This window comes from Narcine bancroftii, chromosome 8 (genome assembly GCF_036971445.1).
Source record: "Narcine bancroftii isolate sNarBan1 chromosome 8, sNarBan1.hap1, whole genome shotgun sequence".
NCBI lineage: Eukaryota > Metazoa > Chordata > Chondrichthyes > Torpediniformes > Narcinidae > Narcine > Narcine bancroftii.
Window position 1 is genome coordinate 69,235,454 of NC_091476.1, and position 144,179 is coordinate 69,379,632.

General features: G+C 42.9%; 2 protein-coding genes across 10 annotated transcripts; one reads left to right on the plus strand and one right to left on the minus strand.

The window, feature by feature from the left end:
* Window positions 1-25,819: 25,819 nt before the first annotated feature.
* Window positions 25,820-94,804, minus strand: frmd8 (FERM domain containing 8). 9 transcript variants are annotated; one of them, XM_069894000.1, is made up of 12 exons: window positions 94,675-94,801; window positions 94,051-94,171; window positions 84,513-84,594; window positions 72,104-72,271; window positions 50,109-50,210; window positions 45,955-46,013; window positions 44,562-44,728; window positions 37,192-37,410; window positions 36,151-36,274; window positions 34,128-34,277; window positions 28,998-29,187; window positions 25,820-25,994 (listed from the first exon to the last, which is right to left on the minus strand). In XM_069894000.1, the coding sequence occupies exons 2-12, from the start codon at window positions 94,090-94,092 to the stop codon at window positions 25,876-25,878; spliced, it is 1,422 nt and encodes a 473-aa protein (XP_069750101.1). In that variant the 5' UTR covers window positions 94,093-94,171; window positions 94,675-94,801; the 3' UTR covers window positions 25,820-25,875. The 9 variants fall into 9 exon arrangements, with proteins under 9 accessions (XP_069750101.1, XP_069750107.1, XP_069750108.1 ...); XM_069894006.1 differs by lacking the exon at window positions 50,109-50,210 and having other exon boundaries at window positions 94,675-94,802; XM_069894007.1 differs by lacking the exon at window positions 72,104-72,271.
* LOC138742044 (uncharacterized) lies at window positions 94,130-114,608 on the plus strand. The gene is made up of 5 exons (XM_069896237.1): window positions 94,130-94,194; window positions 94,651-95,110; window positions 105,474-105,615; window positions 107,350-107,417; window positions 113,596-114,608. Exons 1-3 carry the CDS (start codon window positions 94,130-94,132, stop codon window positions 105,609-105,611), a joined length of 663 nt encoding a protein of 220 aa, XP_069752338.1. The 3' UTR covers window positions 105,612-105,615; window positions 107,350-107,417; window positions 113,596-114,608.
* The last annotated feature ends 29,571 nt before the right edge of the window (window positions 114,609-144,179 follow it).

Sequence of the window (144,179 nt, forward strand, 5' to 3'; positions counted from 1 at the left end):
GCTTCTACTTTTATCTAGGTTTAGAGAATGGAAAAAAAAACGCAGCAAATCAAAGACTCAGAGCATGGTTCCTTTGAATAAAGTTGGCACACTGAGTGTCAAGTGCAACATCAGATAATCCAACTTGCAGTTTATCATTCCTTGCTCCTTCTGTGAGACATTACCTCAGCGCAGGGAAAGCCGCTGCCAATTCTCCTCCTATTCAGAGCAAATGGATCTCATAGAGCAGTAAAGATTATATTCAGTTCATGCTATTTGTCAGTGCACAGCTTCAGCTGAGATGGAGGGTACAGAGGGACTGGAGAAGGATGCTTAGAACCAAGGGGGCACGTACGTCTGAAGAAGGCGGACGGATTCATGTGATCAATCCCTTCCATTCTTAGGGTGCGCTTTAGATGGACAATAGGCTGAAGAATGCCCTCCCCCCCAGAATTGATTTGTTTATCATCACCTATAATGATATGTTATGAAGTGCTTTGCTTTTCGCGCTATCCAAGCAATTCAACCCATGCTCAGGGTAAGTAGGTAGCACCTGCAAGGTTAGTGTAGTGGTTAGCGCCAGCGATCAGGACAAGGGTTTGAATTCCACACTGTCCGTAAGGAGCTTGTAAGTTCTCCCCAGGTCTGCATGGGTTTCCCCCGGGTGCTCTGGTTTCCTCCCTCCCTTCGAGGCCATGGACGGATGTGAGAGGGGCACGGAATTGAAGCGGTTGGCCACTGGGAGATCCCTGTCATTGGTGTGAACAGGATGAAGGAGCTCAGCGAAGTGAGCTCCCAGTCTGCGCCAGACTCTCTGATGTAGGGAAGGCCATCGTCTTTGTCTTCTTTTCCTCCAGCTCTCCTCTTCCTCCATTCACAGAGCCATCCCTCCTCCCTCTGTTTCCTGGTGCATTGCAGCAGGCCAAAAAGTGCAGGGTCCAGAGTTAGAAAGACAATATGCAGGGTGTATAGAAAAGTACAGTCACTAAAAGCTGGCATACAGGCTCAGCCAGCTGTGAAGAAGGCAAATGGCATGTTGGCCTTCATAAAGTGGATTGGAGTATAGGAACAGAGATGCCTTCCTGCAGTTGTACAGGTCACCTGGAATATTGCATCCAGTTCTGGTCCTCATATTTGAGGAAGGACATACTCACTATAGAGGGAGTGCAGCACAGATTTACAAGGTTGGTTCCCAGGATAGGAGGATTGACATATGCTGAAAGGTTAGAAAGACTGGGCTTATATGCAATGGATGAGGGGAGCCATGATTTTTTTTTAAACTTTATTTAAGATTTTATAACATGAATAAAATAGAAAGTTACAGTAAAAAGATTAAACGTAAGATAATAAAAATTACAGTACTACATCGGCAGACTAAATAAACTAAACCCCCCCCAATAATTAGTACACAACATTAATGACCTAGCTTAAAGTTAGTCTACCCCCCCAAGATAAAGAGTGGAGTTAATAAAATGAACAATATTATATAAAAAAAGGCCCACTTACACAAAAAAAGATAAAACATAACAAATAAAGATACTAACAACAAAAAAAAAATTATCAATACTAAAATATCAGACTTAAAAACATATTTAAATCAAACTTAAATGCATATATTTAGCAAACGGAGTCCACTTCAACCTATAAAAAGACATCCTCTCCTGAATTGAAAAAGATATCCTTTCCAGAGTCAAACAGGACTTCATCTCCAAATACCATCTATCTAAAGTTAATATCTTTGCAAGTAAGAGCTATACATTTCTTGGCCACAGCTAAAGCTAAATAGATAAAGGAAATCTGATAATCCTGTAAGCCTAAATCAATTAATGATTGCATATTCCCTAATAAAAATATATCAGGATCTAATACAAGACAGATATTATATAAACTATTACATATAGATTGAATACCCTTCCAAAACTGTTGCAATCGATCACAAAGCCAGACAGTGTGCAAAAAAGTATTAGCCGTCTGGTCACAGCGAAAACAGCAATTCAACTTACTAAGGCTGAACTTTTTTAGTTTCTCCGGTGTTAAATATAACTGATGTATAAAATTATAATTAATCATTGCTAATCTAGCATTAACCAATTTCAGAATACTATTCTGGCAAATTTCCATCCAGGCTTCTTCAGCTATTGTAAAACCTAAATCTTTTTCCCATTTCAACTTATCTTTATCCCAATCTTTTTAACTATCAGTTTCTTGTAAAATACAATACAAATCAGATATATATCCCTTTTGTGGTATTGAAAGTACGTATTCCTCAAAATTAGAATCAGGCAATAAAATCATATGTCGACCACATATCTGTTTTACAAAAGATCTTAATTGATAATACACAAATACAGAGTTTCCACTAATACCAAATTTCCTTTGTAATTCATCAAAAGAACAAAAACATCCCTCAGAAAAACAATCGGATAAATTTTTTATTCCCTTCCTTTCCCATTGTTTCAAAGTGATATTGGAGACTGTAAAAGGAACAAGTTGATTGTTATATAATGGCAATCGTCCAGACCATTTATTTTTGAGCCCCAATTTATTAAGTTTACTTGTCCATAAATTTAATAAATGCTTCAATATTGGGACATCATAAGTTCGTAATAAATTTTTATTCCATCGAAACAAAAACTCATGAGAAAATTTTTCTGAAATAACCGCCATTTCTATCTTTGCCCAACTGGGCGGATCATCCATATTCATTAATGCACTAAGAAATTTAAATTGAGCTGCTTCATAATAATGTTGAAAATTCGGTAATCTTAAACCTCCAAATTGAAAATCCCACATCAGCTTCTCATCGCTACCCTCGGAAATTTTCCCTTCCATAAAAAGTCTCTAATTGCTTTATATAGATCCTTAAAAAAACTTTTATTTAAAAAATAAGGAATTGATTGAAACAAATATTGTATTTGAGGAAAGATATTCATTTTTATAGTATTAATCCTCCCTAATAAACCCAAAGGCAAATCCTTCCACCTAATCAAATCTAATTTAATCCTTTTTATTAAAGGAAGATAATTAATTGAATATAAATCTTGAAATTCCATATTAACATTAATTCCTAAATATTTAATTTGTGTGGTCCACTTCAAATTTGTAATACTTTTATACATTGAATAATCATTTTTAAAAATTGATAAAATTTCACTTTTGGTCCAATTTACTTTATAACCAGATAATTGACCATAAGTTTCTAAACATTCTTGAATTGCTGGTAAAGGGGAAACATGATTGAGTTATTTAAGATTATCAAGGGGCTAGACATGGTGAATTCAGATTCCATGTTCCCTATGTTGGGAGAGACTAGGGCATAGTTTAAGAATACAGGGAAGGCCCTTTAGGACAGAGATGAGGAGACATTTTTTACCTAGAGAAGTGTGGATCTGTGGAATGTTTTGCCGCAGAGGGTGGTAGGGGCAGATTCGCTGGATATGTTCAAAAGGGAGTTAGATAAGGCTCCTGTGGGCGGGGGAGTTAAGGGTTTTGGAGATAAGGCAGGGAATGGGTACTAATGGAGAATGATCAGCCATGATCTGAAAACTGGTGGTGGTGGCTCAACGGGCCAATTGGCCTACTCTAGCACCTACTATCTATTACAGTTAAAACAGGTCAAGGCAAATCTTGCGAATAGGAGCAATGCTGTGATATTCTGTCAGTAGACTCTGTGTGGATAAAGAGAAATTCCTACAGAGGGCGGTGAACCTGTGAAATGCTATTACACAAAAAAAAATCTATGAAGGCCAAGTCCTTGAGTATATTTAGGAAGGAGATAGATAAATTTCAACACATAATAGTGGGGGAGAGGATGAGGATATGTTATTTCTGGACACAGGGCATACAGGAGGAAGAATATGTTATTGAACCATTACTGAACAGCGGAGAGTGGCCAACTTCTGATACTAATTTTCCAAGTTTCCCTTTGTGCAAGAGACTCCAAGATTTGATCTCAGAAGTTAGTCATTAATAAATTCAGTGGGGAACATAGGAATTATTTCTCTGCCCCCCCCCACCCCCGGAGAATGTGAAGAATGTGCAACTCATGATTCACAATTAGATGTTCAGATGCATTGCAATAGATGTATTCAAAGGGAAACTGAGAAGCCCATCAGACAGAGTGCCCTCCAAATAAAAATGTTGCCCATTTGGCCATCTTAAATCTCCAGTGTCCTCCAGTTTTGGGATGGTCTACCCTGGGAAAAAGCCTTCATTTTGTCCATGCCCCTCATGAATTTACATCCTTCCATCAGATCACCCCGCAAACTTCCTACAATCGGCAGAGTAATGATCCAGCCGACCCCAGCCTCTCCCCGCAACTCAAATTCTCCTGTGTACTGCATTACGCAGCAAAGGTGAGGGGTGGTGGGGAAAGGGTCATGTAGAACATTTTGCACAACCAACAAATGGCAATTCTGCCTCTCCCCCAGGAACAAGAATCTCGGGGTTGTAGGTGGTGTCATGACAAGAAACCTGAAGTCCGTTACACAAAGAGGTTGTTCTGCAGAACAAGACTCTCAAAAGCTAATACCCATTTATTAGGCCATAACCCAGGCCAGAAAAGTTTGCTTCCTTGTAATAAGAACTTTTAAGAACAGCGGGTGGAGGGGCAGACTGGTCTTGTTGTGTTTACTCACAAGTCTCTGCATGTCAGAGGCCAGCAAAAACAGACTTCATTCCCACACTATGCCTGTGGTTTCGGTAAGGATGCATTTCATCCTGGACGCTGCGTTTTTGCTCTATTGTTTCAAGCAGTGTCTGTGTTTCCCCCCACCAGTAAAACACTGAGATGGAAAGAATGCCATGGGTTCCCAGGCATTGCTCACATATTCCACGTATGAGATTATTGCTTGGAACAAGTCCCAACAATTGGGCTCCGAACCCAACAATAACAGAGTGAAGAAGGTTATCTAAGGTAAAATCAGGGCCCGAGATCAGCTGTGGGGGAAGTGGGCCAAGGAACGGCAGACGGAATTTAACTTGGACAAGCATGAAGTGCTGCATTTTGAGAAATTACACTCTGGCAGGGGCCTGGAAAGCATTGCAGAACAGAGAGCCTGAAAATAGTGACACAAGTTTATAGAGTGGTGAATGTGTTTGGCATGTCTGTCTTTATCAGTCAGAGAACTGAGTGCAAGTGATGGAACATCACGTGACATCTGTAGAATATATTTGTATGGAAAAAATGGAAGATCAGATTATTATTTAAATGGAGAGTGATTGCAGCCTGCTGCCATGCAGAAGGTCTTGGCAGAGCTCGTGCATGAATCGCAAAAGGTTGGCGTGGTGAAACATGGTAGTGACCTCGCTGGACTGTTCAAGCTGGCCCCTCCTCCGTCCCTGTAACTCCTCCCCAATAAAGGCTGATAGCCCTGGACTCCTCCCTCTATACCAGCCTTGTATCTGGGCCAGCAGCGTGTAGAGACATGCCTTATGTTTCTGGATATTAAAGCCTTTAACCACTTGTTTCGTGTCTGCTTGTGGTTATTGATCGCGCTACAGTTGGTTTGCAGATGAGTGGGCGATCGAGAAGGCAAATGAAACATTGGCCTTCATTGCTAGAGGGATTAGATTTAGAAGCAGGGACGTCGCATCTGGAGAACTGCCTGCAGCTCTGATCTCCTGACTTGAGGAAGGATGGACTGGCTTTAGAGATGGTGCAGAGAAGGTTAGTCAGGTTGATTCCAGAGACGAGTGGTTTAGCCCATGAAGAGAGAGTGAATCATCTCAGAATCAGAACGTCAGGAAATCCGGTGTTTTGCGGCAGCATCACACTGCAAGAATTCATATTATGGACCATTTTATAATAAATAAAGACACCAACAGTGCACAAAAAGTCAGGCCGTCTTTGCTTCATTGATCATTCAGGAATCTGATGGAAGCGGGGAAGAAACTGCCCTTGTGCTCATCTTCAGGCTCCTGTACCTTGTTCCCCCCCCCCACCTCCCCGATGGTAGCAGAGTGAAGAGGCCATGGCCTGGGTGGTGGGGGTCTTTGAGGATAGAGGCTGCTTTTTTTTTAAAAAAGGCACTGCCTCATGACAATGTCCTTGATGGAGTGAAGTCTGGTGCCTGTGATGTTGCAGGCTGAGTTAACAACCCTTTGGGGTTTATTCTTGTCTTGAGAGTTGACGCCCCCGTACCAGATACCGGTGTCGGTGCTGCACAATTGCTCAACAAAAGGAGGTGTAAGGTGCTCCTTCCGTCTGATAACCTACAGGTCAGCCTTGGGTAAGGTGTAGAACCTGTTTAGCCTCCCAATAAGAGTCATGTGAAGCCATGGATTGTAGATGGTTTTTACAAGCAGATTTTACAAATTGGAATTTATGGTTGTAAAACTAAAAGCGCTGATCAGATGAATCTGCAGATCAATGGCCAGGGCGACCCATCCAGTACGGACCCTGCAACTGAAGAAGGCAATGGGAAACCACTTCAGTATTTTTCCCCATGTATAATCATGAACTCAACACTGACGACTCAAAGACAGAGCCTTCACCAAAGGAGAACAGGGGAGGCAATAACTACAGTTCGGAGGGTCAAAGATGGATGGAGAGACACGATTGCCCACGCTGAATGGCAAGGTACCTAAATGAATGATATTAGGCAGTTTTGCAACCATCACGGTCCACCTGTGGAAGTTTACGAGTGTCTTTGGCAACATCCCGAATCTCCTCAAGCACCTCACAAAGTCTAACCGTTGGTGAGCCTTCTTCGTGATTGCATCAACATGGAGGCTCCAGGACAGATCACCAGAGGAATCTGAAGTTCTTTACCCTCTCCATTACTGAGCCTTTGATGAGGACTGGGAGTGTATTCGCTGGAATTTAGAAGAATGAGAGGGAATTATAACAAAATTATAAAAGGCCTAGATAAGATAGAGGGAGGCAAGTTGTTTCCATTGGTGGGGGAGACTAGAACTAGGGAACATAGCCCCAAGATTCAGGGCAGTAGATTCAGGATGAAGATGAGGAGGAACTGCTTTTCCCAGAGGGTGGGGAATGTATAGGATTTGCTGCCCATTTAAGGCACCTCAGAAAATAATATTTAAGACAATGTTGGATAGATTTTTTACTTAGTAGGGGAATTAAGGGATGTGAGAAAAAGGCAGGTAGGTAGAGATGAGCCTATCATCAGATCAACCAGGATCTCATTGAATGGCGGAAAAGGCTGGACGGACTACTCCTGCTCCTGTTTCTTGTGTCTTATAAGACTACACTTATGTGCACCATCCTGGACACCAACCTGGTGGCAGGAAGGAAATCATTAAGCTGGAAAAGATATCAAAACGATTCACAGGGACGCTGCTGGGATTGAGCGGCTTATAAGGAGACTGAATTGGCTGTGGTTCTTTTCCCTGCAATGTAGGGGGCTGAGGAGTGACTTTAAAGGTGTATAAGGATAGATAAGGTGCAAGGTCCATGTCTAAGTTCCACAAGCAGAAGCAGGCCATTCATTCACTCCATTGAGTCAGCTCCTCCATTCCATCATGACCTGATCCATTTTCCCACTCCCCCCGCCTTCTCCCCATAACCTTTGATACCCTGACTATTCAGATACCTATCAATCTCTGCCTCAAATACCTCCAGCAACCTGACCTCCACAGCTGTCCGTGCTAGCAATTTCCAGAGATTCACCACTCTCTGGCTAAAGAAATTCCTCCATGTCTCTGTGGGCACCCTTCAATCCTGAAAATGTGCCTTTTTGTCCTCAAGTCTTCTACCACAGGAAACAAATTTGTCACATCCATGTGGAAGAATAAGCTTAATGAAGAGTGAATGAATTAGATGAGAAAATACATTTGGTGTATGGTGGGAATACTATTGTTTTCTAACATGACCTTCCCCAAGCTGTAATGAGATAGTAACCAACACCACAAAGAACATAATAAATAAACAAAACCAAGGGGAAAGACACCCTGACATTTCTCAGCTGTCTGTAGACACCACAAGGGAGATGCTGTTCAAAAACAGGGAACATCAGCTGTGTAAAACTCATGCAAAATTTGAAGGGTCTCACGCAGACCCCTGCTCAAAAGGTGTACAAAAGTGGAATGAACACTCTGCAGGCTTTGAGTGGGGCTCAGTGGAGGGAACGAGTTACCGGACACTTTCTTGGTACCCCTCTCACTCTTGCCAGCATTACCAAGGCGTAATAAACTGTTGTACGCTTAATTAGTTCTGCTGTTTATTTAATTACAATGCAGCTGACTTTCACTTCTACTCTGTCCAGGCCTTTCAACGGTCAAAATGCTTCTCGGAGGTCTGTCCTCATTCTTCTGAGCTCCAAGGAGTGCAGTCCAAGAGCTGCTAAAAGTTCCTCTTCCATTCATTCCAGGAATCATTCTTGTAAATCTTCTCTGAACCCTTTCCAATGCCAGCACATCTTTCCTTAAACAAGGTGCCCAAAACTGTAGCCTTCACAAGATTGGCTGGGGGGGGGGGGGGGGGGGTGGGGAGGAGGTGGGGGGCAGGGAATGGGTCCAAAACCAGAGGACTTAGAAATCTACAGCCCAGTACAGGCCTTCAATGTTATGCCAACCCATATATCCCTAAAAGGTACTAAAACCACCCTACCCAATAACACTCTATTTTTTCTTCATCCATGAGCTAAAGAGACTCCTAAATGCCCCTAATGTTTTAGCCTCCACCACCACCCCTAGCAAGGCATTCCAGGCACCCACTACTCTGTGTAAAAAAAAACTTACCCCTGGTGTCTCCTGTAAACGTACCTCCCCTCACTTTGTTCACATGTCATCTGCTGTTTGCTATTCCAGCCCTGGGAAACAGGCACTGGCTACCCACACTATCTATGCCTCTCACAACCTTGTACACCTCTATTAAGGCTCCTCTCATCCTTCTATGCTCCTGCTAACCGTTCCTCTTAAAACTTGTTTTCCAATGCAGGAAACATCCTCTGCCCCCTCTCCATGGCTTCCCCGTCCTTCCTGTAATAAGTGGGGTCTCACCAGAGATTTGTCGAGTTGCAACATGACCTCTCGACTATTGAACTCAGTCCCCCGACTTATGTCCCATAAGTCTTCTTAACTATCCTATCTCTTCTTATTCTTTTAAAAATATTTTTATTGCTGTTTACATTATGAAAAATTGAACAAATATATTGTAATGTAAAATTCAAAAGATAAGAAAAATAAACTTTATAATTCAAACTCCCTACCACTAAAGCAAGGTTAAAAGCTGACACATTGGAATTAAAGTGAGAACAACCAAAGCTTCAGAGCAAACCCTAATCCTTGAGGTTATGGGCCCATGTCTTTTGAAAATTAATATTTGACTCTTCAATGGCATATCTAATTTTTTTCTAAACAAGCATAATATCAATTAAACCATTGTGCATGAGTAGGTGGAGTATTATCTTTCCAATGAATCAAAATTGCCAGTCCGGCCAACAATGAAGTAAAAGATAAAATTCAGTTTTGAGTTGGAGTCAGTACAATGTCTTCATTTGAAATGATCTGAATTAAAGGGCAAGGTTATAATTTGAACTTAAGATTCATCGATAACGTTTGAAAGATATCTTTCCAAATTCTTTTTTCTAAGCTAGGGCAAGTCCAGAACATGTCACCAATTTTGCATTTGTCACACAGAGGATTTATATTCAAATAAAAACGAGGCACTTTTAGACAATGGTACATGATAGACCACTTTAAATTGCAATAAGCAGTGTCGCGTGCAAAAGGAGATCGCATTAATCAGATTAGAAAGAGAATCCCACACCTCGTCTGAGGATGAAAGATTCAAACCCTATCAACCTATGCGGCACAGAGTTAAAGTGAAGGGGAAAGATTTAAAGGGGACCCGAGGGGCAATTTTTGTCATTTAAAGGATGAGGAGTATGTGGAACAAGTAGCCAGTGGAAGTGGTAGAAGTGAGTATAATGTGTAAAAGACATTTTGACAGGTTTAGAGCAGTGGTTCTCAACCTTTTTCTTTCCACTCACATTCACTTTATGTAATCCCTCTGCCATCGGTGCTCTGTAATTAGTAAGGGATTGCTTAAGGTGGGATGTGGGTGGGAAGGGAAGGTTGAGAATGACTGCTCCAGACCCAATTGTAACTGAAATATTTTGCTTAGGAAAAATGGTCATTGGCCCATTTCCTTTTGAGTTCTGAAACTGTGCACATGACGAGTCCATGAGGGATGATTAAAACAGTGGTTTTCAAACTTTTTTTTTCCCACCTTATGCAATCCCTTACTAATCACAGAGCAACCATGTCATAGGGAATACTTAAGTGGTATGTGAGAGAAAGAAAAAAAGGTTGAGAACCACTGGTTGAGAGGGATATGAGCCGAACACCGGTAAATGGCACTATTAAAACAGGAAGTTTAGCTAGAGTGAAACATGAATGTCTGAAGACTCTGTGCAGTAAAAATACACAGGAATGCTGGAGAAACTCAGCCAGTCTCACAGCTTCCACAGGAGGTAAAGATATATTGCCAAAGTTTCGGGCCTGAGTCCTTCTTCAAAATACAAGGCATCAGAGTAAAGACTGAAGACTGGCCTAGGAAGACTCCAGACCAACAAAAGGTGTTCATTGGATATAAGAGGAGAGGGGAGAATTGATTTTGGCTCTGCAAAGGGAGACAGATATGGTTGTTTTTCTTAAAAAAAAACACAGCGACTGCATTCCAGGAATGCATTTTGTGTAAAAAGCTCAGTATGGGAATGTGAGGGCCATTCCTGTTCCGACCTTTTACCTCCTGGACCTCTCGTCATTTTGCCAGAATGACTACAATCTAAACTGAACTTTAGGCATTCCATGACCAAGGGGCTAATGAATACGGATTAGCAATGGTGCACTGCCAGTATGCTATCTAACCTTAAGGACAGAAATGGAAATTTGTAGTTTTGATTGTCATAATGGTAAAATCCCGCAAAGTCTATGTAAAAAAAATGTGAGAGAGAGCGCGAGAGAGAGAGAGAGAGAAAGAAAGAGAGAGAGAGGGAGAAGAGAGAAAGACGAGAGAAAGAGGAGAGAGAGAAAGAGGAGAGAGAGAAAGAGGAGAGAGAGAGAGAGAGAAAATTACCTGTAGAAAAGGGGTGGGGATGTTTAACAGAAACTGGAGGTTGATGTTAATGCCATCCGGTTGGTGGGAGGCAAACACAGATGAGTTTCTCTGCTCTATAACACTATGACTATAAAAGGGGAAAGGTGGGCCTGGACACACTCAAGAGTAAGACAGCTTGATGAATTAGTCACAGACAAGCCCAATCAAGACACCAGATGTAACTCCGAAAAAAGCCATGCCTCTTTTCAAGGAGGAATACCTTCCACCTCTCTCCAGGGAGGCAGTTGACTCTGGCTTGGATGGAATTCTAACAAGGCAAACTGACACAATTACAAATTCATCAACTTTTCAGGCATCCCAAAATGGTGCCCAGCCATTGAAATACAGCAGCACTGTTGATAAGTCACTGGACTGGGGACAATGGAACAGGCTCAAGGAGCGATTTAGCGAACAGAAACTGATATAGGGCTCATTTGGAATCTGAGGTTGATACATTTTTGTTAGCTAAAGGGACCAGGTTGGGGTGGTGTGGGGGCAGGAAGAGGAGGTACAGAGTGAAAATATGATAGAGCCAATGATCTCAGAGAAATCCCCATGTTCTTCATGTCTATTAGATTACGATAGGCATAGATCAAGTGGACAGAGCAGCAAACACCAGGGGACATCTGTACAAGGTGAGGGGAGGAAAGTTTAGGGGAGACGTCAGGAGTAACTTTTATTTTTACATAGAGAATGGTGAGTGCCTGGAGTGCATTGCCAGGGTGGTGGTGAAGAAAGACAGTGACAGGGACATTAAAAAAGCTCTTGGACAGGCACATAGATGCAAGAAAATATGGGTGTGAGGGAGGGGAGGGTTAGTTTTTTTTTAAAGTAGATTTAGGTTAGCTAAACATCATGGGCTGAAGGCCCTGTACTGTGTTGGAATGTTCTATGCTCTTGGGTTTCGAGTGCACATCAGATAATTTTTTTTTGTAGCAGAATGGATCAAAACTGGCACTGCCCAATTCAACCATCACAAGTTTCTAATCAACATAGCTTCTGCCAAACATCTGGAACCCAAATACAAGCATAAGCAGGCCCTTCAGCCTCTTGGCGTGCTTCACCAACAAGATCAATGCTTTTAAGATTCAGATTTATTGACAGAGGACATACACATCACATACAATCCTGAGATTCTTTTTTCTGTAGGTGAAGCAGATTTACCACTTATTGGTGGTGCAAAAAAAGTACGCCGTGTGTATGTGCAAATGAATAAAGAATTGCAAACAGCTAATGAATGTAAACCAACTGACTCTGCAATACAGAGAATTTTAGAAAGTCAGTAAATTGCACAAGAGCCCTTAAATGAGTTTATTGGTGGTGGAGGGGTAGCAGTTGTTCCTGAACATGGTGGTGTGAGTCTTGTAGCACCGAGACCTCTTTCCTGATGGCAGCAGCGAGAAAAGAGCGTGTGCTGGGTGGTGTGGATCCTTTTTTTTTTTAATTTTTTATTTTTCACACCATAAATCACAATAGCCATGATATACACTTTTTCTTTTCCACACATTTACAGTGATTTTTTCTCCCCCCCCTCCCTCCTCCCAAGCCACCACCCCACCCCCCCCCCTCATCCATTTTAGGTATACAATCTAGGTTGCATTAATTCAGTCAGACAATGTTGTCATTCAACAAAAATACACCAGAAATTCTACTGAGTCCATTCTTTTCTTTTCTTCTCCTTCCATCAACTTAGGTAATGTTTGTTCCCGGTAGGTTTTCGCTATTGTATTTAATGTAAGGCTCCCATACTTGTTCGAATATTTCAATATTATTTCTTAAACTATATGTTATTTTTTCTAATGGAATACATTTATTCATTTCTATATACCATTGTTGTATTTTCAAATTATCTTCCAATTTCCAGGTTGACATAATACATTTTTTTGCTACGGCTAGGGCTATCTTGACAAATCTTTTTTGTGCATCTTCCAAGTCAATTCCAAATTCTTTATTTTTTATGTTACTTAGGAGAAAGATCTCTGGATTCTTTGGTATATTGTTTTCTGTTATTTTATTTAATATCTGATTGAGATCATCCCAAAATTTTTCTACTCTCTCACATGTCCAGATTGCATGAATTGTTGTTCCCCTTTCTTTTTTACATCGAAAACATCTATCAGATACTGTTGGGTCCCATTTATTTAACTTTTGCGGTGTAATGTATAGTCTGTGTAACCAATTATATTGTATCATACGCAGCCTCGTATTTATTGTACTTCTCATCGTTCCAGAACATAATTTCTCCCATGTTTCCTTTTTTATCTTTATATTTAAATCTTGTTCCCATTTTTGTTTAGTTTTACCATTTGTTTCCTCATTCTCCTTTTCTTGCAGTTTGATATACATATTTGTTATAAATTTTTTGATTAACATTGTATCTGTAATCACATATTCAAGGTTACTTCCCTCTGGTAAACTCAAATTGCTTCCTAATTTATCTTTCAAGTAGGATCTCAGTTGGTAATATGCCAGCGCTGTATCTCCAGTTATATTGTACTTATCTCTCATTTGTTCAAAGGATAAGAATCTACTTCCTGAAAAACAATTTTCTATTCTTTTAATCCCTTTTTTTCCCCATTTTCTAAAGGAAAGGTTGTCTATTGTAAAAGGGAGTAGCTTATTTTGCGTCAATATTAGTTTTGGTATTTGATAATTTATTTTATTTCTTTCTACATGAATCTTCTTCCATATATTGAGGAGATGATGTAATACTGGAGAAGTTCTATGTTGTACCAATTTTTCGTCCCATTTATATAATATGTGTTCAGGTATCTTTTCCCCTATTTTATCTAATTCTAGTCTCGTCCAGTCTGGTTTTTCCCTTGTTTGATGAAAATCTGATAGGTACCTTAATTGTGCGGCTCTATAATAATTTTTGAAGTTTGGCAATTGTAAGCCTCCCTGTTTATACCATTCTGTTAATTTATCTAGTGCTATCCTCGGTTTCCCCCCTCTCCATAAAAATCTCCTTATTATTTTCTTTAACTCTTTGAAGAATTTTTCTGTCAGTTGTATTGGCAATGCCTGAAATAAGTATTTTATCCTTGGAAAAATGTTCATTTTAATACAGTTTATCCTTCCTATCAGTGTTAGTGGTAGCTCTTTCCAATGCTCTAAATCGTCCTGTAATTTTTTCATTAGTGGATTGTAATTGAGTTTATATAATTGGCCTAGATTTTTGTTTATTTGCACACCTAGGTATCTTATTGCCTGCATTTGCCATCTGAATGGGGATTCCTCCTTAAATTTTGAGAAATCCGCGTTATTCATAGGCATTGCTTCACTTTTATTTACGTTTATCTTGTATCCCGACACTTCTCCATATTCCTTCAATTTCTTATATAGTTCTTTTATTGATAGTTCTGGTTCTGTTAAGTACACTATCACATTATCCGCAAATAGACTGATTTTATATTCCCTGTCTTTTATTTTTATTCCTTTTATATTATTATCTATTCTTATCGATTCTGCTAGTGGTTCTATAGCTAGCGCAAACAATAATGGTGATAGTGGGCATCCCTGCCGCGTTGACCTGCTTAAGTTAAATTGCTTTGATACATGTCCATTTACTGTCACTTTCGCTAACGTTCCCTCATATAATGCTTTAATCCAATTAATATACTTCTCCGGTAAACTGAATTTTTGCAATACTTTGAACAAGTAGTTCCATTCTACTCTGTCGAAGGCCTTCTCTGCGTCTAAAGCAACTGCTACTGCCGGTGCTTTATTTCCTTCTACTGCATGAATTAAGTTAATAAATTTACAAATATTGTCTGTTGTGCGTCTTTTTTTGATAAATCCAGTTTGGTCTAAATTTACCATTTTCGGTACCTGTTCTGCTAATCTGTTTGCTAATAGTTTAGCTATTATCTTATAATCTGTGTTTAGCAGAGATATTGGTCTATATGACGCTGGTGAGAGTGGATCTTTCCCTTGTTTTAGTATCACTGTAATTATTGCTGTTTTACATGAATCTGGTAAGTTTTGTGTCTCATCAATCTGGTTGATTACATCCAGGAGGGGCGGTATTATTAGATCTTTAAATGTTTTGTAGAATTCTATTGGGAGTCCATCCTCTCCTGGTGTCTTATTATTTGGTAAATTTTTTATTATCTCTTGTATTTCTACTGTTCCAAATGGTTCTGTTAATTTATTTTGTTCCTCTATTTGTAGTTTTGGTAGTTCAATTTTAGTCAAAAATTCATCTATTTTCCCTTCTTTCCCTTTGTTTTCAGTTCGGTATAATTGTTCATAGAATTCTCTGAAGTTTTCCTTAATTTCTTTTGGATTATATGTAATTTGTTTGTCTTTTTTCCTTGTTGCCAATACCATTTTCTTAGTTTGCTCTGTCTTAAGCTGCCATGCTAAGATTTTGTGTGTTTTTTCACCTAGTTCATAATATTTCTGTTTTGTCTTCATTATATTCTTCTCCACCTTATATGTTTGTAATGTTTCATATTTTATTTTTTTATCCGCCAATTCTCTTCTTTTGGTTGTATCTTCCTTTATTGCTAATTTTTTTTCTATGTTTATTATTTCCTTTTCCAACTGCTCTGTTTCCTGATTATAGTCCTTCTTCATCTTGGTTGCATAACTTATTATTTGTCCTCTAATGAATGCTTTCATTGCGTCCCATAGTATAAACTTATCTTCCACTGATTCCGTATTTACTTCAAAGTACATTTTTAATTGTTTTTCAATAAATTCTCTAAAATCCTGTCTTTTAAGTAGCATGGGGTTTAATCTCCATCTATACATTCTTGGAGGGATGTCCTCTAGCTCTATTGCCAATAACAGGGGTGAGTGGTCCGATAATAGTCTAGCTTTATATTCCGTTTTCCTAACTCTCCATTGAATGTGGGCTGATAACAGGAATAGGTCTATCCTTGAATATGTTTTATGTCTAGTCGAGTAGTATGAGTATTCCTTTTCTTTTGGGTTTTGTTTCCTCCATATGTCCACAAGTTTCATTTCTTGCATTGATTTAATTATAAATTTGGTTACTTTGTTCTTCCTGTTAATTTTTTTCCCCGTTTTATCCATATTTGGATCCAAATTCAGGTTGAAATCCCCTCCTATTAGTATGTTCCCTTGCGTATTAGCTACCTTCAAAAAGATATCTTGCATAAACTTTTGATCTTCTTCGTTAGGTGAATATATATTAAGTAGATTCCAAAGCTCCGAATATATCTGACATTTTATGATAACATATCTCCCTGCTGGATCTATTATTTCCTCTTCTATTTTAAATGGCACATTTTTGCTAATTAATATAGCCACTCCTCTTGCTTTTGAATTATACGATGCTGCTGTTACATGTCCTACCCAATCTCTCTTTAATTTCTTGTGCTCCAATTCAGTTAAGTGTGTTTCTTGGACAAATGCTATATCTATTTTTTCCTTTTTCAGTAAATTTAGTAGTTTCTTCCTTTTAATTTGGTTATGTATTCCATTAATATTTAGAGTCATATAGTTCAGCGTAGCCATTTTATATTTTGTTTATCTTCTCTTTCCGTTTTTCCATCATTACCTTTCCTCCTTTTCCATTTCTGTTTTCTTATTTTCAACTCTTTACCAGATAACATTCCTACAACATCCAACATTTTCCTTATTCTCCTATTTCTATCTTCTTTATCCCCAATCTCCCCTTCCCCTCCTGAGTTGTCCTTTATCCCTTGTCGGACAACCACATCTCCCCTCTCCATTTGGATTTGCGAATCCACTCGCAAGCGTCAACTGATTTTGCAGTGACCGCTCTTTTCCCCCACCCAGCCCCCCCCAGAAAAGATTTCACTTTTCATATGTGACAAAGGTCACTCTTTTAATTCCCTCCTTATTCTCTCTATTCCATTACCTTCCCTTATTAATTCTTGTCTATACTATCTATGTTTTCCTCTAATTACAGATACTTTCACGTATGCACATTGTCTCTATTCACTCTTATACCTCTTTACCCGCATACATATCAATCTTGGTCATTTTTACCCTCATTACCCATCTTCATCCCTCAGTCTATTTTTGTCTTTACCCACATACATATCAATCGTGGTCATTTTTGCTCTCATTACCCGTCTTCATCCCTCAGTCTATTTTTGTAATTGTTCTGCAAATTTTCGTGCTTCTTCTGGATCCGAGAACAGTCTGTTTTGTTGTCCTGGAATAAATATTTTCAATACCGCAGGATGCTTCAGTGTAAATTTATATCCTTTCTTCCATAAAATCGCTTTTGCTGTATTGAACTCTTTTCTCTTCTTTAGGAGTTCAAAGCTTATATCTGGATAAATGAAGATTTTTTGCCCTTTATACTCCAGTGGTTTGTTGCCCTCTCTTACTTTTTCCATTGTCTTCTCCAGTACCTTTTCTCTTGTAGTATATCTTAGGAATTTTACTACAATAGATCTTGGTTTTTGTTGTGGTTGTGGTTTAGGGGCCAATGCTCTATGTGCCCTTTCTATTTCCATTTCTTGCTGTAGTTCTGGACATCCTAGGGCCTTAGGGATCCATTCTTTTATAAACTCCCTCATATTCTTGCCTTCTTCATCTTCCTTAAGGCCCACTATCTTTATGTTATTTCTTCTGTTATAATTTTCCATTATATCTATTTTTTGGGCTAGTAATTCTTGTGTCTCTTTAGTTTTTTTATTAGATTCCTCCAATTTCTTTTTTAAGTCTTCTACCTCCATTTCTGCTGCTATTGCCCGTTCTTCCATCTTGTCCATTTTTTTCCCCATTTCTGTTAAGGTCATATCCATTTTATTTATTTTCTTTTCTGTGTTGTTTATTCTTCTTCTTAAATCATTGAATTCCTGTGTTTGCCATTCTTTAAATGACTCCATGTATCCTCTAACAAGAGCAAGTATATCCTTTACCTTGCCTTTCCCTTTATCTATTTCACTGTATTCTTCCTCTTCTTCTTCCTCTGGGTTGGCCATCTGTTGTTTCTTTGATGCCCTTTCCTCCTCTTCTTTCTTGTTTCCATTGTCTTCTGTGGCCTCTTCTTGCTGCAGGTGTTCTGCAGCTATCGTTGCCGGCTGTGGAGATCGACTCCCCAGCTGGTCCCCCCTCCCGTCAGTGTGTTTTTTTTCATGCGCGGTTGCGCACTTTTACTCGGCTCTGTGAGCCATTGTTGTAGTTCTTTTTCTACCGACCTGAGGTAGTGGGGTCCTCTCTCCACAGCGGGCCTCTTCGGACAGGTAAGGCCTTCACCTTTTTCCTCCGTTGTCTTCTCTTCCTCTCTTCTTTCCGTTGATTTTGATTTTTCTCCTTTTGTCTCCATCTTCTTTCCACCTTTATACTCACTTTTCTTTAACTTGTATTTCTGTGCCTTTGTATTTTCTCTTGTTTTTCCCGACTTTTCTGGAGAGGGCTGGAGTTCACCGTCCGGCCACTACTCCATCACGTCGGGTGGTGTGGATCCTTGATGATCTCTCATTCCCTATAGATGTTCTCGATGGTGGGGAGGGTTTTTACTGTGATGTCCTGGGGTGCGTCCACTACCTTTTGCAGGTATTGGTGTTCCCATATCAGACCTGTGATGTAGCCAGTCAGCACACTTTCCACACACATCTGTAGAAACTTGCCAAGGTTTCTGGTATCATACCAATCCTCCGCAAACTTGAGGAAGATGATGCACTTTCTTTGTGATGCCATTTGTGCATTGGATCCAGGAAAGATCCTCCGAGATAGTGACTCCCAAGAACATAAATTTGCTCACCCTCTCCACCCCTGATCCTTCAACAATCACTGTATTGAATACCTCTGGCTTTTCCTTCCCATTGTCATTGAACCATAGAACAATTACAGCACAGAAGCAGGCCACTTGGGCCCCTCTAGTCTGTGCCGAATCACTGTTTCTTGCCTGGACCCACTGACCTGCACTCAGTCCATTGCCTTCCATATCTCTGTCCAAATTTCCCTTCAATGTAAAAATCAAGCCCACATCTACCACTTCAGCTGGAAGCTCGTTCCACACTCCCACCATTCTCTCGCTCATTTTCCCCCTAATACTTTCCCCTTTCACCCTTAACCCATGTCCTCTTGTTTGACAGTCACCCACCCTCAATGGAAAACAGTTATTGTCTATCACCCTCATAATTTTAAACACCTCTATCAAATCACCCCTCATTCTTCTGCGCTCCAGGGAATAAAGTCTTAATTTGTTGGACCTTTCCTCCCTTGAGACCCGGGTTCAAATCCGCTGCTGTCTGAAAGGAGTTTGTACATTCTCCCCGTGTCTAAGTGGGCTTCCTCTGGCTGCTATGGTTTCCTCCCACCCTTCGTAACCATACGAGGGTTGTAGGTTAATTGGGGGAGACAGGCTCATGGGCAGAAAGGCTTATTACAGTGTTTTATGCCTAAATTTAAAAAAATAACCTCGATAGTTTCATATAACTTCCAATAAATGAATATTTCTATTTAAAAACAAATGAATGGCTCCTAATGCAGTTAAAAATATCACCCCCAGCAAGTGTTACTGTGATAAAGATTTTCCAATTGAATGTGGAGCCAAAATAGAGGATGGAAGGGCTATTTGTCATTGGTTAAATCAATGCCCAACCAGAAAACAATAATCATTTGCTCATGCTTCAACCACACACGAAGGACAAACCAAAATAGGATGCCTTTCTCCACAGTGGGAGCGGCTTATCCACGATAAACAATCTTAGATCCTTATGTCAACCGACGAAACCAATGGCGCTTTTAATTATAGGGATGTCAAATCTGAGGTTAAACGTCGAGCTGCACATAAACGACATAGTCAGTCACATTTCAAATATGAAACCTGCCCACACGAATGCTTTGAAAAAAACACTCAAAAGCTTTTGCTTTGTCAGAGAAGAAATTTCAAAGTTCCAAAGGGAAAACCTTGCAAGAAAGGGAGGCCATTCAACCCACTGCCTCTGTGCTAAAAATCTGGATCAACTCCCATTCCCAGCTATCAGTTACAAGTGCCCATGCGGATTCTTGTTCAAATATGATGGGTTGTTCCACCTTTTCAGGCAAGTTCCAGATCCTCACCAATCCCTTACTAGAGGAAGAGGATTTACTTGTATTTGGAAAAGCTCAGGCTTATTGGAGATAATAAGCATTGATTTGTTCAGGGCTGGGCATGGCTTATTAACTAGATTTCAGATTTTTAAGGTGGTGACAAAGATTGAAGGATAGGGCATTATATAGACTTTAGTAAAATATTTGACAAGGTCCCACACGGTAGAGTAATCCAGTAGATTAAGGCAAATGGCTTTTTTCATCCATCTAGTAGAGTGGTTGTCAAACTTTTTCCTTTCCACTCGCATACCTCTTTAAGTACTCCCTATGCCATAGGTGCTCTGTGATTAGTAAGGGATTGCTTAAGGTGGGATGAGAGTGGAAAGAAATAAGTTTGAAAACCACTGTTTTAATCGCCCCTCATTGACTCATTATGAGCCCAGTTTCAGAACTCCAAAGGAAATGGGTGTATCACCAATGTATATAGTTACTGTATCTAGACTGTGCTTACAGCGATTGGCTGAGAGCTACTGGCTATGCCTTAAAGGGTTGTGTCCCTAGCCAGGTCGGATCATTCCGGACTGGTCGGGCTCCTGTCTTTTGCTAATAAAAGCCTTGGTTTGGATCAACGTCTTTGATTCTTTCGACGAGCTCTACAATGGGCCAATGACAGTTTTTCTCAAGCAAAATATTAAGTAATAATTGGGTCTAGAGCAGTGGTTCTCAACATTCCCCACCCCCCCTCACTCAAATACCACCTTCAGTAATCCCTTACTGATCACAGAGCACCCATAGCATATGGATTACTGAAAGTGGTATGTGAGTGGGAAGAAAAAAAATTTGAAAACCACTGATCCAGTAGATTGGATTCAAAATGGGTCTATCCTTAGGTCACGATGGAGGGGTGATTTTCTTCTGACTGGAGGTCTGAACAGTGGTGTTCCGCAAGGAGAAGTGGAACAACTTGCTGCTTGTGAGGCAAATTTAAAAGTTAAATTTAGAAATACAGCACGGTAACATGCCATGCTGATCCACAAGCCTATGCCGTCCAAATACACCCAATTAACCAACAAACCTCCCATACGCTTTAAAGGGTGGGAGGAAGCACCCAGAGGAGATCCACGCAGACACGGGGAGAACATACAAACTCTAAGGAACCGGATTTGAATCTGGGTGTTGCGTTGACCACTATGCTAACCATGCCACCCATGTGAATGAATGATTTGGATGAAAATGTAGATGGGCTGATTAGCAAAAGGGACAAAAAAATGAAGGAGTTGTGCTTGTGAAGAAGGTGGTCAAAGGATACATTCTACTTATTCCTTGAAGGGCTCAGGTCCAAAACATTAGCAATATATCTTTGTCTCCTATGATTGATGAAATACTGGCTGAGTTCCTCCAGCATTTCAGTGCTTTATTTTTTAAACTACAATCAAAGCATCTGCAGACTTTTGTGTTTCACTCCCTTTAACATCGAGATCAGTTAGAGATATGAGCAGAGAAATGCCAGATGGAGTTTAATTTGAGCAAGTGCACTTTGGAAGGTCATGTTCTATATAAGACAATAAAGGCACCTTGAATCTTTTTTGCCACTCCATTACTAAATATTTAACACACCCTGTTAAAACCGCAAGTGGAACGTACACTGTAAACGGCAGGACCCTTAGGGGCAAGGATGCAAGTGCACTGCTCCCTGAAAATGAAAACACATGTCGATAAGTAGAAAAGAAAGCTTATGGAATGCTTGCCTACAAGAGTCAGGGCACTGAATACAAACATAAATTCAATATTGTATACCCACACTGATCCCACTGCCCCTCTCTCTCTCCCCACAGCCCTGTATCAGTCCCCACGCTTATCCCACTGCCCCACTCTTTACACTGCTCCACTCTCTCCCCACAGCCCTGTGTCAGTCCCTACACTGATCCCACTGCTCCACGCTCTCCCTGCAGCCCAATGCCGGCCCCCACACTGGTCCCACTGCTCTGCTCTCCGCCCACAGCCCCATGTCAGTCCTCACACTGATCCACTGCTCTGGTCTCTCCCTACAGCCTCGTGTCAGTACCACACTGATCCCTACTTACAAATAAAAAGTTTACAGGTACATTTCAGTATCTCATACTATGTATATTACATGGTGTTCGCAAGTCCACATCGCATAACACCCAATTTCACAGAACCAATTGTGGACGTTAAGTAGTGCATTCCTGGAATAGCATTCGAAATGATAATGGGATTTTTTTCCCCCATCATAATAGCCAAAGTAATTTATAGAACTTGAAGGAATTATTTCATAGATGTTTTGTTAAGAACTGGACCTTGCTAATTGGAAAAATGGCAGCGCTGTCATTGGTGCAGACCTGGGAGTGGAGTCACAGTGCTGCTACAAAGGTCCCAATACTGGCAACTTCATACGGCCTTTAAAGGAGTCAACAGCACTTGCCAGTAAAACCGTGTAACTGTGAGGTCTGTACTCAGCAGCAGCCTCAAGGGGTAGCAAACTTTGGCAGAGCAGGGCACCCGAAACAGGAAGAACACCCCCAACCCCATCACTGCTGTGAGAAGCAGAGCTGATGACCTTACAGGGAAGGTGACCACGGCAGCAGACAGCAGCAGGGCTTAGCCACTGAGGGGCCCGCCCAGGCTGCTGGACACTGCTTCATGGCAACAAGGTATCGGATCAGGGATACGAGAGGGTGCTGAGAGCAAGATGGGCTTCCAAAGGGCCTCAGGCGCTGAAAGCTTCCTGATCATGCCAGATGTTTGGATCTAGAGCTCGGGTTGCCAATTGTTCAGACATGGGGTCTGTGATGCTGCAGGTGAACCAGAGGCGAATCCACGAACACTCAGCACACTAAGGGGACTCTCTATCGCTTCTCTTTCTCCTTATAGTTAGGTGCACTGGACAATGCTCTGTTTGCCTTATGGCAGACAAAAATTAAAGTCTATCATGTTACATTTTGTAATGTATTATGTGACAATAAAAGGAAGCAGATTTCACACCATCCTTCAAAAGGCAGATGGATATGAACTTGGGATGCATTAGAAAATTATGGTCTAACAGTCAGTGCTGCTGTCTTTTGCTTCCGGGCTCAATCTTGACCTCTGGTGCCATGTGAATGTGCATGCTCTCCTTGTAACCACACAGGTTTTCCCCTGGGTACCCCAGTTTCCTTTCAACAGACTGGAGAGGTCCCAGAATAGGCTCATTGGCTGCTGCAAAAACTACCCCTTCGTGACAAAAAGAATTGAAGAAGAGTTCAATTGTCTCTCTTGCCTATCAAGAACAAAATAGGGAATCTGACAACTGAGTTGCTTTGGTGAGAGTAGGACAGCCTCAATGGACCAAATGGTCATCGATACATTTTAAATTGGATGTACAGCGTGGTAACGGAACCCATCGGCACAAGCCCAAATACACCAGTTCACCTGCAAGCTCCATACATTTTTGAAAGATGGGAGGACCCAGCAGTCACAGGCAGAAACTTACAGACAGCACCGGATTTGAACCTGGGTCGGCAGCAATGCAATGGCGCTGCTCTAAATCTATGTTGCAACACACACACACACACACACACACACACACACACACACACACACACACACACACACACACACACCATGCCCACATCAGTCCAAATGATCGGCAAAATGTTTTGACCAACCTCAGCAGGGACCAAGAATGAAAAACACCCAAAAGGGCTACAAGAAAAAAATTTGTTTTGTTTTTAATTCACATTAGTAGAAAGAAATACAAAGACTGCAAATTTATAGAAACCTGTCCATTAACAATTAGTACGACCATCCCAAAAATTCTCATTTGTACACAGCAGATTAAATCACTAGAAAATAGAAAGGTAAACTCCTAAACTATTATTCTGGATCAGTTACCTTACTTAGTGCAATCAGAAATGGAAACCGCACCCAGCAGCAATCTTTGGAGCAATTTCTGTGCAGTCCCGAACTTCCATCTTTAGATTTGTATTCCAGGGAAGAGAGCTATTATGGTACATACTCACTAGACCATCAGAACTCCCTGCACAAAATTTAAAAGCATTGAAAGTAGTCTATTAGGAATGTAACAAGTCTCTTGTTGCTACTGAAATAATACTCTTAACCCTTCCCAGCTTTGATTAAGCTCTTTCAGCCAGCAGTGATATTCTATGATGTTAGCTTTCCAAGCTTTTGGTGTATCATTAAATAGGTGTTTGATACAATGGGGATGCTCAGTGGTCACAGATTCCCATTACACTATTCCAAGGTCACAATTTTGTCAATGTGGCTTGCAACCAAGTTGAAGGAAGCCGGAAAGGGTTGTAAAACTTTGGTGCTACAAAGCCGCCGTGGGACGACAACTGGGAACACTGGATGCTGGAGGCAGAGCTTTCTGGGATTTCACACAAACTTTAATCCAGGCGAGACCAAAACTATGCATGTTCACCCAAAGAGCTCACTCACACACTGCAGCAAAGGAGATGGAGAAACTGATCAGGAATGTACTGAAGTATTTGAGCTCAGACCAGATGCCAGCTATTGATGGACAACAGGAGAAAATCTCAACATTCACATTGACAGTGGCAGAGTCAAGCTTCTGCTCTGTCTTCTCTCCAAGCATCTATTGGTTTGGGAGAGAAAACACCAGAACGTAAACTGTCAGCAGCAGCTCGAGGACAGGCAAGTACCAGGTTCTCACGACTTCACACACAAATGCAGAATGGCCGCTTTCTCCAGAGGCCAACAGATTTACCTTACCTTTCAGCTTTTGCTAACACAGCAGGTGACTTAAATTGAGGCAACAAAAAAAAATAAACAAAAGCAGGGATTGTCGGAACAAAGAAAGCTACTTCAAAAATAGTGGTTCCCACTTTTCACCCCCTCCCTTGTGGAATCCACAATCAGAGGGGTCATTAAGTGTCAGACAGGATGGAGTTTGGAATCTGATGAGGAAGGACTATGCTGAATACATTTCGGCACAGGGGATGCACCACATGTCGTCATATAGGATGACCCTCAAACTTGAAAATTTTCACCTTAAAATCAGAGGTCATCCTATATACTGGGTCTAAATCCTGAACTTTGACAGCAAAGTCTCAACTCCTGCTGGCTCCAATGCCATCTCGCGCATGTCCTGTTAGTTATTTGCAAAGTCTCAGTGCTCCATCCATCCAGTCCGACTCCCATCAGCTCTGGACAGGCTTTAAACGGCCTGTGACAGGAGCAGACAGTGAATTATTTTAAAAATATCTAAATAAAATTGAAACCATCACATGGTAATTTGATATTAAAATATTGTGATTTCCTTTTACAGCATCCACTGGTCAGTGGTTAATGCCAGATTTCTTTTTTGGGAAGTGGGTGGGTCTTATACAAAGGGTATTGCTCAGAAAAAAAACACCATTCTAGGTCGTCCTATAAGCCGGCATTTACGGCAGTCGGGATAGTGAGGACATCCACACAAAAGGGTGGACTTCCCCCGGAAATGTAAAGGACTAAGAAGTGCAGGACCTCTGCACTTTATAAATCATTACATTTCTACAATTGCATTCACTGTCTTTTTAAATAAAAGATTATATATTATACATATTGCAATATTTTTCTACATGGTTCTATGTGCTCCAGGTACATATTGTGACACCTGGTTTCAGCAACTCCTGGAGATGGTAAGCAGCTTGTTGCCTCGTTGAAAGACAATATGGTTTTTTTTTGGCTGTTGGCAAAATTTCTTACTTCATTTCTTCCTCTTTCCCCCCCCCACCCCCCCCCTCCCCCACCACCACCCACCACCCACCCTCAGTCCTCTTTTGGAATTTATTGGCATCTTCCAGAAGAACGCAGATGAACACTCAGCCCTGCTCCAATGTTTCCGTGACCTCCACAGCACTGTAAGAGGCCGGGCCCTGGGACAGTTGCCTTGTGAAGAATGACGCTGCTCGCTTGGGCTTCACTCGCTTGATTTCTTTTCCTGAAAGTGGAAAATGCACGTAAAGGGCTTGCATTTATAATCTTTCACAGCACTGAAATTCCAAAGGGTTCCACACAGTCAAGTAAAACAATTAGTTAGTGGACTGCTATCTAGTGCCATTGAATGCCACCATGGCAAATTCAAAATAATTGATAATGAATCCAAATTATAATAAACTGGGAATTTCATGGTGACGAAGCTTTCGGGTGATCGCAAAAACTCACTCAATTCCCTAGACATCTACACAGAAGGGAATTGCCTTCTTGGCTTGGAGTGGAATTTTTGCACATAGTTTTTCATGCTGACAGTTGAAGGATACTCAAGACAAACAACACCTGTCATTCAGCAAACAAGGCCGGGTTAGGTCCCAGGACATGAGAGAACTAACACGGTCATTTAAATGCTGGACATGTGTAGCTGAACAGACAATTGCGTATCATTTTCCACAATTAGAAAGATCTTTTTAAGAGATCCTGAGGCAGTACATATATACACACACACAAATATATGGACACAGACAAATACACACACACCCAAACAAATAAATATACACATAAGGACACATCTTGAAAGATGGGCAAGGATCTTCAGCAGTGCAGTGCCACAGGTAGGAGGTAATATGTGGATAGGGGGAGCAAACATGGGTGGGGGGTGGCCACAGAGAGGCAAAGGAGAGCTGGAGGAAAGGAGGGAGAGGGATGGGGAAGAGAGGGTGAACAGGGAGTTGGTTAGCAGAAACTGGAGGTCAACATTAATGCCATCCGGCTGGAGAGTGCCCAGGCGGTGCTGCGCCTTCGGGTGACCTTGCTTTGACAGCACATTGTCAGACATATCAGCACAGGAGTGGAGCGCAGAATTGAAATGGTTGGTCACTGATCCCCGTTACAGCTGCGGGCAGAGGAAAGGTGTCCTTGTCACTGATTATCCACCTATCATCTCCTGGCTGTGGGACTGCGCTCCTTCCCTTGCCCCTCCCCCCAACCATTTGGTTCGGGCACCTGCTGACATTTTGCTCATGCCTTGGCAAAGGCTCAAGCCTGAAACATTGGTGATGTATCTTTATCCTAGCTATATGAAGCACACTGTTTGACCTGCTGAGTTCTCCAGCTTTGTGCTTTTACCGATCACAGCATCGACAGACTTTTGTGTTTTACTGCAGATAAGGGGGTGTCTCAGTCGACTAGAGGACTAAGAACTTGGATGGAGATGGAAATGATTGACCGGATACTAGAAATGAGCACTGAAATAGCTCAGTCAACCACATAAATGTGGGGCTAGAGCCACAAGGGCCCTGATCAGTAAAGCATCATTATTACTGGTCAGTTCCAGTTTTATTTAATTATCAGTTGGCATTTCTCAGTTAGTGGTTGGATTGGAAGCAATCTTTGAATCATGGTCCAGAACTCTATCCAGTTCCATTCCCCAATAGTCACTGGAGTTTTCACTGCACTTTGCTTAAAAATGATCCCATCTCTTCCCTTCTCCATCCCTCTAGCTGCCTCCTTTCCTCCAACTCTACATTCACCTCTCCCTGATCAATTCTCACCTTTCCTCTCATCCATATCTACTTTTGCCTGTCCTCCTCCCCCTCCCCTTTCTTCCCTCTCCCCACCCTTCTAATTCAGATGCCTGCCTGCTTTTTTTGCTCATACCTTGAAGGAGGTATCAAGCCCGTAAACATTGGTTAGATCTCTCAACTACCCACAGAAGCTGCGAGATCTGACAAATTCCTCCAGCATTTGTGTTTTTTTTTAAACTGTTTTTTTTATTTGGAATAGCGAGCACTTACAAGTTCTCGGCTTCTCTTGTTTCTTGTAGATCTATACAAAACTGAGGATTCAACTTTGTCTGAATGCTGGCAGATCACCAAGTCTGTGCGGCCTTTTGGCATGGTCTAGATTCGAGGAACTCTTTTGCAATGGAGCAGTAGCACCCTCTGACGTCAGAGCATGGTATGGCAGAAGCAAGACGACATCCATCCATCCCTCAGTATTCATAGGGAATTATTACAAGAAGTGCAGTAGGGACATGGGAGCAGCCCAACCTTTCCCTCCCTTGACACCAAACGGTCTTGCACCATGGACCAGAGGACGCTATTTTGTCGGGTTGCGGTGAGACAATCAGATGATAAAAGAACTCTGCACTGACCTGAGCAACAGGGGCTTTGAAAGGAAATTAAACAGGCATGCGGCTAAATAATCTTGGGGATTAAGGAACTGAGTAGGTTGATCTACAAACTGTCTGGCAGAGGCACCAATGCTCAGGACAGGGGTGGTTAACTCGACACCACACTTCACTCCATCTAGGACATCTACGTGAGGCGGTGTCTCTTAAGAAAGCAGCCTCTCTCCTCAAAGACCACCACCCAGGCCGTGCCCTCTTCACTCTGCTACCATCAGGGAAAAAGGAACAGGAGCCTGAAGACGAGCACTCAGTGGTGCTCGGACGGCTTCTTCCGCCATCAGATATTTAAATGAACAATGAGCCACAGACGCTGCCTCACTGACTTTTTCCTTGCACATTTTTTAAAGTGGTTTATACAAATGCTTATACCGTAACACTGCCACAAAACAATGAATTTCGTGACAGTAAATTCTGATTCTGAAACTGTTTATGCAATTGATGGGTCAGAGTTCTTTTGCATGGTTACCATTCTGGGCAGCCACCTGATTGTGGTGAATGGACGGCTATTAACTGACAGTCTGGTAAGTCTGATTAGGGCAGCATGGTTGACAAGGTGGTTAGTGCAACACCTTTACAGCACCAGTGATTTGGACCAGACCGGCGTTCGAATCCAGTCCTGTCTGTAAAGACCTTGCACATTCTTCCCACGTCTTCATGGGTTTTCCCTGGAGGTTTGGGTTTCCTCGCACCATATAAAAATGAATTGGGGTGGAGGTTAATGGGGTGTAAAACGGGTGGCACAGACTCGTGGGCTGAAATGGTCTGATACTGTGCTAGATGTCTAAAATGTAATCAGTTGACATTTTGCAAACCACATACCCTCCTCCACATAGTCAATGGTCGAAAGCTGTTGGATCCGATTGCACACCACGCTGTTCTGCCTCCTCAATTTGCCCCGTTTCTCCTTCGGTCTTGGGGGCTTTGCAGCCACGGTGTCCTGCACCGGTGGTGTCTCCGAGGCACTGTTGCAGTCAATACAGTACTCAATCATCCCGCTCATGAGCTCCGCCTATGTACACAAGCACCAGCATTAGTCTCAACCTGCCACTCCCTCACCCCAGAATCTGAAGAAGCAAAAGAAGGAATCCCGCTGCTCAATAGTTGAGCAATCAAAGCAGCTGGAGGCATGGGTTCAAATCCATGCCTGGTAAGTTGGTGGCACCAACAGCCCACTTGTGCTTAGAATTCAGTTCCAGGAATCAGAGCCAAAGGGATCATTATGGCAGTAGTAAAACAACTGTAGACACCATGGTTGAAGTAGAAACTCAGCAGGTCAGTGTACTTTATACAGGTAGTCCCCGACTTACCACCTATGTGACTTACGGCCAACCGTACATACGACCAATATAAAAATTACGCTTTTGGGATGAAAGTAGTGTCCTATCTATGGAAAATAGATACAGCAGGGGTGGCCAACCTCTCGTGAGAGGTTGCATGTGACACATGATAAAACAGATACAGTGAATTTCCGACTTGTGTCCATTTTGAGATATGACCGGTCGCTCAGAAGGGAACACAGTCGAGGACTACCTGTGTAGCAAAGATAAAGCTATATCACTAACATTTCGGGCTTGAGCCCTTCATCAAGGTAGGCAGGCGTCCTAACAAAATGGAAGGGGGGGGTGAGGGGCAGTGGGAGGAACATGGTCCCAAAGGCAGGAGGTAAGGGAGGGAGTGCACAGCTGCAAACTGAAAGAGGAGGGATGGCTCTGGGAAAAGTGAGGGAAGGGAGTGAAGAGCTGAATGAAGAAAGACAAAAGGAAGGGAGAGAGAATGGAGACTAGGCTAGCAGAAACTGGAGAAGACATTAATGCCATTTGCTTGGAGTGTCCGGACGGAAAATCAAGTGTTGTTCCTCCAACTTACGGGTGATTTTTGGTAGGATAGTGCATGAGGCCATGAGCAGACATGCGAGTATGGGAGTGGGATACAGAATGGAAATGGTTGGCCACTGGGAGATCCCCGTCACTGATACAGACAGAGTGAAGGTGCTCGGCAAAGCGATCTCACAGTCTGCGCCCAGTCTCTCTGATCTAGAGAAGGCCACAAAGGGAGCACAGGATGCAGTAGATAACTCCTGCAGATACGCAAGTGAAGTGTTGCTTCCTTATGGCGTGACATATGGAGAAGCATGTTACTGTCAGTGCTGGGATCCTGGCTCGAATCATTGTTGCTGTGCAGGGAACTAAAAGGGAATCCAGCAATGACTCACTGATGGCTCAACGTGGACAAATGCTGACATGTGACCCACTGCTAGGAAGAGACAGCACTGATTCCACATGTTAACACACAAGGCAACTACAGTCACCACCACCACTCCCAGCTGAGAATTGCTCTATAACAAGCCTGTGGTGCCCAAATACCCCAATTAACCTGCAACCTATGTGCATTGCACTCAAGATTGGTGAAAACGTCAGCCCATATATTTTAAACAAATTACAGGCTTAATTTTAGTTAGGTTAAGAAAGTAGTCACCTACAATTATTGTCTGACGAGCCACTGTACTATACCGCCAGTAGAGAAATTAAGTAAAATTTTAAAAATCAGTCCTTCAAAAGGCTGGGAACCTAAAGATAAGATAGTGACTGGTGAACCTGCAGCATGTCCAGAGGAATAGCAAGATATGAGGTTTCCAGGTCTAGAGTGTGCTAAATGAACACTCTACAGAACGTTAATCACAGTTCCTTCGAACACTATTCTACCTGGGAGAACTTGGGATGGGCAGCTCGAACGTGAATCAGAGCAGATCACAGAAGCAAGCCATTCAGCTCTATGCTAGAGTTTTGATCACGTTTCCTTTCACCACACAGGTTGCATGCCATTGGCGACTTGCAGCCAAAGGACCCACATAGGCTGCAGGCGACTTGCTAAGAGGCCAAACTGGTGGTGGGCGACTTGTGGTCGAAGGACCCACACGGGCTACTGGAGACTGGCTCGTGGGAACCAGGTCTTGGAATGGGGCTTCGAGAGGGTGCTGAGGGAAAGAAGGGCTCTGAAGAGCCTTGGGCGCTGAAGGCTTCCTGGTCATGTTGGAAGTCTGGATCTGGAACTCAGATTGCCAATGTACCGATGTGCGGCTACAGAGGCTGTGGAGCGCTGGAGATGAATTGACGGACCGAAGGGACACTTTTGGCTCTCTGTTGTCAGGAGCACCAGGCCATGCTCATGGCAACTATTTGCCTTGCTGCAGAGAAAAGTTGAAATACATCATGTGTATTACATTTTTATTTATTATTACATGACGTATAAAGGAATCTTGAACTTTTGCCCATTGCATTTCTTTAAATGCCTCTCTGATGACTGGCCCAACCACTCTCAGAAAATTTTACTTCTTTCCTGCATCCAGGATGAAGTGTTTCAGCAAAAATTCACAACAGAATTCATCGACAACCATCTTTTTTAAGACTTTGCCAGCTCGCCCCAAACTCCACAAAAGCATGTAAAAAAAAATTAACCCCCCAAAGTTGCCCAATGATATGACCCGATTGTGTGTCTCAATTGCCAGTGAAGGGCAGACTATTTGCAACCTACCCCAAGCACCATCTCTGTCCAAGAGAGGCCTCAGAACAACACATAGTGGATCAGAGGGCAATTTCTTTTTGTCATGCAATAAAACAGATGGAGTATTACACAAAATTGCCTTTCGTCTGCCGCAAGGCAAAGATTTGCCATCAGCAGAAATTGTCCAGCGTCCCTAACAGTCAGACAGAGAGAAGCAAGAGAGCCCCTTCAGAGTGTCTGTGGATTCGCCTCCAGCGCTCCTGCAGCCATACACACTCCAGTCCAAATCATCGGTAGCCCGAGCTCCAGATCCAAACGTCCGACATGATCAGGAAGCCTTCAGCACCGTCTCGCATCCTAGTTCTGATACCCCTTCAGCCAGTAGCCAGCAGCCCACAAACTGCGTGGGTTTCTCACCTCGTGTCATCACAGCCCCCCCCACCCCCATCTTCAGCCGCTGGTCCACCACTGTGATCATCACCCCATAGGGTTGTCTCCTCTACTTCTCAAATGGTGGGGGGGGAAGAGGAATGGACTCCCCACTACTGGTGCCCTACACTAGTCCTCTGCTTCCCCAGAGTCTGTAACACAGAGGCCGTTGCCAAACACAGGCACTGCCAACTTGGGCCCAGACCCTGTATTCGCAGGATTTTAAAATAAACTACCATCGGCTCCTTTAACAGGCCATTTAAAGCCTATACGGAGCTGTTGGACTGGCTAGTAGAACACCTGTAGCGGAGCACTGTCTCCCCACTCCCTACAGGTCTGCACCAGCAGCAGTGCTACCACCATTCCTTTTCACCTCTCCCTCCCTCCCTGGTTGATGTTGAAGACTTGAAATACTTGAAAGCATTAATCGATGAACCAGCACAAATTTATGACATGGCAATTGAAACAAATCCTCACTCAGCAGTTTGCAAACCCAAGTAATTGGCAAACCATCAAGGCACTTGACCAATATTTGCCCATGGGTTAGAGAGGGTTATGCTTCCTTTCCTCTGGTTAATACACTAAATTTAAAACTATTCCATTTAAACAGGTAGGCAAGGTAGCTATAGACAATAGACAATAGGAGCTGGAGTAGGCCCTTTGGCCCGTCGAGCCAGCACCGCCATTTTACAGATCATGGTTGATCACTACCATCAGTACCCCTTTCCAGCCTTATCCCCATAACCCTTAACTCCTTTGCCCACTAGAGTCTTATCTAACTCTCTTTTGAACATAATCAGCGAATCTGCCTCTACCACTCTCTGTGGCAGAGCATTCCACAGATTCACACTTCTCTGGGTAAAAAAATGTTTTCTCATCTCCGTCCTAAAGGGCCTACCCTGTATTCTTAAACTAGGACTAGAGGGCATAGTTTAAGAATACAGGGTAGGCCCTTTAGGATGGAGATGAGAAAACATTTTTTTACCCAGAGAAGTGTGAATCTGTGGACTAGTAGTTGTGTGATAAAACCCAGTTGGCAAGGTCGAGATGCATCGAAAGGCCAGTTTCTGTGCTCAATGGGATTGGAGTGTTCGCATCATTGGGCTTTAAAAGGAAATAGCAAACTCAGATTTCTGGCAGCAAAACTGATCCCCACCTGCTTTTTTGCTCAGACCTTGAAGGTGGTCGGGCCAGAACTGTTGGTTACACATCTTTGCAAATTGGGGGGTGGGGGGGGAGCGATGGTGTAGCAGTTGGCACCACATCTTTTTCATCCCGATCCAGCAATCGGGACCAGGGTTTGAATCCCACGCTGTTTGCAGAGAGTTGCACACTCTCTCCACGTCTGCATGGGTTTTCCCGGGGGGTGGGGTCCAGTTTCCTCCCACCGTTTGAAACGTTCCATGGGTGTAGGATAATTGGGCGCATGGACAAAATGGTCTGTTACCGTGTTGTATGTCTAAATTTACAAAGAATGCTGAGTGACCTGCTGAGCTCCTCCAGCATTTTCGTGTATTGAACTACAACCACAGCATCTGCAGACTTTCCTGTTTAACACTGTTCAATGAGCACAGTGGGGGGGGGGGGGGGGGGGAAGGGGTGTGAGCTACTCTTCACACTTGCTATAAACAGCAGAGTCAAATTGATTAACCTGGTTTCTTTGCAGCCTGCAAATTGCTGGAAACACACCTGCAGGAAGAATTAATCAAACTGCTCATCTATAATTAACTAAACAATTCGGCCACTCGGTATCTAAAAATCTACAACTACACCCAGAGTCAACACCTCAATTTCTACACCACCCCCCCACATCCAAAAGAAATTAAGATTGTGACGAGTTGATTAAAATACTCGCCGTGTATCTATGATTATATTTTCCTGTCTACTTTGTGCCTATTTCGACCTCAGGTTTGTAAGGAGAGCTCACACTTATGAACTGAAAGCAAATAGTATGGCAAAGAACATGAACATTATACATTTACAAGCACCACTACATTTTAAATGACAAGTTGCCGGCACCTGTTTGGAGTAGATCTTCAGAAGCTTGTTTACAACAGCACCCCCTTCCTCTCCATCAAATTCCAGCCACAAGATGTCATCACAGTCTTCATCCTCCGAGGACGTATATTCCCAGGACAGTTCACAAAAATACAGGGCCAAAAGCACGCACTAAGGAAAGAGCCAGAGGTGATAGGATCAATTAGTCTCAGTTGATGCTCATCATACTCCTTTTGTCTTGCTTTCTCCTGAAGGTTCTCCAGGGATGCATTAGCACCGGGGTCCAGCCAGCTGCTGTGCGGAGAGTACATCTCACACAGCGTTCATCTATGGCATGGCATCTCATCACCACGACCAGCCAACATGCAATCTTCCAAAGGTTTGCTGCGTGGAAGCCAGGGTCATTAAATTAAGCCCTTAGCCTTTTTCTTTTTGGGCATACAGTACGGTAACAGGCCCTTCCAGCCCACAAGCCCCTACTGCTAAAATATACTGATTAACCTACAACCCCCATACATTTTTGAAAGGTGGAAGGGTACTGAAGTGCCCAGAGGAACCTCGTAGAGACTTGGGGAGAATGTACAAATTCCTTTCAGGCAGTGGAGGGTTCGAACCTGGGTCGCTAGCACTGTAAGAGCATTGCGTTAACTGCTACATTAAACATGCTGCTCAAAATGTACATCGCCCACTGAACCTACACTTTCACAGAAGGAGGGAAAGACTCTGAGAAGGGTGGGGTTGGAGGACATTTAATTCAGAGATAGGGCACGGTAAAAGGCCCTTCTGGCCCATGAATCCATGCCAGCCAAATACACCAATTAACTGGAGGAAACCAGAACACCCAAAGGAAACCCACAGACTCGGGAAGAACACACAACCTCCTTACAGACAACATGAATCCGAACCTGGGTCGCTGGTGCAGTAATAGCATTTTAAATCTTTTAATTAAAATTTCTTTTTAATTAAAATTTAGACAGACAGTACGATAACAGGCCATTTCGGTCCACGAGTCTGTGCCGCCCAATTTACACCCAATGTTTTGAATGGTGGGAAGAAACCAGAGCCACCAGGGGAAAACACACACAGACGCGGGGAGAAAGTACAAACTCTTTACAGACCGCCCAGGATTCGAACTCCAGGTCCTGATCGCTGTAAAGCCGTTGCGCTAACCGCTACGCCATCATGCTAACCAGCACACTAACTGTGTCGCTTTTTGTTCAACAGGAGTGTGCAATGACTCTAACACTTTGCGCCAACTCAGCAAAGTTTTGACCAAACTTCACCTGACGGCTAGGTCTTCAGTCAGCAAAGCAAGAGGAAGGAACAGACCCATCAGCGCATCTCACTCATTCAAATATGTCCACGGAGGAGCAGGACAATGCTGCCTCCTTGAATTGTCAATGGAAGTGCGCTTGAAGGAAGGCAACACATTCGGTTAGCTGTTGCTTCCACATGAGACACTTGCCTCCCAGGTTCTCAATCAAGCTCCAGATTTGTCAATAGATTGTTCCAAAATGTAGCATCTTAACTGGAAGCTAGGAACATGGGAAAAGGTGGAGGAGAAGGCAAATTAAAAAGCGGGTAACTAATACCGCCCTTCAGAAATATGACTCATGAGCAATATTTCATCAGGTTCAGGGACTGCATGGGTTAGGTATAGAGTGAAGCTGACTCCACTCAACAGCACACTGAAGTTAGAGGTTCTGCAGTTTCCTTCAGCCCTTCCCAACCAGCCTGCATCCACATCACCTTCATTAACATCAAGGAGATTGGTTTATTTAACCATATGACCAAAGACAGAGGTAATCCAACTTTGCCTTGGAAACAAGATGCATCTTCAACTTTAAATGGCTTGAACAGTGTTGAATTTTACCACCTTGTGATTGGAATGGTTGTTGGCCAGTCATCAGTGGGATAGATTTTAGGTCTTCAAATTAAATAGACTGTTGCTGAGATGAACTCTTTTCACCCTAAACCAATCGACTTTTATCATGATTCCCACCACGTGCCAGGGGATAGGTCTGCAGGATTATTGAAACGATACCTTTTCCTTACTGTCCATGACAGACACACCGTCCAGGCTGATAGCTATGGTTACTGGCTTGCGTCCATTCCGCTGCAGAATGCTCTGAATGGGTTTGTCAATCTGGCCTGTGAACACTGCGGAGCTAAAAAGCACAAGAGAGAAAGAATGAGGGGGTAGAAAGCAACAGCAGGAGCTCATTCACCTCTTGATGTATGAGTGTCATCTTCCTTTCTTCAAAAAGGTCTTAAGGCAAAGTGCTAGGGAGATTTGTAAAACCAAAAGGTAAGTGGAACGGCATGGTTTGGCGCAACACTGTTACAGAGACCCGAGTTTGAATCTGGTACTGTCTTTAAGGAGCTTGTACTTTCTCCCCTTGTCTGCGTGGGTTTCCTCCAGGTGCCTCCCACCCTTCAAAAACATATGTGGGTTGTAGGTTAATTGGGCAGCATGGGCTCGTGGGTTGGAAGGGCTAGTTACCATGCTGTAAGTCTAAATTTAAAATTTAAGTACTTTTCTCTTGAAGGGAAAAGTCCGATGGGTGAAGTTGTGAAAAAATTGGTAAGAGATGTTTCAGCATGAAGCATTCTTAGATATGGAAACAGGAATACAAGAGTCGCAACAGACCTAACAAAGATTGAAGAGTTCCATCATTACACCAGCCTTTGTCTGAAATGTTTCTGAACACTGTATGCCCAGTTTAGTTTTAGAGGATACTTCCCCTGCCTGAAATGTTCTGCACAAGTAGAATTTTCCCATCGATTCCCCTCAAAATTAAAAAAAATTATAAAAAATGTTAGATGCAGTATTCTTTATTGACTTGCAAATTTTTCGACTTATGATGGGTTTGCCAGAATGTAACTCCATCGTAAGTTGAGGAGCACCTGTATGCCAAAATCTCTCTCTTCGAAACAGATTCTCTTCAAATCAGTTTTATACTTTTAAGAGGGTGGAGATGGTCATTCTACTTTGACTAGCAATCAATTAACAAACCACTTAACCTGGTCATGTCAACTCCTGAGCTTTCACTGGAACCCATCCATCACAGGACCCGTCTCTTACCCATAATACAGCAACAGGTGACACTTTTGTAGGTATTGGCAGTACAGCGGTTTCAGCACCTCACTCTCCTCACAGGCAGCATCATCGACCAGCTGCCGAAAGGACTCGAGCAGCATCTCTTCGTAGCTCTGCTGCTTGGCTCCTCGAGATCGAAATGCTGCCAGCAACCCACCATGCTTCTTGCACAGGTTCGTGGGAAGAAACATGCCCATTTTCCCCCTGTAAACAGTTAACAAGTTGAAAAAAGCAGATTTGGACTTCTTTAGCACCAGTTTGGACACCCCAAATCTTCACATATCATTTGAAGTGTAGTCGCTTCGTAAATTAAAACCTTTGATAAGAAATGCTCCAACTAATAGCAAAGTGGCAATGACCAATCAGTGGACACTATCACGTCAATCTTTCACAAGATCTCTAATGAGAGTGTACTAGCCGGCTGCATCACAGTGGGGACGGTCACTGCAGAGATATGGATCAGAGGTCAATCCACAGAACCAGAAGAGTGGCAGAGAGGATCACTGGAGTCTCCCTCCCCCACCCATCAACGTGATCGACCAGGATCGTTGTCTGAAGGTGGTGCACAAAATCATTGTGGACACCTTATCCAGCACACAGCATCTTTCAGCTGTCGGGAAACCAATACAGGAGTATCAGAGCCAGCACCACCAGGGTGATAAACAGGTTCTTCCCACAGGCAATGGGAATGACAACCAAGGGAACTGTTCACCCTAACCCAAGGGTGTCAAACTCAAATTCACAGAGGGCCAAAATTAAAAACTTGGACTAAGTCGTGGGCCAAACTAAATATTTATTGAAAATTTTCAACAACATCTGCATGTTTTCTCTTCTTTCAACATGTAATGTTAAAATTTTCTTATTAAAATAAATGTTTAATAATAGTTTTGGTTAAACTCTTTCCAGAAGAAGCATTAACAAATGAGAAATAAAATATTCAAAAAATAATATTTCTCTATAGTCTTTAAGTTCCTTTTAAATGTTTTTTTTTTCCACAAGCCAACAAGTAAAAAAAATAACAACTTGCTTCAACAAAGATTGAAGAGTTCCATCATTACACCAGCCTTTGTCTGAAATGTTTCTGAACATTGTATGCCCACTGTATGAACAGTCCAAAGTTAACCAAAGAAAATATTATTCCAAGCTTAGCTTGCTACACTGTGATTTACTCTGATGCACCTGGGTCTAAACCCGATTCTTGGCATCTCTTCTTAGATGACATTGAGGGTGTTGGCAAGAGAATTTGATGCATTAGATTCAGACAAAAGAACCAAATAAACTTTTCTGAACTGTAAAAAGGCCAAATCCAGGAACAGAGCCCTTTTGTTTGTCTTTAATCCCCTTTGACCATTGTGCTACCAACTTGAATTGACTTTAAGGAAGTCAGTATTAACAATCGTAATAAGCTTGGCGTTTGCATTCTATGCTCCATCAGAGAAAAGTTCAATGTTAACACACAGCCACACCTTCACCGAGAAGCATAACCAACATTTCGAGACTGAGCCCTTTGTCGAGATACTTGAATAGTGGTGGGAGATGGGAGGGGCACAGGGAGGTAATAGGTGGATAAGGGAGAGGGGTCCACACACAAAACGGGGGAGGGGGGTATAACTGGTATAACTCTGTGAATGGAGAGGAACCGCTATTATTAAATTTATTTATTTTTATACCTGTGGGCCTGTGCTCCTTCCCCTGCCCCTCCAACACTACCATTTTATTCAGAGGCCTGCCTACACTTTACTCATACAAGTGCACGATCCTTTATCCAGACATCTAAAATCCAGAAAGCTCCAAAATCCGGCAAATGGGGAGAGACACCGGCTGCGCGATTCGGGCGGGTAGGGTGGAGACAGCAGCGTGACTGGAAAGGGGTGGGAGTGGATACTACAGCACAATGCAGGTGGTCTTAAATCAGGCTTTCCAAACTCTGGAAATATCCAAAATTCAGAACACACTGTCCCCCAAGGGTTCCAGATAAAGGATTGTGTACCTATTCCTTTTTTAAATTTTTTATTTTTCACACTATAAACCATATTGACCAAGATAAATACAGACATTTTTTTTCTTGAATATATACAGTGTCATTTTCTTCCCCTTTTTCCCCCCTTCCCTCCCTCACCCCCTTTCCCATTTATTTGAAGTTCAATCTATAAGATACATTAAACCCGTTAAACAATGTTGTCACTTAATAAAAATAAACAAGAAATTTTACTGAGTCAGTTCTTTTCGTTATCTTCTCCTTCTGTCATTTTAGGTGGTGGAAGTTCACGGTAGGATTTCTCTATTGTGTTTCATGTATGGCTCCCATATTTGTTCGAATATTGTAATGTTATTTCTTAAATTATATGTTATTTTTTCTAATGGAATACATTTATTCATTTCTGTATACCATTGTTGTATTCTCAAGTTGTCTTCTAATTTCCAGGTTGACAAAATACATTTTTTTGCTACAGCTAGGGCTATCCTAACAAATCTTTTTTGTGCTCCATCCAAATCGAGTCCAAATTCTTTATTTCTTATATTACTTAGGAGGAAGATCTCTGGGTTTTTTGGTATATTGCTTTTTGTGATTTTATTTAAAATCTGGTTTAGATCTTCCCAAAATTTTTTCACTTTCTCATATGTCCAAATTGCATGAATTGTTGTTCCCGTTTCCTTTTTACAGCGAAAACATCTGTCTGATACTGTTGGGTCCCATTTATTTAACTTTTGAGGTGTGATGTATAGCCTGTGTATCCAGTTATATTGTATCATGCGTAACCTCGTGCTTATTGTATTTCTCATAGTTCCGGAGCATAGCTTTTCCCATGTTTCATTCTTTGTCTTTATGTTTAGATCTTGTTCCCATTTTTGTTTAGGTTTACCGTTTGTTTCCTCGTTCTCCTTTTCTTGCAGTTTGATGTACATGTTTGTTACAAATTTTTAAATGATCATCGTGTCTGTAATCACATATTCAAAATTGCTTCCTTCTGGTAACCTCAGACTGTTTCCCAATTTGTCCTTCAAGTAGGTTTTCAGTTGGTGGTATGCAAACATTGTATCGTGAGTTATATTATATTTATCCTTCATTTGTTCAAAGGATAATAATTTATTTCCCGAAAAACAATTTTCTATTCTTTTGATCCCTTTTCTCTCCCATTCTCTGAAGGAAAGGTTATCTATTGTGAAAGGGATTAGTTGATTTTGCGTCAATATTAGTTTTGGTAGTTGGTAATTTGTCTTATTCCTTTCTACATGAATCTTCTTCCAAATGTTAAGCAGATGATGCAATACCGGTGAATTCCTACATTGCACCAATTTTTCATCCCATTTATATAGTATATGTTCAGGTATCTTCTCCCCTATTTTATCTAGTTCTAATCTGGTCCAATCTGGTTTTTCCCTTGGTTGATAAAAATCTGATAGGAATCTTAATTGTGTGGCTCTATAATAATTCTTAAAGTTTGTTAGTTGTAAGCCTCCTTGTTTGTACCATTCTGTTAATTTATCTAGTGCTATCCTCGGTTTCCCCCCTTTCCATAAGTATTTCTTTATTATTTTCTTTAACTCCTTGAAGAATTTCTCTGTTAGGTGAATTGGTAATGACTTTGGGAAAATGTTCATTTTAATACAGTTTATCCTTCCTATCAGTGTTAGTGATAAGTCTTTCCAATGCTCTAAGTCGTCTTGTAATTTTTTCATTAATGGATGATAATTTAGTTTATATAGATGGCCGAGGTTTTTATTTAGTTGTATACCTAGGTATCGCATTGCTTGTGATTGCCATCTAAATGGTGATTCTTTCTTAAACTTTGTGAAATCCGCATTATTCATTGGCATTGCTTCACTTTTATTTGCGTTGATCTTGTACCTTGATACTTCTCCATATTCCTTCAATTTCCTATGTAATTCTTTTAATGATATTTCTGGTACTGTTAAGTATACTATAACGTCATCTGCAAATAGACTGATATTATATTCCATCTCTTTTATTTTTATCCCTTTTATTTTATTTTCTGTTCTTATCAGTTCTGCTAGTGGTTCTATGGCTAACGCGAACAATAAGGGAGATAGTGGGCATCCCTGCCTTGTTGATCTGCTTAAGTTAAATTGTTTTGATATATATCCATTTACTGTCACTTTCGCTAATGGCGCCTTATATAATGCTTTAATCCAATTAATATATTTCTCTGGTAAGCTGAATTTTTATAGTACTTTGAATAAATAATTCCATTCTACTCTGTCAAAAGCCTTCTCTGCATCTAAAGCAACCGCTACTGTTGGAGTTTTATTTCCTTCTACTGCATGAATTAAGTTAATAAATTTACAGACATTGTCTGTTGTTCGTCTTTTTTTAATAAATCCAGTTTGGTCTAGATTTACTATTTTTGGTACATAGACGGCTAATCTGTTTGCTAATAGTTTAGCTATTATCTTATAATCTGTGTTAAGTAAAGATATTGGTCTATATGACGCTGGTGCAAGTGGATCTTTCCCTGTCTTTGGTATTACTGTAATTATTGCTGTTTTGCTCTAGCTCTATTGCCAATAACATGGGTGAGTGGTCCGATAATAGTCTAGCTTTATATTCCATTTTCCTAACTCTACCTTGAATGTGGGCTGATAACAGGAATAGGTCTATCCTTGAGTATGTTTTGTGTCTACCTGAATAATATGAATATTCCTTTTCCTTTGGGTGTTGTTTCCTCCATATATCCAAAAGTTGCTTTTCCTGCATCGATTTAATTATAAATTTGGTTACTTTGTTCTTTCTGTTAGTTTTTTTCCCAGTTTTATCCATGTTTGAGTCCAAATTGTTAAAATTGCCTCATATTAGTATGTTCCCTTGCGTATCTTCAAAAAGATATCTTGCATAAATTTTTGATCTTCTTCATTAGGTGAGTATACATTGAGTAAATTCTAAAATTCTGAATATATCTGACATTTTATCATTAGATATCTCCCTGCTGGATCTATTATTTCTTCTTCTATTTTGATTGGTACATTTTTATTGATTAATATAGCTACTCCTCTGGCTTTTGAATTATATGATGCTGCTGTTACATGTCCTATCCAATCTCTCTTTAATTTCTTGTGTTCCACTTCAGTTAGATGTGTTTCTTGTACGAATGCTATATCAATTTTTTCTTTTTTCAGTAAATTTAACAGTTTCTTCCTTTTGATTTGGTTATGTATTCCATTAATATTTAAAGTCATATAGTTCAACATAATCATTTCATACTTAAATGTTTATCTTTCCTTTCCGTTTCCTCATCACCGCCTTCCCTTCTTATCCATTTTTGCTTTCTTATTTTGAACACATTATAAGACAACATTTCTGAAACATAAAATATTTCCACTATTCTCATATCTAAAATTCCTTTAACCCCAATAGTCCCTCCCCTTTCTGAGTTGCCCCTTGTCCCTTGTCGGGCAACCACATCTCCCCTCTCCATTTGGACTGTCGAATCCGCTCGCAAGCGTCAAATGATTTCGCAGTGACTGTTATTCTTCCCCACCCAGCCCCCCAGAAAAGATTTTAATCTTCATATATAACAGTCACTCTCTTAATTCCCTCCTTACTTCCTTTCTTCCCTTTCTTTCCCTTCTTAATTCTTACATATATATATATATATATAAAATATTGTTTGTTATTTTTGTTCTTGTGGCATCTCTTCATCTCTCTGTCTGTTTTGTAGTTGTTCTGCAAATTTTCGTGCTTCTTCCGGATCCGAGAATAGACTGCTGCCCCGGAATAACTATTTTAAGTACCGCTGGGTATTTTAACATAAATTTATAATCTTTTTTCCATAGGGTCGTTTTTGCTGCATTAAACTCCTTCCTCTTCTTCAGGAGTTCAAAACTTATATCTGGATAGAAAAAAATTTCTTGACCCTTGTATTCCAATGGTTTTTTGTCTTCTCTTATTTTTTTTCATTGCCTTCTCCAATATATTTTCTCTTGTTGTATATCTTAGGAATTTTACTGGAATGGATCTTGGTTTTTGTTGTGGTTGTGGTTTAGGGGCTAATGTTCTGTGTGCCCTTTCTATTTCCATTTCTTCCTGTAATTCTGGTCTTCCTAGGACCCTGGGGATCCATTCTTTTATAAATTCTTTCATATTTTTGCCTTCTTCATCTTCCTTAAGGCCCACTATCTTTATATTGTTTCTTCTATTATAATTTTCCATTATATCTATCTTCTGAGCTAACAGCTCCTGTGTTTCTTTAACCTTTTTATCAGATTCTTCTAATTTCTTTTTTAAGTCATCTACCTCCATTTCTATGGCTGTTTCTCGTTCTTCCACTTGTCTACTCTTTTTCCTATATCTGTCATGATCATCTCTATAATCTATTCACTTTTTCTTCTGTACTTTTTATTCTTCTTTTTATTTCACTGAATTGTTGTGACCGCCATTCTTTTACTGTTTCCATATATTCTTTAAAAATATATCCATGTACTTGCCCTTCCCTTCATCTCCCATTTCTCTGTGTTCTTCCTCCTCTTCTTCTGAGTCCACTCCAGGATCTGTGTCCTTTATCTCTGTCTCTTCTGGTTTTCTTGTTGGGTTGTTTGTTTTATTTTGTTGGGTATTTTTGGTCTTCTTATTTTTATTAAAAGTGTCTTGGTGTTGGTCTTCTTCCTCTGGGTTGGTCATCTGTTGTTTCTTTGATTTCCTATTTTTATTCTCTTCCTTCTTGTTCCCGTTATTTTCTATGTTTTCCTGTTGAGAGTCTTGCTGTTGTCTTGTACTTGTCTGTTTCAGCTGTGGAGATTTACTCCTCAAGTGGTCTCCCCTCCCGTTGGTGTTGTTTTTGTCTTGCGCGGTTGTGCACTTTTGTTTGGCTCCGTGAGCCATTTTTGTAGTCCTGAGTTCGGGGTTTCCACTGACCTCAGGGAGCGGGCTTCTCTCTTCATGGCGGGCCTCTTCGTACCGGTAAGGCCTTCACCTTCCTCCTCCGACGTCCTTCCTTCTTTTCTTCCCGTTGTTTTTGGTTTTTCTTTCTTTGCTGCTATTTTTTTTTCCACACTTTTACTTTCACTTTGTTATGGTTTTTATGTTAGTGCCTTTGTTTTTTCTCTACTTTTTTTTAAAACTTTTCTGGAGAGGGCTGGAGTTCCCCTACCGGCCACTACTCCATCACGTGACTCCTCCGTACCTGTTCCTTGATGGAGGGTTCAATCCCAAAAGACTGGTTATATATTTTATTTTTGCTACGTAGAGTTTGACCTGCTCATTTTCTCCAGCATTGAGTTTTTAACTTCAATCCCTGTGTCTGCAGCCTTTCATGTTTTGCCCACACCTTTACACCTACTTATTCAGCCCTCATCCCTCAACCCTTTCTCTTCCTCTTCAACGTCACCTCTCTCCTCACCTGAGGAAAGTCGGATTATGCTGCTCCCGGTCAAAGGGGCCGAGCTCAATTCGACAGGCAAGAGCCCCCAGTTGAAGGCAGTCTTCCAAGTCATAGGGATACCGGCCCTCCAGAATGTTACATTTGGCCTCTTCGTACAAAAGTCGGAGAATTCCTTCATCTTTGATCTGAAATATAAACTTGGGTTGAGCATTCAATCTGTTTAACCAGGAATCTGTTTTTGAAGAAACAGATGGAAGAGAAAAGTTCAAGCACAGCAACAGATCCTATAAACCGAGAGGAATTCTACCAAAACCAGCACTGATACTCCATAACAGGCAGATTGTACGAACTGAAGTCTTTTTATTTTACCACAAAAGCAGCACTTTTAGAAAACTTTTTAAAAAATCCCAATAAACATACTCCATCCTTGCTCTGCAACTCTACTGGTTCCCAGTGAAGAATCAAACATTTAAGGTAGAGAGGGTGCAGAGAAGATTTACTAAAATGTTGCCTGGATTGCAGTATCTAGAATACAAAGAATGATTGAGTAGACTGGTCTTTATTAATTGGAGCGTAGAAGGTTGAGGGGGGATTTGATAGAGGTATTTAAAATTATGAGGGGGAAAGATTGAGTAGATGTGAATAGGCTCTTCCCCTTGCGGGTAGGAGAGATTGGAACGAGGGGGTCATAAGTTAAGGGTTAAGGGGCAAAACTTTAGAAGTAACGTAAGAGGAAGCTTCTTCACTCAGAGAGCAGTGACAGAGTGGAATGACCTTCCGGAAGAGGTGGTTGCAGCAGGGTCAATTTTGTCATTTAAGAGAAGGTTGGATGAGTGCATGGATGTGAGGGGATTGGGAGTTATGGACAGGGAGTAGGAGGGACTAGTGGAGTTCACTTAAACCGGTGCGGACTAGAGGGGCCGAGATGGTCTGTTTCCGGACTGTAATTGTTATGGTTACACAGGAAGAAACCAAAATTGATTAAATATTCTGTATTAATTCTTCTTTAATATCTGCATAGAACACATTTGTTTCAATGTTTGATATCAGAAGTGCTTTGGGTCATTATTTAGAAGTTTGGTGATTTTTTTTTAAATGACCAGAAATCAACTGTAAAAACTATTCTAGTTTTGATCATTGAGTCTATGGTAAAATTGGTTTCATTTAACATCGTTTCACTTAAAGTCACACTTTCCAAGAACACATCAACATTAAAAGAGGACCTGCTGTACAAGATACTAACCATACTTACATTATGGGACCATGAAATCACAAGCTGATAGGACAATCAGATTCCTCCATTTTAGCTGGGACTCAGAGATTTTTGTTTTTATAAAAAGGCACCGAGCCTTTCTGTTGCACTTTGATTATCAGAACGTATTTATCAGGATTAAAATTGTGTTGAACTAACCTGCAACTCTTTGCTCTTGGGGAAGAATACATTCTTTCGATACTGCAAGATTGGTTCATCTGCAAGACAGAATAAATGAATTCCTAACGAGCACAAATTTCTTTCTTACATAGAACACTATAGCACAGTACAATCATCCCTCAATGTTGTGCTGAGCCATATATTCCTTTAAAAATGTATTAAACCCTCTCTACCCGCTACTTTTCTTCCATCCATGTGTCTGTCTGAGTCTATTAACTGCCCCTAATGTCCCAGCCTCCACCACCATCCCCGCCAAGCCATTCCAGGCACCCACAACTCTCTGCGTTTAAAAAAAAAACTCACCCCTGATATCTTCCCTAAACTTCCCTCCCTTCACTTTATACACATCCTCCGGTGTTTGCTGATCCTGCCCTAGGAAATAGGTGCTGGCCGTCCACTATCTATGCCTCTCATAATCTTGTAGACCTCTATTAAGTCTTCTCACATCCTTCTATGCTCCAAACTGAAATGTCCCAGCTGGGCTAACCTTGCCTCATAAGATTTATTTTCCAAAAAGAATCAAAATTTAATGTCATGAACAAGTCGTGAAATTCGGTGTTTTGCTGCAGCATCTTAGTGCAAACATTCATATAATAACCATCTTATGACATTACTATAAAAAATAAAATAATAATAATATTAAGCAGTGTCTTTGGTTCAGGCATCTGATGGCAGCAGGGACGAAGCTGACCTTGTGCTGCTGAAGGCTCGTCTTTAAGTCTTGTATCTTTTTCCCAATGGTAGCCAAGTAAAGATGGCATGGGCTGGGTGATGGGGGTCTTTGAGGATGGAGGTTGCTTTTTTAAGACATCACCTAGTAGATGTCCTTGATGGAGTGGAGTCTGGTTCCTATGACTTTGCAGGCCGAGTTAACAACTCTCTGGAGTTTTTCCTTGTCCTCAGAGTTGGGACCTCCATACCAGGCAGTGATGCAACCAGACAAAATGCTCTCCACGGTAAACCTGTAGAAGTTTATGAGAGTCTTCAGTGACATACCAAACCTCCTCAGACACCTTACAAAGTATAGCCGCTGGCAAGCCTTTGTGGTGGCATTGACATGGAGGCTCCAGGTCAGATCCCTGGAGATGTTGTCACCCAGGAATTTGAAGTTCTTGACCCTCTCCATTACTGGGTCGTGTTCCCCTGACTTCCTCCGGAAGTCCAGGTAACATCCTAGTAAATGTCTTCTGCACCCACTCCTCAGCTTCCATGTCCTTCCTATAATAAGGTGAAGACAATCAATTCAGGCACACCCCAAGGATGCGCGCTTAGCTCGTTGCTCTACTCACTCTGCACCATGACTGTGTGGCCAGGCACAATTCAAATGCCATCTACAAATTTGCCAATGACGCCACTATTGCATGCAGAATCATCAACAGCAATGAGGAAGCGTACAAGAGGGAGACTGTTGGCAAATTTCAACAGATGTTAGGTGGAGAGCATTCTAACTGGTTGTATCACTGTCTAGTATAGAGATTCCAATGCACAGGACAGGAAAAGGCTACAGAGATGTGCACTAGGAAGTACTGTAGCACTCAGGCCATAATGTCCAGATTGGCCAACAGTTTTTCCTCCAAGCCAACAGGCTCCTGAATTCCCAGAACATATGTACATAGTGTACTGTGGACCTTTACTGCATACATCTTAATAGTTTAATATTTTATTGCGCTTAACTTTATTCTTACATATTCTTATATTCATGTAAATACGCTCTGTGGTCCTGGAGAAACACCATCTCATCTTTACCGTGAGAGCATGGTATGCACGATAAATAAAAGTGACTTGATTTGAACTTGGCTGGCGCCATTATGGGCATTATTCTTCACTCCATTAAGGCCATCTATAAGAGGTGGTGTCTCAAAACAACACCCTCGATCAAGACCCCCCACCACCCAGGCCATGCCCTCTTCTCACTGCTACCATCAGGAAGGAGGTACAGGAGATTGAAGACAAACACAGCTACAAAAACAGCTTCTCCCCCTCTGCCATCATATTTCTGAATGAACCACAGACACTACCTCTCTTCTTTAACACGAATTTAAAAAAAAATATTGTATTGATAGAACTATAACTTTGCACCAGTAACACACAACACTACTGCCTCAAAACAACAAAATTTGAAACTCGTTCATGGTAGTAAACCAGATTCTGATTCTGAAGTGCCAATATCACGAGTTACAACAAGCTGACTCCGCTTGCATCTGTTAACACACCAAATTGGCAGTCCTTCCCGGTCAACTTATCCAAGATCCCACTTTAGTCTGAAATAGCCAACAGACTGTTTCTCTCTGTGGATGCTGCCTGACCAACTGAGTCCTTTTCGCTTCTCAATACTTGCTCACCCTTTATTCTCAGGCCTCACACGAGGATGGAGGAGTCATTCAGATTTATTGTCAAGAGTACATACATCACATACATACATCACCCTGAGATTCTTTTTCCTGTGGGCCAGGCAGAATTATCACTTATCAGTAGTGCCAAAAAAAAACTGTACACAATGTACACGTGAACAAATGTGAATAAACTGACTGACATTTGCACTTTATTTTTTTTCTCTCTATTGCACAGAGTCCTTAAATGAGTCCCTGATTAAATTTGTCGTTGAGGGGTCTGATGGAGGAGGGGGAGCAGCTGTCCCTGAACCTGCTGGTGCGAGTCTTGTGGCACGAGACCTCTTTCCTGACGGCAGCAGCAAGAATAGAGCATGTGCTGGGTGGTGTGGATCCTTGATGATTGCTGCTGCTCTCCGACGGCAGGGTTCCCTGAAGATGTTCTCGACGGTGGGGAGGGTTTTGTTTGCCTGTGATGTCCTGGGCTGTGTCTACTACCTTTTGCAGGGCCTTCCGCATGGGGGCATTGGTGTCCCCGTACCAGACAGTAATGCAGCCAGTCAGCACATTTTCCACTACACCTCTGTAGAAATTTGCCAGGGTTTCTGATGCCATACTAAATCTCCACAAACTCCTGACGAAGAAGAGGCACTGACCATTATCCATGATAACTCAGAGAGGAGCAATCCAACATCCTATTCCACCCCTCCCCAAGCCTTACTATTTCTTCGTATCTTTAATGCTAATTATCTATTAGCATTATAGATAATTAACCCCCCCCCACCCAAGTTCACAAATAAAGCCTCTGACCTGAGTGACTGTTACTCAGCAGGGATAAGGAGACTGTAAGAGAGTCAACCCAATGGCGAGTGGCATCAACCAACTCGTCATCTTGGCGATGAATAAAATTATGTTTGAATAAAATGGCAAACAGCTGCTACAAGCAAAGCTTGACAAAGGCACGCCGCTGGCTGAATATGTACTCAACTTCACCAAAAATTTGTGTTACTTCAGAGAACATTTACTTTAACATTTTTAAACATAATTTTTAAAAAAAACTATTATTCCTATTTATTTTAATTCTTTTATTTATTTTCCTCTTTTTTTTGCCAGTTGCTTTAATTCCTGATACCAGGGGTTTTATTGTATAATCTTTCTCAACCAACATCCAAGGTTGGTTTGCAAGCCCACGCTTTGGTCTAAAAAAGCATCTACTCCTTTTTTCTCAGGACACAATCAACTCCAACCCAATTTCCATCAAGTCGCAATGAAAATTAAATCTGTAATGGAGCACTGGACAATATGCAGTACTCACTGATCGTGCAAACTCCACACTGATAGCAGGATCAAATCCAGGTTCCAGAAACTGAGAAGGTTTAACAGCTGTGCCAAAGGCCAATTATGAACAAACCATAAAGCATTGGTTTTGGAATTGCATGTCAGTGAAGTCAGCAAATTTCCTTCCCCAAATAAGATTTATGAACCAGATCGATTTCTATAATTTCATAGACACAGTGAATTGAAACCACATTCAGATGGAATTAAATGAATTTAAGTTCCCCAGCTACTTGGTGGTATTCAAATTCTTGTCTCCAACTCATCAGCCCTCTCGATTAACAACCAAGTCCATCATAGAAATGCTGTCCAAGCACCAGTATTAGGGAGACGAACAACAGTAACAAAACATAGACTTAGCCAAATATCCAGAGAGACCCAGACCAAAGAACATGTAAAGCAAACAGGTTTTGACATTTGCCATTTCCAATTTCCGGACACAAATTTCTTGACCATCGCAATGCTCACCGTGAATGATGTCATCAGCAGAACATCTGGTGAATCGGTAGAGGAGATCTGGCCACTGGCGACTGAGTTTGTACGGACAGTGTTTGGGTTTCAGCTGCAGCTCTGCAACAAAATAGGTTGGGTAAGGACAATGCTCAGAGGATATTCAACCTACCTCTTGGCTCCTTGCCTTCCAAGTTCATATTCATCTGATTGTACATATACAACTCGCAAAAGCAGTGTCTCTCCAGATTATGGTTCACGCACTCAAACACACAGTACATAAAGGTCATATCAATAATCAAAATACCATATATATCTGCATACAAGATGATATTTGAACCTTAAAAATCTCTCCCGACTTCCTCCTGAAGTCCACAATCATCTTCTTGGTTTCGCTGACGTTGAGCGCAAGGTTGTTGTGGTTACACCATGCAATGAACTGATGCATCTCCCTCCTGTACGCTTCCTCATTGCCGTGTGATTCTGCCGACAGCTGTGGTGTCATCGGCAAACTTGTAGGCAGCATTGGAATTGTGCCTGGCCACTCAGTCACGAGTATATAATGAATAGAGCAGTGGGCTAAGCACACATCCTTGGGGTGTGCCTGTGTTGATAATCAGCGAGGAGGAGACGTTGCTTCCAAATTTGTACTGGTTGTGGTCTTCTGATGAGAAAGTCAAAGATCCAGTAGCAGAATGGAGAACAGAGGCCCAGAGTTTGTAGCTTTTTGACCAGCACTGAGGGAATAGTGGTATTGAAGGCTGAGGTGGTGGATGAAGAGCAGCTGTATGTACAAGTTGCTGTTTTTGAGGTGTTCTAGAGCTGAGTGGAGACCCAGCCATTTTGCATCTGCTGTGGAGCAATTGTGACGATAGGTGAATTGCATTGGGTCCAGATCTTTGCTTAAGTATGTGTTAATTCTGGCCATGACCAGCCTCTCAAAGCATTTAATCACAGTCGAAGTTAGTGCGACTGGTCAATGGACATTGAGACAGCTCACATTATTTTTCTTGGGCAGTGGGATGATTGATGTCCTTTTGAAGCAGGTGGGAACCTCTGACTGCAGCAAAGAGAGGTTGAAATCCTCAATTACCTTAGCCAAATGACCCGGTCCCATGTTCAAGGTTGGTGTGCCATCCAGAGTATTGGCCAGCACAACACAGTCCTTGTGATATATGTAGTCGAACAGCAATCAGAATAAATGTCACAAAACTCCTAGAGCAGACAGACTCAGAGCAAATATAGACTTTACTCAGTCAAAAGATCAACCCTGAAGACTATGGGTTTAGTTCAATGGTGCTTTAGATTCCAACTTCTGCAGTTCTGTGTTTCTCTAGTATGACAGTGGTGTCCATCAGAAAAGCAACTACATTATGATCAGACAGCACACGATTTCCAGCTAGTCCAAGGATTAGCTCCAGAATGGCAAAGAACTTCCTCACAAAGTGGCAATTATCTGCAATAATCAGTCTTCAGGGACAGCAGTAGTTGCACTGTGGGCTGCATGAGCAAAACTAGTGTGCACTCAGCTGATCTGTATCTGCCTTGTGAAAATAAATACACTTAGTTTGTTAATTCAAGACAATTCTGAAGTGCCTGCTTAACTATTCACTTCAGAATGTAATTGGTTCTCCACCACCTCAGAGCTTTGAACTTAATGCCCAGATTCATCATTAAATTCTCCACTGTAAATAAAATCTTCCTAACATCAGTCCTGATTAAATCTAGCTTTAATGTGCAGTTTCCCATCTTTCAATGGTCAGAAATGAACGTAGTTAACTCTCAGGTTCGACACTGGCCTAAATTTATCTCAACTTGAAAATCATCCAACCCCTCTGTAACAAAGTTCTCCTTCACAAAGCCTTACGAAAGCCATTGGGAAAGTATGCTCCTTAGTTCCTCAGAGAGCTGTCTGGAATTGATTTTGTGCATAGGCTCTGTCTGTAGGTGGAACTTGCACATCAGAGATGTGGCGTAAACAGCAATTGAAACAATTCAACTCTATCAACCATGAGAAAGCAATCCCTGCAATGGTGGGAAAAGTAAGCCTTCTGTTATAGGCCAAGGGTCATGACAGTGTCTTTCTGGCACCTGTCTCACAATGGTTTCCAAAGAAATAATACAGCCATTGTGTACAGTGGCATTTAAGCATCTGTGGGTGAAGTCATTTCAGATGCTGAATCCTCGAGGGTGCATTATCTTATATGAGATTGGTTCACAACTGAGAAATTCAGTTTGTGGCGTATTTATATGCACACTATGCCTGTGAGCAGCCTTCCAGACATTTGTTCCTCTCCTCCTCCAACTGGAAGAATGCCCCTGTTTATTTCTCATGTTTCACCATGCAGTAATTGTTGCCTCTGGGGAACAGTCCCCATGAAGTGTATGAAAAGTTTTCTCTTTCTATTTTCTAAAACACATATCTATTTCAGTCACCTCTCAGGATACACTATGTGAGGTAAAGTGCTATTTTCAGAATCAAAATCAGAATTTACTGTTAAGAACATGTCACAAAACTCGTTGTTTTGTGACCAGCATTACAGTGTAAATATTGCCATAAATTACATTACAACAAGAAAATAGGAGAAAGTGAGGTAGTGTCTGTGGTTCACTGTCCATTCAGAAATCCGATCGCAGAGGGGGGTGAAGTGTCCTTGTGCCACCATCAGGTACAGGCTCCTGTACCTGATGGTAGCAGAGGGACAAGGGCATGGCCTGGGTAGTGGGGGTCCTCGAGGATAAAGGCTGCTTTCTCAAGCTACCGCCTCCTGTTGATGTCCTTGATGGAGAGAACACCGGTGCCCATGATGTGGCTGGTCAACAACTCTCTGGAGTTGTTCCTTGCCCTGGACATTGGCACCTTTAAACCAGACAGTGACACAACCAAATGGTCTCCGTGGTCCACCTACAGAAACGTTTCAGTCTTTGGTGACGTACCAAATCTCCTCAAACTCCTCACAAAGTATAGTTCTTCGTGATTGTATCGACATGAAGGCCTCACGGCAGATTCTCAGAGATGCTGACACCCATGAATTTGAAGTTCTTCACCTTTTCCACTACTGAGCCCTCGATGAGGACTGGCTTGCATCCTCCTGATTTCCTCAGGAGGTCAACAATCAGCTGCTTGGTTTTGTGAAAGGTTGTTATGGTGCCACCACTCAACGAACTGATCTATGAACCGCCTGTGTGCTTTCTCATTGCTATCTGGCTTCTGTAGTGGCATTGGCAAATCTGTAGACGTCATTTGAATTGTGCCTAGCCACACTTTTAATCCATCTAATTAATTAATTTTTAAAATCCCATTATTCACCCATGCAATATATTACCATTTATTCAAGCTGCAATACAAAAGATTATTCATGAAGTCCCCTGCAATAGCTTGATTGAAACATTGTCTTTAACAGACTGCAATTTCAGGTCTCTGCAGAGCATTATAAAACATATTAAATCTATACCTTAAGTGCTTTTCTCTCTCCAGAGTTGCTGCCTGACCCAGAGTGCCATCATTCTCAGTTTTTATTTAAAAGCTGATACAGTCACGTCAGATGGAATTCTGCACAGGAAACGAGGAAAGCAGACCTCCCAACTCTTATCCACCATTTACAAGTCACGCATGTGACAAAACATTCACTCCTCAAAGGGACGAGTGGGAGGAGTCACGTGATGGAGTAGTGGCCGGTAGGGGATCTCCAGCCCTCTCCAGAAAAGTAAAAAGGTAGAGAAAAAACAAAGGCACCAACACAGAAACCATAACAAAGTGAAAGTAAAAGTATAGAGAAAATGGCAGCAAAGAAAGAAAAACCAAAAACAACGGGAAGAAAAGAAGAAGGAAGGACGTCGGAGGAGGAAGGTGAAGGAGGCCCGCCGTGGAGAGAGAAGCCCGCTCCCTGAGGTCAGTGGAAACCCCGAACTCAGGACTACAAAAATGGCTCACGGAGCCAAACAAAAGTGCACAACCGCGCAAGACAAAAACAACACCAACGGGAGGGGGGACCAGCTGAGGAGTAAGTCTCCACAGCTGAAACAGACAAGTACAAGACAACAGCAAGACTCTCAACAGGAAAACATAGAAAATAACGGGAACAAGAAGGAAGAGAATAAAAATAGGAAATCAAAGAAAAAACAGATGACCAACCCAGAGGAAGAAGACCAACACCAAGACACTTCTAATAAAAATAAGAAGACCAAAAATACCCAACAAAATAAAACAAACAACCCAACAAGAAAACCAGAAGAGACAGAGATAAAGGACACAGATCCTGGAGTGGACTCAGAAGAAGAGGAGGAAGAACACAGAGATATGGGAGATGAAGGGAAGGGCAAGTACATGGATATATTTTTAAAGAATATATGGAAACAGTAAAAGAATGGCGGTCACAACAATTCAGTGAAATAAAAAGAAGAATAAAAAGTACAGAAGAAAAAGTGAATAGATTATAGAGATGATCATGACAGATATAGGAAAAAGAGTAGACAAGTGGAAGAACGAGAAACAGCCATAGAAATGGAGGTAGATGACAAAAAAGAAATTAGAAGAATCTGATAAAAAGGTTAAAGAAACACAGGAGCTGTTAGCTCAGAAGATAGATATAATGGAAAATTATAATAGAAGAAACAATATAAAGATAGTGGGCCTTAAGGAAGATGAAGAAGGCAAAAATATGAAAGAATTTATAAAAGAATGGATCCCCAGGGTCCTAGGAAGACCAGAATTACAGGAAGAAATGGAAATAGAAAGGGCACACAGAACATTAGCCCCTAAACCACAACCACAACAAAAACCAAGATCCATTCTAGTAAAATTCCTAAGATATACAACAAGAGAAAATATATTGGAGAAGGCAATGAAAAAAATAAGAGAAGACAAAAAACCCATTGGAATACAAGGGTCAAGAAATTTTTTTCTATCCAGATATAAGTTTTGAACTCCTGAAGAAGAGGAAGGAGTTTAATGCAGCAAAAACGACCCTATGGAAAAAAGATTATAAATTTATGTTAAAATACCCAGCGGTACTTAAAATAGTTATTCCGGGGCAGCAGACTATTCTCGGATCCGGAAGTAGCACGAAAATTTGCAGAACAACTACAAAACAGACAGAGAGATGAAGAGATGCCACAAGAACAAAAATGACAACAAACTATATATATATATGCAAGAATTAAGAAGGGAAAGAAAGGGAAGAAAGGAAGTAAGGAGGGAATTAAGAGATTAAAATCTTTTCTGGGGGGGCTGGGTGGGGAAGAATAACAGTCACTGCGAAATCAGTTGACGCTTGCGAACGGATTCGCAAGTCCAAATGGAGAGGGGAGATGTGGTTGCCCGACAAGGGACAAGGGGCAACTCAGAAAGGGGAGGGACTATTGGGGTTAAAGGAATTTTAGATATGAGAATAGTGGAAATATTTTATGTTTCAGAAATGTTGTCTTATAATGTGTTCAAAATAAGAAAGCAGAAATGGATAAGAAGGGAAGGCGGTAATGAGGAAACGGAAAGGAAAGATAAACAAAGTATGAAATGATTATGTTGAACTATATGACTTTAAATATTAATGGAATACATAACCAAATCAAAAGGAAGAAACTGTTACATTTACTGAAAAAAGAAAAAATTGATATAGCATTCGTACAAAAAACACATCTAACTGAAGTGGAACACAAGAAATTAAAGAGAGATTGGATAGGACATGTAACAGCAGCATCATATAATTCAAAAGCCAGAGGAGTAGCTATATTAATCAATAAAAATGTACCAATCAAAATAGAAGAGGAAATAATAGATCCAGCAGGGAGATATCTAATGATAAAATGTCAGATATTTTCAGAATTTTGGAATTTACTCAATGAAGAAGATCAAAAATTTATGCAAGATATTTTTTTGAAGATAGCAGATACGCAAGGGAACAAACTAATAGGAGGGGATTTTAATCTTAATTTGGACTCAAACATGGATGAAACTGGAAAAAAAACTAACAGAAAGAACAAAGTAACCAAATTTATAATTAAATCGATGCAGGAAAAGCAACTTTTGGATATATGGAGGAAACAACACCCAAAGGAAAAGGAATATTCATATTATTCGGGTAGACACAAAACATACTCAAGGATAGACCTATTCCTGTTATCAGCCCACATTCAAGGGAGAGTTAGGAAAATGGAATATAAAGCTAGACTATTATCGGACCACTCACCCCTGTTATTGGCAATAGAGCTAGAGGACAGCCCACCAAGTATGTATAGATGGAGATTAAACTCCATGCTACTTAAAAGGCAGGATTTTAGAGAATTAATTGAACGACAAATTAAAATGTACTTTGAAATAAATACGGAATCAGTGAAAGATAAGTTTATACTATGGGACGCAATGAAAGCGTTCATCAGAGGGCAAATCATAAATTATGTAACTAAAATGAAGAAGGACTACAATCGGGAAACAGAACAGTTGGAAAGGGAAATAACAAATATAGAAAAAGAATTGGCAATAAAGGAAGATACAACTAAAAGAAGAGAATTGGCAGACAAATAAATAAAATATGAAACACTACAAACATAAGGTGGAGAAGAACATAATGAAGACAAAACAGAAATATTATGTGCTAGGAGAAAAAACGAACAAAATTCTAGCATGGCAGTTTAATACAGAACAAACTAAAAGAATGGTATTGGCATTAAGGAAAAAGGACAAACAAATTACATATAATCCAACGGAGATCAATGAAAACTTCAGGGAATTCAATGAGCAATTATATCAAACTGAAAACGAAGGGAAAGAAGACAAAATAGATGAATTTCTAACTAAAATTGAACTACCGAAATTACAAACAGAGAAGCAAAATAAATTAATAAAACCATTTGAAATAGAAGAATTACAGGAGATATTAAAAAAACTACCGAACAATAAAACACCAGGAGAGGATGGATTCCCAATGGAATTCTATAAAACATTTAAAGACTTATTAATTCCTCCCCTCCTGGAAGTAATCAACCAGATTGATAAAACACAAAACATACCAGATTCATGCAAAACAGCAATAATTACAGTAATACCAAAGACAGGGAAAGATCCACCAGCACCAGCGTCATATAAACCAATATCTCTACTTAACACAGATTATAAGATAATAGCTAAACTATTAGCAAACAGATTGGCCGACTATGTACCAAAAATAGTAAATCTAGACCAAACTGGATTTATTAAAAAAAAGACGAACAACGGACAATATCTGTAAATTTATTAACTTAATTCATGCAGTAGAAGGAAATAAAACTTCAACAGTAGCGGTTGCTTTAGACGCAGAGAAGGCCTTTGACAGAGTAGAATGGAATTATTTATTCAAAGTACTACAAAAATTCAGCCTACCAGAGAAATATATTAATTGGATTAAAGCATTATATAAGGGGCCATTGGTGAAAGTGACAGTAAATAGATATATATCAGAACAATTTAACTTAAGCAGATCAACAAGGCAGGAATGTCCACTATCTCCCTCACTGTTCGCGTTAGCTATAGAACCACTATCAGAACTGATAAGAACAGAAAATTAAAATAAGAGGGATAAAAATAAAAGAGAAGGAATATAAAAATCAGTCTATTTGCAGATGACATTATAATATACTTAACAGTACCAGAAATATCAATAAAAGAATTACATAGGAAATTGAAGGAATATGGAGAAGTAGCGGGGTACAAGATCAACATAAATAAAAGTGAAGCAATGCCAATGAATAATGCGGATTTCACAAAGTTTAAGAAAGAATCACCATTTAGATGGCAAACACAAGCAATGCGATACCTAGGTATACAACTAAATAAAAATCTCGGCCATCTATATAAACTAAATTATCATCCATTAATGAAAAAATTACAAGACAACTTAGAGCATTGGAAAGACTTACCACTAACACTGATAGGAAGGATAAACTGTATTAATCCCTTTCACAATAGATAACCTTTCCTTCAGAGAATGGGAGAGAAAAGGAATCAAAAGAATAGAAAATTGTTTTTCGGGAAATAAATTATTATCCTTTGAACAAATGAAGGATAAATATAATATAACTCACGATACAATGTTTGCATACTGTAAGGTAAAAACATCATGAGTTGGGACCGGAGAAGGAGTCACCCAGTACTAAGGAGTAACAGGATGCAGGTGTGACCTTGTACGCTCAAGATAAGTGTGGCAATAACAAGGTGATGTGCAGCAGACTAACAGAGAAGGGTAGCAACAGCTTATTCATTGGACAATGTAATGGTATGATAATTTACTAAGTGCGTGTCCTGAGGTATAAAAAAAACACCACTTGCTGATATCGAGAGAATGCGCCTTCTCCAACTAACACTGTTAGTTGCAAGTGTTACAATCCGGTAATAAAGAACCTTGATTTCGACTCAGTCTGGTGTCTGACTCACTCATTCTCGAACAAAGCAGACCTAACAATCTGGTGATCCAGACGTGGGGTTTTAAGGGCGGCACCAGACAGCATGTGGAACACGCCCATCATGCCTGTCCCCAAACCAGGTAGAAAAGACTGTAGGATGGTACACGACCTCAGGGAAATTAACTCTGCTACCAAAACCCATCGGGAGACCAGTCCCAGACCCATACGTTGCACTTAGGGCTCTGAGTCCAGATCACGAATACTACACTGTCATTGATCTGGCAAACGCATTCTTTTGCTTAAAATTAGCCGAGGAATGCCAAGATGGTTCGCTTTCACTTACCAAGAGAATTGGTACACATATACTAGTTTACCTCAGGGTTATAAGGACAGTTCAGGACTGTTCAATCAGGCCCTTAGTGAAATCCTAGTGAAATTGAAGCTCCCAGAAGATGTTACGCTGATTCAGTATGTAGATGACCTGCTATTAGCAGGAAGAATGGCTCATGGGTGCCTAATGGGGACAGCAGTTTTACTCAGGGGCCTAGGTGAGGCAGGGTTTAAAGTAAAGAGGTCGAGATGTCAGATCGGAAGGAGGGTGGTAACTTTCCTAGGAAGACTTGTCAGTAAAAATGGTACGGCCATGTCCGAGATACATCGGGAAACGATACTAGGTTATCGAAAACCGACAACAGTACAAGACGTTAGCATTTTTAGGGCTCTGTGGATACATTCGAACTTATGTCCCAGGATATGTGAGTTTGACCCAGGGTTTGAGGGAAATGGTCACGGAGATAGGTCACTGAAGGCTTAAGGAACCAGTCAAGTGGAATGTAGAACGCGAGGCGGTTTTCCTGCGTGTTAAACAGGAATTGGGGAAAACGATCAGCCTGGCTAATCCGGATTATAGTAAAGAATTCCACTTGGACGTGGCTGAAACTGGGGGCATTGTTAGCTCAGTACTGTATCAGAAGGATAGAGGACGAAGGAAGGTATTGAGTTACTATAGTTGCAAACTAGACAATGTAGAAAGAGGACGGAAGTTGCCATAAAAGTTCAGAGGGTAATGTGGCGGGATATGCAGTGGTAGGATGGGTGGATGATGCACCCTATCTAGTAGAGTCCTCTATCATCCCCCAACTGGCATCAGCACAATTGGCAGAAGTGATAGGGCTCATAAGAGGATTGGAGCTGAGCGAAGGTAAATCGGTTAACATTTATACTGACTCTGCGTATGCTTGGAGTGCAGTCCATATTGAAGCACCAGGCTGGATAAGAAGGAACTTTCGGACTGTAACCGGACAAAACGTCCGACATGATCTGGTTTTACGGAGACTTGTCAGGGCAGCCATGCTTCCTCGGGCTCTAAGCCTAATTAAGGTGGCAGGCTATTCCCTACAAAACACAAAGGAAGGGAAAGGAAACACGGCGGCTGACAGAGCAGCCAAACAGGTTACTGGATATCAAGAACCTATACAGGGGACGATTCTGAGGTCTCATGGCAAAAAAGAGGAATTAGAGAGAAGAGAAAATAGTAGTAAGTTGAGTGACCAAAAGAGAAGGAGGGAGAGGGACCCCCACCAAATATTGAACACCTGATAGAAATACAGGAAAAAGCTAGCCCAAGTGAGAAAGAGGAATGGATGAAACGCGGTGCTACACGACAGGAGATCATCTATGACAATCGGACAGTACATGTCTGGCGCTCCCCAATAGGTACGATAGTTGCCCCCCGCCAATTACTTCCGCTATTATTTGAAGAAGCACATGGGCCGACTCACATTAGCGCCACCAAAACTTATAATACGCTTAAACAACATTGGTGGAATCCCCACTTACGTGAGCACATTGACAACTTTAGATCTGAATGTACTATCTGCAATGGGCATAACCAAAGGATCACCTTACCCCACCCGCTTTTACGATTTCCAGTACCGACAGCCCCATGGAAAGAGATCTATATTGACTATACAGATATGGGTACTAACCTTAGGACAAAGGAAGGATACCGATATCTCTTAGTGGCAGTAGATAGGTTCTCACAGTGGGTGGAGGCTGTCCCAACGAAGAGGGAGGATGCGGATAGTGTAATAGGCTGGCTGACGCGAAAGTTGATACCCTGCTACGGGGTCCCCAGCAGAATATGCTCTGATAATGGGTCGCACTTTAAGAATGAGCTGATCCAACAGGTTGAAGAATACTTAGGGATCAAACACCGTTTCGGTAGTGTCTATAGGCCTGAGAGTCAGGGGCTAGTAGAAAGGGCAAACAGGACGATAAAATCCAAATTAGGAAAGGTTTTGGGTGGGACCAGGTTGAATTGGGTCGAGGCATTGCCATTAGTACTGATGTCTATGTGACAAGAGAAGGCCAAAGATACCTTCATGTCACCACACGAGATTCTAACGGGTTGACCCATGCCCGGTCCAAAGACTGATCCAGCCTGGGTAAAGAATTGGGAAGAAAGGGAAGTGGAACTGGACCATTATATACAGATGCTGGGTAATAGGGTTGCTTTAGTTTCACAACAGGTGGCGAATGCAAATAAGGAGAACCTGGACACTGAAGGAGTTCCAGTGAAGGAAGGAGACCTGGTGTATATCCGTAAACCAGGGAAGGTACATTGGACTGAAATTAGATGGACTGGACCATACACTGTTACCGCCATGACAGATAGGTCAGTAAGAATTGACAAACTAGGGGATAATAATTGGCATCATTTTGCCTTTTGCTCCAAGGCAAAACAACAAGTAGCGAGTATTGGAAAATATGATGAGACTCATGTGGACAATGCCGAGGGCCCTATGGGCATTCCTGCTGATGGGTTGCCAAACAAGCCAACAGAGTAGTTCGGATCCATGCGGGGCCAAAGTTATTCTGAAGATAGATAAAGACAAGGATAGCACCTTCCAGTTCGATCTATGCAGTGTAATAGCGTGTGGTAGGAATGAGGCGTCCTGGAGACGATGTTTACATGTGTAACTTTCAGAGAGGATATCCGGAGTGGGGCCTACATGTATGTCCGTCCTGGGGTGAGGTTTGGTGGTGGACAGGACCCGACGCTAGATGGATTAGAAAGCCCCTTAACAAAGGGTCCAGCAGACCCCTTTATAATTTTTTCACTAAGGTCTCCCTGATACGTGGTGCCGTTACCCATACTATGAAAGGCAAAAATCCCCTGATTTTGGCAGTAAAAGCGGGGCTGAACAACCCGTGGAATATGAAGGGATGGAGCTCTAAGACATGCGAGGGGGGCACAGGGAGAGAACCTGGAGTCGGAGATCTCCTCTACCTAATGATTGGAGTGTCTGTAAGTGGAAAAGACCCTTGGGGAGTGGTGAGGTTTGACTTACAAACCTACACAAAGGACATACCCAAACCCACTTCTACAGAGGAGGTAGTGCGAAAATTTGATAGCAAGAAGCTGTCCAGGGGAGAGAAGATTGCAATTGAGACAGGTATAGATGAGACAAACTCCTGGATAGAACAGATGGGTAAATATGCGGATCAGGCAAGGTATGGAAACTGCTGGATCTGTGCCCAGGGAAGGTCAACATTACGGATGAGTAGATCGATTTTTGAGGAGACAGATGCTATTGACTGCGCCTTGAACCTAATGTCAGAGTCTAGCCCACTGAATAGGTGTCTGACATGGGAACAGGCGTTTCCCATAGCTCCGGCCAATGTGACCCCCCCTATCTTTAGATCCACGGGCATAAGTAATGTTACTTGCTTCGCCAATAACAACACAGTGGCACACGCTTTCCACATGAGTTGGCTACCCAGTGACTCGTGCAGGACTCGTGTTGATCTCACGGGCAGCAGAAATGCTACCCGATTGACCCAGGCTAGGACAGATATTTGGTGGTTTTGCGGAGGTAGAGTGCTGTATAACTGGCTCCCCTCTAACTGGAATGGTCGGTGTGCTTTAGTAATGCTTAATGCGCTAGTCCTGATTGTGGAAAGGCAGGAGGGGGACGAGGATGCCCTAGATCTACACCACACAGGGGGTTGGATGTGGAGAAGAAGAAGGAGTGTTGGACTCCTGGGGCCAGAAGGAAGGAACCCTGACGGGGTGTGGATTGATGCAACTGGCCAAGCCCAGAATATACCGGACGAATTTAAACTAGCTGATGAGATTGCAGCTGGGTTTGAAAACTTTCCTATATTTAGTGCAATCTTTCCCATCACAGCAAATAAAAACGTAAATAGGATCAACCTAATTCACTATAATGTCCAGCGCCTTACAAATTTGACCAGGGACGTTGTTGAGGCAGTACACCAACAACTGTCAGAAACTTCCCTTATGACGCTTCAGAATAGGATAGCGATTGATATGGTCCTGGCGGAAAAAGGCGGAGTGTGTGCCATGTTTGGAGATCTATGCTGCACTTCTATCTCTAATAACACGAGGCCAGATGGGTCACTCACTAAGGGGCTGACAAAACTTAAGGCATTGGCGAAGGAATTAAAAGCCCAATCTGGAGTCTCTAACCCTGTTTTGTCCTGGTTACATGGAGTGTTTGGGAAATGGGGCACAATGTTGGGACAACTTTTCCTAGGATTGTTCATTTCTGTATCCATTTTTATCACTTGTGGCTGTTGTTGTATTCCATGCATTCGAACGCTGGTCACGAGAACCATTGAGAGAGCCTTTGCCAACCGCGATGAGCTGCCTCCAAAATATCAAGCTCTACCAGCTACGGAGCGGGACTATCTCACGTCACAGGAGGCGTCAAAAAAATGCTGAGATCGATCCGGAGTCTGATGGAGAATGCGACAGGGAGGAGGAATTATAAAATAGATTGTAGAACAAATATTAAAAAATAGATTGTAGCACAAATGTTAACTTTTATCTTAACTAATTACAAATGCTTAGAAGGGATAGCCAGTTATTTGCTTGGGGGCAAACGGGGAGGAAACTTGTAAACGGGCAATGGAATCGGGGAAACGGATGGGGGGTATACGCTAAAGAGGGTTGGGGGGAGCCCTAGCCCACCAGCCGAAAAACCCCGTGAACAGAACCCGTATAGAGCTTGACAATAATAGGCGAACTAATGTAACGCGGTGGTAACATAGTCAGGGCAAGATTGTCCTCTAAAGAGGACAAAGGAGGGATTGTAAGGTAAAAACATAATGAGTTGGGACCGGAGAAGGAGTCACCCAGTACTAAGGAGTAACAGGATGCAGGTGTGACCTTGTACGCTCAAGATAAGTGTGGCAATCACAAGATGATGTGCAGCAGACTAACAGAGAAGGGTAACAACAGCTTATTCATTGGACAATGTAATGGTATGATAATTTACTAAGTGCGTGTCCTGAGGTATTAAAAAAACACCACTTGCTGATATCGGGAGAATGCGCCTTCTCCAACTAACACTGTTAGTTGCAAGTGTTACAATCCAGTAATAAAGAACCTTGATTTCGACTCAATCTGGTGTCTGACTCACTCATTCTCGAACAAAGCAGACCTAACAATACCACCAACTGAAAACTTGAAGGACAAATTGGGAAACTGTCTGAGGTTACCAGAAGGAAGCAATTTTGAATATGTGATTACAGACAAAATGATAATTTAAAAAATTTGTAACAAACATGTACATCAAACTGCAAGAAAAGGAGAATGAGGAAACAAACGGTAAACCTAAACAAAAAGACAAAGAATGAAACATGGGAAAAGCTAGGCTCCAAAACTATGAGAAATACAATAAACACGAGGTTATGCATGATACAATATAACTGGATACATAGGCTATACATCACACTTCAAAAGTTAAATAAATGGGACCCAACAGTATCAGACAGATGTTTTCGCTGTAAAAAGGAAACGGGAACAACAATTCATGCAATTTGGACATGTGAGAAAGTGAAAAAATTTTGGGAAGATCTAAACCAGATATTAAATAAAAACACAAAAAGCAATATACCAAAAAACCCAGAGATCTTCCTCCTAAGTAATATAAGAAATAAAGAATTTGGACTCGATTTGGATGGAGCACAAAAAAGATTTGTTATGATAGCCCTAGCTGTAGCAAAAAAATGTATTATGTCAACCTGGAAATTCGAAGACAACTTGAGAATACAACAATGGTACATTGGAAATGAATAAATGTATTCCATTAGAAAAAATAACATATAATTTAAGAAATAAAATCACAATATTCGAACAAATATGGGAGCCATACATGGAACACAATAGAGAAATCCTACCATGGACTTCCACCACCTAAAATGACAGAAGGAGAAGATAACGAAAAGAACTGACTCAGTAAAATTTCTTGTTTATTTTTATTAAGTGACAACATTGTTTAACGGGTTTAATGTATCTTATAGATTGAACTTCAAATAAATGGGAAAGGGGTGAGGGAGGGAGGGAAGGGAGGGGGAAAAAGGGGGAGAAAATGACACTGTATATATTCAAGAAAAAAATGTCTGTATGTATCTTGGTCAATATGGTTTATAGTGTGAAAAATAAAAAAATTAAATAAAAAAAGGACGAGTGCATTTCCAACACACTCAAGACGTTTGATGCCTTGAAAACATAGCAGCCCTGTTTGGCAGTACTTCTGCCACTTTAACATCAACCACTGGTGCAGAATTGGCTGCAGGGTGACCATTTGCACAACAGCCACCTGCAAGAACTTGCTTTAGCAGAGATGTGATGTCTTAACATCCAGCAACAGGTGCAAAGGAATACTTGACTTGGAATTACATCGGCCAGCCATTCTCAACGGAAGCCTCTGCACCCCTCCCATCCCAGACCACAGCACATTGAAGTAAAAGTCTTTTTTTTTTCTTTTCACCTCAACTATTTTTATGTTTTATGTGGTCGGGAGGAGAGAAAGATGGAAGAAACTAAAACTTGACTGCTTCACAGGGAAGGAGGCACATAAACTTTGCCAAAAGTTCTTTAGTGGGGGGAGAGGGGGAGGAAAGCATAACTGTAAACTCTGGAACTCTCCATGTGATTACACTGAGGGAGAGCATTTATTACATGGACTACAGCAATTTTTTTTTTAAAATTTTTTTTATTTTTCACACTATAGATCACATTATTCAAGATATACACATTTCTCCTTTCAAATATATACAGTGTCGTTTTCTCCCCCCCTCCCTCCTCCCCTCCCCCCCCCCACCTCCCCCTCCATCCATTCAAAACTTTGAGTCCAAGATACATCAAACCCATCAAACAATGTTGTCACTCAACATTAACGAACAAAAACTTCCACTGAGTCAATTCTTTCCATTCTCTTTTCCTTTTGTCATTTTAGGTGATAGATGTCCCGGTAGGTTTTCTCTATTATATTCCATGTACGGCTCCCATATTTGTTCAAATAATGTTATATTATTTCTTAAACTATATGTTATTTTTTCTAATGGAATACATTTATTCATTTCTATATACCATTGCTGTATTTTCAAATTATCTTCTAATTTCCAGTTTGACATAATACATTTTTTTGCTACAGCAAATCTTTTTTGTACACCCTCCAAATCAAGTCCAAATTCTTTATTTTTTATGTTACTTAGGAGGAAGATCTCTGGGTTTTTTGGTATATTGCTTTCTGTAATTTTATTTAATATCTGGTTTAGATCTTCCCAAAATTTTTTCACCTTTTCACAAGTCCAGATTGCATGAATTGTTGTTCCTGTTTCTTTTTTACAACGAAAACATCTGTCAGATACTGTTGGATCCCATTTATTTAACTTTTGAGGAGTGATATATAACCTATGTATCCAATTATATTGTATCATACGTAATCTCGTATTTATTGTATTTCTCATAGTTCCTAAACATAACCTCTCCCATGTTTCCTTTTTTATCTTTATGGTTAGATCTTGTTCCCACTTTTGTTTAGTTTTATCATTTATTTCCTCATTCTCCTTTTCTTGTAATTTGATATACGTGTTTGTTATAAATTTTTAAATTATCATTGTGTCTGTAATCAGATATTCAAAATTGCTTCCTTCTGGTAACTTCAGACTACTTCCCAATTTATCCTTTAAATAGGATTTTAATTGGTAATATGCCAGCACTGTATCTTGAGTTATATTATATTTATCCTTCATTTGTTCAAAGGATAATAATTTATTCCCCAAAAAACAATTTTCTATTCTTTTAATCCCTTTTTTCTCCCATTCTCTAAAAGACAGGTTATCTACCGTAAAAGGGATTAGCCGATTTTGCGTCAGTATTAGTTTTGATAATTGGTAGTTTGTTTTATTTCTTTCTACATGAATCTTCTTCCAAATATTAAGCAAATGGTGCAGTACTAGAGAATTCCTATGTTTTACCAATTTTTCATCCCATTTATATAATATATGTTCAGGTATCTTCTCCCCTATTTTGTCTAGCTCTAATCTAGTCCAATCTGGCTTTTCTTTTGTTTGGTAAAAATCTGATAGATATCTTAATTGTGCGGCTCTATAATAATTTTTTAAATTTGGCAGTTGTAAGCCTCCTTGTCTATACCATTCTGTTAATTTATCTAGTGCTATCCTCAGTTTCCCCCCTATCCATAAAAATTTCCTTATTATTTTCTTTTAACTCCTTAAAGAATTTTTCTGTCAAGTGTATTGGCAGTGCCTGAAATAGGTATTGTATCCTTGGAAAAATGTTCATTTTAATACAGTTTATCCTTCCTATTAGTGTTAATGGTAAGTCTTTCCAATGCTCTAAATCTTCCTGTATTTTATTCATTAGTGGATAATAATTAAGTTTATATAGATGGCTGAGGTTTTTATTTATTTGTATACCTAGGTATCGTATTGTTTGCATTTGCCATCTAAACGGTGATTCTTTCTTGAATTTTGAGAAATCCGCATTATTCATTGGCATTGCTTCACTTTTATTTGCATTAATCTTGTATCCAGACACTTCTCCATATTCCTTCAATTTCTTATGTAATTCTTTTATTGATATTTCTGGTTCCATTAGGTATACTATAACATCATCCGCAAATAAACTGATTTTGTATTCCTTGCCTTTTATTTTTATCCCTTTTATTTTATTTTCTGTTCTTATCAGTTCTGCAAGTGGTTCTATGGCTAACGCGAACAATAAGGGCGATAGTGGGCATCCCTGTCTTGTAAGTTAAAATGTTTTGATACATATCCATTTACTGTCACTCTTGCCAATGGCCCCTTATATAATGCTTTAATCCAATTAATATATTTCTCTGGTAAACTAAATTTTTGTAGTACCTTGAATAAATAATTCCATTCTACTCTGTCGAAGGCCTTCTCTGCGTCTAAAGCAACTGCTACTGTTGGAGTTTTATTTCCTTCTACTGCATGAATTAAGTTAATAAACTTACAAATATTATCTGTTGTTCGTCTTTTTTTTATGAATCCAGTTTGGTCTAGACTTACTATTTTTGGTACATAATCAGCTAATCTGTTTGCTAATAATTTAGCTATTATCTTGTAATCTGTGTTAAGTAGAGATATTGGTCGATATGATGCTGGTGCAAGTGGATCTTTCCCTGCCTTTGGTATTACTGTAATTATTGCTGTTTTGCACAAATCTGGTAAGCTTTGTGTTTTATCAATCTGGTTGATTACTTCCAGGAGGGGAGGAATTAATAAATCTTTAAATGTTTTATAGAATTCTATTGGGAGACCATCCTCTCCTGGTGTTTTATTATTCGGCAGATTTTTTATTGTCTCTTGTATTTCTACTATTTCAAATGATTCTATTAATTTATTTTGTTCCTCTGTTTGTAATTTCGGTAGTTCAATTTTAGTTAAGAATTCATCTATTTTGCCTTCTTTCCCTTCGTTTTCAGTTTGGTATAATTGTTCGTAGAATTCTCTGAAATTTTCATTAATTTCCGTTGGATTTAATGTGATCTGTTTGTCTTTTTTCCTTGATGCCAATACCATTCTTTTAGTTTGTTCTGTCTTAAGCTGCCACGCTAGAATTTTGTGCATTTTTTCTCCTAGTTCGTAATATTTCTGCTTTGTCTTCATTATATTTTTCTCCACCTTATATGTTTGAAATGTTTCATATTTTATTTTTTTATCTACCAATTCCCTTCTTTTAGTAGTGTCTTCCTTCCTAATTCTTTCTCTATATCTGCTATTTCCTTTTCCAACTGTTGTTTCCTGATTCTAATCCTTCTTCATCTTAGTTACGTAACTTATTATTTGCCCTCTGATGAACGCTTTCATTGCGTCCCATAATATAAACTTATCCTTCACTGATTCTGTATTTATTTCAAAATACATTTTAATTTGTCTTTCTATGAATTCTCTAAAATCCTGTCTTTTAAGTAGCATGGGGTTTAATCCATCATGGGTCCTCTACCGGCACCACCTACGGCTCCTAGAACGCTTCCACCAGCGTTGTCTCCGCTCCATCCTCAACATCCATTGGAGCGCTCACACCCCTAACGTCGAGGTACTCGAGATGGCAGAGGTCGACAGCATCGAGTCCACGCTGCTGAAGATCCAGCTGCGCTGGATGGGTCACGTCTCCAGAATGGAGGACCATCGCCTTCCCAAGATCGTATTATATGGCGAGCTCTCCACTGGCCACCGTGACAGAGGTGCACCAAAGAAAAGGTACAAGGACTGCCTAAAGAAATCTCTTGGTGCCTGCCACATTGACCACCGCCAGTGGGCTGATAACGCCTCAAACCGTGCATCTTGGCGCCTCACAGTTTGGCGGGCAGCAGCCTCCTTTGAAGAAGACCGCAGAGCCCACCTCACTGACAAAAGGCAAAGGAGGAAAAACCCAACACCCAACCCCAACCAACCAATTTTCCCTTGCAACCGCTGCAATCGTGTCTGCCTGTCCCGCATCGGACTGGTCAGCCACAAACGAGCCTGCAGCTGACGTGGACTTTTTTACCCCCTCCATAAATCTTCGTCCGCGAAGCCAAGCCAAAGATACATTTTTGGAGGGATATCCTGTAACTCTATTGTCAATATCAAGGGTGAATGGTCCGATAATATTCTAGCTTTATATTCTGTTTTTCTTACTCTATCTTGCATACGAGCTGATAACAAAAATAGCTCTATTCTTGAGTATGTTTTATGTCTATCCGAATAATATGAATATTCCTTTTCCTTTGGGTGTTGTTTCCTCCATATATCCAAAAGTTGCATTTCTTGCATCAATTTAATTATAAATTTGGTTACTTTATTCTTTCTGTTAATTTTTTTCCCGGTTTTATCTATGTTTGAATCCAAATTGAGATTGAAATCCCCTCCTATTAATATATTCCCTTGCGTATCTGCTATCTTCAGAAAAATATCCTGCATAAATTTTTGATCTTCTTCATTAGGCGAATATATATTAAGTAAATTCCAAAACTCCAAATATATCTGACATTTTATCATTACATATCTTCCTGCTGGATCTATTATTTCCTCTTCTATTTTAATTGGTACATTTTTATTGATTAATATAGCCACTCCTCTAGCTTTTGAGTTATATGACACTGCCGTTACATGTCCTATCCAATCTCTCTTTAATTTCTTGTGCTCCACTTCAGTTAAGTGCGTTTCTTGCTCAAATGCAATATCAATTTTTTCTTCTTTCAGTAATTAGCAGTTTCTTCCTTTTGATTTTAGCAGTTTCTTCCTTTTGATTTGGTTATGTATTCCATTAATATTTAAAGTCATATAGTTTAATGTAGCCATTTTATACTTTGTTTATCTTTCCCTTCCGTTTCCTCATCATCCTTTCCTTCTCATCCATTTCTGCTTTCTTTCTTCGAACAGTTTATAAGACAACATTTTTAACACATCAAACATTCCCCTTATTCTCCTACCTAATATTTCTTTAACCCCATTGTCCCCTCCCCTTCCTGAGTTGCCCATTATCCCTTGTCGGGCAACCACATCTCCCCTCTCCATTTGGATTTGCGAATTCACTCGCAAGCGTCAACTGATTTTGCAGTGACCGTAATTTATCCCTACCCAGCCCCCCCAGAAAAGATTTCAATTTTTATATACAACAAAGGTCACTCTCTAAATTCCCTCTTTACTCCTCTCTTCCCCTTTTTTTTCCCTCATTAATTCTTCTCTTTACGCTATATATTTTCTTTTAAATGCACATACACTTATGTAATATATGTATTATATATGTATATAGTGCTATACACATGTCTTTTTAGTTCGCAGTCTTTTGTACTCTCGTTACACATCTCATCTCTCAGTCTATTTTGTAATTGTTCTGCAAATTTTCGTGCTTCCTCTGGATCCAAGAATAGTCTGTTTTGCTGTCCTGGAATAAATATTTTCAATACCGCTGGATGCTTTAGTATAAATTTATACCCTTTCTTCCATAAAATCGCCTTTGCTGTATTGAACTCCTTTCTCTTCTTCAGGAGTTCAAAACTTATATCTGGATAAATAAAAATTTTTTGCCCTTTGTACTCCAGTGGCTTGTTGTCCTCTCTTACTTTCTCCATTGTTTTCTCCAGTACTTTTTCTCTTGTAGTATATCTTAGGAATTTTACCAAAATGGATCTTGGCTTTTGTTGTGGTTGTGGTTTAAAGGCCAATGCTCTATGTGCCCTTTCTATTTCCATTTCTTGCTGTAGTTCTGGACATCCTAGGGATTCAATCTTTTATAAACTCTCTCATATTCTTGCCTTCTTCATCTTCCTTAAGGCCCACTATCTTTATATTATTTCTTCTGTTATAATTTTCCATTATATCTAATTTCTGAGCTAACAGCTCTTGTGTCTCTTTAACTTTTTTATTAGATTCTTCTAATTTCTTTTTTAAGTCCTCTACCTCCATTTCTACTGCCGCTTCTCGTTCTTCCACCTTGTCCATTCTTTTTCCTATTTCTGATATGGTCATATCTATTTTATTCACTTTCTCTTCTGTACTGTTTATTCTTCTTCTTAAATCACTAAATTCTTACGCTTGCCATTCTTTAAATGAATCCATGTATTCTTTAATAAGTGAAAATATATCCATTGTCTTGCCTTTCCCTTCTTCTTCCATTTCACTGTACTCTTCCTCTTCTTCTTCCTCTGGGTTGGCCATCTGTTGTTTCTTTGTTTTCTTTTTCTTTTCTTCTTTCTTGTTTTCGTTGTCTTCTATGTTCTATGTTCTGCTGCTGTTCTGTAGCTGTCATTGCCGGCTTTGGAGATCGACTCCCCAGCTGGTCGCCCCTCCCGTCGGTGTGTTTTTTTTGCATGCGCGGTTGCGCACTTTTACTCGGCTCAGCGAGCCATTTTTGTAGTCCACTTTCTACCGACCTGAGGGAGCGGGCTTCTCTCTCCACCGTGGGCCTCTTCGAACAGGTAAGGCCTTCTTCTTCTTCGTTGTCTTCTCTTCCTCTCTTCTTACTGTTGGTTTCGACTTTTCTTTTTTCGTCGCCATCTTCTTTCCACCTTTATATTCACTTTACTTTAATTTTTATTTTTGTGCCTTTGTGCTTTCCTTTATTTTTTTCAACTTTTCTGGAGAGGGCTGGAGTTCACCGTCCGGCCACTACTCCATCACGTGACTTCCCCCGACTACAGCAATTGAAGGCAAGACTCACTGCCACTCAAGGGCAATGAATTGGTGGGATGTGCCAGAAAAGCCCACTGGTTTCACCACGCAAATCAAGTCAAACAACAGTTCACCACCTCAAGTCTACAGGCCCCACAAAGAACACAGAGACTCACCAAGAAAGGGTGAGACCAGCCAAAATGAGAAAACCTCATAAGCCTGGTCAGGTAACTGCAACACCTCCCGAACCGTCCGGGCCAGCTCCCCAGCAGTGAGAGATGACAGACTGTCCACTGTCAGATGAATGATCGAGTTGTTCACTAAGTAAATCAGGACCTCAGAGTCTGCAAAATGCAGGGGGAAGGGGAGGGAGACAGGAAGGGAGAAAGGATAATGCAATTAGTTTTTTGAGAAACAAGAGATCATTCCTAAATACAATGAGAATAAATATATCTGCACAGAAGGCAATATTGCTTTCAATTGTCAAATGTTGGCATTCTTCTGGATGTTTTTAGTTGGCTGTTAATAAAGCTATACTTGAGGAAAGGATCATATAGATGTCCTCAGATAACTAAGCCTTTTATTCTATATTAATTGCTGATCTTTCAATTTCCAGTTTTGTATGACAATGTTTAACATGACAGTTTTACTACAACTATAAAAACATATTGCCTTCTTTTACCTGGTATTGTCAGTTTCTTAGCCCATGGTAAGTATTTCATTCTCTGACAGGCTATTAAGAAAAACATGGGACAAGAAGCCATTCAGTTCAGAGCAGGTGAAGGATAGAAGGAAAAAGCTTTGCACAGATTAGCAGAAAGAGGGGATTGGAAAATCTTGAGAAACTCACAGCTGACGAAAAATTTTAAAATGCCAAAGATGGAGTACAAGAGCAAACTAGCAAATCATATGAAATAGTAAGAGCTGCTACTAATATAGTAAAAGAAAGCATGCAGCTAAACACTAATCGCTTATAAAATGAAATTTTGTGAGAAATTGAATGAATACCTGTAAAACCCCTGGTATCTGGAATACAAGCAACCAGCAAAAAAATGAGGAAAATAAATTTTAAAAATTAAAATAAATAAAAATAAAATAGGTACAAAAATATGTTTAAAATTGTAAAAGTAAATGTTTCCTGAAGTAATACATAAACCTTTGGGAGCAAATATTCAGCCAGCTTAGCACTTGGTCATGCTTTACTTGTACCAGCTGTTTGAATAAAGTTATGTTTGAATAAAATGGCATTGCCCAGGGTGAAGAGCTGGTTGATGCCACTCACCGTTGGGGTGACTCTCAAAGTGTCTCCCTGTCCCTGACCCAGTCAGAGGCTTTACCTGTAAACTTGGGGAAGAGGGGGTTAATTACCTATAATCTTATTCTTAGTTTTTCGGGTCACTCGGTGGAGGGGGGCGCGGGTGGTGGGGGGAGATCCTGCAGATGCAGTTAAATGTTTTCAAAGAATGTGACTGAAAATAAAATGCTTTAAGGTTTATATATTCATGAATGTGAAGTTTGTTCAGCATAAGTATGGTATTTTTGTCTTTTAAACTGTTTATTCTTAATGAGGGTGTATTAGTTAGGCATTGTAAGAGTCTCAAGCAACCAGAAAATATACTTATCCAGCATCGACCAATCCCCAAAGATGCCGGATATCATGGGTTTTACTGTAGCTTCTCAATTATTTTGAATTAGTCCTCATAGTAGAATGCATGAAAAACATCCCAATTAAAAAAATGGATCTCAAGGTGGCACTGAGGAACTTACAATCTATACATGTAGAAAAAAAACGACCAAGTGTGGTGTCACACCACTAGGCAGGCGAACCAGCCCCGCTTGTAATACACGCGGAGGAGCAGCCAGTTAAATGGTGCCGTCGAGGGTTTCCCCTTCTCAGCACAGGGCTCAGAAGCTCGCGTTGGGGGAACCACATGATGCCCAGCGCAGTTCTCAGCCAGTTCCGGGATGGGAGTACAAGTCCAGCCCAGCAGCCTGCAATAAATAAGTTTTGCTCAATGAGCTCAACCCATCTGGTTGTGTGTTCTTTCAGTAGTAGTGCAGCTGCCGCTACAATTGGTGACCCTGACTGGTTCAAACTTCTTTGAACCCAACATGAGCGAACCTGGGATCAGTGCTATCGCCGTCAAGCTGCCTGAATTCTGGGTTCAGGAGCCGAGACCTGGTTCGGCCATGCGGAGGCTCAGTTTCACCTCCGCCAGATTTAATCTGACATGTCCAAATTCTACCATGTGGTCGCCGCCCTAGACCAGGCCACCGCCAAACGTGTGCTGCACCTCGTTCAGCACCCACCCGCCGAAGACAAATACAAGACCATCAAGCAAGTGCTCACCGGAACGCTTGGACTATCCAGGTACCAGCGTGCCACTTGGGTACTGCACCTCGACGCCCTGGGGGACAGGTTCCTGATGGAGCTGATGGATGAGATGCTCACACTCATGGGTGATCACACCAACTGCCCACTCTTCAAGCGCACTTTCCTCAACCATCTGCCCAAGGACATCTGGCCATTACTGGCCCAAGAAAACTTTACCAACCTGAGGAAGGTTGCTCAGAAGGCCCAAGAGCTATGGCTTGAGCGATTCCCAGAGGGCTCGGTGGTACAGCAGGTCACAAGCATGACCACGCCAAGCCCGCCCCTAGCGCTGCGGTAGAGCATCCGACCCCTGCAGGGGCAACCAAGAGCATAACCAGGGGCACGGCATCCGCTCCAGCCCTCTACTTCTACCACCAGCGCTGGGGAGCCAAGGCTCGGAAGTGTCGTCAGCCCTGCTCGTTCTAGGGAAACGAGCAGGCTGGCTGCTGTAAATGGTTGCGGCGGCTGGCCAAGGATACATACAGCCTTCTCTACCTGCAGGACTCAGTCAGCGGCTGGCGTTTCCTCGTTGACACTGGGGCCAAGATCAGCGTCATCCCTGCCATGGCCATCAAGTCCAGGAACTGACCGAGAGGACCTCCCCTCCATACGGCCAACGCAACAGAGGTCCGGACGTATGGGATCAAGACACTCCACTTCCAGTTCTCGTGGAGATTTACTTACTCATCCCTTCCAACCGCGATCCTGCATGCCGACTTCCTCCTCGCCCACGGGCTTCTGGTGGACATTCGGGGTAAGCGGCTGGTAGACGCCCGTATTTTCCAGGCCATTCGCCTCGATGCCTCCTGCACAGAGAGGCCACAGATGGCCACGATCAGCACGCCCAGAGAAGAGTTCCAGCGAAACCTGGACGAGTTTCCGGCCCTCCTCAAGCCACAGTTCTCCGCTGCCTCGCCGCACCATGGGGTGTTCCACCACATCCCCACCCAGGGCCCACCAGTTCACGCCAAGCCACGCCAGCTCCCACCTGACAAGCTCCAGGTGGCAAAGGAGGAGTTTTCGCATCTGTTGGAGCTGGGGATCATTCGGCGGTCTGAAAGCCCGTGGGCCTCGCTGCTCCACCTGGCCCCAAAAGCCTCCGGCGTCTGGCGCCCCTGCGGAGACTATCGACGGCTCAACGAGGCGACAGTTCCTGACCATTACCCCATCCCTCACATCCAGGACTTTACGTCAATCCTGCATGGTGTGAAGGTTTCCTCCAAGGTTGATCTGGTGCGTGGGTATCTCCAAAACCTGGTGCACCCTGAGTACATACCCAAGACGGCCATCATCACCCCCTTTGGCATGTTTGAATTACTTCGCATGCCATTCGGGCTCAAGAACACCACTCAGACCTTCCAGCGCCTCATGGACTCAGTGGGCAGGGACCTGGTTTTCGTCTTCATTTACTTAGATGACATCCTCGTTGCCAGCAGGGATTGGGCGCAACACAAGGCCCACCTGCGCACCCTCTTCTCCCGGCTAGCCGACTTCAGCCTCACCATCAACCCAGCCAAGTGCCAGTGGGGGAGTCACGTGATGGAGTAGTGGCCGGACGGTGAACTCCAGCCCTCTCCAGAAAAGTGGGAAAAAACAAAGGAAAACACAAAGGCACAAAAATAAAAATTAAAGAAAAGTGAGTATAAAGGTGGAAAGAAGATGGCGACGAAAAAAGAAAAATCGAAATCAACGGTAAGAAGAGAGGAAGAGAAGACAACGGAAGAAGAAGGAGAAGGCCTTACCTGTTCGAAGAGGCCTGCGGTGGAGAGAAAAACCCGCTCCCTCAGGTCGGTAGAAAGTGGACTACAAAAATGGCTCGCTGAGCCAAGTAAAAGTGCGCAACAGCGCATGCAAAAAAACACACCGACGGGAGGGGTGATCAGCTGGGGAGTCGATCTCCACAGCCGGCAACGACAGCTGCAGAACACCTGCAGCAAGAGGAGAACATAGAAGACAACGAAAACAAGAAAGAAGAGAAGAAAAGGGCAACAAAGAAACAACAGATGGCCAACCCAGAGGAAGAAGAAGAGGAAGAGTACAGTGAAATAGAAGAAGAAGGGAAAGGCAAGATAAAGGATATAGTTTCTCTTATTAAAGAATACATGGAGTCATTTAAAGAATGGCAAGCACAAGAATTTAATGATTTAAGAAGAAGAATAAACAGTACAGAAGAGAAAATGAATAAAATAGATATGACCTTATCAGAAATTGGAAAAAGAATAGACAAGGTGCAGGAACGAGAAGCAGCAGTAGAAATGGAGGTAGAGGACTTAAAAAAGAAATTAGAGGAATCTAATAAAAAAGTTATAGAGACACAAGAACTGTTAGCTCAGAAAATAGATATAATGGAAAATTATAACAGAAGAAATAACATAAAGATAGTGGGCCTTAAAGAAGATGAAGAAGGCAAGAATATGAGAGAGTTTATAAAAGATTGGATCCCCAGGATCCTAGGATGTCCAGAACTACAGCAAGAAATGGAAATAGAAAGGGCACATAGAGTATTGGCCTCTAAACCACAACCACAACAAAAACCAAGATCTGTTTTAGTAAAATTCCTAAGATATACTACAAGAGAAAAGGTACTGGAGAAGACAATGGAAAAAGTAAGAGAGGGCAACAAGCCACTGGAGTACAAAGGGCAAAAAATCTTCATTTATCCAGATATAAGTTTTGAACTCCTGAAGAAGAGAAAGGAGTTCAATACATCGAAAACGATCTTATGGAAAAAAAAACTATTCTCGGATCCAGAGGAAGTAAGGAAATTTGCAGAACAACTACAAAACAACCAGAGAGATGAAGATATGTAATAAGAGTATAAATGACCACGATTTATATGTATGTGGGTAAAGAGGTATATGTGTGTATATGTATAATGTGCATACATGAATGTATCCGTATTTAGAGGAAAATATAGATAGTATAGACAAGAATTAATAAGGGAAGGAAATGGAATAGAGGGAATAAGGAGGGAACTAAAAGAGTGACCTTTGTTACATATGAAAAGTGAAATCTTTTCTGGGGGGGCTGGGTGGGGAGGAGTTGCGGTCACTGCAAAATCAGCTGACGCTTGCGAGTGAATTCGCAAATCCAAATGGAGAAGGGAGATGTGGTTGTCCGACAAGGGATAAAGGACAACTCAGGAGGGGAAGGGTAGATTGGGGCTAAAGAAGTTTTAAATAGGAGAATAAGGAAAATGTTTGATGTTTTAGGAATGTTGTCTTATAAAGGGTTTAAAACAAGAAAACAGAAATGGATAAGGAGGAAAGGTAATGATGGAGAAACGGAAAGGGAAGATAAACAAAGTATAAAATGGCTACGTTGAACTATATGACTTTAAATATTAATGGAATACATAACCAAATTAAAAGGAAGAAACTGCTAAATTTACTGAAAAAAGAAAAAATTGATATAGAATTTGTGCAAGAAACACACTTAACTGAATTGGAGCACAAGAAATTAAAGAGAGATTGGGTAGGACCCGTAACAGCAGCATCGTATAATTCAAAAGCAAGAGGAGTGGCTATATTAATTAGTAAAAATGTGCCATTTAAAATAGAAGAGGAAATAATAGATCCAGCAGGGAGATATGTAATGATAAAATGTCAGATATATTCAGAGTTTTGGAATCTACTCAATGTATATTCACCGAACGAAAAAGATCAAAAGTTTATGCAAGATATCTTTTTGAAGGTAGCAGATACACAAGGGAACATATTAATAGGAGGGGATTTCAACCTGAATTTGGATTCAAATATGGACAAAACTGGGAAAAAAATTAACAGAAAGATCAAAGTAACCAAATTTATAATTAAATCAATGGAAGAAATGCAACTTTTGGATATATGGAGGAAACAACACCCAAAAGAAAAGGAATATTCATATTACTCGGCTAGACATAAAACATACTCAAGAATAGACCTATTTTTGTTATCAGCTAGTATGCAAGATAGAGTAAGAAAAACAGAATATAAAGCTAGAATACTATCGGACCATTCACCCTTAATATTGACAGTAAAGTTAGAGGACATCCCTCCAAGAATGTATAGATGGAGATTAAACCCCATGTTACTTAAAAGGAAGGATTTTAGAGAATTTATTGAAAAACAAATAAAAATGTATTTTGAAATAAATATGGAATCAGTGGAAGATAAGTTTATACTATGGGATGCAATGAAAGCATTCATTAGAGGGCAAATAATAAGTTATGTAACCAAGATGAAGAAGGACTATAATCAGGAAACAGAGCAGTTGGAAAGGGAAATAGTAAATATAGAAAAAGAATTAGTAATGAAGGATTATAACTAAAAGAAGAGAATTGGCGGATAAAAAAATAAAATATGAAACACTACAACGGAAAGGTGGAGAATAATATAATGAAGACAAAACAGAAATATTATGAACGAGGTGAAAAAACGCACAAAATCCTAGCATGGCAGCTTAAGATAGAACAAGCTAAGAAAATGGTATTGGCATCAAGGAAAAAAGACAAACAAATTACATATAATCCAAAAGAAATTAAGGAAAACTTTAGAGAATTCTATGAACAATTATACCGAACTGAAAACGAAGGGAAAGAAGGGAAAATAGATGAATTTCTGACTAAAATTGAACTACCAAAACTACAAATAGAGGAACAAAATAAATTAACAGAGCCATTTGGAATAGTAGAAATACAAGAGATAATAAAAAAAATTACCAAATAATAAGACACCAGGAGAGGATGGATTCCCAATAGAATTCTACAAAACATTTAAAGACTTATTAATTCCGCCCCTCCTGGAAGTAATCAACCAGACTGATAAAACACAAAGCTTACCAGATTCATGTAAAACAGCAATAATTACAGTAATACTAAAGCAAGGGAAAGATCCACTCTCACCAGCGTCATATAGACCAATATCTTTACTTAACACAGATTATAAGATAATAGCTAAACTATTAGCAAACAGATTAGCAGAGTATGTACCGAAAATGGTAAATTTAGACCAAACTGGATTTATCAAAAAAAGACGCACAACAGACAATATTTGTAAATTTATTAACCTAATTCATGCAGTAGAAGGGAATAAAGCACCTACAGTAGCAGTTGCTTTAGACGCAGAGAAGGCCTTTGACAGAGTAGAATGGAATTATTTGTTCAAAGTATTGCAAAAATTCAGTTTACCGGAGAAGTATATTAATTGGATTAAAGCATTATATAAGGGACCGTTAGCGAAAGTGACAGTAAATGGACATGTATCAAAGCAATTTAACTTAAGCAGGTCAACACGGCAGGGATGCCCACTATCACCTTTATTGTTTGCGTTAGCTATAGAACCACTAGCAGAATTGATAAGAATAGATAATAATATAAAAGAAATAAAAATAAAAGGCAAGGAATATAAAATCAGTTTATTTGCGGATGATGTTATAGTGTACTTAACAGAACCAGAACTATCAATAAAAGAATTATATAAGAAATTGAAGGAATATGGTAAAGTGTCGGGTTACAAGATAAATGTAAATAAAAGTGAAGCAATGCCTATGAATAATGCGGATTTCTCAAAATTTAAGAAGGAATCACCATTTAGATGGCAAATGCAAGCAATAAGATACCTAGGTGTACAAATAAACAAAAATCTCGGCCAACTATTTAAACTCAATTATTATCCACTAATGAAAAAATTACAGGACGATTTAGAGCATTGGAAAGATTTACCACTAACACTAATAGGAAGGATAAACTGTATTAAAATGAAAATTTTTCCAAGGATATTATACTTATTTCAGGCATTGCCAATACAACTGACAGAGAAATTCTTCAAGGAGTTAAAGAAAATAATAAGGAAATTTTTATGGAGAGGGGGGAAACTGAGGATAGCACTAGATAAATTAACAGAATGGTATAAATAAGGAGGCTTACAACTGCCAAACTTTAAAAATTATTATAGAGCCGCACAATTAAGATAGCTATCAGATTTTTATCAAACAAGGGAAAAGCCAGATTGGACGAGATTAGAATTAGATAAAATAGGGGAAAAGATACCTGAACACATATTATATAAATAGGATGAAAAATTGGTACAACATAGAAGTTCTCCAGTATTACATCATCTCCTCAATATATGGAAGAAGATTCATGTAGAAAGAAATAAAACAAATTATCAATTACCAAAACTAATATTGACGCAAAACAAGTTACTCCCTTTTACAATAGATAACCTTTCCTTTAGAGAATGGGAAAAAAAAGGGATTAAAAGAATAGAAAATTGTTTTTCAGGAAATAGATTCCTATCCTTTGAACAAATGAAAGATAAGTACAATATAACTCAAGATACAGCGCTGGCATATTACCAATTGAGATCCTACTTGAAGGATAAATTAGGAAGCAGTTTGAGTTTGCCAGAGGCAAGTAACCTTGAATATGTGATTACAGATACAATGATAATCAAAAGATTTATAACAAATATGTATATTAAACTGCAAGAAAAGGAGAATGAGGAAACAAATGGTAAAACTAAACAAAAATGGGAACAAGATTTAAATATAAAGATAAAAAAGGAAACATGGGAGAAATTATGTTCTGGAACGATGAGAAATACAATAAATACGAGGCTACGTATGATACAATATAACTGGATACACAGACTATACATTACATCTCAAAAGTTAAATAAATGGAACCCAACAGTATCTGATAGATGTTTTCGATGTGAAAAAGAAATGGGAACAACAATTCATGCAATCTGGACATGTGAGAAAGTAAAAAAATTTTGGGAAGATCTAAATCAGATATTAAATAAAATAACAGAAAACAATATACCAAAGAATCCAGAGATCTTCCTCCTAAGTAACATAAAAAACAAAGAATTTGGAATTGATTTGGAGGATGCACAAAAAAGATTTGTTAAGATAGCTCTAGCCGTAGCAAAAAAATGTATTATGTCAACCTGGAAATGGAAGATAATTTGAAAATACAACAATGGTATATAGAAATGAATAAATGTATTTCATTAGAAAAAATAACATATAGTTTAAGAAATAATATTGAAATATTCGAACAAATATGGGAGCCTTACATTAAATACAATAGCGAAAACCTACCGGGGACAATCATTACCTAAGTTAATAGAAGGAAAAGGAAATGAAAAGAATGGACTCAGTAGAATTTCTGGTGTATTTTTATTGAATGACAACATTGTCTGACTGGTTTAATGTATCCTAGATTGTATACCTTAAATGGACGAGAGGGGGGAGGTAGGGAGGGTGGGTTGGGAGGAGGGAGGGGGGGGGGAGAAAATGGCACTGTATATGTGTGAAAAGGAAAAAGTGTGTACCATGGGTTAATGTGATTTATGGTGTGAAAAATAAAAAAATTTAAAAAAAAACCCAGCCAAGTGCCAGTTTGGGAAAGAGTCATTGCAGTTCCTGGGCCATACCATCATGGCCGAGGAAGCCACGCCCACCACTACGACAGTTACTGCTATCAAGGAGTTCCCACGTCAGACAATCTCAAGGGGCTGCAGGAGTTCACAAGTATGGACAACTTCTACAACCGATTCATCCCGGGAGCTGCGCGCATCATGCAGTCGCTATTCACCCTCATTGCAGCCAAGCACAAAACCCTCACCTGGACCCCAGAGGCCCGCAGTGCATTTGAGGCCACCAAAGACGCCCTTGCAAAGGCTACCGTGCTCGCCCACCCGCACACTGACCTGCAAATGGCGCTCTGCGTCAATGCCTCTGCCACAGCTGTCGTCGCCGTCCTGGAGCACCAGGTGAATGAACAGTGGAAACCACTGGCATTCTTCAGCCAGCTTCTCTGCCCACCAGAGTGCAAGTATAGTGCCTTCCACTGAGTTATTGGACATGCACCTGGCGGTGTGCCATTTGTGTTATTTCTTGGAGGGGAGGACTTTTACCATCTTCACTGACCATAAACACCTCACTCAGGTGTTCGTGATGGCAAAAGACCCCTGGTCGGCCCGCCAGCAGCGTCACCACTTCTTCGTGTCGGACTTTACCACCAACATTCGGCACAAGGCGGGGAAGGACAACGTGGTCGCCAATGCACTCTCGCGACCAGCCTTTTGCACGCTGACGCCTGGCCTTGACTGACCAGCTCGCCTGGGACCAGAAGTCCGACAAGGAGACGCGAGCCTTCAGGACTGCCATCACCAGCCTGCGGTTCAGAGACCTCCCGACTCTAAGCAGCAGAAGCACCATCCTCTCCAAAGGCACCCCACGGCCAGTAGTTCTCCAGCAGTGGCGCAGGCAAGTCCACCACCGTGATCAGGTAACGACCTTTTGCATCTGTCCATCAGGTCCACGGTCCGGATGGTGGCAGAGCGTTTCGTCTGGCATGGGCTGCAGAAGCAGATTGCGGGCTGGGCCAGAATATGCACCCATTGCCAAATGTCCAAGGTACACAGGCACACCAGGGCACCCATGCAAGAGTTCGAGCACGTCCGGGAACGGTTCAGCCACATTCATGTGGACATAGTCAGGCTCTTACCCGTTTCCTGGGGGAACCGTTACCTGATCACGGTGGTGGACCACACCACTCATTGGCCCGAGCCGATCCTGATGCTGGATGCCTCCACGGACTCCTGCTCCCGAGCGCTGTTGCATGGTTGGGTCGCCCGGTTCGTCATTCCAAATCACCTCACCAGCGATCGGGGTGCCCAGTTTACCTCTGCGCACAGCTCACCAACAGGTTGGGATCGAGCTGCACCGCACCACGGCCAATCACCCGCAGGCCAATGGGCTGGTAGAGCTTCTGCACCGCCACCTTAAGTCGGCATTTATGGCCTGCCTCACCGGTCCTGACTGGGTGGACAAACTGCCTTGGGTTCTCCTGGGCATCTGCTCCACGCCCAAGGAGGATCTGCAGGTGTCATCAGCTGAGCTGGACTATGGTGCACCGCTGGCACTTCCTGGTGAGTTAATCAACGTGTCTCACAACCCCCAACAGTCGCCGCACGAGCTGCTTCCCTACCTCCGGGCCCATTTGGACTCCTTCGCATCACCACCGCCACCCAGACATGGCACATGGCCGTCTCACATCCCCAGTGAGCTGCACTCTGCAGAGTAGATTTTTATTTGGCAGGGCCCGCCCATGGCACCTCTGCAGAGACCTTACGAGGGGCCATACAAGGTTGTCCAGCGTTCAGGCTGGACATCAGCAGTAGGCAGGAATTGTTTACTGTGGACAGGTTGAAGCCAGCGCACCTCGACTTCACCAAACCAGTGATTGTGGCCCACCCTAAGAAGCAAGGCTGCCCAGCTAAAAAAGACATTGGTGCCGGTTCTGGGGGTGGGGGGGGGGGGTGTTGTGTGACGGCACATCACTAGGCAGGCAAACTGGCCCCGCTTGTAATCTATGTGGCGGGGCAGCTGGCCAAAATGACGCCTTCGGGGGTTTCCCCTTCTCAGCACAGGGCTCAGAAGCCCCGCTGGGGGACCACACGACACCTGGGTGATGTCAGCACCCCCCAGCACGGTTCTCAGCCAGGTCCAGGCTGGGAGTATGTCCAGCCCAGCAGCCTGCAATAAATCAGTTCTGTTCTCTGAGTTCAACCTGTCTGGTTGTGTGTTCTTTCAGTAGCAGTGTAGCTGCCACTGCACAGGCAAACTAATGGAACCAAAAGATGACAAACAACCTGGCCAGCATCTTACGATCTTAAGAATTTAACTGCATTGTGGATTCATTGGCTGTCATCTACAAAAACATCTGGATCCTGGAGATTCCCAGTGGATTGGGAAACTGCAAATGTAGTGTCAAATCAGGAAGAAGGGAGGTTGAAAATTAAGGGCCAATTAGCCTAACTTCTTTCAATGATGGAATACATTATTGAGGAAATAGTAGGACATAGAAAATCAAAACCATGACTGCTGATCATCTTAAGAAAGGGATCCTGTTTTAATTTTAAACTTAGACAAAGCACAGTAACTGCCCCTTCTGTCCCACGAGCCCATGCTGCCCAAATACCCCAATTAACTTACAACCCCATACATTCTGACAGATGGGACGAAACCAGAGCGCCTGGAGGAAACCCATGCAGTCATGGGAGAATGGACAAACTCCTTACAGACAGCACCGGATTCAATAGTGTTTTTGACAAATTTACTCAAGGTTTTTGAGGATGCAGCCAGCAGGTGGTCAAAAAAGGAGAGCCAGTGGATGGAATGTGCACAGAAATTGGCTCTTGCTGGAGTCTGGAACTTACGCCGAGCTGCAGAAGACGACACACTGCCCCGCTGAGAATGCCCGGCCTGTTCCAGCGTATTTGTCGCCTCGCTTGGATCCATCTGAAACAAAGCGAATCTCAGAATTGGCAAGTATAGGTGGAAATTCAGCCTATTAAATTGGCACTAGCTCCAAGAATGTTCCAGCCAGTGCCTTTCCCAATTTATTATCCATGCCCTTGTAATTCTTTCTCCCTTAAGCAGCCATCCAATATTCCATAATACAATTATTAAATTTAGGTGTATTAAAGAGAAAAATGGACCATGACTACAGCTGACTACATTGGGGGAGGCAGGTGAGGTCTGGGCCTGATGTCCCACTCACCCAAGGAAAGTGCACATGTAATACATTGCCTCTCCTTTCTCAGTGTAGTGATTGCCACGTGGCCACTGTCTGGCTTGCCAGGCAGGTCATTGCAAATGACCTCTCCCACATTACTGCATCCGGAACAACACCTTCTCATGGAGTTTCCAGTTTTCACTGAGTGGTTATGTCATGGTGTGACCAGTTTCTGGCGGTATAACTGTATGGGTAGGCTTGGCTCATTAGGCATCACTGGCAGTCAGCCTAAGAGAAGGAACACGGATTTCAAATTCGGGCAGGTAGATCTCATTAGTCTCGTCAGGTCAACCATATAGAAAAAGGACACTCCGACGTAACACTGACAACCCGAGGACCTGGCTGTCAATGTCTCGCTTACTCAGCCGTGACAGATAAACCCTGGGTGTAAAGGGTGGGGCCAGTTCTGGACCTACTGTACTCCACCTACAAAATCCATTATGCAGGCTCGAAGGACTTTCCTGGATCGACATTTGTGAATCTAAGCCATGATGGTGACAGCTGCAAGAAAACATTTCCCCTCATATCATCATTTGCCAGTCACTCTTAACCTGACCCCTCCAGTTCATGACATTTCTGCAAGAGAAGCAGCTGCTCCACCCTTGTCCTGGTATTGGAAGTCCTCAACCATTGGACTGTTGTAGTGGGTTTTCGTTGCTCTCAATGCAATCAGGCACAGAACTCCTTTGGTTAACTCTTTATTAGGTAGAAGCTACCTGAGAGAACCCTTTCTCCTGCTATCACACTTGAAGCAATCTCCTAGGGTCTCTGACTGACGAGAGGATGCACAGGATATTTATACATTCAAGAAAGGCAGTTAGAGAAAAGGTTACATCAGACAAGGGTGAGATGAGCCAAAACGAGAAAACCTTACAAGTCTGCTCAGGTAACTGCAAAAGTAAAGCATACTCAAAGTAAAGCATTACATGTAGGATAAGCAGCAAACCCCACCCCCATCCCCCATCCCTGCAGTCTCCATTATTATACATCAAAGTTTAAAAAACATGCTGTTAGAACAAAGGGTCAGTCTGACAGTGAAATCTGACAGTGAAAACATCAGGACCCCTTATCTCTTCACACATTCCTGCACTCTGCTTTGACTCCCTCCTTAGGCACCCCAAGGTTGTTCCAGTCAGTACCAGTCTGAGAGGTACTGAAACTCAGTACTGCTTTTAACCTTTCACCACTTTCCTAAACCCTGAACAAGCTTCTAAAGGTTTTTTAAAAAATATTTCTAAAGGTTCTAATGCCTTTTTATACGATATACAACCAGTTGACCAAATCTTTGCTGCACCTTTACCAAGGGGTTAACATTCTTCCTACAATGTTGTTACCAGATCCGGATGCAACATTTCGCTCTAGCTGAACCAATTTTCCCCATAGAGAGTTATTAATCGATTCTTTATGCTGTCTACCTTTGGATGTCACATGGAAGAAAATGCTTTCTCAAGATTTGATTCAAGATTGCATCGTGTAAATAAAATACAAAAATCTTTCCTTTGTTTTCCCTGCAAAGGCAAATGAAGAGTCATCAACTCATCCAATCCCATTAAAAAAAAACAAAAGTAAGAGAGTCCTCAGAGTCAGCGAGGAACTGTATCTCACTGCTCAATGTCAGAGTGCACATGACATCACATAAAACCCTGAGATTCTTTTGCCTGTGGGAGAGGCAGAATTTCAAATGACCATGAACTGCAAACTGTACTTAAGAAAGATACATATACAAAAGAGAAATGTCTGCAAACTGTACAATGCAGAAAAACTGTCAGAAGCAGAATTTGGCATAAGTCACGATGTTCACTGTTTTCAGACAACTTCACAGTGCAAGCATTCATATAAACTACCTTATCAATATAAATAGTGCATGAAAAGTCAAAGTAAGGCGTGTGCAAAGCAAGAGTCCTTAAATGAATCCACGATTGAGTTTGTGGTTGAGGAGTCTGATGTGGAAGGTTAGCAGTTGCCCCTGAACCTGGTGGTGTGAATCTTGTGGCACCTCGGCCCCTTTCCTGATGGCAGCAGCGCTGCCTCTCGATAGCCTCCCGCGTCCCAATCTCCTTGGTAGCTCTATGGTCTGTTGTTCAACAAGTGAATCTCAACTCGTGGTATCCAAATTATACCTCCTCAATTCCTAGTTCTTAATGTCCAAAGCCTTCCCTGGGCCTTTCAGGATGTCTGCTTGCCATCATGCCTCCACAGATTTCTGGTTCCCAGGAGCCAGTCACCAGCAGGCTGTCAGCTACCAAACCTCAAACTGGAGCCCACCATAGTAGCTGGTGGGCTCCAGTTTGATTTCAAAAGCCAGTTCTCAAGGCAGAAGCAGATGACTGGAGCAGGATACCACAACCCTGCTTGCATTCTAGACAGCAACGTGGAGGGCCTAACAAAAGCCACCAGAGAAACATTCTAATGGTTCAGTGTTGGCTAAGTTGGTCTACTGCTGTGGCGTTCCTTCTCGATAGGGTTCTCTTCAAAGCTCGTCCTTGAAGGCAGGGTGGTGTCCTCCTGCTCTGGTATCCTGCTCCAATCATCTGCTTCCGACTTGAGAACTGCCTTTTGAACTCACTCCAGTCTACGTGGCAAAGGCACTCCCAGGGTGATAGCTGCTATTGCCATTGTTAGTATGGAGAGTTCTCGCTGCTGCCATCAGGAAAGAGGACTAGGTGCCACAAGACTCAGGAACAGTTGCTACCCCTCCACCATCAGAATCCTCAACGACATACTCAATCAGAGACTCACTTAAGGTCTCTTAATTGTGCGCTTTATTATTTTTTTATTCTCTCTGTCTCGCATTGTCATTTTGTTTATATTTGTTACCTGCTTACAGTTCTTTATTTGTTTGCATGTGTAGTTTTCTTTGCACTACCAATAATTGGTAATTCTGCTTTGCCCACAGAAAAGGAATGTCAGGGTGGTAGGTAATGTCATATATTTACTCTGACAGTAAATCTGAATCTGAGAGTTGGTTTGGCTAATTGCTTTTGATTGCTAATTAGTTACTTCTAGAAAAGTCAGAAAAAGCTCAAGAATTGGATTCTAATCTAGAAAAATTGGAGAGTCTGCTCCATCAACAGTTAATTCACATACTTTGTATCACCTCGTAAAAACAGAAAATATTGTTACCATTAGCTCAGCACTTTTCCTAATCAGGGAGAAGGTTAAAAAAAAAATCAGTTAACGGTAATCCAACCAACCACATCAGCTCTTGCTTGCGCAGTACACTGGTATCTGGAGAAATATTAAAAGTGCAATCACAGAACAGCTGGGACTGACTGGAAAATATAATTTCAACAAAAATAGCATAAAGAAAATCCAGGTTGCGTTATCTACAGAACAGTTGGCAGGCTGTTAGTGGAACCAGGGCACAGTTCATAGAACCAGAGACTTGGATTCAATTCTGATTGCCAGTCTGTCTGGAACATACCTCCTATGATCATATGGGTTTCCTCCAGATGTTTCAATTTCCTCTTGCATCTCAAAGAGGTGTGGTTGGCAGGTTAATTAACTGCTGTATATTACCCCCTTCTGAGGCTGAGTGGTGTAATCCATGCTGAAGTCAAGTTGAATCTGGAAGATGAGCTGAAAGCCCTGCACAAGGCACTGGACACTGTCCACTACATCACAGGCAAAATTCTCCCCACCATTGAGAAAATCTACATGGAACACTGCCATCGGAGAGCAGCAGCAATCGTCAAGGACATCCTCTGTTCTCGTTGCTGCCATCAGGAAAGAGGTATAGGTGCCACAAGACTTGTACCACCAAGTTTGGGAATAGTTGCTACCCCTCCACAATCAAACTCTTAAATCACAAACTCAGAGACTCACTTAAGGACTTGTACTTGCACATTATTATTGAATATTTAAAAAAATCTTGGGTACAGTTTACATTACTGCCAAGTAGAAATTCTGCCGTGCCCGCAGAAAAAAGAATCTCAAGGTTGTTTGTGATGTCTGACAATAAGAAATGTAAGAGGCGGCTTGGAAATTTCTGCCAGTGGCGAATCTGTCTGCCTTGCAGCAGGCAAAAGGGAATTTCATGAAATTCACCACTGTTTTATTACTATGACAATAAATTGAATCTTGAATCTTAAATATATGTATTCTGACAATAAATCTGTGGGAAGATACAAACATGAGATTAACATCGTGTAAATGTGTGGTTGATGGTCTGAACAAACTGTGGGCTGAAGGACCCACTTCTCTAATTACCCTACCACAGAACATAGGATGACATTTTAAGCAGGTTTTCAATAGTTTTCTACACTACAATATCAAAATGTCAATTTATTTTTCAGATCCATTGCAGGCTTTATACATCAAAATATACATCTCAAGGTTGACATGGATTCCTGAGCTCTCAGAGATGCCTTTAGACAAGAGAATTATGTATGTTTAAACATACATGGAGCACAGTTACAGGTCCTTTTGGCACAAGAGCCTGGGCCACCCAATAACACCCAACTGACCTACAATCCCGGTATGTTTTGGGAGGAAACCGGAGTCCCCGTGGAAAACCATCGCAGACATGGGGAGGACGTACAAACTCCTTACAGACAGCATGGGATTCAAACTCCGGTCCTGATTGCTAGCGCTGTAACAGCATTGCACTAACTGCTACGCTAACCATGGCGTCCCAATGAGAATTTCAACTGGATGTCAAAGTTGCTGTGACGTTAAAAGAGAAATTTTGTAGTTTCCCTGGCCAATGTCACTCTCCAACCTACATAAACTTGGATAGATCTGCAAAATCAATTGGTGGCATTGACCTGTACAACAATTACTGAATTATTTTATGAGGATCACTGTGTCACCAGCTTAAAAATACAGAAGACAGATTTACATTTCTATTGCACCTTTTGTACATTTTTCAAAACATCACTAAGCACCTCATCGCTAATGTCGCACTTCTACGCCAGATTTCACCATGATCATTTGGCTCCAGATGTTGTGAAATAGAGCCGAATTCCAGAGCAATGCAGGAGAGCAAACAGTGGATCATTTGTGTTATTGGTGATCAAGGATCCATATGAATATACAAATTAAGTGCAGGGTAAGCCACTCCTATCATTCAGAAAGATGGCCAATCTGATGGCAACTTCAACTCTGCATCCCAATCCACCTGCAGTAACTTAGCAAGACTGGACAGGCATCAAGGAGTAAAACACTCCACTGCTGAACTCACCCAAGGTAAAAACCAATACTGAACATTTAGGCATGGAAAATAACTCTCACAGCAGACAAATGCAAGCAGAACATTGTCAATAAAACAATCTAAACTCCAAATTTCTGGGTGTCAACATTTGAGGATTTGTCCAGGAGCTTCCATGTCGATGTAATCATAAAAGACGCACCAGCAGCTATATTTTGTGAGGGGTCTGAAGAGATTCAGGATGTCACCAAAGATAATCAAAAACTTCTACAGGTGTACCATGGAGAGGATTCTGGCTGGTTGCATCACTGTCTGGTATGGAGCTCAGGACAGGAAAAATCTCCAGAGGGTTGTTAATTCAGTCTGTGACATCACAGGCACCAGACTTCACATCATTGAGGACATCGGCAAGAGGCGGTGTCATAAGAAAGCAGCCTCTATCCTCAAGGACCCCCACAACCCAGGCCATGCCCTCCACTCTGACGCCATTGGGGAAAAAGATCCAGGAGCCTGAAGATGAGTACTGAACTGCCATCAGATTCCTGAATGAACAATGGATCACAGACACTGCCTTACTTTAATTTTTTCTTGCATTTTTAAAATGTTGTAAGGTAGTTTATATAAATGTTTGTCTGTGATGCTGCCGCAAAACAACGAATTTCATGACATGTTCATGACAATAAATTCTGATTCATATACTATTTAATGTAAATGAACCTGCCACACAAGTACTAGGACTGGAAGAGAGCAGACATTTTGTGGCAATGACTCACCACCTGACTTTCCACATCCTTAATGTCATGGAATCCTCTATTTGCCTGATGAGAACAACTCCCACCCTTTCCATTTATCCCATTAGTAGCTGCAGAGTGTACCATATACAAAATGAACCGCAGTCACTCCACCAGCCATCTACTGAACAAAAGGCAACAGGTGTACAGGAACCCTTCCATAACGGGTTCCAACTGCCCAGTTTGACTGCTGTCAGCTTCATAAGGCTTAAACGGCCAGTAAATAGAGCCAACGGTGGTTTTATTTAAAAATCTGGTGACCACTGGTCTCCACCCATGATTGGCAGACTCCATGGAAGCAGAGGACTGGGGCAGGGCACCTGAAAATGGGGAGGACCCCCCCCCCCCCAAGTCTGAGAAGAAGCAACAGAGGAGATGACCTATGGGGCGGTGACCACAGCTGCGGACCAGTGAGAGGTTCGGAGGTTGAAGAAACACACAGGCAACGGGGGCTGCTGGCAACTACGATCGAGGGATTCACACCAGGCAGCAGACTGCTGGAGACTAGTTCAAAGCAAGCTGAATGGGTACTATACCAGGCATTGGAACCAGGATGCAAGAGGGTGCCGAAGGGTTCTGGATCGTGTCAGAGGTTCGGATTAGGACCTCAAACTGCTGATAGTTTGAACTGGACTGCGGGGCTGCAGCAGTGCTGGAGACACATCCACAAACACTCAGTGACTCTGAGGGGTCTCTCTTTTGCTTTTCTGTGACTGTAAAAGGTAGTTCAGGCAATTTTTGCCTATGGCAAATCTATCTGCTTTATGGCTTATGAAAACAGATTCCATGTAATATTGCTCTCTATTCATTACATGGCATTAAAGGAATCTTGAATTTGATTTTAAAAAATCCTGGAGCTCTCTAGCCAACAGCGTCATGCAGATATCTTCACAAAAAGAATTTAGCTCTTTACATTACAACATCTGGAGCTGAATGACCATGATGAAAGGTGACGTACAAGAGCTTCATTAGCTAGGAGGCATTTTGGATTGTTCTGAAAAAGATGCCATGGAAATGCAAATCCGTCTTCGGTATTTTTAAGTTGGTGACACAGTGATCCTCAAAATAATTCAGCTATTGTTGCTGTACAAGCCAATACCAGATTTAAACAATTGATTGTGCAGAGCAAGGCAAAAAATTTTGAATCACGTAGGTGAGCGAGTGACATGTGGCCAGGGCAACAGGGGTGTCTACATTCCATAAAATAACAATCTCCCTTTTGCACACATTTTGATAGATATAAAAGAAGTCAAACTTCAATTTGCAAACCTGTCAAGTATTCTGCTTCTGTTACTGGCAAGCCTTCCTACAAAAGTCTCCAAATCTCTCACATGCTTTACTTTTGGAGGCTTTGCTTTTTTCAGGAGTGAGTAACAACATTTCAAGATAGTAAACCACAAAATATTACAAGTGCTAGGAGTTAAAGATTAACCACAGGAAGCATCTGACTCATATGCTTCTTTATGGATAAACAAGCACGTAGATAGAAAGGGGAAAGAGAGAAAAATACAGGAAATACAGTTGAACAATTGCACATAATAATACTGAACACAAGGATTACAAAATGGTTGTAGAAAATGTGGAATGAAGCAGAAAAATTATGAAACTGGGAGAAATGAGATGCTGGATGTTTGGAATTTGAAAAACAGAAAGTGCAAAACATGAATTAAATTTGAGACAAGATGCTGTATTCAGACAAAAAAAGCAAGGCAGTAGATTCAGTAGTCAAACATACAGTAAAAGTCTGCAGACACCACTGTGGTTGAAGTGAAATCACACTGCTGGAGAAACAAGCAGTGTCTTTTAAACAAACACAACCAACGTTTTGGGCTTGAGCCCAAGGAAATAGATTCAGCATTCTTAGAACAAAGTCTAAGAAGTATTAACCAGGCTAAAGAGCATAATCAGTTTACTTGCCCCTATGTTCACCAAAAAATTAGGGATTGGAGCTTGAAAACTTCAGCTAACTTTGCAGTGCAGAACTGTGATGTCGGAAGTAGCATTTTTGAGACTACTTGTTCACTCAAGCATCTCCAAAAAAATTCCATGACTTTTGATTAGAAGAGAGGAGCTCCCTCTTTCTCTCTCTCCTGAAGCTAAACATCAGGTTGTTTACGATCAAAGTACTGCTTGTGAAAACCAGCTATCACCACAACAGACAGGCTTTCAAAAGTAGTTCATCTGGAAAACACAAAGAATTTAGATACAGCTATCTTTCAGCACATCTTGATCAAGGGAAAATGTACATCAGTAGCACATCCTATGAAGGATGTGAATGTACTTTACAGTAAGAAGCACAGAAATGTTGGAGGAATTCAGCTGGTGTCACAGCATCCATGGGAGGCAAAGGGATGTTTCAGGCCTGAGCCCTTCTTCAAGGAATAAGGAAGGCACAAGAATAAAGAGACTGACCAGGAGAGGAGTGCAGATCAACAAAAGGTGTTAACTTGATTTGATAAGAGGAGAGATTTGATTATGGCTCTGTGAAAAGAGACAGAGAGAAAGAGCAGGGGAGGGGGGGGGCAGGCAAGAGGGAAGAAGAAAGGTGGTTGGGGGGGGGGCAGTTAAAATTGAAACCAGAGAAGTCAGTTAATGCCCTCTGTTGGATCGCCAGACAGAAGGTGAGGTGTTGTTCCGCCAATTTGCAGGTGGTCTCAGTCTGGCAGTGCATGAGACCACATGAAGATATGTCAGCAAGGGAATGGGTCGGGGAACTGAAATGGGTGGCTACTGGGTGATCCCCACTATTACACCAGACAAAGCCAAAATGCTCCCAGTCTTTCCAATGCAGAGGAGGACACACGGGAGCACCGGATCCAGTAGATGATTCCTGCAAGAAGGACCAATACCCCTGAATGTAAAGCCCTCCAAAAAGATAGTGGCCACAACCCAGGATATCACAGGCAAAACCCTCCCCATTATTGAGTGCATCTACAGGGAACACTGCCATCAGAAAGCAGCAGCCATCAACAAAGACTCTCACCACACGCCCTGTTCTCATTGCTACCTTCAGGAAAGAGGTCTAGGTGGCACAAGACTCACACCACCAGGTTTATGAACTACTGCTACCCCTCCACCATCAGACTCCTCAATCAATCAGGGATTCATTTCAGGATTTTTGTGCACTTTATTGATTTTGTTCTCTGCATTGCAGAGTTTGTTTACATTCATTGTTTACATATTTAACACTGTGCACAGATTATTTTTTTCACCAACAATGAGCAGTAATTGTGCCACACCTGCAGTAAAAGAGGAATCTCAGGGTTGTAATGTGATGTCATGTATATACACTAACAATAAATCTGTTTGGGGCCCCAAATGGTGGTGAGGGAGGTGGTATGGACCCAAGTGGAGCATCTCCTGCAGACACAGGGGTTAAAAAGGTAACGATTCCATTATTATCAAGTAATACTACATTTAGAATGTAACATACATGGAATTTTTTAACTTTTGTCCACCGCAGGGCAGACAGAGTCGCCACATTGTCCAGCAGCCCCCCCCCCTCCCCCAACAGCACCTGGTGTTCCTAGGCGGTCTCCCCTCAAAATACTGCCCCGGCCCTGGGTGGGGGGAGGGGGGGGGGGCGCCCTGCCTCATCCCACACCTGCCAAAGTAGTGAGGATTCAGACACTTCATTGGCTAAATACAAAGACAATGTGGAGCAGTCCCTGTCACCGGTGTGTGGGGGAAGGGGTACCAAAGTAATGAGGCCTAGGGAAGTTAAAGCCAGGACTGCCCCCACACAGGGACTGAAGCCTAGGGTCGTACCCTCCCTCATCTCCAACCCCCCGTCCACCTCCCCTCCCCTCGACCCCCTCCCACCTCCGGTTACCCCTCAGTCACAATGCCTGCCGGATACTCACGTCTCTCTCACTCCCGAAACTTTCAAAGGGAGCTTGCTGCGATCCAAGCCCGACGCGGCTCAACCACCACTTCCCTCGTCCCTGCGCGCCAACTGCCCCCCCTCAAGCTCTCTCCTTGTGCGCCTGCGCGCCAACTGCCCGCCCCCCCGCTCTCTCCTTGTGCGCCTGCGTCGCCCGGCAGCTTTCCTTGCCCGCCTGCACCTGCGCTCTCGGCAGGCGAGCGCCGACGCCACTCCGCCCTACTGCGCCTGCTCCGACCGGTCCCCTCTTCCGCCTCCCTCCCCGGCGCGCGCTTGCGCACTCGGCTCCAGCCGGCCGGCTGCCGCCCCTGGTTCTTCCCGCCCTTTTCCCGGCCGACTGTTCTACTCCTGCGCGTCGGCGGCTCGCTGGGCAGCCGTCGTTTCCCCCACCACCCCCTCACCTCCCAGAAATGCACGTAAGTGGTTGGAGTTGTGGGGCTAAACAAGAAATTTACAGACGCCGGAGAGGGTGGGGGAGAGGGAGACTCAGCAGGTCACGCAGCATCCACAGGGACCAGAAACTGGGGTGTATCTGTGGGAGATGGACCTATCTGATATTGCGCCCCTGTCCAAATAGCTGACACCCAGCTTTCGGATAACTTTACCATGATATCAGGTCAGAAATGCAGGTCAAGCTCTTTTAATTAACAAATTATGGCAGGACATGAAAATTATAACTGCACCTTCCATGTAAAATGGGTCTGTGGTGTGATCAGGGTCAGAACTCATTGCAATGAACAATTTGTGAAATTGGGTGTTTTGCGGCAGCACCGCAGTGCAAATGGTCGCATTATAACCATCCTTTCAACATTATTATATTAAATATGCATGAAAAGTGCAGCAGTGTCTTTGGTTCATTGATCTTTCAGGAATCTGATGGCAGTGGGCAAGAAGCCGACCTTGTGCCTGTCTTCAGGCTCCTGGACATTCCCCCCATGGTAGCAGAGTGGGGGGGGGGCCTTTGAGGATAGTGGCTGCTTTTTTAAGGCACCACCTCATTTCGATGTCCTGGATGGTGTGCCCGTGATGTCGCAGGCTGAGTTAACAACCCTCTGGAGTTTATTCTTGTTCTGAGTGTTGGCTCTTCTGTACCAGGCAGTAATGCAATCGGCCAGGATGTTCTCCTCAGAACCATTTGTAGAAGTTTACGAGAATCTCTGGTGATGCCCTGAATCTCCCCAGACACCTCATGAAGCATAGCCTGCTGGCGGGCCTTCTTCGTGATGGCATTGACATAGAGGCTCCAGGACATATCTTTGGAGATGTTGACACCCAGGAATTTTAAGTTCTTGACCCTCTCCATGACTGAGCCCTTGATGAAGACTGGGTTGTGTTCCCCTGACTTCCTTCGGAAGTCCACAATCATCTCCTTGGTTTTGCTGATGTTGAGCACAAGGTTTGGAACATCAGTAAGAAGAAAGAGTGTACTGTTGAGCTCAATAATCTCAAAGGGGCTGATAGACCAAGGAAGACTCCATTGCTGATGACAGAATTGTCATCACAATGAAAAAAAAACTCCAAGCGCATGTCCAACAGATCAGAAACACTCTTCAGAGACAGGTGTGGACATTTCAATGACAACTGTTTGCAGAAGACTTCATGAACCGAAATTCAGAGGCTACAGTGCAAGATACAAACCATTAGTTAGCCACAGAAACAGGATGGCCTGATGACAGTTTGCCAGAAAGTATTTAAAAGAGCCTGTAGAACTCTGGAAAAAGGTCTCATGGACAGATGAGACCAAGATTAATCTGTATCGGAGTGATGGTACCACAGTGTGGAGGCATAAAGAAACAGCCCAAGATCCAAGGCATACCACCTCATCTGTGAAACGTGGTGGGTGTGTTATGGCCTGGGCATGTATGGTTGCCACAGGCACTGGGGCACTTAGAATTTATTTTGCTTCTTCCATCAGCAGTTACATCATCAATGAAAATAAGTGCATAGAATCACCTTTAATGCTTTAGCAGTATGTTTGGGATCATTGTCTTGCTTTAGGATGAAGTGCCAACCAATGAGCTTGGAGGCATTTGCTCGTCTTAATCCCATAAGATGTTTCCATACACTCAGAATTCATTTTGCTACTGCCATCAGCAGTTAAATCTAGAATGTGCACTTTAATAACATGTGAATTGTTTGATTACAAATTTAAAACTGTGGAGGACAAGGGCAAATAAAGGAAATTGGACAGAAAAAAAGCTGTTCATCTTAACACTCCTCAACATCCAGTCCCACGTGTTAACTTTGAAAAATAAGAGCAGGGGTGGACCAAGCTCCGAAACAGCTTCTGTTCCATTTTCAGCTTCTTGGATAATAAAAATGTCCATGCCCACATGGAGTGGGATTTTAATTTCATTTTTAATTTAATTTTAATTAGAGACACAGCATGGTAACAGGTCCTTCCGGCCCACGAGCTTGCACCATCCAAATTCACCCATCTGGACAACATTCAACCACATGGGTTGATGAGTGCAAAGTAACATTCAGATCCCACACATGCAAGACCAGTGCTCTCACGGTTTTTCAGTCTGAGGCCCACCTGGCTTCCGACCTAACATGCCATGGCATACTACTGGCAAAAACAGCAATATTTTGAAGATAAAGGCAGCTCTGTAAGAAACTCATCTTTAGAATCAGAATTTATCGACATGAACATATCACAAAATTTGTTGTTTTGCGGCAACATCACAGTGCAAACATTTATATAAACACATTTCAAAATAAATAAAAATCGTTCTGGATGGCTGCCTGTAACTCATGGTGTTCTTCAAGGGTCGGTATTGGGGCCGCTGCTGTTTACAATTTATATTAATGATTTGGATTGTAGTATGAATGGTTTTGTGGCCAAATTTGCGGATGACACCAAGATAGGTGGCGGAGTAGGAAGTGTAGTAGAAACCGTAAAGTCGCAGAAGGATATAGTCAGATTAGGAGACTGGGCAAAATCATGGCAGATGAGATTCAATGTAGAGAAATGTACAGTTGAACATTTTGGCAGTGGAAACAAACAGGCAGAATACTATTTGGATGGGGTGAAAATTCAGACCTTGGATGTGCAAAGGGACCTGGGTGTCCTCGTGCAGGGAAACCTAAAAGTCAATGAGCAGGTGAAATTGGTAGTGAGGAAAGCGAATGCTATGTTGGCCTTCATTTCAAGAGGAATAGTGTACAAGAGTAACAAGGTGTTGATGAGGTTCTATGGGGCACTGATGAAGCCTCATTTGGAGAACTGTGTGCAGTTTTGGGCCCCCTAACTTAGAAAGGATGTGATGTTGTTGGAGAGAGTGCAGAGGAGATTTACTAGGATGATTCCCGGAGTGCAAGGGCTAACGTACGAGAAGCGTTTGGCAGCTCTTGGGTTGTATTCATTGGAGTATAGGAGAATGAGAGGAGATCTCATGGAGGTATTTCGTATTTTGAAAGGTTTAGGTAGGCTGGATGCGGGTAAGATGTTTCCCTTGGTGGGTGAATCGAGGACAAGGGGTCATCATCTGAAAATTAGAGGTTATCCATGTAAAACAGGGATTAGGAAGAACTTTTTTAGTCAGAGGGTCGTGGATCTGTAGAACTCACTGCCACATACAGTAGTGGAAGCCAGATCACTGGGAGTATTTAAATAAGAAATAGACAAATATCTTATTAGTGAGGGCATCAAGGGATATGGGGAAAAGGCTGGAACTTGGAACTAGTGTAGAGTAGTTTAGTGTAGATTTACGGAATAGACTCAATGGGCCTAGTGGCCTGTTTCTGTTCCTTTGTCTTGTAATCTTGTGAAAAAGTCAAAGTAAGGCAGTGTCTGTGGTTCATTGTCCATTCAGGAATCTGATGGCAGAGGGAAAGAAGCAGTCCTTGTGCCACTGAGTGCTTGTCTTCAGGCTCCTGTATCTTTTTCCCTATGGCCTGGGTGGTGAAGGTCCTTTGAGGATAGAAGCTGCTTTATTATGACACCACCTCGGTAGATGTCCTCAATGGAGTGAAGACTGATGTCTGTGATGTCACAGGCCGAGTTAACAATCCTCTGGAGCTTTTTTCCTATCCTGAACGCTGGCACCTCCATAACAGACAGGGAAGCAACCAGCCAGAATGCTCTCCACAGTACACCTGTAGAAATTTTTGAAAGGCTTCAGTGACCTACCGAATCACCTCAAATTCATCACAAGCTGCTGACAAGCCTTCGTGATTGCTTTGACATGAAGGCTCCAGGACAGATCTTCGGAGATGTTGACACCCAGGAATTTAAAGTTCTTGACTCTCTCCACTGCTGAGGCCTTCATCTAATTCAAAGTATCTTATTTAACTTTTCTAAAGAACAAAAAGCATACACTGAATATAAAAACTCTTAATCAAAATCACTTTAATGAGACCTGATTCATAAAGTTTCTTCACCAGTTTCCACGTCCTTGGTTCTGTTGTAAATAATGCACACCTGAGATCTGCCTCCAATGCAGTTTCGTGCCATTATTGGGATGTTTCCTTGAACGTTAAAGGTTATTCATTTACTTGCAATAGTCAAGTAAATTGTAACATATCCCACAGTCACACATCCCATCTGGGGTAAATCTTCAATGAGAATTTTTGTAAAAATAATTTAAATTCAGTTTTGGAGGAGAAATATATTATGTTATAGCGGCAGCTACACTGCTACTGAAAGAACACACAACCAGATGGGTTGAGCTCAGTGAGCAGAAAACTGGTTTATTGATGGCTGCCGGGCTGGACTTATACTACTAGCCCGGACCTGGCTGAGAACCGCGCTGGGGGGGTGCCAACCACTCAGGTGTCACATGGTCTCCCAGCACGGGATTCTGAGCCCGGTGCTGAGAAGAAGAGGAAACCCCCAATGGCGCCATTTTGGCCAGCTGCCCCAGCGTGTGGATTACAAGCGGGACTTGTTCGCCTGCCTAGTGGCATGCTGCCACACAGCCCCCTCCCTCTCAGAACTGGCACCAATGTCCTTTGTAGCTGGGCGGCCTCGCTTTGGGCTGGGCCACAATCACTGGTTTGGTGGGGTCGAGGTGAGCTGGCTTTAGCCAGTCCACAGTAAACAGCTCCTACCCGCCGCCGATGTCCAGCGTGAACGTAGACCCTGAATGCTGGAAAACCCAGTACAGCCCCTCATAAGGTCTCTGCAGAGGTGCAGCGGGCGCACCCCACCGAATAAAAATGTACTCTGCGGAGTGCAGCTCACTGGGGATGTAAGATGGTCATGTGCCGTGTCTGGGCGGCGGTGGGGGTATGAAGGAGTCCAAGTGGGCCCAGAGGTGGGGAAGTAGCTCATACGGTGACCGCTGGGGGTTGTGAGGTGCATTAATGAACTCACCGGGGAGTGCCAGCAGTGTGCCGTAGACCAGCTCAGCTGATGAATCCTTCAGATCCTCGTTGGGCATGGAGCGGATGCCCAGGAGCACCCAAGGCAGTTCATTCACCCAGTTGGGACCGATGAGTCGGGCCAAAAGTGCTGACTTAAGGTGGCAGTACAGACGCTCAACCAGCCCATTGGCCTGTGGGTGATAGGCCATGGTACTGTGTAGCTCGATCCCAACCTGTTGGCGAGCTGTACGCAGAGTGCAGAGGTGAACTGAGCGCCCCGATTGCTGGTGAGGTGATTCGAAACACCGAACTGGGTGACCCAACCGTGCAAAAGCGCTCAGGAGCAGGAGACCGTGGAGGCATCCAGCATCGGGATCGCCTCGGGCCAATGTGTGGTGCGGTCTACCACTGTGAATAAGTAACGGTTGCCCCGGGAAACTAGTAAGGGCCCACCTATGTCCACGTGAATGTGGCTGAACCATTCCCGATGTGCTCGAACTCTTGCATGGGCGCCCTGGTGTGTCTGTGCACCTTGGACATCTGGCAGTGGGTGCATGTTCTGGCACAGCCCGCAATCTGTTTCCGCAGCCCATGCCAGACAAACCTCTTTGCCACCATCCAGACCATGGACCTGATGGACGGGTGCGAAAGGACGTGGATGTGATAGAAGACTTGCCTGCGCCACTGCTGGGGAACCACTGGCCGCGGGGTGCTCATGGAGACATCTCACAGGACGGTGCCTTCGCCACTAGGAGTCGGGAGGTCTCGGAACCGCAGGCCCATGATGGCAGTCCTGAAGGCTCACGTCTCCTTGTCGGACTTCTGGTCCTGGGCAAGCTGGTCAAAGTCAAGGCCGGGTGTCAGCGCGCAGATGGCCAGTTGTGAGAGTGCATTGGTGACCATGTTGACCTTCCCCGCCTTGTGCCAAATGTTGGTGGTAAATTCCGAAATGAAGGAGTGGTGACGCTTCGGGCGAGCCGACTAAGGATCCTTTGCCATCGCAAGCACCTGAGTGAGGGGTTTATGGTTAATGAAGATGGTAAAAGTCCTCCCCTCCAAGAAATAGTGGAAATGCCACACTGCCAGGTACATACCCAGTAACTCTGTCGAAGGCGCTATACTTGTGCTCTTGTGGGTGGAGAAGCCGGCTGAAGAATGCCAGCAGCTTCCATTGTCCATTCACCTGGTGCTCCAGGACGGTGCCGACAGCTGTGGCAGAGGCATCAACGGAGAGCGCCATATGCAGGTCGGTGTGCAGGTGGGTGAGCATGGTAGCCTTTGCGAGGGCGTCCTTGGTGGCCTCGAATGCACTGCAGGCCTCTGGGGTCCAGATGAGCATTTTGTGCTTGGCTGTAATGTGGGCGAATAGCAGCTGCATGATGCGCGCGGCTCCTGGGAGGAATCGGTTGTAGAAGTTGACCATACCCGCGAACTCCTGCAGCCCCTTGAGGTTGTCCGGGCGAGGGAACTCCTTGATAGTGGCAACCTTTGTAGTGGTGGGCGTGGCTCCTTCGGCCGTGATAGTATGGCCCAAGAACTGCATGAACTCTTTCTCGAACTGGCACTTGGCTGGGTTGATGGTGAGGCCAAAGTCAGCCAGCCAGGAGAAGAGGAAGCGCAGGTGGGTCTTGTGTTGAGCCCAATCCCTGCTGGCAACGAGGATGTCGTCCAAGTAGATGAAGATGAAATCCAGGTCCCTGCCCATGAACTCTATCTCCCATGAGGCGCTGGAAGGTCTGAGCGGCGTTCTTTAGCCTGAATAGCATGCAAAGGAATTTGAACAAGCAGAAGGGGTGATGATGGCCATCTTGGGTATGTCCTCAGGGTGCACCTGGATTTGGTGATACCCGTGCACCAGGTCAACCTTGGAGAAAACTTTCGCACCATGCAGGTTGGCTGTAAAATCCTGGTGAGGGAATGGGGTAATGGTCAGGAACTGTTGCCTCGTTGAGCCGTCGATAGTCTCTGCAGGCGCACACCACCAGAGGCTTTCAGGACCAGGTGGAGCGGCAAGGCTCACGGGCTGTCGGAGCACTGAATGAACCCCAGCTTCAGCAGATGTGAATACTCTTCCATCACCACCTGGAACTTGTCGGGCGGGAGCCAGCATGCCTTGGTGTGAAGCAGTGGACCCTGGGTGGGGATGTGGTGGAACACCCATGGCACGGTGAGGCAGCGGAGAACTGTGGCCTGAGGAGGGCCAGGTACTTACCTCAAATTTCCACCAGGAGGCCATGGGCAAGGAGGAAGTCGGCACCCAGGATGGTGGTTAGAAGTGACGAAATGGTGAACCTCCATGAGAACTTTCCCTGGCCTATCTGGAAGTGAACTGTCTTGTTCCCATATGTCCGGATCTCTGTTGCATTGGCCACATGGAGGGGAGGTCCTCGAGGTCAATTCCTGGACTCAATGGCCATGGCTGGGATGACACTGTTCTGGGCCCCAGTTTCGATGAGGAAGCGCTGGCCGCTGACTGAGTCCTGCAGGTAGAGGTGGCTGTGTCCTTGGCCAGCCGCCGCAGCCATTAACAGTGGCCAACCTGCTCGTTTCCCAGGAATGAGCAGGGCTGATGACATTTCCGATCTTGGCTCCCCAGTGCTGGTGGCAGGAGCAGAGGCCCGGAGCGGATGCCGTGCCCCTGGATATGCTCTTGGTGGCCCCTGCAGGGGCCGGGTGTTCTACCGCGGTGCTAGGGGCAAGCTTTGCGTGGTCATGCCCATGCCTTGTGACCTGCTGGACTGCCAAGCCCTCTGGGAATTACTCGAGCCATAGCTCTTGGGCCTTCTAAACAACCTTCCTCGGGTCGGTAAAGCTCTCTTGGGCCAGTAATGGCTGGATGTCCTTGGGCAGATGGTCAAGGAAAATTCGCTCAAAGAATGGGCAGTTGGTGTGATCACCCATGAGTGCGAGCATCTCGTCCATCAGCTCCACCGGGGCCCCAAAGCGTCGAGGTGCAGCATCCGAGCGGCACGCTGGCACCTGGATAGCACTCGCTTGATGGTTCCATATTTGTCTTCGGCGGGCGGGTACTGAACAAGGTGCAGCACATGTTTGGCAGTGGCCTGGTGCAGGGCGGTGACCACATGGTAGAATTTGGTCGTGTCGAATGAAATCTGGTGGAGGTGAAACTGAGCCTCTGCGTGGCCGAGCCAGGTCTCCGGCTCCTGAACCCAGAAGTCAGGCAGCTTGACGGCTATAGAACTGATCTTAGGTTCATTCATGTTGGGTTCAAAGACGTTTGAACCAGTCAGGGCCACCAATTGTAGCGGCAGCTACACTGCTACTGAAAGAACACATAACCAGACGGGTTGAACTCAGTGAGCAGAAAACTGGTTTATTGCAGGCTGCCGGACTGGACTTATACTCCCAGCCCGGACCTGGCTGAGAACCGCGCTGGGGATCGCCAACGTCACTCGAGCATCACGTGGTCCCCCAGTGCGGGCTTCTGAGAAGAAGGTGAAACCCCCGACGGTGCCATTTTGGCCGGCTGTCCCGCCGCATGGATTACAAGCGGGGCCGATTTGCCTGCCTAGTGGGATGTCGCCACAATGTCTTACTTTATAAACAGGAGTCTTCTGAGTCTTGACTGAAGAACCACAGTCATTGATCATGGTTTGGATTTGAGAACAAAGATCCAGGAAGGATTGAAGACATGGGCATGTCCTTCAAGCCTTCACAATGGATTTTGTAGGTGGAGTGCATTGAGTGCAGTACTAACCCCCACCCTTTACACCCAGGGTTTATCTGTCAAGGCCTTGCACGCTGGGATGGTGACAGCCAGGTCCTCGGGTCGTCAGTGTTACGTCGGAGTGTCCTTCTCCTAGATGAATGGCCTGATGAGGCTAATGAAACCCATCTTCCTGGGTTTGAAATCAGAGGTTTTCTTCTCTTAGGCTGGCTGCCAGCCAAGGCTAATGAGTCCAGCCTACCCATCCAGTTATATTGCCAGACACTCAGTCATGCCATGACATTACAAACTCAGTGAAATCGGGGAACACCACAAGAAGGTATTGCTATGGAGGTAGGAGAGGCCATTTGCAGTGACTTCCTGCCTAGAAAGCTAGACAGTGACCACACAGTTATCACTTCACTGATAAAGGAGAGGCGATGTATTACGTGTGTACTTTCCCTGGGTGAGTGGGACCAGGCCCACCTGCTCCCAACAGCAAGCAGTAAGAAGACTGAAAATACACATTTCTGAATCGGTCTGAATCAGTCTTGTGTGAAGGTCAGATAGGAACTGTGACTGAGTGCCAAGCTACATATATTGAGAGATGGCCCGATGACCTCACTGACCTTAGTGGTAGATCGCTCACCAACTCCCGCCGCCCCAACACGGCTCACCTGATAGGACTGAGACATGACCTCAGACCCACCCTGACCTCAGTGGGTTTGGAAGTCTCCATGGCCCACATGGGGATACACTGTTTCCCACCAGTGCACCATGGGGATTAAGGCCTTCTCAGAGGAAAGTGCACTGACTGGCTGCATCACGGTCTGATATGATAATCCCTAATCATAAAGCCCTGCAAAAGGTAGTGGACACATCCCAGGGCATCACAAGCAAAACCCTCCCTACCATCGAGAACATCTACAGGGAACGCTGCCGTTGGAGAGCAACAGCGATCATCAAGGATCCACACCAACCAGCACACACTCTGTTCTCACTGCTACCATCAGGAAAGAGGTACAGGTGCCAGAGGACTTGCAACACCAGGTTCAGGAATAGCTGCTACCCCTCCACCATCAGACTTCTCAACGACAAACCCCATCAGGGACTCATTTAAGGACTCACGCACTTTGTTTTTTTTCTCCTCTGTATTGCACAGTCAGTTGTTTACATGTGTACATTGTGTAGTTTTTTGTAACACTACCAATAAGTGGTAATTCTGCCTTGCCCGCAGGAAAAATAATTTCAGGGTTTGTGGTGGTACACCACTGGCCTACTGCAGGGGGCAACCTCTATACCTGCAGGAGTGTACCGCTGGCCTACTGCAGGGGGCAACCTCTGTACCTGCAGGAGTGTACCGCTGGGCTACTGCAGGGGGCAACCTCTGTACCTGCAGGAGTGTACCGCTGGCCTACTGAAGGGGGCAACCTCTGCACCTGCAGGAGTGTAAGGGGACAGGACAACACCTGGCCGGCTGTCAATCAGTCAGCCTGAATGGATCAAACCCCACCCAGATGGGTGTCAATCACCCTCCAGGATATAAGCCTGCGCCGGCCTCCCGAAGTTTCACTCAGAGTTTCTGCAGCTACAGCCAGTCTGGCTCTGTGGAAGTCTTTGTGGATTAAAGCCTGTTGTACAGTCTTTACCTTGTGTGTGTCTGATTCTGGCTAACAGCGCACCACAGGGTTATATGTGATGTCATGTATGCACTCCGACAATAAATCTGCAAAAAGATATCTGAGATCTTCTTTCTCACTTTCACTTTAGGCCAATCTCTCTTATCTACCTCCACCATGCAGGTATCCCGAGGAGTAAGAAACAAAGTCTGCAGATGCTGTGATTGTCATAAAAACACACAGAAGTGCTGGTGGAACTCAACCAGTCTCGCTGTGCCCAGAGGAGGTATTGCTGACATTTGGGAACTTCATGATATCTAATTGGGTAAGCAGCCGTTAAAGTTTCCATGCCTTGTCAAACCTTTAGAACAAATTTCATGACCACAACCATGTTAAAAGCAACACATTATTCGTTTTGCAAAATGTAATAACCCAGTTAACTCTAGGTGTGCTGCCATCGTGCAGTCAGTGGGCCTGCTAACTGGTCAAAACTTTCTGCCTGCAACCTGTTCTCTGTCCTTGATCTCAGCCAGTGGTCGGGCTAGTTGCTGTCCATCTCCCTTTTTTCCACAACTCTGGCACCGGCATTCTATAACCATTTGCTTTGATCAAGTGTTTATGACTCTCCTCATGGACCCGAAGAAATATGGTGGTCCCTGTTAATAAGATAAGAAAGTAACATTTGGAATGTGGTATAATTTAGTCACACACAAGCTTCATGTTCCTTTGTACCCAAGAGGTAACCTGTGTGAGATCCAAAGAACATTCTGTTTTTATATTCACGGGACTCATTCCTTGTACATTTTATCTTCCTGAGCTTTGTCACATAATTTGGAGAACTCAAAGCTAATGGGAGATCAGCTAAGGTTTTCCTTGATAAGAGCAGTGTGGGGCCTCACAATGATCCTCCCTGCTTTCTCTCACAAAGCAGCAAAGCATGTGAACATTAAATAAAAATGGATCTGTCTATATTATTCTACACTAGGCCGATCTTTACTTCCACACAGAATTCTAGGGACTTCAAACTTTCAAGCAACAATTTTGTAAAAAACATAGCCACCATTTAAAATCATTATAAAAAGCTCACAATAACGGAGACTGTCATATATGCCCTGTCCTACCGCCTGCTCCTAATGCCAGTGACTCCACACAGGCTCTAAATGGCCTGTTAAAGGAGCTGACAGTGTTTTTTAAAAATCCTGTAACCAAGGGTTCTGTGCCCAAGAACTTGGATAGATATATGGATGGAATGGGTACGGAGGGATATGATCCTGATGCAGCTCAGTGGGACTATGCAGAGCAATAGTTTGGCACAGACTAGAAGGGCTGAAGGGCCTGTTTCTGTGCTGTAGTGTTCTATGGTTCTTAGCTGTATGAAACAGCATCAGCTTTCTCCCTGTCTTGGCTTAGGCTGTTGTCAGCTCAGTCAGTCAGCACATTTTCTAAAGGCAGCTTTCCCCTCCCCTGCCTCCTTTCTCTTTCTTTTCCACCTTTCCGTTTCTCTCTCTCTCTCTTTCTCCCTTTTCCTCTCTCTCTCTCTCTCTCTCTCTCTCTCTCTCTCTCTCTCTCTCTCATACACACACATACAAGAGCATCTCATAGCAAGGGCTCTACCAAGGAATCTGTCTGAGAACACCCACCCTTGCCAGCTTCCAGTTACGAGCACTTTGAGATTGTATACCCCTCTGCTTGGTTTGTGTGTTGGGGAGGCGCTTTGAGTACCTAATTGCACCCAGATTAATTTAAAACATGATCACCGCCAAAATATTTATAGTTGTGATATTCAGAACTTCTTGGCAAACGTGCCATCTCTCCATCCCACTGTGATTATTTTTGTGTCGGATTGCAGTTTTTTTTTCTCCACAGGTCTCTCTCGCTCCTCTATCCAAAAAAAAAGAGATGATTTAATGTTTAATTAAGTAGGTGGCGTTTAGATTGGGATTTCCAGAGGAATATCTTTCTTGCTGAGTAGGCGGGATTAAAACAATATTATGCTTCAACCAGCCATCAGTCCCAGAAAAATTACCTGAGGTTGTCATAACTGTACTCCTGATTGCAGGCTGCTTTATTTGTCCAAACTGGCTCCCAAGTATGCCTGAAGCTATTCATCTATTGTTGCACAGTGAGGTAAGCCTGCTCATTCTCCTCGATATTTATTTCACAGAAGTTTTACCATTATTTACTTATGCTGAAACCGCTCCAGCTTTGCACCTGAGGTTAGACGTTTGCAAGCAGTTACCATGTGAAAACCCTAGCTGACTCTTATATAATGATATTCATTTTATGAGGGGTAATATTTATTTATATATAATTCTCGGATACAAGTTGGATCCGAATGAGTCTGCCTGAATGCATACATGTTATAAGGGAATTATTACCTCTTGTCTGCCTTTGTACAGGCCATGTGTGCCTTAATGTGTTCTATACTTACAGTATATTGTATGTGGGAGAAAGAAAAAATAGTTGAGTGAAGCCCTGGTGAGCTATGAATTTAAAAGCAAATGGTTTATAGTACATGGCAGTTGAAAGGGAATAGTTTACACCATTTGATTCAATGTGTCTCTGTTTTAGATCCTGAATATGTATAATATCCAGCAGGTGAAAAGAGAACAGTTCTCTGATGCTGTGCAGCTTCTATGTGTCTCAGTGGCACCTGTAAATGTACAGCAAAAGGAAGCTATTCTCTCCACCCTGGTTCTATTCAATGCTCATAGGCCTAAAGGAGTCCCGTATGTGCATTGTACACAATTATTTCATTTAAAAAAGATCATATTCTGTCTGCATTGTCTAAAATCTAAATAACATGAACTACTGAATTTTCCAACTGACTCTCCGACCATGCTGTGGACACATCACATGTAAAATCCCTCGCCACCATCGAGAACATCTACAAGGAACACTGCCGTCAGAGAGCAGCAGCAACCATCAAGGGTCCAGCACATGCTCTGTACATGCTAATACCATCAGGAAAGAAATCTCAGGGCCACAAGACTCACCCCACCAGGTTCAGGAACAGCTGCTACCCCTCCACCATCAGACTCCTCAACCACAAACTCAATCAAGGACTCACTTAAGGACTCTTACTTTTGCACTTTATTGATTCTTTTTTCTCTCTCTGTATTGCAGTCAGTTTGTATACATTTCTTTATTTGTTTACATGTATACATTGAGTCAAGTTTTTTTTCACTGCCATTAAATGGAAATTCTGCCTCGCCCACAGGAAAAAGAATCTCAGGGTTGTATGTGATGTCATGTATGCACTCTGGCAATAATTCTGAAATCTGACTCTAATTTCAGGTATTTTCCATCTGTCCTTTACCTATTCCCATTTTCCTAGCCCTTTCCAGTAGAAACTTTTCTCTCTTGCTCCCGTCTAAACCCAGTGGGTCTGGAAAGGCTTTAAACACTATTAATGCTTTTCCCAAGCCTCTTAATACAGGTGTCTGCCTGCTGTTTACTTATATGGCAAGGTTGGCATAACGGTTAGCGCAACGCCTTTACAGTACCAGCAATTGGAATCAGACCGGGGTTCAAACCACACGCTGTCTGTAAAAGGTTTGTACGTTCTCTCGGTGTCTGTGTGGGTTTTCTCAGGGGGCTGCAGTTTCCTCCTACCTTTCAAAAACGTACTGGGGGTACGTTAATTGGGGGTATATTGGAGGTAAATTGGGGAGCTAAATTGGGGAGCATGGACTCGTGGGGCGAAATGGCCTGTTACTCTGCTATATGTCTAAATAAAATAAATAAATAACTTGAAGAAGAGCTCAGGTCATAATGTCAGTTATATATCTTAACCTCCTATGGATCTTCGAGAACTGCTAAATTCCTCCAGCATTTCTGTGTTTTTATTATGCTACACGTCGAAAGGTGTAAGACCTACTGAGTTCCCCCAGCATTAATGGATAGACTTTTTTGGGGTCCCAGTAAGCAACAAGACATACAATGCTTGAACAGCATTCAAGAAGGAACACGAGTAAATGTGGAAGTAAACAGTCTCAAATGTACAAATGCCATGTTTAAGCACATTTGGATGTTTTCTGTTACAAACCACGATATAAATCTTATTTTTGAGTGATACATCTGGCAGCTACAAAGACGATACATGGGCAAGCTTGGCTGGTGTTGAGAGATTTACAATTAGCACCTGCAAACCAACCTTTTGCAACTGGTAAAACACAGGATTTTGTTGGCACCAGTGGTTAAGTGAAAAACACATAAATGCTGGAGAAACTCAGCAGGTCAAACAGTGCCTTTTTGTAGCAAAGGTAAAGATACCTTTTGCAATTCATGCACAAGCACTCCCAAGTCTTTCTATACGGCAGCATGCTGCAATTTTCTTTGGCTTGGCTTCGCGGACGAAGATTTATGGAGGGGGTAAAAAAGTCCACGTCAGCTGCAGGCTCGTTTGTGGCTGACCAGTCCGATGCGGGACAGGCAGACACGATTGCAGCGGTTGCAAGGGAAAATTGGTTGGTTGGGGTTGGGTGTTGGGTTTTTCCTCCTTTGCCTTTTGTCAGTGAGGTGGGCTCTGCGGTCTTCTTCAAAGGAGGCTGCTGCCCGCCAAACTGTGAGGCGCCAAGATGCACGGTTTGAGGCGTTATCAGCCCACTGGCGGTGGTCAATGTGGCAGGCACCAAGAGATTTCTTTAGGCAGTCCTTGTACCTTTTCTTTGGTGCACCTCTGTCACGGTGGCCAGTGGAGAGCTCGCCATATAATACGATCTTGGGAAGGCGATGGTCCTCCATTCTGGAGACGTGACCCATCCAGCGCAGCTGGATCTTCAGCAGCGTGGACTCGATGCTGTCGACCTCTGCCATCTCGAGTACCTCGACGTTAGGGGTGTGAGCGCTCCAATGGATGTTGAGGATGGAGCGGAGACAACGCTGGTGGAAGCGTTCTAGGAGCCGTAGGTGGTGCCGGTAGAGGACCCATGATTCGGAGCCGAACAGGAGTGTGGGTATGACAACGGCTCTGTATACGCTTATCTTTGTGAGGTTTTTCAGTTGGTTGTTTTTCCAGACTCTTTTGTGTAGTCTTCCAAAGGCGCTATTTGCCTTGGCGAGTCTGTTGTCTATCTCATTGTCGATCCTTGCATCTGATGAAATGGTGCAGCCGAGATAGGTAAACTGGTTGACCGTTTTGAGTTTTGTGTGCCCGATGGAGATGTGGGGGGGCTGGTAGTCATGGTGGGGAGCTGGCTGATGGAGGACCTCAGTTTTCTTCAGGCTGACTTCCAGGCCAAACATTTTGGCAGTTTCCGCAAAGCAGGACGTCAAGCGCTGAAGAGCTGGCTCTGAATGGGCAACTAAAGCGGCATCATCTGCAAAGAGTAGTTACCATTTAAATAATATTCTGATCTTCCAGAGTGGAAAATCTCACATTTATCAACATTGTTCTCTCTTGCACATTATTTTATCCTATCTATAGCTCTCTGCAGATTCTGTATCTTCTATACAACCACTAATTTTTGTTTGTACTCAGCATCTGATGCCTATCATGTCAGTGTCCATTGATAGTCGTTCACTGTCGATGGATTCCAGTTGCCCCAATACTGCTTTTCCATGGTCGCCATGTCCTGGTGAAACCTTTCACCATGTTTGTCACTGACCGCACCAAGATCAGCAGGGAAAAAGTCCAAGTGCCAATGCAGAAAATGAATTTTCAACGACATGTTGTGCTTCATGGTTTTGTATGCTTGAAACATGCTGTCAATCAACTGGATGTCGTTTGGTAAATGGGTTATATCTAAAGAACAGTACATGAGAGGAAAATGTTAAGGCAAGTTTTGAGATCAACAGCTCAAAATCTATAAAACACATCCCAAACTGTTCATGAGCAAATCTTTGTTGTCCAGTGTAATGGGATCATTACAGGAAAAAGACTGAAACTACAGTTGTCTGATTTAAGAGCAATTGAGCCCTAGGTGACTATTCATTTCCAGTGGTCAGGGGCTCACAACTCAGTATAGCACAGCCTTGTTCTTGGTAATGCTGTTTGCTTAAAAAGAAAATAGCAGCGCTGCCGTTACAGAAGCTCCGGCAGTGCCACCGCTGGTGCTGACCAGTGGAGACACTGTGTTTCCCCCCCCCCCGTGGGGTCAACTGCCTAGTTTGACTGCTGTTGGCTCAGTACAGGCTTTAACAGCCGACAGTGGTTTTATGATCCTATGATTAGTAGCATCCATGAGGGGTTACAGATTCTGGGGAAGCAGAGGAATGATGGAGGGCAACAGAAAATGGGGACACCACCCGCTGTTTGAGAAGGAGAAGCAGAGGATATGACCCACAGGATGGTGACCATGGTGGTGGACCAGTGAGGGGTTCTGCGGCTGAGGAACAAGTAGGCAATGGGCTGTGGGTGACTCAAGGCGAGGAACCCACGCAGGCCGCTGGAGGCTGCGGTCAAAGAACTTACACCAGGTGGCAGCCTGCTGGAGATTGGCCTAAGACTGGCTGGAGAGGTACCAGGTATCAGAACCGGGACGCGAAAGTGTGCCAAGGGTGGTGAAAGCTTCCTGATTGTGTCCAAGGTTTGGATCTGGTGCTCGGGCAGCTGATGGTTTGACAGTCTGTGTGACTGTGGGAGCTTCAGAAGCACTGGAGGTGAATCTATGGACACTCAAGGACTCTTGGGGGTTGGGGGGGGAAATCTCTCTTTTACTTCTCTTTCTCTGATTGTAAGAGGCACTTCATGCAATTTCTGCCGATAGCGAATCTGTCTGCCTTACAGCAGATGAAAGCAGTTTCATGTAATATGACACTTTTTATTGCCTGACAATAAAGAAATCTTGAATCTTGCTTATTGTCCTCCTTGTTTTCTGTTCTGTAATGTTCTATGGTTCTATGGCTGAGCGACATTTAGTCATGGCTGGATTGCTCAGTGAAAGAGTGACAAGGTGAGAAGGATTAGAGGAGCTAATAACTAATCCCAACGCTAAGAAAGATTGTTCTCCTTGATCAGCTGTTCATTGAGATTTAAAGCATGCTCAACTACTGTATATATGTGTGTAATAGTCAAGTTTTGTGGACCCATTTTTATGGTAAAATTTAGGGCATCCTACCTTTGACTGCATAATTTGAGGCATCATGAGCTTGCATGGGCTGGCGGGCAGCTGGGACCAGGTCGGTTAGGAGGGCAGTGGGGGCCTCGGCGAGAGTCAGAGCGTAACGAATTCCAGTGGGCAGGCAGCCGGGGTCAAAAATAAGGGGGGGGGGGGGGGGGTTTGACTTTTACATGTGATATATGGAAAATACCAGATTTTTGGGACAAAAGTGGTATCGAATATCACATGAGGTAATTACCGGGTAAGCTGAGGTTCTCAAGAGCTCCTCCCTTGTCTATTTCCAGTCCACAGTGAAAGATGCTGAAGCCTCTGACTGATTGTTGATTGAGCAGGGAGGTTATGCTGCAACTGTACAAGGTAACGTTGAGGCCTCATCTGGAGCACTGCACGCAGTTCTGGTCTCCTTACTTGAGGAAGGATGGACTGGCTTTGGAGGTGGTGCAGAGGAGGTTCACCAGGTGGATTCAGAGATGAGGGGGTTGACCTATGAGGAGAGATTGAGTCATCTGGGACTGTACTCGCTGGAATTTAGAAGAATGAGAGGAGATCTGATAGAAATGTATAAAATTATGAAAGGCATAGATAAGATAGAGGTAGACAAGTTGTTTCCATTGGTGACCTCGCCTCAAGAATCAAGGTAGTAGATTTAGGACAGAGGTAGGGAGGAAATGCTTTTCCCAGAGGGTCAAGTCAAGTTTATTGCTATCTAGTTGCACAAGTGAAACCTGATGAAAGACCATTCACCAGTCCATGGTGCAAAACACAACCAGAATAGAAATAAATACATGAATATTGTTTTGTGAATATGAGAGTCCCAGACAGTTAATGAGAGCAGTTCCTTTGGTCATTCAGTATTCTCACTGCCCAGGAGAAGCAACTGTTCCTCAGCCTGGTGGTGCTGGCTCTGATCCTCCTGGATCTCTTCTGAATGGTGAATCTTTGATATTCTTTGTCCCTTGAAGCAGTGGAGGCTACCTCAGTGAATCTATTTAAGACAAGATTGGATACCTTTTTACATAGTAAGGGAATTGTGGGGGAAAAGGCAGGTGGATGGAGATGAGCCGATCATCAGATCAGCCATGATCTCATTGAACGGTGGAACAGGCTCGATGGGCCAGATGGCTGACTCCTGTTCCTATTTCTTATGTTCTTACTGAAATGTGCTCTTTAGCACTTTACTCTTTACCTTATGTTTGTCTAATGCAGAGCAAAGTGAAAGTAACCTTTCTGTTTTTCACCAGAAACTGTTCAAGCTGCAGCGGATTTCCACTAGAATGGAGCATTCTCTGGACACCGAGCTCAAAAGTGGGTGGGACTGCAAAGAAGATCGGGAGGAGTCAATTCTAGCCCTGCTGGGGATTATTGGGACGATCCTGAATTTAATCGTGATTATTTTCGTCTACATTTATTCTTCTGTTTAATGGAAGCATGGCTTCAGAAATGGTCTGGCTCAACTCTCTGTGACCAAGACTTGCTGCCTGTCCACTATGTTGGCTCTAACTACAGCAGTAATGAACAAGCTTCACCTGGAGTCATTTCAAGATTATAGCACATGGATGATGATTGAGTTTTCACCAGGAATAGGCTTTGGCTATTCTAATTATAATTGCAGCGCAAAGCAAGAATCCGGACATCTTTGACTACTCAGAAGCATCGGGCTCTTCGTTGATTCTCATTTACAGTGTAATATAAACAACACTTCTTCACATTCTCAGGTTGTATCCTGAAGGAGTACTTCTGAACTATAGTCACAGTGTGGGGCAGGGAAACTGAGACTTTCATGTGCCATTGTTTTTGAAGTACAATAACTTAAGGCAAAGAGGCATTGGGATAATCATGATGAATGGCTAAATCTGTTTGTGTGCCAGTGGAGAAGCAGATTACCTTGAAACTCTCACATTGCAGTTGCAAATTCAACATACCAGGGCGATGAAAATCCCAGGGCTCAATAAATTTTTAACTATTTATTCACCCAGAATATGCAGGGAAGCAATGTGGTCAGGAACCTCAATATAGAGTCAGAAAATAGCAGAGTGCAGTAAGAGACTATCGTGTAACGACGGCCCATTGACTGAGTTGACTAATTAGTCCAAATTCCCTCCTTCTAACCTTTAGACTGTTCATGTTTCTCTTTTAATTTTCCTTTTGAAATTTTAGTATGTTCAAGCAATGCATTGTAGATCAGAACGTCACTGATTTAAAATGAACTTCTCTGGTTCTTTTTTGACTCGAACTATCATATAGGATTATGAAGGGTATGGATAGGATAGATGTAGGAAGGTTTTTTGAGCTGGCCGGGGAAACTAAAACGAGAGGACACAGTCTCAAGATTCGGGGGAGTAGATTTAGGACAGAGATGAGGAAAAATAGTTTTTCCCAGAGAGAAGTGAATGTTTGGAATTCTCTAACCAGGGAAGTGGTTGAGGCTGCCTCATTAAACCTATTTAAAATTCGGTTAGATAAATTTTTACATGATAGAGGAATTAGGGGATATGGGGAGAAGGCAGGTAGGTGTTGGAGTTAGGACATAAATTAGATCAGCCATTGAATGGCGGAGCAGGCTCGATGGGCCATTTTTGGCCTACTCCTGTTCCTACTTCCTATGTTCCTATGTTTCCTATTCAACCACTGTCAACAATTTTTTTCAAAAGGTTTACTTCCTTCAAAAGATTTGGAATTATGATAAACAACTGAGCACAAAGATAATTTCAAATTTGCTGCATCACGTCAGAAATTGGAGAAATGTTAAATTAACTTTGAATTTAGCGGGTTTAATCCCATAACGATGCTGACACCTTGTGTGAGTTCAGCTTGACCTAAAATGTTGTGCTGCTGATTTTCATTTGTACTCAGCATCTGATGCCTCTCATGTCAGTGTCCAACAATAGCCAACCTTGATGAATTCTAGATACCGCTTTTCCATGGTCGCAACGTCCCGGTGAAACCTTTAACCACGTTCATCACTGACCGCACCAAGATCAGCAGGGAAGACGTCCAAGTGCCAATGCAGAAAATGCTTTTTCAACAACACGCTGCACTTCATGGTTTTGTCTGTTTGAAGCAGGTTGCCATTTGAACACGTTCAATCTATATCAGTGTAATGCACAGCATCTGTATATGTGAGCTGCTTTTATAGCTTGTTTGCATCTATCCTGACTAAGCATGTTCAGGCTTAAGACAACACTTACATAGCACATACACTGAATGCATGCCCAAGCATGCTTGGACAGATCAAAACAGCTTGCTTTGTAAGCAATATACTAGTAGACTTAAAATATAACAGAAAGTCACAAAAATATATATCTAAAAAAAGGGTACTTGATAGGAAAATTTCAGGTGATTTTTGTGATCAACAGCTCAAAATCCATAAAATGAACCGAAAGTGTTCAGGAAGCAAAATCTTCCTTGTCCAAGTGTAATTGAAAGTAGTTTCTTCTTATTTACCAAATCAAAACTTTTAAGACATTGAACACTTCAATTAATTCTCCAATTTACCTTGTCTGAGAAAATAGACAAGTAGAGTTATCAGATCATAAAATTAAATGTTGATTTGTACTCTTTGAATAATATTAAATTAGAATATATTCGTGATAATCTTGCCGCTGTATATCAGTTCAAATTAACAAGTCAACTCTACACTATAATTTCCTATGTTCCAATAGACTGTCTTGACTGGTCTCAGCTAAGGGAATAGTGAGAGCATTTAAATGGAATGAGAGAATCCATCACTGTTTCCTCTCCTGATCCTCCAACAATGACCACGACAGCAATTGGGCAGAATTGGGGCCTTAGGGTTAATATACAAGGAACGATTTTTGGCTCTTGGACTGTTCTCATTGAAGGATTGGGTGGGGGGGGGGGGCCTCATAAAGACTATTCGAATGCTGAAAAGCCTGGACAGAGTAGATGTCTTGGTCAAGAGGGCAGAACTTCAAGATAAAATGGCATCAATTTAAAAACGGAGATGCAGAAAAATTTCTTCATTCAGAGGGTTGTGAGTCTGTGGAACTCGTGGCTGTGGATACGCAGTTGCTGGGCTACTTAAGGCAGCGATTGAGAGGTATTTGATTAGTCAGGGCATCAAGGGTTACGGGGAGAAAGTTGAGGAGTGGGGATAGATAAGCTCATGATAGAATGGCAGAGCAGACTCAATAGGGAGTTTGGGAACTCTACCCTGTCTCCTGACCTCTGTGAGCTCCAATATCAGTGTTTCTTGGCACTACAATCTGAAATTTACACTGCAGTCATTGAAAATGTGAGTTTAGGTTTTTAGTGATATTCTTTAACTGAATCGCTCTTATTTTAAAAAATTATTTAAATGACAGCAACCTGGAGTTGAAACTGGCGCCGTCGGTAAAGAGTTTGCACTTTCTCCCCATGTCTGCGTGGGTTTCCTCCAGGTCTTCTGTTTCCTCCCACCCTTCAAAGCATAAGGGATTTGTAGGTTCATTGGTGTATTTGGGCAGCATGGGCCAGAAAAGTATGTTACCATGCTGTAAGTTTAATTTAAAATGTTATTGAATAACTTTGAATACACTAGACAAAGAAGATTTTGCTTCCTGAATACTTCTGGGTGTATTTTATGGATTTTGGGCTGCTGATCTCAAAAATCACCTTAATAATTTCCCATAACGTACTGTTTTTCAGATATAACCTATTTTTGTGATTTCCTATCATTATAAGTCTACTAGTATTTTGTCCACAAGGCAAGTTGTTTTAGCCAGTCCATGCAGCCCTGGGCCTGAACATGCTTAGTCAGGATAGGTGCAGACAAGCTGTAAAACCAGCTCACATATTCAGATGCTGTGCATGTTGATGCAGGCAATAGCATAATAAGTGTACTTCACAATAGGATTTATTTTCTTCAATACAGCAGAAATGTCTCGTCAATGCCACAACATCGGCGATACGTTCTATTACATTTGTGGTGCGTATACGTTTCAGGCTCAAAGACGCAGAATGACTGCACTTATTAAGAATGCCTATGACCTCGACTTCTCTTGTAGAATCAGTGACCAAGACAAACCTCACGTTTGACGTGCAAGATGTGCCGTCAACCCAAGAGCTTGTATCAGCAACATTACGTGATTAAACATACTAAATTCAATAAAAGTTCATTTAATGTTACTCCAACTTCCTTCGTGACGCAGAAAATCTGAAATTATCTTTGGGGACAGAAGTTGTCTGTCATCATCAGTAATTTTGTTTCAGGAAGCCAACCTCTTGAATTTTTTTTTGTCCAAGTGATATCAGAAACACTTAAAGCAGCCAATTTAAAGAGAATATCGGGGTTGGGGTGGGTAGGGCCTGAAGTTCTGCCTATTGGCCGCACACCGCCCACTTGAGTAGAGGACGGAGAGTTCCAGCGTGGCTCAATCCGGGGGATACTGTGGCAGTATGGGATTGAGGCAGAGAGCAGCTACGGTATCTGTTCAAACCAACAGAGGAGGAACTCAGCAGGTCAGGTCAACATCGTTGGGCAGAAGTGGTCAGTCAACATTTCCCGTAGGCATCCTGCGTCGAGACTTATCTTTATCATTCTCCGTTTTGGACCTTGCTCTAGAAAGTTGTCTACCACATTTCCTACCACAGTGACTATACTTTAAAAAGTACTTCATTGGTTTCAATATCCAAGGAAAAACTTATTTACTCTCCTTGCAGCATCAGAATTATTGTCATGAACGTGTCATAGGATTCGTTGTGTCTTTGTAGCAGCTTCATGGGGGAAAAATTGCTATAAACTACATTTTAAAAAATCAAATGGATAAATTTGTGCAAAAGAAAAGTCTGTGGTTCTTTGTCCATTCAGAAATCTGATGGCAGAGGGGAAGAAGTGTCCTTGTGCTGCAGGGTGTTCATCTTCAGGCTCCTGGACCTCCTTCCTGATGAGAAAAGTGCATGGCCTTGGGGGGGGGGGGGGGTGGGGGTCCTTGAGGAATGAGGCAGCTTTCTTGAGACACTGTCTCTTGTAGATGTCCTCGATGGAGTGAAGATGGATGCCTGTGATGGTGCTGGTCGAGTTCGCAACTCTCTATAGTCTTTTTCTGTCCTGGTCCGCTGGAAAGAGAATCTCTGACAATAAATCTGAAATCTGAGCTACTTGGCAAGCTGAAGGAGCTGTATGTGGACTGGATGGACTGCACCTCAGAGTTCCAAAAGGGGCAGAGACTGTGGAGGCATTATTAGAGATCTACAGGTAGACCCTGACTTGGTTCCGGGACTCCTGTTGTAAATTGAAATGATCTTAAATTGGAATTAGGCAAAAAAAAAGGGAGATTTGCTGGGAAAAAAACGCAAGATTTGCCTAAAACGTGAGATATCACCAAAAAACACAAGTCTTCACTGAAAAAATGTAAGATTTTGCCGGAAATAAAATGCGAGAACAGAAGCAAAACAACAGAAATATCGACTTCCGACCTACATGAGTTACATACACCCGCATATACGAGCAATTTAAAAAAAATCTTTATTAAAACTACCATACAAGTACATATTTCATATTAAAAGTACTGTATACAGTGGTCCCCGTTCCCAGCGGCAGCCAAATTCCCCACAGCAGCCTTTAGTCCCCATTCCCCATTGTCAATCCGAGATCCCCATTCCCCGATGGCAGCCTGAGGTCTCCTTTCCCAGTGGGAGCCTGAGGTCCCCTTTCCCAGCAGCAGCCCGAAGTCCTCATTCCACAACCTGAGTTACAACCAATCCTTCAGTCCCCATTCAGTTGTAAGTCAGGGACTACCTGTATGTCAGGACTTCATAAGGAGGGGGTCTATCTGTATCAGGAATCACTAGAGTTGGAAACGGTTCCAGAGGACTAGAAAATTGCAACGTCACGAAAGCAGAGACTGGGAAATATACAGGATATTTCAATTCCCCGCCCCATTTCCATGTTGACGGATCTGTCCACGGTCTCACGCACTGCCAGACTGGGACCATCCGCAAATTTGAGGGACAACACCTCATTTTCCATCTGGGTACACTCTAACTGGATGGCATTAACATCGACTTCTCCTGTTTCTGTTAGCTCCCCTCCCCACCATCTGTCTCCTTTCCTCGAGATCTGTCTCTCTCTCCCCTTTTCCCTCTGTCTCCTTTCCCACTACCCTCCCCGCCCCCGGCTCCCTATAATTTCTCACCTTTCCTCCTTCCTTTTTTCAGATACCCCTCCCCCTGCCCTTTCTTTCCTTCTCTTCGCCTTTTAATTCAGACACCTGCCTGTTTTTTACTCGTACCTTGAAGGGCTCAGGCCTGAAATGTTGGTTATATATCTTTACTGGCTATGGTCGCTGAATTCTTCCAGCATTTCTGTGTGAGGCCCATTAACCTAACTTCAATGGCTGGCACGATTTTAGAGTCCGTTGTTAAAGCTGAGGTTTCAGGATACTTGAAAGCACAAGACCAAATAGGCCAAAGTCAGCACTTTGGGGGGGAAATCTTGCCTGACAAATCTGTTGGAGTCCTTCGAGCAGGACAGACAAGGGAGTCAGTGGGATGTTGTACACTTGGATATTTCAGAAGGTCTTTGACAAGGCTGCAATACAAGATTGGAGCCCATGGTATTACAGGAGAGGTACCAGCAATGAAGAGATTGGCTGACCAGCAGAAGGCAAAGAGGGGATAAAGAGGGCCTTTTTGAACTGGCTGCCAGTAGCCAGTGGTGCTCCGCGGGGATCAGTGCTAGGTCCGCTACCTTTCACGCTGGATGTAAATGATTTAGTCGATGGAATTGACGACTCCATGCCGAGGTTCGCAGATTATTCAAAGATGGGTCATGTTGAGGAAGTAGGGAGTATGAAGAGGGACTTGGGAGAATGGGCAAAAGAGTGGTACATGGAATGCAGCAGAGGGAGGTTTTTGTTCAGTCACTTTGGTAGAAGGAATAAAGAAGATGACTATTTTCTAAATGGGGAGAGAGAATTCAGAATGCAAGGGTCCAAAGGGTCTTGGGAGTCCGTGCAGTATTCACAAAAAGTTAACTTTCAAGTTGAGTCAGCATTAAGGAAGGCAAATGTTAGCATTTATTTGGAGAGGATTAAAACATCAGAATCCGATTTTTTTTGTCATGAACATGAGCTTTGTTGTTTTGCTGCAGCATCTCAGGGCAAACATTTCTATAAACCACCTTACAAAATAAATAAAAATAGGGCAAGAAAAAAGTCAAAGTGAGTTCATTGATCATTCAGGAATCTGAAGGCAGTGGGGAAGAAACTGTCCTAGTACTGCTGAGTGCTCGTCTTCAGGCCCCTGTACCTTTTCCCCGAGGGTAGCAGAGTGAAGAGGGCATGGTCTGGGTGGTGGTGGGGGTCTTTGAGGATAGAGGCTCCTTTCTTAAGATACCACTTCTTGTAGATGTCCTCGATGGAGTGAAGTCTGGTGCCTGTGATGTCACTGGCCTAGATAACAACTGACTGGAGTTTATTCTTGTCCTGACCGTTGGCACCTCCATACCAGGCAGTGATGCAACCAGTCAGAATGCTCCCCATGGTACCACCTGTAGAGGTTTCCAAGAGCCTTTGGTAATGTCATGAATCTCCTCACAAAGTCTAGCTGCTGGCAAGACCTCTTCATGATCGCATCGACATGGAGGCTCCAGGACAGATCCTCGGAGATGTTGACACCCAAGAATTTGGAGTTCTTGACCCTCTCCACAGCTGACCTGTCGATGAGGGACTGGTTTGTGTTCTCCTAATTTCTTCCTGAAGTCCACAATCAGCTCCTTGATTTTGCTAAGACTGCACCAGTGACCCGGCCACTGTCCGCTTGGGATTCCTCTGGGTGCTCCAGTTTCTTCCCACCCTTCAAAACATACGCAAGGGGGGTGTGATTTGTAGGTAAAATTGGGGTATTTGGGTGGCATGGGCTCATTGGCCAGAAACTCTGCCACATGTCTAAATTTAAACTGTTTTCTAAATGAAATGAGCATGTATTAGCTTTTATTTCTCTTCTGGATGGGTGGACGGTGTTGCTCAGATGGAGGATTGTTACCCCGCCTAATCCCACTCAATGGCTACTGGCATCATGTTTAAATTTAGAGAAGATTCTATGCTCAATTTCCGATTTGAATTTAAATTTTCAAACACAGTGGGGACCTTTTCTGAATTATTTTCAGAATCTCTGAGTTGACATGAATGCAGAAACGTTGACTAATAAGGTAATTCATCACTTTGATTAGGAATTCTATATTTTTTTTCCTTGCCAAACAGCTTCATTTTTGGTAGTGGGTTTAGATCTTTTTTTTAATATATAATAAAATATTACTATAATATAATTTCTTTGAGAATGCAGAGTACCTTGGATGAACTGGTATGATCTAAGTGCAATGTATCATTTTTTGACTTTTAATATGTATTCTTATGTACTCTGTACTTTTCAGTTGGATCTTCAATTTCAATGGACATTAGGTGCAGGAGGAGGCCATTAGGCCCTTCGAGCCAGCACCACCTCATTCACTGTGATCACGGCTCTTCATCCACAGTCAAACCCCGTTCCCGCCTTCTCCCTATATCCCTTGACTCTGCTATCTTTAAGAGCTCTATCCAGTCCTCCACTGCCTTCTGAGGGTCCATAGAGCCACAACTCTCTGGGTGAAAATATTTATCCCATTCTAAAAGACCTACCCCTTATTCTTAAACTGTGGCCTGGACTCCCCCAACATCGGGAACATGTTTCCTGCCTCTCGCGTGTCCGAGCCCTTAATAATCTTGTATGCTTCAATCAGATCTTTCGAAATTCCAGTGTGTACAAGCCCAGGCGCTTCAATCTTTCAACATAAGACAGCCCCGCCATCCTGGGAATTAACCTCGTGAACCTCCGTTGCTCTCCCTCAGTGGCAAGAATGCCCTTCCTCAAACTTGGAGACCAAAACTACTGAAAAAGAAAAACTAAATGAGAATTATGGAATCATTACGAAACAAAATGTTGGATCTGAAAGGCTGTAAATTGATGAAAAGTGGCCAGGCAAAAATGGAAGCGCTGATCCTCAAGATTATGTTCAGCGACAAGTACAATTTGCAGTTTCTAAAAATATTTCAGTACATCAGTCCCGAACCCTGCTGTGGAGATCCTGCCTTTAACAAGACAACTACGCCCGTCCTTGACGCACAATAATTGTGCTGTTTGCCAGAACAAAATATTCTATTCTTCCCCCACCTCACCAGAGACACATTGTAAATCAACGAGTAAGTCAGGAATCTGGACAGATTAATGAATAAATTAGACCACAGTCCCAGAAATCTTGGCGGAGCACTTTCTTGTTGCTATTTTTAAACACATAGATGTCACAGAGTGAATTGCTCAATTAAAAGCTTAAACAAACCTGTCAGAACAAGAGAAGAATATAGAATCAGGATTCATTGTCTTGAAATTCGGGGTTTTTGCGGCTGCATCACAGTGTAAACATTCATATTATAACCATTTTACATTACTATATAAAAAATAAAAATAATAGTCCATGAAAAGTCAGACAGTGTCTGTGGTCCATTGTTCTTTCAGGAATCTGATGGCGGTGGGGAAGAAGCCATCCTTGTGCCGCTGAGTGCTCGTCTTCAGGCTTCTGGACCTTTTCCCCAATGGTAGCAGAGTGAAAAGGGCATGGCCTGGGTGGTGGGGTCTTTAAGGATAGAGGCTGTTTTTTTAAGACAGTGCCTTATGTCGATGTCCTCGATGGAGTGAAGTCTGGGGCCCGTGATGTTGCAGGCCGAGTTAACCACCTGTCTTGGGTAAACTTATACCTCTCATTTTGTTCATTTTAGATTGGTCACAGTGTTTTAGCTACCGAAAGAAAATAGACACACACACCGAGAGCAGTTCAGTTTATACAAATGTTTATTACTAATTCAAAAGCTGATTTCACACTACAATATGCAAGCCCTTCCCAACTATACTTATCAACGCTTGGACTGGTCCCAACTGCCGAAGCGAGGCAACAACTGCACACTTGTAGTAGGTTGTCAGGGCGCTGGTAGCAGCTTCTCCACCTCCCCCGACCGGGACGTTGCTCGGACTCTGGCTGTTCTTCCTTCTTGACAAGGGGTGTTCCCACCCCTTGGAGAGTCTAAACTTCAGCAGCAGGACCACAGACTTTTATACCCCAAAAACAATTAATCATGCACCCACTCCCTCTAACATTTGTCAGTCAAAATCAAAGCTGAGCATACTATTCTACAATTTAGAAGATTAATTATTATGGAGCAGGATGCTATGATATCCTGGTTTATCTCGTAGATACAAGGACTCATTAAAACTTCTTGAGCAAGACAGGTTGTGACCAATACGTCAATTTCAGAGTGTCGTATTTGACAACTGCTTTCCCTGGGCCTCACGGTGGAATTCCATTTCAAAGTGTATCTTCAGATAAGTCCCCATGGCTGAGTTTAATTACATCTGCTAGTTCTGAAAGTAAGGTGACCTGCGTGTGGACCCAGTGTCGTCAGTTCCACATAAGCAAAAAGCATCTGAGTACATGGTTTTAATCCTCCATTACATTCCACCCCTTGGTCACAATCTGTCATTTGCGAGGCCTAACCAGTATTTGAGTACAGAGGGAGCGAAAAAAGAGAAATCAAAACAACAATTACAAAGATAAGCAATGACGCGAGCAACCAACGGAGGATAGTGTGGCCCACTCCCCCAAATGTAGCAGTTAGCCATGAGAAAGGATTCCAACCAAGGCTCAAATTATCCTTGTTGGCCACAATACCCAGATACTGGAGCTCACGAACAGATTTTGAAACATGCTGAACAATAACATATTTATATAAGCTGCACTTGAGGCTGGTGACCGAGGACTTCCTTGGTGTAATGCATCGGACCGTGTTTCCCACTGGGAACTCCCTTGGAACGTCCTCGACATTACAAATCCAATTGCTGGCATCAAAGCAGCTGTTAAGCCAGATCACCAGGAGTGTAAAATGGAGAACCTGGAACAAAGAAGCCTGACACATGTCACTCACGATACCATAAGCGTTCAGTGTTTAAACAGACTAAATCATCCTGTCCCTCAATAGCTACCCACCGAGTGTTACCCTGGGCAGGTGTCACTATTTCCCCTTTTACAGGAGGGCCACTACCTGGTGGTGCCACCCATACCTTTTGTCCAACATTCTCTGGCTCGGGAATGGGGGGCAATGACTGTTTTTCCTCTGGAATAGGCTGTAATTCAGGAGCGTGAAGAAGTCGGTGGAAAGGTGTACCTCCTTTTAAAGGGCGATGATTCAAATTGTCGACTGCCTGCTGCAGCACATGGCACCATCCCTTCTGGGTCCCCAGTGATGTTAACAAATGAATTTGTTCCTTCAGTAAGCCGTTCATTTGTTCAACTAACCCGGCAGCCTGCGGGTAATAAGGAATATGGTGGACCCATAAAATACCGTTGTCATTTGCCCAATCACAGATTGCTTTCCCGGAGAAGTGCGAGCCATTATCAGAGTGAATCTCCTCTGGAACATCATAACGATAAATCAAATGGTTTTGTCCTTGGATAGTGCTAGCTTGGTCAGCCGTCTTGGTGGGAAAAGTAAAAACCAGGCCCGAAAAGGTGTCAACCATTACTAGGACGTAATATTTACCCATGCAGTCTAGCATGGGGCCTATGTAATCAATTTGCCAGACCGCAGCTGAGTGAGCACCCCGTTTTATTCGGCCATGCGGACCAGGTGGAACGGTATGGAACTTCACAAGCTGACATTCTGGGCATGTACATATGACCATGCGGACATCATCCTTATGGATGGATAAAGCATGTGTACGGGACCACATAGCTGATCCCTTCTCCCCCAAATGACCACTCTGTTCATGTGCCCATCGAGCCAGGGGGACGGTATCAGCACAGCTGATAGTGGCAAGCTGATCTGCTACTGCATTATGTTGAGCCATGTTAGTCGCCATATTGGTATGGGCATCAACGTGATAAACGGTTATCTCATGATGGTGGGAAGCATCCCACAACAGCTGCCACAACTCTTTGCCCCATACTGGGCGGTCATGTATCATCCAGTTGTTCTTTTGCAAATCAGGCATCCATACCACAAGTCCATTAGCCAAAGCCCAGGAATCAGTAAACAGGCGAAGAGGGTGATCATGGGGATCTAGTGGTAAAGTGACTGCCTTCAACTCAGCATACTGACTGGAGCCACCATCCCCCTCCTCCGATAACTGAGTTCCTGACCTAGGATGGTAAGCCACCTGTTCGTGTATGCGGCCCACCCCTTCAGGCCCTCTGGTCGCACGACTCTGAATATACCACTTCCATTTAACAATAGAAGACTGCTGAGCCCGCCGGATCTTTAGATTAGCATCATTAGCCAGGACCCAATTCATTATAGGAAGTGCAGGTCGCAATTGAACATCTGCATCGCCTGTCATTCTTTCAGTCTCTAGCAGGGCCCAGTAACAGGCTAGTAACTGTTGTTCAAAAACAGAATAACGAGTGGCAGCCTCAGGCATGGTACGTGACCAGAATCCTAGTGGGACTCGGCGACCCTCTTGTTTCTGCCAGAGGCTCCAGGAGGCCACATCATCAATATAATGGTGAATTGAGAGGGAAGGCGATACTGGAAGGTGGGTGAAGGTATACTGGCGCCCCTTCCAGGTAAAGGCGAACTGATCCTGTGAGTCCTCAGCTATAAGAATACTGAAGAAGGCCTTAGCGAGATCAATGACAGCATACCATGTTCCTGAGTTCCCAGTAGCAATGTTTTCAATAAGAGTGACAATGTCCGGAACTGCTGAAGCAAGTGGTGGGGCATGTTTGTTCAAAAAACGATAATCAACTGTCATTCTCCAGGAGCCGTCCGGCTTCTGGACCGGCCAAACAGGGCTATTAAAGGGCGACGTTGCGGGCCTCACTACCCCTTCTTCTTGCAGAGCATCGATGGTGGCAGTAATCTCTTCCTGCCCCCCAGGGAGATGATATTGTGGAATGCACACTGGTTTCATGGGGGCTGGCACCATCACAGGATCCCACTTAGCCTGACCCACTACTAGTTTTTTTGTAATAGTTCGAATTCCAAATTCAAATCCCCCTTGGCTAGTATTAAGGGCCATACCGGCCAACATATTAATACCCAGGATACACTCGTCAGTAGCAGCCACCAGGGCATGTAACCAGACAGGGGAAGGGCTATCACCCACCATGGCACAGACTTTTATTTCCTTTGCCAGGGTGACCGCTCCTCCCAACCCCTCTATTCGAAAGGCCGGTCCAGTCCAGAGGTCTGGATTACCAGGAATCACCGAGTGCTCTGCACCGGTGTTGACCAAAGCCAAGTATTGGCGATCATTACCCCCACCCCAGTGGATTGTTAACGGTATGTAGGGCCGCGGATCCCCGTGTGTGCGCCGTGTCTCGATGGAGTAGACACGGGAATCCTGCCCACACCTTCAGGCTTCAGAAGGGTTCGGGGGCTTCCAGGACCACATGCTATTGTTATCTTTAAGAGCCTGTTTAACCCATTGTTTTACCTCATCATGAGTAACTGGAGCAGGAGAAGCCAGCTCGATAGAAGCAGCAGTGGGAGCAGAAAGCACAGCTGGGCCAGGAGGACTCAGCAGCTGGGGATGATGTTCCCCTGCTTTTTGCCTAAATCGATCTCCAATGGCAGCCAGCTCTTTTACAGAGAAATCACGGATCATTGACTCCTTCCGACCCCTGTTCCCACTTTGGCTCACAGGGTCCTCCACCCAGTCTAGGGGAGGAGGTGGAGGCCATCCAACAGAGGGAGTAGGCCATAGAGCATAAGCAGGGGTTTGGGTATTTTCCCCTGGGTCCACATGGGAAACCGGGGTATCTATCCCTTCCATCTCTACCCTTACATCATCCCCCCTTCTGTCTGTTTGGGAAATCTGCTGCCTTATAGGGCGGGCATGAACAGCAGATGGAGAGGGTAGTATGTTAGACACATGCTGAGGAGTATCTGCATTATTACCATTGTCATTCCAGATATTCCCATCCCAATCCTCAATTACATCAGGATCGTCACCATTCCTTATCATGGCATGAATACGATATGGATCGGGTTCTACTCCATGCCTTTCCTTATCTGCACAGAGCTGCTGCCGGAGTTTAATATTACGACAAATCATTTGGACATGCTTATCTTCCCATTCTTTGGCTCTGTCCTGACTGGTACGAACAATCTCGCTCATCATGGAACAGCATTGTCGCAGGACTTCTAGCTCCTCCTCTAATTGCTTTCTTTTGCACTGAGATTCTACTTCTCTTTGAATTAATTCTGCTTCACGCTGAACGGAGTGGCATAATGCTGTGGCCAGCAACCAAAAACCATTCGTCAGCATTCCCTTTTTATCAGGAAATTTACTTTCTCGAAGGAGAGTGGCAACCCGCTCTCCCAGAGGTGCACTTGATGAGTCTAACTTCTCATCCCAACTAATGGGTGGTCCCAACAAAGACAGGGTATTGGCCAACATGCCAAACCCATCGTCTTTGGAAGTCCATCCAGGAATCAAGAACTGCTCAGGGCTCACCTCTTTCTTTCGGCGAAACATCTTGAGACCAATCCTGCTCGCAGCGCCAATTGTCTTGGGTAAACTTATACCTCTCATTTTGTTCATTTTAGATTGGTCACAGTGTTTTAGCTACCGAAAGAAAATAGACACACACACCGAGAGCAGTTCAGTTTATACAAATGTTTATTACTAATTCAAAAGCTGATTTCACACTACAATATGCGAGCCCTTCCCAACTATACTTATCAACGCTTGGACTGGTCCCAACTGCCGAAGCGAGGCAACAACTGCACATTTGTAGTAGGTTGTCAGGGCGCTGGTAGCAGCTTCTCCACCTCCCCCGACCGGGACGTTGCTCGGACTCTGGCTGTTCTTCCTTCTTGACAAGGGGTGTTCCCACCCCTCGGAGAGTCTAAACTTCAGCAGCAGGACCACAGACTTTTATACCCCAAAAACAATTAATCATGCACCCACTCCCTCTAACATTTGTCAGTCAAAATCAAAGCTGAGCATACTATTCTACAATTTAGAAGATTAATTATTATGGAGCAGGATGCTATGATATCCTGGTTTATCTCGTAGATACAAGGACTCATTAAAACTTCTTGAGCAAGACAGGTTGTGACCAATACGTCAATTTCAGAGTGTCGTATTTGACAACTGCTTTCCCTGGGCCTCACGGTGGAATTCCATTTCAAAGTGTATCTTCAGATAAGTCCCCATGGCTGAGTTTAATTACATCTGCTAGTTCTGAAAGTAAGGTGACCTGCGTGTGGACCCAGTGTCGTTAGTTCCACATAAGCAAAAAGCATCTGAGTACATGGTTTTAATCCTCCATTACACCACCCTCTGGAGTTTATTCTTGTTCTGAGAATTGGGGCCTCTGTACCAGGCAGTGACGCAACCCACCAGAATGCTCTCCATGGTACAGGAAGATGCCCGTAAAGAACTGATTTTAGATTAGCCATTCTAAACCTTTTTTCAGCTAAGGACCACTCCTCCGCGTAGGACTCTGCTCAAAGTTTATGAGCCTCCTTCCCTGTGAAGCAGTCGTTTAGTTGGTTTCTTCCGTACTACATAAAAAAAATCAATAAAAGATACTTATGAAATATGAAGTGAAATAAAAACAAAACTTTTACGTGCATGAGGTGAAACATGAAAGTCTGCAGGTGCTGTGATTGTTGGGAAACGCTGGAGGAACTCAGGCAGTCCAAAGGAGGTCAAGATATATTACTGACATTTCAGGCCAGAGCCCTTCTTCAAGGTAGAAGCAAAACAGACAAAAGGTCTAATTAGATATAAGAGGAGAGGTGAGAATTAATTTTGGTTCCATGAAAGGAGACGGAGGGGAAAGGGAAGAGAGAGACAGAGTTAGAGAGAAGGAGACAGGATTTCTTAATGGAAACTGGAAAAGTTGATGTTGATTCCATCTGGTTGGAGGGGGTGCAGACAGAAGATGAGGTGTTGTTCCTCCAATTTGTAGGTGGTCTCAGTCTGGCGTGTAAAATCCCTCTGTCAGTGAGGGAATGGGGCAGGAAACTAAAAGGGTGGGGCCACTGGGAGATCCCTGCTACTGTGGCGGGCAGAGCTGAGGTGCTCAACGAGGGACCGTGCGCGAGACCACAGACGGACACGAGCTGCCTGCTTTCTTTTTGCTCATACCTTAAAGAAGGGCTCAGGCCCGAAATGTCAGTTCACATCTTTACCTCCGATGGACGCTGTGAGACCTCCAGCATTTCTGTGTCTTTATGTTTTTTTAACTTAAATGTCCTGCAGCCCATGGTAATGGGGGGGTGGGGGGGGGGGTGGTGGAATCATGGGCCTGGGTTGAGAATGGCTGTTTGAGACTATTCAGCATTAAGCGACTTTGAAAGATAAACTTTACTAACAATCTTCTCTGTTTAGGCTTCAGTGCAGAACTAGACAGGGCTGTCCTCTTTAATTTAGCTTTGGAACCCTTAGCAATTACGTTTTGAGCTTCTAATGATATTGGGGATCACTGGGGAGGGGGGGGGGAATATTCATAAAATATCTTTATATGTGAATGATTTCTAAAATGTTTCAGACCCAGAGAAATCTATCCCTTTGGTGCGATATTTGTTCTTGCAATTCAGTTTTTTCTGGCCATTTCTTCACAAGAGTGAATTACTTCCCCCGAATATTCAGGTATCTATTTATGAGCATATACAGTGGTTTTCAACCTTTTTCTTTCCACTTGCATCCCACTTTAAGTAATCCCTACGCCAGAGGTGCTCTGTGATTAGTGGGATGCAGGTAGGAAGGGAAGGTTGAGAACCACTGCTCTAGACCTGATTGTTACTGAAATATTTGGTTTGAAAAAAATTGTCTTTGGCCCATTTCCTTTGGGAGCTCTGAAACCCTGCACATAACGAGTCCATGAGGGACGATTAAAACAGTGGTTTTCAAACTTTTTCTTTCCACCCACATCCCAACTTAACCAATCCCTTTCTAATCACAGAGGGCAGAGGGAATACTTAAAGTGGGATGAGAGTGGGAAGAAAAAGGTTGAGAACCACTGGTCTGCCTAATTCGCATCTGTTTAGGTATTTTCAAATTAGACATTTTTTGAGTGCTCTATTATCTAATTTTTGCCTGCTGTATCAGTCAGATATGAGTGATGCTTTTCTTTTGTTTGAATCCCTCCCTGAAGGGTTTAATAGCAATTATATATCTTCTCTTTCTCTCTTCTTTGGCTTGGCTTCACGGACGAAGATTTATGGAGGGGGTAAATGTCCAAGTCAGCTGCAGGTTCGTTTGTGGCTGACAAGTCCGATGCGGGACAGGCAGACACGGTTGCAGGGGAAAATTGGTTGGTTGGGGTTGGGTGTTGGGTTTTTTCCTCCTTTGCCTTTTGTCAGTGAGGTGGGCAATTATATATGATATATGATATGTTATTAAAATAGCAACCTATCTTGGCTGATAAATTCAAAAGTGCGTGGCAACAGGAACTTCAACAATCCTTTTCTGAAGAGACTTGGGAAAAGATTCTTAAGCTCGTTACTCCCTCGACACTCCTTTATTCAATTTAAGGCCCTTACATAGGGTGCACATGTCCAAGGACAAGCTTGTCTGTATTTTTCCAAATGTTCATCCAATCTGTAGCAGGTGTAGTTCACAAGTGGGCTTCATTCACCTCTTTGTTTTGGCCCTGTCTGGTTTTGGAGCAGATGTAGGCCGCTGTCCGCTGATCATTGGATGATCGTTTTCACGACCCTAACGGTGAGGAGAGCAATTCTTTTTAGATGGAAAGGCCCCACTCCACCCACTGTAGTCCGGAGGTTTTGTGGTAAACCACTGCTACATTGTGATTGGCAGGACCGATCAGGGTCAAAGGAAAGGGGCAGCCTGCAAGGTGTTATGGGAAGGATCGGTCAAGGAGGTGGATGGTTGTTTGATAGTGGTTCCAGTTTTTAGCTCTTAAAAGCCTGATTGTTTCACAAACTCTGTGAATTATTGACGTTACATCAGGTTTTCTCAAACCACGGCTTGTTTGAATTTAGAAAAAAAAAATTAGTTGATTCTCCTATTAACTTTGAAGAAGCTCAGAGACCATTCATACAACATTTTGTAAGATTTAAGTTCTAATGTTTTCCTTTTGGAGTTGTTGGTTCCATCAGATTTCTCTTGGGGGTGAGGACCAGGCTTTTTATGTCCTGATGAATGCTGTTTGAAGGGTTTCCGGTGGCTTTTTTTTGGTGCTCTTTTTGTTTTTCATACAATTTTACAAGGGATTTTAGTATAATGTGAATTTTTTTCTTCTTCTCTTTGTGCTTGGGGAGATGAAGACACGATTATTATTCATTGGTTGTTGGACATTGTAATCTTGTTCATCATGGATCCTTACTCTCTCCCTGCATTGTCTACTGTATGTTTCAGATTATATTAAAATTCAATGAAAAGACTGATAAAGAAAGAAATATAAACTATACAATTCAGTGCAACAAGTCAACAAAGCAAAAAAAAATGTCATTAGCCCCCTTTAAACTGCAGCCCCTGGGTGGCCCTCCTGGGACCCAGGTGCAATCGCTGGGGCAAAGTTGCTGGAAGCACCTTTTAAATTGCAGGGGGAATCTACCCATTAAGTCGCCAACCCGGCGATCTAAGGGGGAATCCCACCCCTGCGATGACTCATCACTGCCGGATGTTGGGATGCTGGCTGTCTGGGGATGCACTCATGCAAGCGCTGACTTCACCAGAATAGGCAGGTTGGCCGTTTTGGCTTTCAAATCGCCCGTGGACGCGACCTAGGTAAGTTTAACTGGGTTGCCCGACTACCTCTGAGGTAGGTCAGGGATCCGGTTGGATTCTGACGGAGTTGACCGGGTCGGGCCCTTTCTAACCACCACGTTACTGGGGCGTTAATTGCCTGGTTCACCCCATTTTACATTGCAGTTTGAAAGGGCCCAATTGAATGATGTGTCTGATCTTAGCGAGACTGACCTTCAAGGTGTGGACACGAGAATATTACAGGGATCATTTACTTTCCAGAAAATTGAAAGATCAAGAGGACAAAGTCCATGTGGATGACGTGGTGAAACAGCGGTGTTGTAATCGGGGTTGATAACAAGAGGAAGCATTGTCAAGGAGAGGCTTTGGTGCTGTAATCTTGATTCTGAGACTTTCTTTGAGGGAATTGAACAAAGGATTCACACATATCGCTCCTCTGAAGGCTGTAAGGGCCATTTTGTTCCATCGCTGCAGCTGGGATCTTGGGAAAACATCCCATCCTTGCTGGGTCTCAACACCCCTCTCTGTAAACTGGATTACAGGCTTCCCCACGGAAAGACCGCAGTCTGTCCCGGTCGGTAGCAGAACGTCAAGCTGAGCACAGCCCGGTCCTGTTCACCCGACCGACCCACGACTGCATTGTCAGGTCCAGCTCCAACAGTGCCATCTAGTTTGCAGATGACATGACAGTCATTGGTCTCAACGATGAGTCACACTACCGAGAAGAGGGGGAAAATCTTGTGAAATGGTGCGGGAGTAACAAACTGAGTCACAACGTGGACAATACGAAGGAATGACCACCCTCAACCTCACATCAACCATTCTGTAGTGGAGAGAGGGGAGACCACCAAGTTCCTTGGAGCTGCAGACTTCTATTTTTCATTCTGGACATATAACATCTCCTCACTGGTCAGGAAGGTGAAACAGCAACTGCACTTCCTGAGAAGACTGAAGCAGGCAAGGCTATCGGCCACCATCACATCAACCTTCCACAGGAGCGTCCTGGCCAGCTGCATAACAGTGAGATACAGTTGCTTCAGAGAAATGGATCGGAGGTCAATCCATGGGTCCATAGGAGCAGCAGAGAAGATCACTGTCGTCTCCTTCCCCCTTCCCATCGACGTGATCTACCGGGATCATTGTCTGAAGAGGGCACACAAAATTATCGAGGAGCCCTTCCACCCTGCACACAGAGTCTTTCAGCTGCTCCCGTCGGGGAAGAGATCCAGGAGGATCAGAGCCAGAACCATCAGGCTGAGGAACAGTTTCTTCCCACAGGCAGTGAGAACGCTGAACAACCAACATAACTGCTCACACTGACCATCTGAGACTCTCATATATAAGAAACAATATTTATTTGCATTCATGAATACTTGTCCCGCAAATGTAATCACAGAGCACCAAAGGCATAAAGTAGAAAGAAAAAGGTTGAGAACCACTGCCTTAGAGGATGACTTATACTTCGTGAAAGAAACGTAAACCTATTTCAATTTATTTAAACATCAAAATAATTGTAGATGTTGACATTTTTAATTTAAATGAGGACATAAAGCCCGGTAACTGTGCCCCCAAGTACGGCCATTTGACGTACAACCCCCATACCTTTTGAATGGAGGGAGGAAACCGCAGCACCCGGAGGAAACCCCAGGCAGACACGGGGAGAACATGCAAACTCCCTTTAGACAGCGCCAGATTCGAACCTGGGCTGCTGGCGCAGTAACAGCGTTGCACTAACTGCTGCGCTATTTATAGCCCCTCCAGCGTGAATAAAATGGGGCAAAGGCCCTCTTCCCATGCAAGAAATACCCGTAACTGTATTGTACCCAGATCCACCAAAATGTTCCCTGATGTGGTGGTGCACGTGGAGAAAGACTGAAAGCAAATACTCCTGATAGCCCCAACTGAGAGAGAGACTGGACTGATGCCAGCAGGCTGTAACTAGTAGGAGCTAACAACTCTTTAACACTGGTGTAATATTTCTTGGAGTGTCATAAATTAAGTAGGCTATTACCACAGTAAGTGTAGATCCAACTGTCTGCAAAGAAGAACACAACATGAATATTATACCCAAAAGTCTGCAGACACTGAGATTATAGTAACTGTACAGATAAATACTGGAGGAACTCAGCTAGTCTCATAACGTCCGGAGGAGTTAAAGGGGAGGTTGGCGGTATGTCAGTGGGGTAGCCGGTGCGGCTCAAAATGCAGCATAGTAATGGCGGTTTTCCCTACCCATAAACCCCCACGCACCTGGAACTATATGGAACCACAGAGTGGTTCCACCTCGTGGGGGATTATGGGTAGGGAAGACGGCCATTGCTATGCTGCATATTTATGATAGGTGGCGCTGTGGCACCAATCGCCCCGCCTCCATCAGATCCGGAGGCACTCAGAGGCGCCTCTGGATATGAATAGGACCTTTCAGGTGGTCCAGGCAATGTGGCAGCAGCCTTTTTGGGCTGCCACCTGTAAGGTGAATTAAGGGCCTATCTCATTGGCCTAGAGACTAGGTGGCGACCTGGTGGTGACTCGAGTCTCCATTGGTTGTGGAGACATCTCCGTGATGTCCCCTGGAGACTAGCCGGGTCTCCAGGGATTCGCGGGAAATTCAAACATGCTCCATTTTTTGAGAGACTTTTTCCTGTCTCCAGCAGGTCGCGGTGATGTTGCCACCACTGAGAAAACGTCTCGGAGACATCGCCACGACTGCCTGGTGAATTGGTTGTCACCTTGTCTGGAGACGTCACGGAGACATCTCAGGGACATCTCGGACATCACCCTGGCGTTGCTTTGGTGAGAGTGCAAGCCATTTTTTGGTCTCCCGAGTTGCCGCGACTGATCAGTCGTGGCAGTCGCGGCGACGTCTCCGCCAATGAGATACCAGTGCCAGCAGGTTAGGATCTGCTCCTGCCGCTGCCCTCAAGGCGAAAGGTCCATCTAACAGAGCTGGAGGAAAGGAGACAAAGGGATAGCGTACGGAAACTGGAGAAGTCGACGTTAATGCCTTCCGGTGGGAGGGTGCCTGGACAGAAAATGTGTGGTTCCTCCAGTTTGTGGGTGCTCTCAGTCTGGCAGTGCACAAGACCATGGACAGACATGTCGGCAAAGGAATGGGGCGGGGATTTGAAACAGGCAGCAACTGGAAGATCCATGCTACTGCGGCGGACAGAGCTGAGGTGCTTGACAAAGCAGTCTCCCAGTCTGCGTCTGGTCTCTTCGATGTGGGGGGGCACCAAGTGCCGTAGATGACTCCTGCAGATTCACAGGTGAAGTGTTGCTTCACTTGGAAGGTCTGTTTGGGGCCACGAGATGTTGGCGTTGTGAGATCTGCTAAATTCATCCAGCATTTCCAATAATTCTACAACATGAATATTATTTGGGTGACGTGACTGAGCATCAGTGGGCCTATTGCTTAAAATCCTCTTCAAGGCCTCTTTAAAAAGGCACTGTTAAAGGCATGCAGTGAGTCATCACAGGGCAAAGAGTTGGTCATTTTAAAATCTTTCATGAGTGCCCAGGTCTTGTAGGTATGTGGCAAAGTTGTTTCCCATGGTAGGGGAGCCAACAACCAGAGGGCACAACTTCAGGATTGAAGAGCGTCCGTTTAAAACAGAGATGCAGAGGAATTTTTTTAGCCAGAGAGTGGTGAAGCTCTGGAATTTGCTGTCACAGGCGGCTCTGGAGGCCGGGCCTTTGGGTGTATTTAAGGCAGAGATTGACAAGTTTCTATCCATCTCTAAAGACTGAAACGGGCCACCATTATTTCAACCTTCTACAGGAGTTCTATTGAGAGCGTCCTGCCAGCTGCATCACAGTGTGGGTACAGTTGCTGCAGAGAAATAGATTGGAGGTCTATCCATGGGACCATAAGAGCAGCAGAGATCATCCCCCTCCCACATCGGCATGATCTACCGGGATCGTTGTTTGAAGAGGGTGCGCAAAATCATTGTGGACCCCTTCCACCCTGCACACAGCTACTCCCATCAGGGAAGAGATTCAGGAGGATCAGAGCCAGCACCACCAGACTGAGGAACAGCTTCTTCTCACGGGCTGTGAGAGCGACCAAAGGAACTGCTCACACTCACCCTTCGAGACTCTCATATTCATGAAACAATATTTACTTGCACACATGAAATACTTGTCCTGAATATGCAATGTTTGTCTGTATGTGTGCTATGTCTGGTTGTGTGTCTGCATGTTTTTCACCGAGGACCAGAGAACGCTGTTTCATCGAGTTGTACTTGTACAATCAGACCACAATAAACTTGACTAAATGGTCAGAGCATCAAAGGTTATGGGTGGAAGGCTGAGGAGTGGAACCAACTGAGAGAATAGATTAGCTCATGATGGAATAACGGACCATACTTGAGGGGCTGAATGGTCTACTTCTGCTCCTATATTGTACGGTTTAATAGAGAAAAACATACAATTTTATGCAGCACCTTCAGAAAACTCCGAAGTGCTTTGAAACTGATGATGTACTTTATGAAGTGCACAGACTTTGGTAATATGGGAAATCCAAGAGCTAATTTGCACAGAGACCAGGTAAGATTTTGTGCAATTATGTTAATTAAGGAATAAATATTCAGCAAGATATCAGAGAGAATTCCCTGATCTTCAAATTAACATCTCATCCAAAAGTTGTATAAAACATTGTTAAAGCCAGAATTAAATTGAGACACAGCATGGTCAAAGGCTCTTTTGGCCCACGATTAACCTACACCCCCAGTACATTTTGATCAGAGGAAATTGAAGCCCCCTTCCACCCCGGGGAAAACCCACACAGACATGGGGAGAATGTACAAACTCCTTACAGACAGCTCAGGATTCGAACCCCGGTCCCGATCGCTGTAAAGGCGTTGTGCCAACCGCTACGTCACTGTACCATCTTAATTTGGAGTACCCTGTGCAGTCTTGCTCACCTAAAGACAGGAAGGATGTGGGACGACAGAAACATAATTCCCTGTAAATGGGAGATGGGGGTCATAAAGAGAGCTTTTGGCACATTGGTCTTCATAAATGAAAATACTGAGTATAGGTGTTGGGATGTTATGGTGAAGTTGTACAAGACATTGGTGAGGCTAAATTTGGAGTATTCACTACATTTTTGGTCACCGAACTACAGGGAAGACATCAATAAGATTGAAAGAGTGTGGCGAAGATTTACTAGGATGTTGTCCAGACTTCAGGAACTGAGTTACTTGGAAAAGTTAAACAGGACTTTATTCCCTGGAATGTGGAAGAATGAGGGGAGATTTGATAGAGGTATTTAAAATTATGAGGGGGACAGACAGACTAAATGCAATTAGGCTTTTTTTCCCACTGAAGGTGGGTGAGATACAAATCAGATAACATGGGTTAAGGGTGAAAGGGAAAGCATTTAGGGGGAACATGATGGGGAACTCCTTCACACAGAGAGAGGTGGGAGGGTGGAATGAGCTGCCATCTGAAGTGGTAAATGCGGGGCCAATTTTAACATTAAAGAAAAATTTTGACAGTTATATGGATGGGAGGGGTATGGAGGGCTACGGACTGGGTGCGTCAGTGGGATGAGGCAGAAAAATAGTTCAGCACAGACTAGAGGGGCCGAAAGGCCTGTTTCTGTGCTGTAATGTTCTATAGTTCTAACACTGTAACTTACTCAGTGGGGGGGGGGGGTGGGGTGGGTGGGGGATGTTGGTGAGAGGTGGGTGTGTGACAGTATAGAGATATATTTCTGGGAGATAAATTGGGGCAGATTTGCGAGTGTAGGTCACATATAAACACTTTAAAACAGATCTTTAAAATACTGGAGCTCTGCTCATGCTAGACATATTGTGGCCTCAGAGTCTTTGCAAAGCTTCGGAGAGTGCCCAAGAGACTTCACTAATGGATTGTTGTTTAGATGAAAGAGCTTGTCTGAGCCACAGACTGTCTGGAGGGGAACTTGCTGTTCTAAGAGGGTCATGTGGTTTTGCAAGGAGAGAGAGTCAAACAGGTTTTCTCTGTGTGTGTGTGCGTGTGTGTGTATGTGATTGTGTGTGTGTGTGTGCGTGTGTGTGTGTGTGTGCGTGTGTGTATGTGATTGTGCGTGTGTGTGTGCGTGTGTGTGTGTGTATGTGATTGTGCGTGTGTGTGCGCGCGCGCGTGTGTGTATGTGATTGTGTGTGTGTGCGTGTGTGTGTATGTGATTGTGTGTGCGTGTGCGTGTGTGTGTGTATGTGATTGTGTGTGTGTGCGTGTGTGTCTATGTGATTGTGTGTGCGTGTGCGTGTGTGTGTGTATGTGATTGTGTGTGTGTGCGTGTGTGTCTATGTGATTGTGTGTGCGTGTGCGTGTGTGTGTGTATGTGATTGTGTGTGTGTGTGCGTGTGTGTGTGTATGTGATTGTGTGTGTGTGTGCGTGTGTGTGTGTATGTGATTGTGTGTGTGTGTGCGTGTGTGTGTATGTGATTGTGTGTGTGTGCGTGTGTGTGTATGTGATTGTGTGTGTGTGTGTGTGCGTGTGTGTGTATGTGATTGTGTGTGTGTGTGCGTGTGTGTGTGTGTATGTGATTGTGTGTGTGTGTGCGTGTGTGTGTGTATGTGATTGGGTGTGTGTGTGTGCGTGTGTGTGTGTATGTGATTGTGTGTGCGTGTGCGTGCGTGTGTGTGTGTGTATGTGATTGTGTGTGTGTGTGTGCGTGTGTGTGTGTATGTGATTGTGTGTGCGTGTGCGTGCGTGTGCGTGCGTGTGTATGTGATTGTGTGTGTGTGTGTGTGTGTGTGTGTGTGTGTGTGTGTGCGTGCGTGTGAGAGAGAGAGAGAGAGACTCAGATCAGTTCTACAGTTTTACAGTCAGCAGCAGCAACTGGAACTGGAACTGGAAGCTTGTGGAAAACCCGATTTTGAAGACAGGTTGTGAGTTCTTAGTTCAGCCTGGTCAAAGCCCTTGTGGTTCATGCAAGAGGAGAGGACAGGCTGCCTAATGTTTCACTTGGAATAAGAGAAACAAAAAGACACTCTATGGGGACCTGAAAAAAGGAGGCTATCATCTGGAGAACCCTGAGGGGGCAAGTTTCGTCAGCAAGACACTGGAGTGGCTGATTAAAAAGGAATCAGTTGTTGGTGTCCAGCGAACAACAAATCTCTCTCTGAAAATCTACAAGAACCTTTCTGTGCAGTAACCATTTACCTTGCAAGCACCAAAGCCTGATGAACTTGATAAATGTTAAATTCTGTGCACAGTATAAGAATTGCCTGCAACCAGTGAACTTGGAGGAATGAGAAGTGAGATTGGACTGTGAGCCAAAGAACTTTTCTGAATTTACATACACGTGCACTTAGAATTAGAAGGGGGTTAAGTTAAGGGCCTATCTCATTGGCCTGGAGACTAGGTGGCGACTCGAGTCTCCACTGGTTGCGGTGATGTCCGTCTCCTGGAGACTAGCCAGGTCTCCGGGCAGTCGCGGGAAATTCAAACATGTTCAATTTTTTGGGAGACTTTTTCCAGTCTCCAGCAGGTCTCGGAGATGTCTCCGTGATGTCTCCATCAGTTGCGGCGACGTCGTGGAGACTAATTTTGTTCATGACATCTCCGAGACCTGCTAGAGACCAAGGAGACTGAGGAGACGTTGCGGCGATGTCTCCGTGACACTGCTTGACTCAGAGTCCATGTGACTGAGTGCGTGCTGGCATCATTGAAACGCCTTCACTCCTGGTCCAAGTCACAGGTACATCCCGGTCAAGATTTTCATCATCTGGTACTTGTTCCTGCTGCTGCTGCTCCTTGTATTGCCTTGGAAGAGGCCCCACCATCTTGTCTTGCCAGAGGACAGCTCCAACCCCAGAGTAGTACAGGGTCAGGTCCTCTCTCTGGTTCTTGGCACCAGATGGCATGTTACTTCCTCTTCCTTGCATCCCCTCCAACTGGTTGGTATGCTGTCTCCACTCTCCAGGGGCAACTTCATGGATGTGTGGGTCCTCTCTGTCAGCTGAGAGTCTGATGTCTGTCATCATGTTGTGGAGTGTACAGGCAGCAAGGACCACCTTTTCAACCATCTGTGGGCGCATCATCGTCATGGTGTGGAAGCTTCTGAATCCGGAAAGAAAATAATAGAAGTAAAATAAAAGTCATTGTATTTGCTGTGTTTACAATCTGGCAAATATGATTGTCTGTGTGACAGGAAAAATAAATAAATTAAGTGCTGCACACCTGTTTGCCAAGATGCCAAAGCTGTTCTCCACAATAAGCCTGGACCTGGACAGCCTGTAGTTGAAGATTCTCTCTGCATGGGTCATCTGACGCTTGTAGTAGGGCTTCATCATCCATGTCCTCAGGGTGAATGCATCGTTGCCAACCAAGAAGTAGGGGACATCTTGATCTCCAACAGGAAAGGAGGTGCCACACTAGTATTTTGTGCGTTTTTTCTCCTAGCTCATAATATTTCTGTTTTGTCTTCATTATGTTCTTCTCCACCTTATATGCTTGTAGTGTTTCATATTTTATTTTGTTGTCTGTCAATTCTCTTCTTTTAGTTGTATCTTCCTTTATTGTTAATTCTTTTTCTATATTTATTTCCCTTTCCAACTGTTCTATTTCTCGATTGTAGTCCTTCTTCATATTAGTTACATAACTTATTATCTGTCCTCTGATGAAACACTTTCATTGCGTCGCATAGTATAAACTTATCTTTCACTGATTCCGTATTTATTTCAATGTACATTTTAATTTGTCGCTCAATTAATTCTCTAAAATCGAATGGGAAAAAAAGGGATTAAAAGAATAGAAAATTGTTTTTCAGGATTAGATTCTTATCCTTTGAACAAATGAAAGATAAGTACAATATAACTCAAGATATAGCGCTGGCATATTACCAATTGAGATCCTACTTGAAGGATAAATTAGGAAGCAGTTTGAGTTTGCCAGAGGGAAGTAACCTTGAATATGTGATTACAGATACAATGTTAATCAAAAGATTTATAACAAATATGTATATTAAACTGCAAGAAAAGGAGAATGAGGAAACAAATGGTAAAACTAAACAAAAATGGGAACAAGATTTAAATATAAAGATAAAAAAGGAAACATGGGAGAAATTATGTTCTGGAACGATGAGAAATACAATAAATACGAGGCTACGTATGATACAATATAACTGGATACACAGACTATACATTACACCTCAAAAGTTAAATAAATGGGACCCAACAGTATCTGATAGATGTTTTCGATGTAAAAAAGAAATGGGAACAACAATTCATGCAATCTGGACATGTGAGAAAGTAGAAAAATTTTGGGAAGATCTCAATCAGATACTAAATAAAATAACAGAAAACAATATACCAAAGAATCCAGAGATCTTTCTCCTAAGTAACATAAAAAACAAAGAATTTGGAATTGATTTGGAGGATGCACAAAAAAGATTTGTTAAGATAGCTCTAGCCGTAGCAAAAAAATGTATTATGTCAACCTGGAAATTGGAAGATAATTTGAAAATACAACAATGGTATATAGAAATGAATAAATGTAATCCATTAGAAAAAATAACATAGTTTAAGAAATAATATTGAAATATTCGAACAAATATGGGAGCCTTACATTAAATACAATAGCGAAAACCTACCGGGGACAATCATTACCTAAGTTGATGGAAGGAGAAGGAAAGAAAAGAATGGACTCAGTAGAATTTCTGGTGTATTTTTGTTGAGTGACAACATTGTCTGACTGGTTTAATGTATCCTAGATTGTATACCTTAAATGGATGGGTGGGGGGGGGGGGGTGGGTTGGGAGGAGGGAGGAGTGGGGGGGAGAAAATATCACTGTATATGTGTGAAAAGGAAAAATTGTGTTTCATGGCTAATGTGATTTATGGTGTGAAAAATTTAAAAAAAAATGAATTCTCTAAAATCCTGTCTTTTAAGTAACATGGAGTTTAATCTCCACCGATACATTCTCAGTGGGATGTCCTCCAGCTCTATTGCCAATAACAGGATGAGTGATCCGATAACAATCTAGCTTTATATTCCATTTTCTTAACTCTTCCTTGAATGTGGGCTGATAACAGGAATAGGTCTATCCTTGAGTATGTTTTATGTCTACTCAAATAATATGAATATTCCTTTTCCTTTGGGTGTTGTTTCCTCCATATATCCAAACATTGCATTTCCTGCATCGATTTAACTATAAATTTGGTTACTTTGTTCTTTCTGTTAGACTTTTTTCCAGTTTTATCCATGTTTGAGTCCAAATTAAGGTTAAAATCCCCTCCTATTAGTTTGTTCCCTTGCGTATCTGCTATCTTCAAAAAAATATCTTGCATAAATTTTTGATCTTCTTCATTGAGTAAATTCCAAAATTCTGAAAATATCTGACATTTTATCATTAGATATCTCCCTGCTGGATCTATTATTTCCTCTTCTATTTTGATTGGTACATTTTTATTGATTAATATAGCTACTCCTCTGACTTTTGAATTATATGATGCTGCTGTTATATGTCCTATCCAATCTCTCTTTAATTTCTTGTGTTCCACTTCAGTTAGATGTGTTTCTTGTATGAATGCTATATCAATTTTTTTTTCTTCAGTAAATTTAACAGTTTCTTCCTTTTGATTTGGTTATGTATTCTGTTAATATTTAAAGTCATATAGTTCAACATAGCCATTTCATACTTTGTTTATCTTTCCTTTCCATTTCCTCATCACCACTTTCCCTTCTTATCCATTTCTGCTTTCTTTTTTTGAACACATTGTAAGAGAACATTTCTAAAACATAAAATATTTCTATTATTCCCATATCTAAAATTCCTTTAACCCCAATAGTCCCTCCCCTCTCTGAGTTGCCCTTTGTACCTTGTCGGGCAACCACATCTCCCCTCTCCATTTGGATTGCGAACCTGCTCGCAAGCGTCAACTGATTTCGCAGTGACTGTTATTCTTCCCCACCCAGCCCCCCCAGAAAAGATTTTAATCTTCATATATAACAAAGGTCACTCTCTTATTTCCCTCCTTATTTCCTTTCTTCCCTTTCTTTCCCTTCTTAGTTCTTACTTATACTTTATTCTTCTTCTTTACATTCTGGACTGGCCGACCTACTTGTGATCTGCTCCAGTCTTTCAGTTATATATAGTTTGTTGTGATTTTCGTTCTTGATACATCTCTTCATCTCTCTATCTGTTTTATAGTGTTCTGCAAATTTTCGTGCTTTTTCCGGATCCGAGAACAATTTGCTTTGCTGCCCCAGGATAACTATTTTAAGTACCGCTGGGTATTTTAACATAAGTTTATAACCTTTTTTCCATAGGGTCGATTTTGGTGCGTTAAACTCCTTCCTCTTCTTCAGGAGTTCAAAACTTATGTCTGGGTAGAAAAATTTTTTTTGACCTTTGTATCCCAGTGGTTTTTTGTCTTCTCTTATTTTTTTCATTGCCTTCTCCAATATATTTTCTCTTGTTGTATATCTTAGGAATTTTACTAGAATGGATCTTGGTTTTTGTTGTGGCTGTGGTTTAGGGGCTAATGTTCTGTGTGCCCTTTCTATTTCCATTCCTTCCTGTAATTCTGGCATTTCTAGGACCCTGGGGATCCATTCTTTTATAAATTCTTTCATATTTTTGCCTTCTTCATCTTCCTTAAGGCCCACTATCTTTATATTGTTTCTCCTATTATAGTTTCCTCAGGAAATTCTTGATGGACCTCACATCCCCTTCTTCCAGGTGTTTCATCAGCTTCTCATACCAGCCTTGGTGTTGCTGATGTAGGAGCCACTCATGTACCCACACTGTCTTTGCCTTCCTGACACCCTTTCTGGCCCTATCCCTAGCCCTGGCTTTGCCTTGTTCGTGGCCAGTGCTATCAGCACGAGGGCCAAGGCCTCCTTCTGCTCATCTTCCAGGTAGGGATCCTGCTCCAACAGCCTAACAGCCTCATTGCAGATGTCCATGGTGAGAGTTCTTGACTGTCTGATGTCTGAAAAACGAATGATAGATCTAGTTGTAGAACTAGGTATATATAGACAGGTCGAATCACGGCGACATCTCCGTAACCTTGCGGAGAGCCATGGTGACCTATTGGCAACTGCTGGAGACGTCGCGGCGACATCGCCTCAACTCAGAAGACGTCTCGGAGATGTCACGGTGATGTTGCCACAACT

Bases quoted from the DNA above. Each gene is read 5' to 3' on its own strand.
- frmd8 (XM_069894000.1), bottom strand. From the start codon at position 94,092: ATGACATCACATTACAACCCTGAGATTCCTCTTTTACTGCAG. The intron at 29,188-34,127 runs GTGCCGGCAACT...TTGTGTACATAG, and splicing joins TGAAGATCTACTCCAAACAG to GCGGAGCTCATGAGCGGGAT. The intron at 25,995-28,997 runs GTATGTGGTTTG...TTCCACTTTCAG, and splicing joins CATTGACTATGTGGAGGAGG to GAAAAGAAATCAAGCGAGTG.
- LOC138742044 (XM_069896237.1), top strand. From the start codon at position 94,130: ATGGTGGTGAGGGAGGTGGTATGGACCCAAGTGGAGCATCTCCTGCAG. The intron at 94,195-94,650 runs GTAACGATTCCA...GTTACCCCTCAG, and splicing joins CAGACACAGGGGTTAAAAAG to TCACAATGCCTGCCGGATAC. The intron at 95,111-105,473 runs GTAAGTGGTTGG...TCCACCATGCAG, and splicing joins CTCACCTCCCAGAAATGCAC to GTATCCCGAGGAGTAAGAAA.